The 121,896-nt window shown below is 42.1% G+C and overlaps 3 protein-coding genes and 1 long non-coding RNA gene across 6 annotated transcripts; 1 reads left to right on the plus strand and 3 right to left on the minus strand.

The window, feature by feature from the left end:
- Window positions 1-32,018: 32,018 nt before the first annotated feature.
- Window positions 32,019-54,989, minus strand: wu:fa11c10 (protein FAM110A). Of its 2 annotated transcripts, XM_034591309.1 has the most exons (4): window positions 54,674-54,989; window positions 53,965-54,090; window positions 35,304-35,738; window positions 32,019-34,964 (listed from the first exon to the last, which is right to left on the minus strand). In XM_034591309.1, the coding sequence occupies exon 4, from the start codon at window positions 34,952-34,954 to the stop codon at window positions 33,551-33,553; it is 1,404 nt and encodes a 467-aa protein (XP_034447200.1). In that variant the 5' UTR covers window positions 34,955-34,964; window positions 35,304-35,738; window positions 53,965-54,090; window positions 54,674-54,989; the 3' UTR covers window positions 32,019-33,550. The 2 variants fall into 2 exon arrangements, with proteins under 2 accessions (XP_034447200.1, XP_034447201.1); XM_034591310.1 differs by lacking the exons at window positions 53,965-54,090; window positions 54,674-54,989 and adding an exon at window positions 45,731-45,878.
- A 9,953-nt stretch (window positions 54,990-64,942) lies between these two features.
- LOC117765082 lies at window positions 64,943-84,424 on the minus strand. Its single transcript, XR_004614499.1, has 3 exons — window positions 83,840-84,424; window positions 71,923-71,932; window positions 64,943-64,954 (listed from the first exon to the last, which is right to left on the minus strand). It is a non-coding gene; the product is annotated as an uncharacterized LOC117765082 (long non-coding RNA).
- On the plus strand, window positions 78,424-84,845 carry LOC117765071. Of its 2 annotated transcripts, none has more exons than XM_034591324.1 (5): window positions 78,424-78,584; window positions 80,744-80,843; window positions 82,343-82,507; window positions 83,633-83,764; window positions 84,423-84,845. In XM_034591324.1, the coding sequence occupies exons 2-5, from the start codon at window positions 80,744-80,746 to the stop codon at window positions 84,554-84,556; spliced, it is 531 nt and encodes a 176-aa protein (XP_034447215.1). In that variant the 5' UTR covers window positions 78,424-78,584; the 3' UTR covers window positions 84,557-84,845. The 2 variants fall into 2 exon arrangements, with proteins under 2 accessions (XP_034447215.1, XP_034447216.1); XM_034591325.1 differs by having other exon boundaries at window positions 80,744-80,837; window positions 84,423-84,838.
- A 7,102-nt stretch (window positions 84,846-91,947) lies between these two features.
- Window positions 91,948-120,643, minus strand: bcl2l1 (BCL2 like 1). The gene is given in 4 exon segments (XM_034591327.1): window positions 91,948-92,902; window positions 92,905-93,007; window positions 114,971-115,734; window positions 120,164-120,643. Coding segments are annotated over 3 exon segments (696 nt in total). The 5' UTR covers window positions 115,526-115,734; window positions 120,164-120,643; the 3' UTR covers window positions 91,948-92,864.
- Window positions 120,644-121,896: the final 1,253 nt, after the last annotated feature.

Here is a 121,896-nt window from a genome sequence, read left to right on the forward strand (position 1 = left end):
TGCAGTAAATCATTCAAACTTATGTTTTAAAAAAGTGATAGAGCAAATTCAGTGTCATCTTATGGAGAACATTGACTATAAAATCTTCACTGCAGATAAACTAGGAAGGATGAAGTTTTCTAACTTCACTCTGCACCATAGACTGTTTATAAAAAGCTCTGCACACAACGACCGGCACACAAACAATAAAAAGTGACAGTATATTGTAGAACTGTTTGAGGAGGACTCCCTAATGACAAGGAATAATTCTGAAGTAGCTCCAGAAGTTTAACTCAGGACAAGAGAATAGAACAGAACATACAATTCATTACTACACTACTGCACATAAAACAGTTCAATTTCACTTCAAATGTCAACTTTGACAGGCAGTGTCAGAGCACAATTCAGGGAGCAGAGAGCCAGACTGACCAACACACTGCAGCTTATTAGAGATGTGAAGTGGGATCTCCTGCTTCCAGAAGTAAAAATCTATAATTTTCCCCGTAGATGATGTTACACCCATCACAGCTGGAGCACCTCTACAGCTTGGATGGGCCTGGAAGTCTCCTGGTGGAATCATCAGTGCAGCCCTCATTTGTAGAATTTGTTTTTGAAAAAAAGCCAAAGGTACAAGCCTGTGGACATATTAAACTTCAAGGGACTTTGTGCAGACCATTATGATGGTGAGGAAGCAAATTGTAATGAGAAACTGGAGGAACCCAGGGGAGCTGTCTTTCCAAGAATGGTTCACAGAGTTGGCAAAAGTGGCATCATATGAACTAATCTCTTTCAGCTTGGAGGACTGCACTGGGAAATATGTGGCAAAGGGCGGATCTGTTGATGTGGACAGATCTTAAAGTAATGGACACACCATGGACAGAAATGGTCATTCACATTCTTCCTGTGACTGAGAAGTCATTAAATGCTATTTATTCCTGGGTATTTTAGTATTTAGAGCTTTACCGCCAAACTGAGGGACGATATGTGACTTCTCCAAAATAAGCAAAAATAAGTTGGTGGTCATAATATAAACCTTTCATTTTCCAGGAGTGCTTCATTTTTCTATGTTGAGTAACATTAAGAATATTGTTGAAAGAAAAAAATCACTTTTCATAGTAGATGTTTTAAGACAGTTATTGAACAGATGTCAGAGAATATTTTAAGAATTAAGAATATTTCTCAAATAAAAATATAAACTGTGCGCCATTTTCTCCCATGACTACTCTGGGTGAAGAGATGATGTCCTGGACAGATGCCGTATATAAATCACCAATAGGAAAGAAATTGTTTGGTCAAATTTGTTCTATTGACCTTGATGTTTTAAGACTTTCTTTTTTTTATTCACATCAACTCAACCACTATTCTTTTTTTAGTATATTGTTTGTCATTTTATCGTTTATCTGTGAAGAAGCAGACTAACAGACAGAAAACAAAGGGAGAAAGAAGCAGCAAAGCTCCTCACTGCAGTTATATAACATTTGCTGTCATCATTTAAATGGTCTGTATTCATATAGAGCTTTTCTAGTATTGATGACCACTAAAAGTGCTTTACAGTTCAGTTTATTGCCATTCACCCATTCACACACACATGAATACAGGGCATCTATGGGCAGCTTACTGCCACATCAATAGAGCTCAACATTATGGTTCTGGTAGTAAAAAAATCCCATTTGTTCTCTGAACAGAGCTTTAGATTATCAGCCATAATGTTGTAACCATCCAATGTAGACTTACCAGAAGCTACAAGATTGTGAAACAATATTATATGCTCCTGTAAAAACCACATGACCATATGATATTAACCGCATTTTAAGAAAATCGTGTTTTATTTGCTATTTCAAGGGGAAGTACTACACTACCCATTTTCCTCTGGGGTAAGAGTGACGTCTCTGACTGGTGCATCTCACTGTTACCATGGAAATGTTTACGAAAATTATGTTGGCTATGATCACATCATTCAGTGTTTCATAACATTTTCCACAAAGCGACCATGATTTCTCTTTCTGACATGCCAAGGTTTTTTTAAAGTTGAGGAAAAGAGTCACTACAGCAAGAAGTCAACTTGAAGAAGCTGTGGACGTTCTTGGAAAGGGATCATTCACAATGGTTTATGAGATGCGTATTTCTTTCACTTTCATAATTACTAAGTCTTGTACCTTAACCTTTTTTCCATTATACAATATATTTTTTTGTTCCGGATCAAATGGTTTATGGTCACAATTCTTCTCCTGGCTCATCGGCCTGCTTCCGAGATTTTCTCAAAACATCAATGGAGAAAATCATTGGGAAACTTACTTCCAGGACCAGAGCCATTCAGAGTGGGCGGGTACTGTAATACAAGACCTACTACATCCATGGTACCCTGTAATATTACTAAGCTGAATGCCTGCTGCAAAATATTCTCAACATGATGAAACAATTTAAATAGTCAGTCTAACATTTGATCATGTGACCGTAGTTGATGAATGAATGTAAACTTGCCACTGCTGGAACTGGGTTATGTAACATTTGCCACAAACAAGCATGCATGCGTCATAGATAAACCCAGTACTAACAAACAGTACCACATCTCCAATGACCACCCCTGTTAAACGGAATCTCAGCTGAGTTTTACATTTCCACCAGTCTCTCATTAGAAGGGAAGTACTGCAGTTGAGGTGATTTTACTGATGTTAATGTCCATGTTATTTGATTCACAGCTGTGAGCCTTATGGTGAAATAACAGTCATTTTGAGGGAGTATCTCAGGAGCATAACGACGCTGTAAAAGAATACACAGCGTTCATTAGTCTATAACATGACGTTCAAGCCATGGGACCTCAACAGATGTGTATTATCTCACAGACGTCACTGGTTCAGGCAGAGGATGGATTTCAGGCACCCGATGGATCATGGATTCAGGTGTGAGGGTCAGATCTTTATGATTGTAGACACAGACTCTCACGTACCAAGTCATCAGGATATTACCATGTTAAATTCACTTTTAGGTTAGACGTTTCCTTTTAATTAAATAGAAAATCTGACCTGATATAGTTACAGCCGGATGTGTCCATGTTCTTTGTCCCTGTTCCCCTCCTGTCTCTCCTGACTCAACTCATTTGATCAACTTCATGTAGTCTTCAAACAGTTCTTTACAAATCTGTGCAGCCCGGCTAACTGTAGCCAGCTAACGTTGGCATACATCTGCAAAGGACAAACTTTGTTTCAACTCGTATTTAATCCATTCCACCATCTGAGAAATTATAGAAAGGGACACAGCTGCGGCATCTTGAAAATACCAGAGTCTGGACCCAGACACATGTCACGACTTAAAAACCTCATAGTAACTTCAAAATAGCAGCTTACCGTACTTATATCTTTGCTCATAGTTATTTGGCAGATTTTCAGCTGTGACATCATTGTTTCCCAAATGCTCTGTTTTATATCTTTACAAAGATACACAGAAACCAGAGTTTGTGAAATCAAAATATATTTAGCAAAATATCTGCATTAGCGTGCACAGGGCATAAAGCTCCTGTGTCAGGTTCAGAGGGAGAGGCTTCCAGCGAGGGGAAAGAGTGCACATTTTTTTTACAATGTCTTGTGTTGATTTTGTGTCTTGTTGTGTTAATGAATCCCATGATTGTGGTTGTTTTAAAGGTTTTCTGTAGTTAAATCTCTAATCACCTACAAACTTCTTCTCCTCACTCACAGATCGCTCCATGGCCTTGCTCTGCAGTACCTATCTGACCCACTGCAAACTTCCACCCTGTCCAGGAATCTGCGATCCTTCGACTGCAGTCTGCTCATCATCCCCAAAACCAGATTGCTGACTTTTGGGGACAGAGTTTTCAGTGTGGTGGCCCCCACCCGCTGGAATGCTCTGCCAACAGAGATTTGCAATGCCACATCCATCAAAAACATTCAAAAAATTATTAAAAACTCATCTGAAAACTACATATAAACTGACATAATGCAATCTGTCCAAAATCACTCCCACCACTGTCCCCCTTGTCTTCATGTTTGTCCCCTTAAATATGTATTTGCCCCTTAAACATGTAAAGCGTCCATGGATCCATTGAAAGCTGCTTTAAAAATGTCAGTTATTATTATAATAATTATTATTAATTTCAGTTAGTGGTAGTCAGTTACTTTTTAGTGTTGTACCCCTCCCCCCTATGATGGGATGCAACATACTTTACCTGATTCGTGAAATTTCTAACAACAGTGAAAACCCATTCTTAATAAGAGGTATAAAATATAATCTGGAGCCCGGTAAAGCCCAAAACATCTCTTTTTTGAGATTAGTTTTGGAATGCAAAGCGGGCTGAGGGAAGCAGTCCAAAGTTGTGTTGCAGACACTTGGTGTGGGTTTCGGAGTCAGCCGGGGCAGAGCGAGCGATACCCGGCCTGTGCACGGAGATAACGAGGAGACGGAGTTGAAGACACATGAAAGGGATTTTTGGAGGCTGAGTCGAGGCTCTTTCTCCCTGGAGTCCCTCCACCCTCCGTCTCTCACACACACACACAGATACACACAAATATACACACCAGCATCGCACACCTCATCCCTGTCTTTCACACACACACATGCAGCTCCTGGCTCCCTCCTCCTCTTCTCTCTGATTCTCACAAAGACAAAACAAGTCCTTGAATCTTGTGACAGTCGTTGCCGTGCTATCTTTATATGTTTTTCTTGCTGCCTCGGTCTTTGTAGCTCTGCTTTCTCAAACTGTCGATCATCCCTCGCCCTGTCTCTCCTGTTATCCTCTCTCATACATTCGTACATAAACTCTCTCCCAGCCTCTTATCTGCTTTGATTTGATTAGACAGGTGCGTGGCAGCTCCCATTTTGTCTCTGCCTCATCCAGAATAACTCAACAATGGTGGTAAATATATTATTTTCTGAATGCATCCGTATAACAGCGTCTGCTCCAATTTTCTTAAAAAACATCCTTTTTTGTTTATTTCATCAGCAGTGAAAGTGACGCCCCACCTTCCCCTTTCCTCATCCCTGTTTCTACTGGTGCGGTTTCCTCCCGTCTCCCACAAGTCTGTGTTATCAGACAGGAAATACAGGAAATAGTGGAGAGTGGCTTCCTGTCCCATAAACCCGGGGCAGCATAATGGTGCCCATGTAAAAATGAAACTCAGACTATTTATCAAATATTCATCGGATACATCCAAGAGCTCACCAGAGCATTACATACATTTTTAATTGAGGCCCCCAAGAGGCATCCTTTGCTGTTTTTCTTGTATCTTATTTGTGTGTGTGTGTGTGTGTGTGTGTGTGTGTGTGTGTGTGTGTGTGTGTGTGTGTGTGTGAGTGGGTGCGTGCGTGTGTGTGTGTGTGTGTGTGTGTGTGTGTGTGTGTGTGTGTACAAGATTAAATATTTCTGCCATAATACATTTATCTGCATATCAGCTAGAAGAAGCATGGTAATGATGATGAGGAATAGTACAGGATTGCAGTTGTATGATGATGGAGTTCTATTCCTTCCATTTAGATGCTTCCCACTCATGAACTCGTGACGTTTCTCTATATTTAACAAAATCAGACCTACTTTTACAAAGGATTAACAATTACATGTAAATAGGGTGAGTTTCCTTGTAATTTCTTCAGCAGCTCAGACCTTTCCCCAAGTTTCCCTTGACTTGAAAATGTATTGTATTTAGCTCATTCTCTTGAGTGTTTGAGCTTTACTGTGCAGAGTGACGTGTGTGCAAAGTTTGTTTTCACAATTAACTGCTGAAGGCGAAAAGTTAATCTTGACTAAATCCTTGGTTGGGTACCGAAATCCAATCGGGCACAGGTTCCTAGACGGCCTGTGCCTATCGGACCAAATCATAATGCAGATATCTGTGCCTCATCTCAGTGCCTGAGGTCTGTACTGAAATAGTTGCCCTGCTTACAGGCAGCATAAAACATCACTGCACTTGTCTAGTTACCATTACACTTAACTCTGGTGGCAACACACACTTCAGTTAGTGAGTTTAACAACAAAATGTCTAAATGGTTAAAGTTCAGGCATTTTGGAATGCATGGCGTTAACGTGCATAACGTGCATGTCTGAGCCAAAGCAGAGAGCGGGAAACCAAGAGTCGGGACCTGGCAGCTTGTTGAGTTGGTAGCAGTATGGCACCGGTTGTTTGTGATGTGCCAGTAAACCACGAGAAGAAGATGTAAGGGAGTAAAGGGACGAAGTTAATGAAAGACGGATGCATCTTGTTTGACTGCTTGTGTGACGCCAAGTTTGGAGCTGGACTATTTTACTGCATAAACAACTTAAACTGCAATTTAGAGTTAAATCACTGTAGTGGTTTTAGAGCTTATTTATTATGTGATTTTGTTTTCGTAATTTTTTTGTTAACTTATTTACATCTGTATATTTAAGTTAAGTAAATGTTTAACTGTTACCAATTTGCCTTTACAATTTAAAAAGTATCAGCTCTGGCACCGTTTAGGCATCGGAACAGTTTCAAAAGTAATGATTCAGCACCAGTATCAGAAAAAGCCAAAACAACACCCAACCCTACTGAACTCTGTTTAACATGTCGATGTACCAGCAGCATTTTGTGACACCCCTTCAAGTCGTGCTCCCGAGACTTCCAACCTGTGAAGAACAATTTCATCACTCATCCAGCAGGTCATAATGTGGCCCCTGAGGTGACCTCTAGTGGCCACAGCAATTCTGACAGGACCAAAGGAAGAAATCAGGTGAATTTGATCAGACACAATTTTTTTATTTTCGACAGATCTTGTGTCTTTACATTTAAAATTTCAACCCGATTTAGGAAATCACCAGCTTGAAAGTGGCCCATTGGGATTAAGTGGGACCCAACACACAAACCTGATGACACACTGGATCAGTCAACAAGACAGTTACAACTTATTCATTAGGTTCACATCTAGCACTCAGCTCAAGTAACATCATATTTAGATCTGCTCCGTCCTCCCGTACCCCTGAAGACTCATCTGTCAGTTCGCAGCTATGTCAGCTATGCAGTCCACTGACTACGCCACAAAACCTAACAAGCCCATTAAGTGAACATATAGAGGAAGACAGAGCAACCATTAGCCAGTATGACGTCTGTGGAGGCTGGTCAGACTGAGTGACTTTTGAAAACAAGAAGTAAAAGAGCAGAAAGAACAGGGAAGAACCCCTCCAATGTTGATGGAAAAATAGGAAGTCCATTCCATTTTGAGAAGTTGTGCAAGTGTTGGATCGGTTGTGTGTTTTCTGTCTGGGTGTACAGATGCTGAATGATTTAGGGCTGATCGGGGGGGGTGCTGGTGCATGTGAGAGTGTGTAAGTTGAGCTCTATAGTGTGGGTACAAGAGTGTGTTTGTTTTATTTGTGTGTGTGCAGTTCACTCAACTCTCCTCAGCTTACGGCCACCGGTGATTGAGTCTCTTAGTCCAGTGTGGGAGTGTGTGAGTGTTTGTGTGTGTGTATGCGTGTGTGTTGGAGCGTGATGTGTTTGATTTTCATAGAACCTTTTAGAGGGAGAGAGCTGGAAGTGGGAAGGATTTAAAGTAGTTGACAGCCCAGTTAAGATGAAAAGATGAGAAGTGAAAGATGGGAGAAACACCCACTGCAAAAATATCCCCCTCAAGAACCCATTTAGCCTTTAGCCTTTTATTTTTTTGTGCCACTTGACTCTTTTTTAATAAGTCACAGAAATCAAGCTCTTAACTTAACGCTGCTTTCAGACTTGCACAGAACTCCAGAATCTTCTTCAAACATGTGACAGCACCTTGACAAGAGACAAAACATAAATTATCTCACTGAGGTCATGAAAACGATTCAAGGATATTCTGAGTATAAGCAGACCAACATTTTGAAATTGTCTCATCCCTTTGGCTTATTTCCCAGAATCAACAACGGGTAAACTGAGAAAATAAGATAATTCATTTGCATTGACAGAACATGTCTGAAAACACAATGGACTGGAGGACAGACAGAAGGACTGATAGAAGCTCAGGGTCAGACAGATCAGGTTTTGACTCTGTCTGTTAGCAAACATCCATCCTGCTGATAAGTCACTGAGCAAGTCTCTCCTGCAGGTCCTGCCGCTCTGAAGCTCATCCTGACCTCTGTCTCAGCTGCAAAGATAGCGTCCAATCATTTTGGAGACATATTTCAATTTGTTTCTACTCTGGAAAGCATGACGTGTGCATGTGTGTGTGGTAACGTTCAGCTCTGACACAGCTACTGGATCGGATCTCTCACCTGGCTTTAGTGACGTGGGAACACGAGAGGGGGAGCGGAGAGGACAGGGCCCTGCAGTGTGGAGCCGATGACAACATGGCAGACTATAATAACATGTATTAAGCTCTGAGTGGAAAGAGAAACCAACACACTGTGATATTAGCTCTCCCTTGCCAGGAGGGGACCGTAACAGAGCAACCACGTTTCCAGTAGAGACACACATGCCCAACAACACAACACACATACACTGTCTAGCAATCACTTCCACACACACACACACACACCTGCAGACACACACTCTCTCCAGTGAAATTCCACACCCTCCCTCTGTCCTGCCTCAGGTTACACTGTGCTCCATGAATAGCAGCTATTCCACTGACAGAACCTGACTAAGAAAAACAATAGAATGATGAAAACAATTCTCCTTTTTTAATGAGGAGGCTTTTTAAAAGCAGAGATGAGGGAACTGTTTTCATAGAATGCATTTAAATGCAATAATGAAATTCACACTTCCAAGCACATTTAGCTTAAAACTTCATTTACACTTCAAAACTTTGCACACTCGTTCACTCCAAGTTGTTGAGCTGACAACTCCACCTCATTCTAAATGCTGCACACACTGGATGTGTCCACCGACACTTCAACTGCTTTCATGTTAACTAAAGCTTTACCTGCTCTCGTTTCAAAACACAACCACCATGTTCATCTCTGACTTCTTAACCTGACAATTCAGCTTTTATTTCTTACTCCTCAGATGACAGTGCCACTGCTTTTACTTCTTATTCTTTGAGTTCTTCTACTTTCAGTGATGACGCCTCAATTGGCACATCAAACCCTGTCAAGTCCTCAGTCTTCACTTTTGAGGGAAAATGATTTACTCCGAGGGCTTTCAGCGCTTTACTCCATCACAGCTGCAGGTGGAATGGTCAGAACACTTCTAGTTTCCTGCAGCTGTACTGAGGGGAGAAAGCACCAATTCTCTCTCTACCTCTTTACAATTTACTATTGAGTGTTTACAATAATCCAATCAAATTGATAGGGTTTCCTGTTCTATGCAGCAACACTGCCTTTCAACCTCGATGACATCAGGAGGGGTCGAAGCGCCAGTTAGACTTTCATTTACATAGCTTTCTTCTCTTATTGTGAACAGCAATAAATTGAGTTTATTCCTCAATTGAAGTCTTGCCTGATTGAACTGTATATGACACTTTTCAAATAAACGACCAAGAACAACACTATGAATGACTGTATAATTGCAGACAGACACGTGCTTACAACAGTGTAGGCTCTGTGTTGATCCTACACAAGTAGAAACCTTAGCTTTAACCTAACTAACTATTCCAGCTCAGTTTATCCCTCAAATTTTTTCACTCATTTAAGTACTTTCACTTTTACTGACGTGTAAACTTTAACACAAACTCTTGTTTTCATTTAAGTTTTATCTTTGCAAATAAATCTGCTTCATACATAGAATCCCGGCTGTTTTTGCCAACACACACTGATGTGAGCCAAAGCTGTTATCTGCTAAATCTGTTAAGACCCTTCATTTGAATTTGGCCAGACGAAGAAATTTGATATGAGTACAAACTCTTCCTGGAAGCACTGACGTGAGAACGTTTGGACAGAATTGTTTTGTGCACTCACACCTTCTTATTGATCTTTCCTGTTCTTTCTGTCACCTTGGATATGTGAATCTGAACAGTACCCAACACTGAGAAAAATGTGGGGGAATTTTCCACTGATGATTCACAGAGTAGCAGAATTCCTCTGTGTGGAAATGCAGAATGAGTCAAAGGAGCGTGTTGCGGTGTTACATAAAGCCGGGAGGTGAAGCCACAGTGCAGCGAAGGAGTTAACGGGTGAATAACAGACATGTGATGAATGTTGTGTGCCCAGCCTCAGGTCTTCCATGAGGCAACACTGACGTTAGCAAAACCTACTCCTTAACTGAGGGAATTTCACAGTTATAATCAAAGTCGGATTTCTCTCAGTATTTCAATTTCACACACAAAATAATCAGGTAGTGAGGATCATGGGACCATGTGAAAAGGGAAAGGGCTTTTTTGGTCCACAGATAAGTTTGGTCTCAGAGCTCACAGGGGTGCCCTTTTGAATCAGGCAGAGGATTTCCCACAAAAATACATACTCAGTATATCTGCAGCCAAACAGAAGACTCAGACACAGTTGCTCTTTCACACATGCAGCACACAACAGAAGACTGTCTGTGTGTGATGTGTTCACATGTACTGGTAATATTCTGTTTGGTTTAGGAGAGATGTATAGCCTGTGTAGGGTGTGGAATTAAAATGATAGAGATGTGATTAACACATCCGCTCACTCACTGTTAATTTCTCAAGACATTGACCTGCTCTGTTCCCCAGTGAGCTAAAGCTGAATATTGTACCAGGGACAGAGTGAAGTCCTGTTAATGTCCGTTTCAGCTGATTTGAACATTTGCGTACACACACACGTCCCCCGGGTACCGTCAAGAGAGGTTCAGGGTGGCAGTGCATGTGTGAAAGCAGGATTAGTCACTGGCTGGTGAACATTGTAGAGCTGCTAAAGAACCATTTTTTCCACTGTAAGTTTAGTGGAGACCAATAACTGTGCTAAAAGAGGAAAACTTGACTCAAAGTAAGTCTGTGGACTGAGTTGAACATGTCTTCGTCTACGTCCTTGGATAAACTACAGCAGCGCTCAGTAACTGGGTCAAACCGCAGGTCTAAATTCCCCCCAGATAATTGTGTTCATTTTATTATTATTATTTCACCATGTCAGAGTGACAGACATTCGTGGGAGTCGCTGGTGCTGAACTCCGTTCTTGCAAAAATATTCAAAGAATCACTTCAGTAATTTGTCTTGAAAGTAAAAGCACAACGTTTGTTTTGTTGCTGTAGTGCTCTATAATTAGTGGAGCTAGAGAGATTTCATTTTGAAAAGTTGTGAACTTGATAATATTAACTATCACATCTTTATTGCAGATAAACCAGGTAGGATGAACAAAAAGTGTTCTAACTTCACTCTGCACCATAGACTGATAAAAAGCTCTGCACAAAAAACAATAAAAAGTGACAGTATATATCGTAGAACTGTTTGAGGAAGACTCACTAATGATGAGGAATAATTCTGAAGTAGCTCCAGAGCTTTAACACAGGACAAGAGACCAGAACATTACATACAGACAGGTTTGTTTGACATTTCAACTTTATATGTAAGTGTTGTGTTTGAGGCTTTGATACATGAAGATAAATGCAGCTTCAGCCAACTCACTTCTGTGTAACTAACTTCTTCAGTCTACTGTTTGTCTACACACCAAATAGGATGACATTTTGGGCAATATTCTTGTTCGCTGTCTGAGAATGTCGATACAACTCATACCACAGTGGATCTGCCCAAATCCCTGACTAAACTCCCTATTCAACACATCACTTGTTTAATGCTCAAACAGAAGCGTAAAGCTGATGTGTTGTGGTTTTATGGGGTGATTGTAATTATTTAGGGGCAGACATTTTTATTCCCCCCCTATATTCCACTTTTTATGCAGCTAAACTAATGAAGTACAGGCTCTAACTTCATACGTAAAGACGTCCCCCAATGAAGTTATTTACCGTGTTATGTCCATTTGGTGTTTTCTGCACATTGGTGCAGTGGTTAGCACTGTCGCCTCACGGCAAGAAGGTTCCTGGCTCAGATTCTCCCACACTCCAAAGACAGGTTATGTATAGGTTATGTTAATTAGAGATCCTAAATGGACCATAGGTGTGAAAGTGAGAGTGAGTATTTGTTTATCTCTGCCAGACCTGTGATACACTGGTGACCTGTCCAGGCTTTACCCTGCCCAGCATGTGGGCCGGGACCGACTCCAGTGAACTAATGACAATAAGGATTCAGACAGCTAGGGTTTAATACATATTATTAGCTGTGGATAACGTGGAGTCACCATTCTGATAATTCGACTTAAGCAATCCTGTGCAATTTACTCTTCATCTTCAGAGTCAGTTTCTGGTTTGAACATGTCTGCCTGAATTACTCCTATTTCACCATTGTTGAGCATACAGCAGCAAAACAGACATCAAGCAAAAGATTGTGTGTTTAAAGAGCAGAGTCTGAGCTGCAGGCGAGAGGCTGAGGGGGACGGTGGAGGTAGAAGTGCACCAAAAGTGCTAAAAAGTAAAATGGCATCTAATAGGCATCAGTGCGTTCTACAGAAAATGGTTCCAATAAAATTGTTTTCCAGTCAATGTCTGCTGCAGGTTAAGACTCTGCGGTGACTGTGGAGCTGACTGGGAATCAGAGGCCAAGGATTAGGTGGCTGCAGGTCGGGGTACATGTAAGAGGATTGGTCCTGTGTCCAATAGTCTGTGGGGAAAACAGACAGATGAACAATCAACCAGCTGTAAGCCTGGAGTCAACAACAGTTTATCATAATCTGCCACCATCAACCAGGAGTTTCTCAATTTTTTTGTCTTTCTTTTCACCCTCTCTTCTCATCCTCTCTTCATCCCCTCCACCCCCCCTTCTCTCACGCACCAATCACACAATACGAAAGAGGTTTAGTATAATCATTACTCCAGTCACCCTTTACCCTCTGAGTACCCCCATTCCTCTTCTGTTAATGAGGAAAATTGTAGGTCATGAGGCAGAAGCCTGTGTGAGCTGAAACAGGCGTTCACATCCCCCATGTCCAAAACAGAGAGCAGCTCTGCTGATGTTTTGCACTGGATAAATGACACCTTCTGCCATTGTTTACGAGTAACAATGATGATATATTGATTGAGTTATTTGTCTTATTAGCCCAGTTCTGAAAGCAATTTAAGAAGGAAATAAAGTAACAAGAGAAATGTATTTTTGGACAGTATCTTAACACATGATAATGATCAGAATGTCTATCTAGAGGTTGGGTTGCAGTGACATGCAGATGATGTCAGAGGGGCAGGGGCTCAGATTTATAGAAAGGCCACCCAGAGAATGTCCGGATCACCCGAGTTCAGTGCATGTCTGAGAGCAGCTTTTCAGACAGTAGAGTGTATTGATCATCTGACTCTTGGTAACAAATCAGAGAAGCATATTTCCCTGTTGATCTGTTCATTTAACATGAAATTCTTGTGGTAGCAAACTTTTTCGTTCCAGATCAATCATTCCAAATCATGGTTTTATAATTTGCATGCAAGTATTTGAAGCAGCCGTAGATGAAACTGGGTTTCATCTCTCCCGCGAGGCAAAACAGAGAGAAATGTTCCCAGTTCAAAGCAGAGCTGAAGATGGCAGTGTTTCAGATACAGGCCCACCACCCTCTCGTCACACTGAAGCTGTATGTTCACATTAAAATCTGTTTGAATCGGCTCTTCACTGCATCTGGACTCACACTTTCAGCTCCATGTTTACCTGGCCTCTTTCTTTCACTGCACACATGTGCCACACACACACTCACACACACATATACAGTACGCCACACCTTCCTCCTTCCTAACATGTTATGCACGAACAGACAGATTCCTTGCACGAGTTTTCTCACATTGCCAAACCTTTTCTTTTCATTTTATGGAAAAGTGTTCAAACGGCCACTTCACAATCCAAAGCCTCAGCTTTCCATTTTCATATATAACAAAGACAATGGAATACTCATAAAATCTTTCCCACATGGGACCCCCGCTCTTTTCTTTCTTTTTTTCCTCTAATCCTCTTTTGTTTGACCCCCTTTGGCCGCCCCCCTCCACTCCTTTCCCATGTTAACGTCTTCCCTTTCACCCGCAGTTTTCTCTCCACCTCCATGTTCTCACTCCTCAGGCTGATATACAGTACATCAGTGTTTTGTCTCCTGTCAGCACCATTGCTGTAGTGATATCATTCAAGATTCCCATGCTTGTGACCTGCTTTGATTGGCAGTGCTACAAAACCATCGTTTCCCCAGTTTCTCCTTCATCGACTTCATCCTTTGTTTATTTCCAGCCAGACATTTCAGTTTTTTTCTCCTGTCTCAATTTTCTTAATTATAATTGCTTAAAATAAGCCAGTTAGCGCAATTAAACTTTTAGCGTGGCTATAGGCTTTTTCTCTTGTCAAATTATAGACTGTAAATAAAGATCGACAACATGTCGCCACTCCCTCCTAATGTATGAAAAGGAAGCCAAAATATCTTGGATGCGGGTGCTGCCATTTTGTACTTCTGATTCATTTTGAGCAAGAGTCTGTGCAGCAGTTGTCGCGGAGTGAAGCTGGAATATCAAAGTCCTGCTGCACTTGACCGATTGCAAGTCAGTGTCACCTGTCAACCATAATGTTTTACCCCATTTTTATATAGCATCAAATAAATGATAAAAAACAAACTTACTGGAAAGTACAATTTTTAGCATACAGTCTGATGAATACAACTGACAGAATCCATTTTCGAGAACATTTTATTAGACGTGTACTTTGACTTTTTAATTTGGTCCATGTCCCATCTGCTAACATGGAGGGGATGGGGTTTAGGACCTAGGCCGCAGCCAGCCACCAGGACGTAATCCAGATGATTTGGCTTTACTTTTAGGAGCTAGGAGCTTGTCACGTCCATCTTTATATCCAGTCAAATTGGTAATCCAGCAATTATAATTTAAAGCAATTTACTTTAAAGTCTCAGAAATTAATACAACAACCTCATGTACAAAGCACAGGAATAAAACAGGCTATGAAACTATGTCACTGACCTGGACTAGCTCATTCTCATCTTTCCAGTGAAGCTCTTTCTCACACAGCCTCCTCCTACAAGCAGTGCCTTCATTTTCCACCATTTTCATGCATCAGCCAAAGAGCTGAAATACGAGCTCTAATGTCTACTTACTTCCAGGCAATTTTATTAACCAGTGCTATTTGAGGCGTCTTCTTCTCACATGAGACTTTTTGCATGAACAACCACCAGAATTCACCATTCTCTGCTCCTTTTGATCCCACAGCCACAGCGCGGGCTATGTGGGGAAACCACGTTAATGGGCTACATACTTGTCCCTTCACCAGTAAACTCTGCAGTAAAACCTGCACATGGAAAATGAGCCAAATCTGATGTTTCTGTTTGTTTTCTTTAGAGATACGTCTCGACTTCTTCAAATTGAGAGTTTCTGGGCTACACTGCTAAACTTAACGTAAAAGCTAACACATTGGCAGATTCCGACTGTGTACTAATACATTGGGCTGCATCTTCACTCTGGTCAATGAATATAACATTGCATTCACAGTCGACTTGAACCATAATCATCAGCAGCTGCTGCTCTTCTCTGTTGGCCTAAGCTCATAAAAACCAGTGCCTCTCTATAATTCATCTACACCATTTCTACACATGCATCCATGCACGTACCCACCCATGCATGCTTGCAGGCACACATTCACAACTGTCAACACACACACACACACAGGGCCGGGCTTACAACAAAACCACTTACACATTCTCTGTTTACATATTTCATGAGTTAGACATCCAGGTCTGAGTCTTAATGGAGAAATGCAGCTGAATTATGGGCCCCCAGGTGCCACCTGATCACGTGCATTCACATATTTAAGAGGCGAAATGTTGTGAAACACTTCTGCACGCACACACACACAAACTCACACACTAATATATGGTACTTTTTCTCTCGCTTCCTCCTTTCACTAGTTTATGTCTTTCTACTGCGACTCAATGCACAGGCAGGGATGGACAAACACACACACACACACACACACACACACACACACACACACACACACACACACACACACACACACACACACACACACACACACACACATAGTGCTGCAGTTTGTGTTCTCTGATTGACAGAACGATGTTTAAAAGGCTCATGGGATTTCACCTCATCTAATGTAAGAGCTGGCACCCAACTAGGTTATTATCATCACACACAACAAGTATTATGGCTCTTGTTCATTTCTGAGAGGTATTCAAAAGAATGGCTCATCATTTTCTTCTTAGCTGGAGACTGTCACAGACAGACTGACTGGCAGAGTTACCTCATTGCAGTGAAGATTGTTTTTTGAATCTGCTTTAAATTATATATTCGATTTTAAAATATTGCACCCTGTTTTATTGTCGCTTAAAGTGTATTTAAATGCTGCTGTGTCTAAATGTTTTCTTGTGATTGGCTGTTATCACTGTTCATGTTAAGGGGAGTGGATTTAGTGGGGGGGTCTGGGCACAAACATATGGTAAATGGTCTGTACTTATATAGGGCTTTTCTAGACTTGATGAACACTCATTTGCCATTCATCCGTTCACACACACTTTCATACAGTGCATCTTTGTGCAGCATTTTCTCTATCACTCATCACTCACACACTGCAGAGACAATTTGGGGCTGAGCATCTTGACCAAGGACACTTTGGCATACTTTTGAACAGCTGACCCGCTCTTATCTCCTGAGCCACAGCCGCACCAAGAAAGAAAATACAGCTCTCAAGTATGACTCCATTTTATTTATTTGTAGAAGAGCCGCCATCAAAAACTTTTATTGTTCACAAATGTAGAACGTCACAACACACACACACACTACAGCCAGAGGAGACCATTTTATGGTGTGACACCTTTTATGGACAAGACCATGTCCATCAGGCAGAAAAGGGTGGTTGGTGATAACGATGAATGCCATCATCATAATTTTAATTTTCCTCACACACAGGAGGCAGTGGTGCATCAGGAGGCTCATGCACGAGGAGGTTAAACTTGCCCTCGTCTGACTGCCTGTCCTGATAGGAATTGTGTGAATTTGTTGGTGTTGCTCGCAGAGGAACATCCTGTCCTCTTTTCACACTGCACGCCTCGTGATTTCCCCCTCATCTTACCTTCAACTCTGCCTCACTTTTACGTAACACTCAACAAATGGTAGAAACATGCCCCTTGAATAAACAAATGCATTTATGGCCCATTTAAAAATGTCTCCCCGGACCCAAATAAATCTAACCAGAAGGCCTGAGCCATTACACCTTAATAATGCACTATTCTAGCCTGCGCACACTCATATGCAAACTTTCTTTCCTGTCTTGCAAAATTCCTTGGCTCATTCTGGCGACCTAGTTTACAACTCTTGCCTCTGAGCCACGGAGAGTTGGTTGCTTTTGAAGATGCATTGAGCAGCACAGCATGACAAGCCCATTATAGAGCTGGAGGAGGAGAAATCGCTCAATTACCAACTGGCAAGACTTGGGGAAAAAGCACTGTTCACTATTCACTTAACCATATCAGTTTTTATGACCCCATAATAAATATTCTCCCGTGGTGAGAGCTAATAATCAATTCTCTCTGCAGCCTGACAGAATAAATAGTAAAAGCTATATTTATGTATTTTGCTTAAACAAGTCAGCTATCCAGTTTTGTTGACCTGAATGAAGATATGACAGACCTCTACTTAATCATATTTGGCTGTGTTCATAAACATACCTACACACCTCTCACATTTCTTTCTGGCCTGTGGTTCGTTGCACAAGTTGGAAAATTTGTGTAAATAAATATATATAAGATAGTGAATTAATGAGACAAATTAAAGAGACAAACATGTCACAACTGATGATACTGATATATTATAGTATCTGTGAAGATTCTCAGTCATCCAGGTCATTGTATCTTCAGAAGTTGTACAAGTGTATGTAGGCAACTGGACTTGCTTGTGTTTTGTGTTGTGTTTCACTTGTCATCCAAGAGCGATAGGGTTGGACTACGACTTACAGGTATGAACAGCCATTCACATGTTTGTAGAAAAATGTAAGCTTAAATAATACTGAAATCTATCATCAATAAAATATAAAGAGATAAAAGGTCATTAGCTGTGATGACCAAAACACAGAATCTGATTCAGTAACAAGGATCACACACAACAGTTAAAGGAAAGTATAGTAAGAAAATAAACAAAAACCAACTCATGCATGAGGCAATTCAAAGTCCAAAAACCGGGCAGAAGTGATAAGGAAATACTTAGAAAATACAAAAATGGCTGATAGCTATATGGCAAACATGAAGTGCAACACAGGTGGTATAAATATGCGGTTGTCTAATAGGATGATTGAAAACAGGTGAACAGAAAAACTGTCAGGAAAACTGAACAATAACAGGAAGTCGACTTTAACAAAACAAAACAGGAAAAGAAGTCCTGTCACAAAGTACAATACACAAAAGTAATTAAAAGACAAATTTGCTCCATCAATATCTGCTCATGTGTGGAGCAGTTTATACACAGGCAGCAAAGGTAAACATCACACTGTCATGAAGCCAAATCAAAGAAGATACCGTCCTGCTCCTCAAACGTGAAGCCAAAGCATCCTGATCGCCCCTGGTGGCTGGCTGCAGTATAGGTCAAAACTCCTGCCGCCTCCATATTAGTGGATGGGATGTGGACCAAACTAAAAGGTCAAAGAAGAAGTCAAATAGATATTTCCTTAAGATGGGTTCTGCCATTTAAGATCTGAGTCTTCTCTTCCTATAAGCTAACCAAGTGGCTGCTAAGGGCCCCACGGCCACCAGGGGACCCTCAAAGTCACACATCATTTAGTGAATTAGAGTTGCTAATGTTGTACTTGTAGACTTGGATATTTTCTCTTCATTTCTGGATAGTTGGAGGAACAAGTCCATCTCTATATACAGTCTATGATTAACACAGTGTAATGGCGTATGACGGATTCACCAAAATTGAACTCAACATCAAACATTTGTGGAAAGGTAAGTTACCCCTACAAATGAATTTACTGATTGCAGAAAAATGATTTCTTTCTTATTTTGCCACAGGATTGGGCTGTTATAAAAGGTCCTTATGTCTGCCCACCTGGATTTGAAAAGTGTGTCCTGTTCTTTCTGGCAGCTCCTCTCACGCCCAGTCAGCCTGGATGAGAACAGATGTTCTCTGGGGTTCTGCCTGGGCCATTCAAGGACGATCAGATACTTATCCTGAAGTCACTCAAGTGCTGTTTTAGCTAGATGCTTCAGGTTGTGTTAAAAGATGAATCCTTCCTGCTGTCTGAGGTTGTGTGAGCTCTTAGGGAGGTTTGCTTCAAGCCAGGGAACAGTTATGATCTCAGGTTCCTTTAAGTGTCTTTTGACCACCTCCAGGTGTTACTCTGGGGTAAAACACATATGGCAGTGTAACATGGAGGTTTTACTGAAATATGTGTCCTTCAAGCACTTAGCGAAGCAGCTTGGGAAAAAGTATGCAGTATGCTAAATGTGGATAAATTCAGCCATAATATGACGCAAAAAGAATCGTATTTTTCTCAGAATTCGAAGAGATAAAGAAACCTTTTTGTAGACACAACCAACCGGCTCCATCCAAGAGAGTTTAGCATCAATCACAACACCCAAAAACATGCGGATGTATTATATTCCGAGAACAGTAAGCTTTAAAAATGTAATTTCCCTCAACACAATTTGATCACACATATCCTCAGAGACTTCTTTGGAGCTTGGAGTTTTTTTTTGTTGTAGAATCACTATAACTATAGGAATTTACATGTGGCCTAGAGCCTTTACATGTGTGTCTTTCTGAATCATGTTAACTGAACTTTCCTTAGGAGATATCGCAGGAATAATCAAAGCAAACAGGAAGCACCTGAGCTCAGCTTGATTTTAAACACTTTAGATTTAAGTTTCAGATTTAGTATTTCTTACAATAAATTACAAGAACGTAAATATGAGTACATAGAATCACACAGAATCAGATCACAACAAAAAGAAAGAGAGCAAAAAGAAGCCACTGTATAATATACGATTTGTTAAAGGTCAGTATGGATCAGTATTTGTCTGCTGGGCTTGTGCAGCATCATGACCGAACAGTGACCTTTGACCTGATGAACTGATAATGGCCCAGTTAAATAACAGTGTACATGCAAACACACTTGAGGACACATCCACACACCCAGAGAAGTGCATGAAGACATTTATAGAAGCAAATCAGGCAGGACATGCAGCACAGTAGATGCAGCATGCTACTCTGATGAATCTGCAAACGCACTTGCACTGACACAGTTAAAGCCTCTGCACGTCTACACACACGCACAAACACACACACACACACACACACACACACACACACACACACACACACACACACACACACACACACACACACACACACACACACACACACACAAATCCCTTGTACAACAATAGTGAAATATTAATCCAGGCTCAAAGGCGGACTCTTCCTCATATGAGTGGTGAAGAGGGAGCTGATGAGAGAAGAACCAACACCGTAACGTACATGTCAGGAGGTTTCCCACTGGATCACCAGGTTATTTCACATTTAAATCACTCCATTTCTTTTGACTATCTTCCATTGCTCTCATCATAATTTAGTAACAGCCCCCTAGCAGTGTGGTGCTCTGTGGCCTGGTTTGGAAGATGAAAAGACAACATGCCAGGACAGCCCTCGAAATCAGTTTAGCACCCATCAAAGCAGGTTCCTGATGAAAGCTGGATATAGGCACACGCACAGATTCAATGTGACACAACATTTACACACTCTGGGCTTGACAGGATGCTGCTGGTTAAACAGTGTTTGAGTCACTACAGCAGCTTCCATTCTCTGTGTATGAGATATCAGTGTCACTTACAAAACCTTTACATTCGAGATGACACATGACATTAGCATGCAAGAGAAAAGGGCCAATTTGTTCGTGTGTTTGTTTGGTGTGTGAGACGTACTGCGCGCCTTACTGAAAGAAGAGTGACGGAGGAGCCGGATTGTGAAGCCGAGTATAAGATTTGAAGCCTTACGGAGGCATTTTCACGGACATTAGCTGGAGCCTAAAGTGGGCTACATCGTGCATTTGTAATTAGAGCGCGTTTTTTACTCCCTGTAAATCTCCTCGGCTCGGTGACGAGGGGGAAAGACAGAGGAGGATGAAAGCCAACCTGAAAGAGAGAAATTAAGGGCTGTCATTGTTTGTGAGAATGTTGCAGTTGTGTGCATTATTTACATGTTGAGTGTGTGTGTGTGTGTGTGTGTGTGTGTGTGTGTGTGTGTGTGTGTGTGTGTGTGTGTGTGTGCGTGTGTGTGTGTGCGTGTGTGTGTGTGTGTGCGTGTGTCTGTGTGTGTGTTTGGGATGCTCCGGGCTCTTCCTGTCTCTTTTTGTTCTAGGCTGTTTTCAGACAGAAGAAGAGATTTGGGCTCATTTCTTTGGAAATTCTGGTCAATTTGTGAAACCGTGCTTCTCTTCCCAGGAGCTTTTCAGTCACTTTAGCGTCTCAGCAGGGAACCACAGCCTGAATCAAATTGAATCCTTTTTGAATTGTAGGCACCAGACATATTGTTTTCCCCTGGGAAATGATCTGCCGGAAAAGTCTAGCTTAAAGTTTAATGTACTAATGAAGCCATCATGCAACTGTTTTTTTACACGCTCACATCAGTGCTGGTCTGTATGCAAGACAAGTTGAATTGATCCACATGATATACATGTTGAAACACATTTTATATATAACTGGCATAAACACCCTCCACTGGTTGTCGTCTGTATTAGATATTTTCCCACTGTCCAAACGACAGCTGCTCGCGACAGCTTTACTGTATCGCTGAGTACCAGCTGCGGTCCAACGTTTCACTGTGAAAGACAACTGGCGCACACATACAAACACACACTCACACACACACACACACACACATGCATTCGTTATGCACATGAGGCCCCCATGACCAATCGTCATAATGACTCTTTTGGCACAGGAGGAAGCCTGAGAGGCACATGTGGGGAGGGTCTCCATACACATTTCTCAATAACAACTCTGCTACAGATTCAGAGTCAGAGCAGGTCAACAGTGTCTGACCTGCCCTGACATTTTAAAAGGTTGTTTCAGTTTCTGGTGATTATCTCAACGAGCGTGGCTTTAACTAGATGGGAGTTGCAAATCATCTCCTCACCCTTGGAAGATGGAGGACGTTTTTTTCTGATGTAGAGCTATTTACATTTTTAGAATATGAGGATCATACAGAATTATCTATATCATCATGATGATGATGATGATGTTGATGGTATTTTATTTTGTTATTTTAGTCCGTCTTGAATCAGTACATGACCATGAATAAGAAAATCCTCGAGAATGTAAATACAGAATATAGAGCTGGAGCAGAGGGAGGTTGTTGTATCAACCTCTGCACTCTTCATCATTTTGCAGGTCACTAAATTCATATTTATATATATATACAGGTTGTCAGGCAGATCAGCTGGTTCCACATTAAATAAAGGATGCAAATACATTCATTTCCTATTGTTTGATTTTCTTGACCTGAATCCACTGGTGCAAACAGACCAGCAGGTTATAGCAGGCGTTTGCTCCTGCAACTTCACACAAATCCTCACCTTTGCTGGTAACAAGCTGGTAACAAATGGAGCAGTGATCCTGAGCTCAGGAAAAGGTTCTTTGAGACAAACTGACACAAATTATGAGCTCGCTCACCACAAAACCTCCCTGCGTAATGACTCCACTAAAGAGCGTTAGCTTTATCCAAGTTCTTACAACTCTTACAGGTCAGCAGCGTGTCTCCTGCTGTAATGAAGTCATCTGTCTTGTCCTCTGTGCCCCGACCCTCCATCCAAACAAGCCGCTCCTGGGTCCCCTTCATCCAACAGTGCCCATCACCCGCTCCCAGAATACACCTGTCTTTCTGGGTATACAAACATAACCAGCAGTATCCTGCCAATACACCGACCCAGTTTTCCTACCCCTTGCTTGGCTTCTCATCCAGTCCTCCCCATGTCTGTCGCATTAAAAGGTGGAAATTACCCTTTGTTTTTCCTGTAACAACCACACTAGAAGCTGCAACAACGGCAGTGGTTGTGAAGACCATTCCCATGATCCCACGCTGTTGCACATGACCAATCTCTGAGACGCCCCAAGTGGACGGAAATTACATATTGTGCCTTTACAAGACAAGGGAAGCAAGAAAGCTAAGTTTTGCTGCTCAAACACTGAAGCCAATCATGCATCATTAGTGACAGATGTCTGTTTACAACATTCACTGTTTTGGGGGACTGAACATTTTGAAATAAAATTGAAAATATCAACCATTATCCACCTTTTTTACGCTTTGAACTTCCCCTGCTCTCAGAAATAAGTCACTGAGCAGAGAGACAGGTGTATTTCAGTGCTGCAAATATTAAACCAAGGGCAAAAACTTCTGTTATCTTATCAAACACACACACTTAATCTGTAGAGAAAAATACTAATACTTGCCTAGTGGGTGCAGGAAAAAGCAGGTTAGAGGTGATCAGACACACAGGAAGGAAAATATGACACATGCTGCAAATACAGGACACGGAATGAGAAGAGGATTATGAATGAAATGTTATGACAGGAGAGGACAGCTACAGAGAGGAACACATGGGTTAATCGTCTGACTCAACAATACACTCTATTTGTGTGCTTTGATTGGGCCTGTGTGTGTGTGTGTGTGTGTGTGTGTGTGTGTGTGTGCGTGTGTGTGTGTGTGTGTGTGTGTGGGTGAACATCGTGACTAAGTGTTTCTGACAGAAACAGTCGTACAAAACGAAGAGGGATCGTCATTTCATGGTATTTTAGCTCTGATTGAGCCTCGTCCAAAAACAAAAGGCCGCCTGTAAAAACAAACGGAGCCAAATGAACAGAGGAGAGAACGGATCTGTTCAGTCAGTGCTGAGCCAGTGCTGTGGTCCCTTAACGAAGCCTAGGTAGAGTTAGAGAGCTGGTTATTAGGTCATAAGTTTAAAGGGCATGTGTTCAGCTGCAGAGACCCCACACCACTATCAGACCCATCTACTGTGTGGTTGTGTTGGCTCTGCCCTCCAGCCCTCTCCTCATTAGAGCTCACTCTGCTATTACATTGGGTTTTTTGCCATTTTACTCCACACACCATCTATAGGTTTTCATATCAGTCTTGAGATTTGAGTTTGGTGGTCAATTTACAACAAAGCCACAGGTATGACAAATAGTAAATGCTGATTTGAAGTTCACTGTGATGAGGTCAAAGTATAGGAAGTTTCATGAGTTAATGATCCAAAGGAAAAAAACTAAATACCTAAAACTATACTGCAGGGAGTTAAAAAAAAAAAAAAAAAAAATATAGAAATATATAGTCTAGCAGTTAGGGTTAGGGTTACTGACGAAGTGTTATTGACAAAACCCTAAAATAATTACATTAAAGACCAAACAGAATCTTAATTTAAACTTCCCATAGCTCTGATTTTAGCCTGTCAGAGATGGGATCATTTTTTCATTGAGTCAGTGGTTAGTTGAACATGAAACCTCTCTCTCCCTCTCTCTCTCTCTCTCTCTCTCTCTCTCTCTCTCTCTCTCTCTCTCTCTCTCTCTCTCTCTTCCACTTCTTCCCTAACTCTTACTTAAGTTTCTCCTTTGTTTTTTCACACATTGGTTACTGATTGAAAGTGAATTTACATGAGAGCCGAGGTTTGTGGAGGATCTTTGTCTGCTTGGTGTGTGCACTTGTGACTGTTATCATGTCAAAGTCCAGCTGATCTTTAACTCACACAGTCCGTCCATCTCTGCTCAGAAAGTCTGCGCAAAATGAGTGAGTCATAAAAACAAAGATTGCCATAACACAGAAAGAAAAAATAATAATACTTCATAAAAGCTTTACTGTTTTCTATTGTGTTCTTTGCTGAGCTGAAACCAAATGCAGGCTAACGGCCAGTGCTGGCAAATTATTCAATAAGAAATTAAGGTTGGACCTCATGATTGTGAGATTTATTTAAACTGGTAATGATATACAGAGATGTGGATTCTGACTTTAGATGGGAACTTTATTTCACAATAGCATAGGGCCATAAAAACACATAGCAAACCATAAAAACACTTAAAAACACAAACAGGCCTAAGAAAGAAAGAAAAAAATTGTTAATGCCAACCTATCAGGACACAAAAGTAAAACTCAGTTATGTGGAAATTTACTTTAGGGTCAAGCCTGACAAATAGGGGGGTTCATCGCTACCAGGCCACATGGGCACCACCACACACACACACACACCCTGTCACACAAATGCACAAACACCACGCACTAGTGACGGTTAAAAGTGCACCAACTAATCACACAACATGCAGTGCAAGGCAGAGGGGCACCCATGCAACACCACAGTATATGTCTGGCTGGGGAACTAGTAAAAAAAGGGAAAAGATAAGTGGCTGAGGTCAAATCGGACAAATATAAAAATGGAAAGAGGTACTAGCGAACCCAAAGAGATGGCAGAATAAACCTGATCCATTCGCACATTAATGGAATAAAATGTGAGTTCATATAAAATCCCAGTGCAAAGGCAAAAGAGGCAACAGGCAAAACAGCAGTGGCTAGGACAACCCCAGGACAGAGCAATATCTGGCTCCACAGTCAATGTTACTCCCAGCACTTCCAGATATTCAGAGCTAAATTGGCTTGGTGGGGTATCAAACCCCTCAGTCTTCCCCTTGATGAGCTTGAAGTGCCTTGCAGGAGACTCAAGCAATTATTTAGGCAATCTGCCACACTTATGCAACTAACAACCAAATGCTTCCTGTTCACACCGGTACACTAATGCCCATTGTACGTGATTGGTCATGTGATAAACGTTTTCAGGTGTGTTAGTATGGACGGGGATTTAAACTGATATGCAGTCAAAACGTTTGTAGACAAAGATCATTGTAGTTTGCAACTGCGATTTCAGACAAAAACGTAGTAGCATGGATGCAGCCTAAGTGTAATGGGTAATGTCAGATGATGATTGAGTTTACACTTTAGAATCTTTGTCCCCAACATTTGCCGACATGAGTCTTTTACTGGACTCAGCACTTCCTCCATCTCTACCACAGAGGTTGTGAGTGCACGGTTAGCATGAGGCTAAAGATTACCGCTAATTTCCCTTTAATACTACTTTTGTTACTGAAAGTATGTGTAACTTCCCTAGAAGAGCATGTGAGTCCACAAACCTTACTTAAAATCACACTCAGTGTCTCTCAGGCCTCCACACACCACTTTATAAGCAAGATCAATTATTGACTGTTTCTCTTTGCACTTATCCTCCATAAAGAGTCTTAATGTGGTTCTTGTGTGTGTGTGTGTGTGTGTGTGTGTGTGTGTGTGTGTGTGTGTGTGTGTGTGTGTGTGTGTGTGTGTGTACGTGTGAGTGTGAGTGTGAGTGTGAGTGTGTGTGTGTGTGTGTGTTTACATGCAGCTCTGCACATCAGTGACTCTGTGCTGTCCTATGTTAGTTTTATGTGTGTGTACAGAAGCTCTCTGCTGTGGTTTGTGAGTGTGGGTGTGCATCACACACCCAGTTTGCCTCCATCGAAACTCAACAGACTACACACACTCATTTTAACGTAACACTCTTAATCACAACTGCCCCTCACGCTTCCCTGCTCGTTGCTCCACACCTTCCAGTCTTGTGGGGAAACAGGACTCATCATGTGTCTGCAGGTCGACAGTCAATGCACCAAACATTAAGGAATGAAGTGAACTAGTTAACTTAGGTTTGGTAACTTGGTTTTGGTAAGTGCCACGTGTCAACCATACCTCTGATAACCTGGCAAGCTGACGTATACCCAGTCAACCCATCAGGCTGTTTGTCTTAGAATCCCCCCCCCTTTCACTTCCCTGGCGAAAGAGAAAGAACAGAGAAAGAAGGGAGAAGAAAAAAAAGAGTCAAAGCCCTACTCACATCCAACATATTAATTTCTAGCCCCCCTGATAAAATGTCCAAAATGTAAAATATCCGATTGATTTGTATGAGAATATGGAAAGAAAAGTTTGTGAGTCAGTGGGCGGGTTTATTACGTTTCTAACCAGTGACAGATGGGAAATTTGAAAAATAACAAATGTCAGGATGAAAAAGAGGCCAATCAGGATTTGAGAGCATTTTCTCTCCCATTTCAAAGCCATAAATGTGTCCCTTCATCCCAGAGAAACCAAGCATTCAAAGGTGGGATCTTTACCGGCCCAACCTATCCCAGGATTCATTGCGCTTCAGAGACGGACTGGCTGCAGCAAGCGACCCTCACTGACAGCTACAGACCCTCACTGACTGCTACAGACCCTCACTGACAGCTACAGACCCTCACTGACAGCTACAGACCCTCACTGACTGCTACAGACCCTCACTGACAGCTACAGACCCTCACTGACTGCTACAGACCCTCACTGACTGCTACAGACCCTCACTGACAGCTACAGACCCTCACTGACTGCTACAGAGCAATGGTCACCTATTTATTAAATACTTATTAACACTATTAACACAATCTACAATAGACATGCCAATTGTGAAGTTTAATAGATAAAGGGTACGAAAGATATGCATTCCACAATCAGACAGACAGGCAGACAGACAGACAGACAGACAGACAGACAGACAGACAGACAGACAGGCAGGCAGGCAGACAGACAGACAGACAGACAGACAGACAGACAGACAGGCAGACAGAGAGGTCTGACTTCTTAACAAAAAAAAACATGTTTGATCTGAATTAATTTGGATTTGAACACTGGTTCCACTGTTTTTCCACTAGTTTTCGACAGGACTTTTTCCAACATATTGTCTCTTCTCTGTGCTGGATGGTCTGAACCGCAGCGGAAAACTCAAGAGTCAGCATGAGCTCGGTTTAGGAGGGATGAAAAAACATAATTTGAGCATCATTCCTTTACTCAAGTCGACAGAGATGCAATGGTTTACCTTGAAAAAAACGACAAAATACTATCTAATTGCAGGCTGTGCAGTGAGAGCCTGAAAGAGTGAATATTCTTCAGTTCACTCAGTCTCTGGATCAACACGTCACCACTTCAGCTCAGAGGAAATCCAACCTGTCATTATGTTTGTTTTAACTGCTTCAGATGAGTTTTGACATTTCACGATAAAGTTTTCACCTCGATCCTTCTCATGTTTTTTTACACACGTGATGATGTAACTGCATATGTTCACCAGCTAAATTTAAACTCCGGGATTGAGGGTATTTGCTGTTTGATCCTGTCTGAAGCCGTTGAAAGATTAAGGCTGCACCAGGCCCCGAACGTATAGAGGAGCGTAAACAAAACAGAGTTTTCCGTGTGTGTGTTTAGGCAGCAGGCCAGAGTCCAAAGATGATGTGATTTAGATGAACAGATAGACACAAAGACAGAGAGAGAGAGAGAGAGAGAGAGAGAGAGAGAGAGAGAGAGAAAGATGGTCCTGGAGAGATAAGGCGAGCGACGCATTGCTCTGCAACAACACGTTAAGCTAACACAGACAGCCCAGTTTTGTTTTCCCACAGGATATACAGTAGGTCCCAGTGAAAGACGTGCACACACACACACACACACACACAAATATAGTCAAAAACACAGAGATCCCATCTGCCCCGGCGCCTTAATCAGCTTATCACTCCCTGCACTGAGGCCGTGCAGAATGACTGTATCAAGCGTTGACATACATTAGTGGCACTACTGGGATCAAACAATATACAGCCTCTAACATAGCACCCCCGTCACACACACACACTTACACTACTGACATGCTAGAAATAATAACGCATTCCAAACATGCAAACTTGCACAAATTCTCTGCACACAAAGAAGACACACACTCACAAACACACACACAGACACTAGTTTTCATCCCTAAAAAAGATTTAAAACACATTCAGCATGTAAGCGCTGTCAAAATCATTAAACATGCACACACACACACACACACACACACACACACACAGAGCAGAGGAATTTTCTGCTTAGACAAACAACAACAACAAGACATGCAACAGAGCATGCACAGGCAAACACTGTGTGTGTGTATTCTGACTGAACGCCAAAGCCCAGCTGATCTCTCAGTAAATATGGACATATGGTCAGGGAGCGACAGAGAGAGAGAGAGAGAGAGAGAGAGAGAGAGAGAGAGAGAGAGAGTGCATGAGGATGAAACAGAGACGGTTCTTGGCGTGATTTCCTCATCTGTCCACAGGGAGATCCGCAGCAGGCAGAGACATCTTATCCTCCCGGGACACGTGTTCCTTCTCCAAAGCTGAAGCGTTTAGCCTTTTTGACTCTTCACGTCACCCCGGGGAGCAAGTCAGGAGGTGTCCATTCTGTTATGTAACGATGAGACTATCAGGGGATGAAAAACAAAGGAATTGTTGTGCCAGGCCGACTAGTTAGTTATGTAAGTTTCAAAGAACTCGTACAGGAACTGATTTAAAATGATATAAAAAGACAGTGACAGCTTGGAATAAAATTTGAGATCTCTGTATTTTACACAGTATCTGTCAGAATCCACAGTTTTTGCCCTACTCTCATTTGTAGGAAAGAAAAAGATTTACTGAAGTTTACTTTTTAATATGTCAGCACTATAAAGACTCCAGTCTGCTTGAATGTTATCATTTTCCTGTGGCGTCCCACAGCCGGGTGGTTAAGACACGTATTATCTCACATAGCCAGAGTAAGCGCAGTGAAGAGAGGTCCGTCATCATTCTGCTGTAGGGGAACAAAACTCTCTGGCTTGCTTGTATTTCTGTAAACCAATCACAATCATCACCGTTAGACCAAGGATGCAGAGATGTTGCCCCTGCAAAATAGTGTCAGGGGGAACAAGTCGTGGTGAAACATTTGCACCTCATCAAAACTGGTCATTTTCAGCTCAAAGTTCATTGTCGTTATTTCCTATGTGGAAATTTAAAATGGTAACAGCCTTCCCTTCTGGAAGAGGGTCATGTGATAGGAGCCTGACGAATCAGCAAAGCTATACGTAGTGACCGAAAAGACGCAATCAGCAAGTGGTGGTCAGGGTCTATGTCATGTTTCCAAACAACTCTGTTTCTGTCCGTCCAGACTAAAACACCTGCTGCACCTGGCTGCTCCACCTCTCGCCTGTGGATGATTTGTTGCCTTTGTGAACGCGTGCAGAAAACCTCGTGCTGCGTTGTGCATGTGTGTAAGGAAAACTCAGGGTAAACTCCAGACCCAATTCTCCGGACTTCACACGCAGGTCGGGTCTGAAATGGCCTTATGCCTTATGTCTGTGACAGCACCGTCAACTTTTCAATGAAAAATAATAAATTACAAGTTTCTCCTATCTCTGTTTGGATTTTGTTTAAATGCATTTTGCTTAAAATATTAGCTCCTCATTAATGCAGTGCTAATTACATCATTTAAAACATTTAAAACAAATCTTTTGTAGTTTTATATTAAACATAAATTAGCGTGTGACAATACAGTATCACGTATTTTATTTGGACAAAGGACATTTGTATTGAAGTTATTTGCTCCAATCTGAGACACTACCCATCACATTAGAGTTGAGTTACATTACCATGTCTCATTTCCACTCGCTCTCTCTTCTTTCCATTTCCACCTCCCTCACTGGCTTCCTGTCTCGTCCTCTCCCGGTCCTTTAAACGACTGTTTTGTGGAGCTCTCCTCGTCTCCATCTCCCTTCTGTGTTGCTGGCTGTTAATCAGAGGAGGTCATGACAGGCGGCTGCTGTCATGATGCCCAGCCCCAGGCTGCAGGCAGCAATATTTATCACTTTCAACGGCACGCTCTCCACCACTCCACCACACATCTCCAATCCTCCAGCCACCCACATGCTCAAAACCATTCGATTGTGAGAGCGGTAAATCACGGCTCCATCCTGGAGGAGATGGCGTTTGCAGTGGTGTTGTGACGTGAAGGGACTGGGACGCCTGACGAGCGAGTGGTCGCAGGCCCTGAAGCAGCCACAGACACTATGGGCTGTTTGATGCTGGGAGTGTGGTTTAGTTCTGGAGTGCTCATATGAGACACATCAAACAAGTTGTATCATGGGAAATGTAGGATGCAGGGTTTCCTGCGTCTGCTGCTTTGATTTAGTCCGGAGGTTTTCAAAGTACAGTAGAATGCAGGCCTCCGCAGGGGGACTGGTTGTGAATTATTACATACAAAAAAAAAAAAATTTGTTATGGCATTATTCTATTAAAGGGAGATCACACAGAAACACCTAAATGTAAGTGATCTGGTCAAAAAGATGCTTCAGAAGTAGTTTTTTTGGTTTTTCCCACACACCTAACAAATGCATTAGGACAGATTTGTATGTATCTGGTGCCGTCTGAAATAACGTCAAACACTCATATTAGGGTCTGTGTTCATCATCATGATCCCATGGGCATCCAGACATTGACTTGGTAAGGTCGTGTGAGGGGGCAGATTTCTCCCCAAGCTTTGTCTGAGGAGAGGCCCACAGTCTCAGACTTTGAAAACTCTTGATCTAGATTCTTCTCTTTCTTTATTTTAACAATAGCTGGCGTATCATTTTATCACCATCAACTTCAACACCTGTATCTGTTGATCTGTGTAAGCTGTAGACCAAAAGGAAGTAAACTCATTGTGGACTATATTTTGATACTGCGTTTAGTGGAGTATTCATCTAGAGCCCCTTCATATTTTCATGATTGTGCGCACACATTGTGCTGTGAATGGATACATTTATAGTGCAGATCCCTTCACACGCACTCATTTTACACTGTGTCCCTCCTACAGAGCATTTTATCATCACAACAGCCCACCAGACTGCAGTCTGAGCACACAGTAACACAACACTTTCTTGGGAAAGACTTAATGAAAGAGTGCGAGTGCAAGGCTAGAGCGAGAGATTGTGTGCGTGTCCACATTCTTCTGTCTAAGATGATGTAGAACACAGTCAAAGTAAACAATGACCACGCAGGCGAGCAAGGAGAAAAGTGCTCTGTGTCAATTATTGATGGTGAAATGAGATTCGATGGGCCGAACACCTGCCAGCGCAGAACTGGACCTGCACCAGATTGCAGATTATCAACCGAGGTCTTGGCAGCAGCGCTTCACATGATCCCAAAACACTGAGGAAACCAGAGGAGCAGCATGTCATCATATTTACAGTCATCGTCAAAGAAGAAAAACAGTGATCATACTTGAACAATTTTTATTAACTGTTTAGAATACAACCACGGTAAAGCATTTTCTTCACTTGTAGACTCTTTGGGCATCCAGTGCCAGATTCAACAGCACACTTCATCGCTGCTGTCGCTGTTCTCCACCGCTCTGATCCGGCTGCCGCTGTACGCTGCAGGTACGGAGAAGGAAAAGCTAAAAGCAGCTGGAGGCAGAGGGTGGAGAGCTCGCACAGGGGGGACAGACCTCTTCTCTTGCTCCCACCACGACAAACAGGAAGTCAAATAAGCACACTACAGTCTCACTTTCTGTAGTGCTCCACACGGAGCAGCAGGGAACTTGTTACACGTAGCATTCCCCCGTTTACAACATTCACACTTGTGACTGGTGCCTGTATTAGCTTGTGTTTCAATGTGATCCTAAATAAACTGCACTGTAGATTTCATCGGATTGCACTTAAGAGCACAAAAAGACTGTACCCAGTCGTCCAATATTAAAAAATACGTTTAAATTACATTTTTCAAATAAATATTGGTCCATTTTCATTAGTATGCCAAGTACATCTTCCTGAGACACTTTCAGAACAACAGACGTGTTTATACACCATAGGTATCTTCTTCTTTTAATCCACGAGTATACTCTTCAGTCTTCCTTTTAGCCATCCTTTGATTATTTCTCCGGAGGCAAAATAACTTTTCATGCTACACTTACTTCAACCATCCACTTATGAGATCATCCCTCATCATATGACTTGCTCTCTCATCCGTGCTAAGACATACAGTACGCAGTAAACAGATTTCTCTCGCTGCACCAGCACAGCTTCATCCGAAACACAAAACTATTTTTCTGATTTTTCTAGAGAAATGTTATGGTCAAATATACAGATTCCACAAACTGCAGCTGCTCACGTTTACTGTAAATGACCTGAATGTCCATCTGTGCCGTGAGGTGACCACCGGTGTGAGAGCAATACATGTGCTTTCGTTGAGATGACGGACCCTAAAGTATATTGTGTACAAATGTTTCACTCACATGCGGACAAATTTTTTTATAATAATAACAGTCTAACAGCCAAAATGGTTTTTAAAAAATACAAATGTGTTTATGGAAGCTTTTCTTGTGACGTTTCACAGTATCAATGTGGTTCTCTTCCTGGCTCGCTGGACAATCACCACACTGTGTGTGTGTGGCTAATTTCCAGTTTATCTTTGTGCTGCCAAGCTGTCTGCTACACACACACGCACGCATACACACATACACATACACACACACACACAGACACACATTAAGTACCTTTACATGAGGAACAATTGCAGACATCACCTGGCTTCATCCTCACCATCATCATTTATACCAGTCTATTATTGCTTTCGTATACCAGTATTGCTATACAAGATCAAGTGAAGGAAAAAGGAAATGTACGGTCCATCGAGTCTTGCAGGGAGGCAGTCCTGACTTGCAGCCCAGATAAAAAGACGTGTGTATACATATAAAAAGTTCTGCTTCCCTGTTTGTTTATTTCAAGTTCCTTCAAGTCCTCGTTAGTCTATACGTTAGAGACAGCGTTGTTAGTATCTCGGGCCTGACGTATGCCATATAGCCACTTGATGACTCGCGCGTTCCTCTCAATGACGGAGATGCCGTAGGGGACCCGTTCATTGGCTCTGGCGGGCCCGTCCTCATCGCCCTCGTCCTCCCTCGCCCGTTCAGCCTCATCTCCGCACTCCGAGCTGGGCGTGCTGACGCTGCGGAGCTTGGAGATGGAAACAATGTCCGAGTTGGCTCTTGTGAAGCGCTCCACTCCGCCCATCACCTCCACCTCTTCCGGGTCCAGCCCGCAGTAGTTGAAGAATCGCTCTAGGTCGGCTGTTGCACGGGAATACCGGTCGCTCAGGTCCGATTTGGAGCGGTGCAAGGATGGGTGCTTACGGGCTGACCCCTTGGAGCTGGCGTTTGATATACGGGTGAAAGCGGGGGAGGCTGGCGGGATCATGCCCGCTCTAACCAGCATGGGACTGGGTGGCAGATAGGCAGGAGGGGAGGGCAGAGTTTGTGAGGGGGTGCTCTGCTGAGTGTGAGGTTGGGGCTGGTTGTGAGTAGGTGGAGGTGGGGGTGGAACTTGGGGGTGCGCAACTTGACCTTGTGGAGTCTGTCTGGGCCTGATCTGCAGCTGGGCCCTCAGGGGCTTCCTTATCTCTGCCTGAGGCCGGACATCCACCCTGCGTACTGTCACTGAGTTTGGGGAGCAATAGGGCACAGGAAGCCCAATGCGTGGCACTCGTGCTGGAATCGGGGGTGGACGTCGGCTGAGTTCTGCTGGAGGGGCACGGAGGTTGTTACTGAGTGGTGAGGAAGTGCAGGAGGAGTTGGATGAAGAGTTGGTGTTGCCGTGGTTCACAGGTTTAAGGTTGTTGAGGAGCCTGCTGCTCCTCTCCTGTTCTGCTGACAGGCTGCTGCCGATACTCTTAGCTCCTGATGAAGGAGATGATGAGGAGGGGGAGGTAGAGGAAGAAGACTGGGAACTGGGCAATGGTCCATCACATACATCATTGATTAGATTATTCAGAATATCCAAGTTAAGAGCAGGTCCTCTTCTCCCTCCTGGTCCCTCTCTTCCTCCTCTGTTTTCCACATCCACTGGGCAGCGGGGAAATTTGCGGGCTGGAGGAGTGCTGATCTGGCACTGGAACATCATCCCCGGAGGGACGAGTGGCTTGCGGATGATTGGTGGTTTTATAGGAGCCTGACGGGTGAGGGCCACCTGCTGGCTCTTAACGTACTTTGCCTTGTCGGCCTCCAGGCGCTCCACCGCACTCAGTTTACGGGCCCCGGGCTCAGCCTGGCGACGGAAGTAATCCGGGCCCTTGTTAAGTATCCTGAAGGGCATGGCAGAGGTGAAGGGAACTCCGGCTAAACGGCCGTCTGAAGGCCGCAGCGTTTCAACCGGCATGCTGGAGGATCTGACGGAGAGAAAGGAAAGATTTTCAGTCAAAATGTCTTTACAATGAATCACAAGGAAGAGAAAAGCTGAGATTATGAGCTGTGGGAAGGAATAAGAGAATGATTATTGTGTTAAATGTAAACTGAAGTGTTTTCTAGCTTAAATGTGACAACCAGAATGTAGTAAACATGAGGTGTGTGATGATTTTATGGTCCACGAACATCCTTTTAGAGCTCCCACATGTCCTTTCTAAGCTTAAGAAAAGAGCTCTTTTGTACTCTCCCTTTTCTTCCCACTCTCCTCCCCCTCCTCCGAGCCTTGCACCCTCACTCCCAGAGACCCCCTTTAACTTCCTTACCCGGTCACTGTGCTGCTGCTGCTGCTGCTGCTGCTGCTCTCACTTCTCTCTCTTTCTTCCTCCTTTCTTCTCCGTCACCCCTCTCTTTTATTCTTCCTTTTTCCAAGTCCGGGCTCAGTGAAAGGCTACTTGTGGGACAGGGTCAGTCGGGGTGAAATTCCACATCAGGTCCGGCCAGACCACCTCTGTTAGCTCAGCGGTGACCCAGAAGGGGGTTAGGCTGTGGATCGGGGTCACCGGTCAGCCCCAGTACAGCTGATCTGATGGGAGCTCTTTATCTCAAATACAGGTCTGGTAGATCAGCCAGCAACGATCCCGGCAACACGACAGCCTTTATGATCCCAGTCACAATGTCTGTTCAGCCTCCGTCTGTCTGTCCAGCTGTGGTCACGCACAAAAAGCCAGCCAGTAACTCAGCAGCAGAGCCTCACAGTCCTGTAGAGAGTTCAAAACAGATGGAAGTCCAAGTAAGATATCGGTAGAACTCTCCTGTCGTCCACCTCTCAAGAACAAAAACATCCACTCACACTGAAACACACACACACTCCCTCTCTCACACACACTCTCACACACACACTATCCTGTGGCTGACAGACGGACTCTCTTCAACACTGAAGTGGAGCAGACGGGACAGGCTTTAATATCCCGTCTGGCTCCTCCCAGCCGGCCAATCGCACGTCAGGCCAGGAGCCTCAGTGGGGCACGGGGGGCGGGGTGGTAGGCGGGAGGTGTGCAGGCATTGGTCCGCCTCGAAAGGGATTCTGACCAATCGGACCCCTCCCCCCTCTGAGCGGAACAAAACACTGAGGCAGGGTTTTCATTCAAATGAAAAATTCTTTGAAAGGGAGAAAGGGGGTAGAGAAAGGGAGGGGAGGGCAACGGGCAAAACAGCTGCAATATTTTACACTGACTTGCATCAAGCGCAGCAGGGTGATGTGAAAACATAGTGAAAAACACTGAAAGCCTGCACAACTGGTCACCCTGTGTAGCTCTGTGTCTCATCACAGTGGAGACAAAGTGTGAACAACCAGATTATTTTATTTACAGTCCTACTCAGCTTTAATTTGGAAATTCAGCTTTCAGTTGGTGCTTGACATGCAATGTTTACAGTAACTAAAAACTGTCCGAATACATTTAACTCTACTTCATAGACTAAGAAACTTAAACAAAGAAGAAGAAAGTGAGTTTTTTTCCTCCCCTGTTTCTACATCTTCATGCCACTATGTTTTCAAACTAAAACGATCTCTGTCCAGATTGCTCGAATAACAGCTTGTCTCCTACACACTTAAACAGTTGCATCACTGTAAAATTCAGAATTTCACTGCACAACAAATGTAAGCAAAGACAACAGAATCAGCCACGCTTGTATTTGATTATCCATGTTGTGTTCTACACTGGTAGCTGAGGGTAATGCCAGTTGCTTTCTTTTTGAAAGGGTAATGTGATAGGAGCGTGACGAAATAGCGAAGGCTACGTTGCGACCGAAAAAGACGCAATCAGCAAGCGGTAGCAAGCGTGTATGTCATTGTTTCCAAACATCTCCGTTTCTGTCTGCTCAGACTAAAATGCAGCCCCAGAGTTTTAAAACTAAAAAGGGGCCAGCCGTGTTTCCAAACTTCTCAGTTTTAACAGCTCTAAAACTCAGATGAAAATGTAAGTGTGGATGTAGCCTTAGCACCAAATGAGTCAGTTTTAGGAGTTCAAAGCGCTGCCGACGCACACAACGTGCGTCTATAGTCAAGCTCTGATCTCCCAGAAAAACAATTCTCTCCATCCGCTCCCAACACCCCTCCCCTCCTTTATCGTTTACAACATTACACTCCAGGGTTACATCACACAGTCATTGCACCCCGTTTCTCTCCCTCCTCATCACCTCCACCTCTAACGTATCTATCCACACATTTTTAATTAGTCTTTTTATAGCAGTCTTCCTTCCCTGCCTCCCTCAGCATGTGATCCTGTTTTCACGACATCTCCTTTCCTCTCCCATCTCTGAACAGCAGACCAGCAGCAGATAGAGCAAAAGCAACAATGACAGCTTACGGTTGGACACACACACACACACACACACACACACACACACACACACACACACACACACACACACACACACACACACACACACACACACACACACACACACACACACACACACACACACACAGGTACTTCAAGAGCCTGGAAACAGCGCAGACATAGTCACACACTTTACTTTCATCTTAACCATGTGACAAACCAAAGGAGGGTTTAAAATAGTTCAGCTTAAATTAAAACACATTTGCATCACAGAAAATAATGATTCCCAAACCTCATGCCACCTAGAACCTTTAGGCAAAGCTCTGGGGAATACATTTAGGCAGAGGAGCAGAAAAAGGAAAAGAAAATACTATTATGGAAACATTGGTCGCAGAAGAAAGAGAATGCTCAAAGTGAGAAGAAATGTTTTCATCTTATGGGCAAATAAAGGAGCGTTTGTTTCATGAGTTTCAGTCAGAGGAAGAAAGATTCCCAGATGAGACGCACAGGAGATGGTGACAATCCATGTCTGAACTTTTGAGATAGGGCTGATGACACACACACATGCCTGCAGTTAGTTAAAAAGCGTACTCTGTGGATGATAATCAATGCACAGAACCAGGGATATATATTTAATTTTTTTCATTGATTCTTCTTGTTTGTCACAACCTGGGAAAGTTATGCTATTCTTGAAAATCACAAGGACCTTCTTGGGAATGAGGAAAAACGGCCTCACCAGGAAAAAAGGCCTTGTGCCCAGCCACTCACATCACCAGCTTCAGTGCAGTAGCTATAGGTAATTATAGAAATGGTTGTATACACTACAATGTCCATTCATAGAAAACACATCCTAGAGAAAGACTTTACCAGAAATGGTGAAGACAAACTGTCTGGTCTCAGAAACCTCAGCTACCTCAGGTTCCGTACACTTTGGCCTTGTCATTACCCGTACAAAGGCCTCTCCTGAAAAAACACATCTTTCTAGTCCAGATTTAGAGTCTCTTCATGTCCACAAACAGTCTCTAAGAGCACCCAATGGTTGGACAGAATTATCAATCTGGCTCAGTGCCTACCTCCACTGCTGGCTTAAAGACGGAATAACAATGCTCCTCCATTCTGTGTTTGTACATTTTACACTAAGTAGAAAGCTGGAATGAAGGTGCCGCACACCCACTCTGAACGGGCTGCAGCCTATTTTCGACAGGTCAAAAAAAAAAAACCCACAAACATCTGACTTTAGACTGAATCAAATGGATACAATCGGCAATCTGTCCTGGGTCAAATGACTTTGCAGTAGACACAAGTTTTTATCATCTTCGGCTCCAATCGGCAGTGATGAAAACATGACACCCGGGATGAACACGCTAACGTGGCAATGAGGAGAGAGCTCCTCAGTTGTTGGTATATTTGTGATGTCAAACATGATGCACCTGGGAAGAAAAACCTGAAGAACAAGCTCCTACACTGGCAATGGGAAAGTGGGTTTATTCACACACGCACTCAATTTTGGTGTAAAAGAGGTATGTGCGAAAGGGAATCTGGATAACATGAGAGATCTTGAACTACAAACAATATTTATTGTAGATATTGGTTTTTTTATTGTTTATCTAGAAAAAAAAGGAATTCAAAGGGTACAGTCAAAGCTGCTAAATAAACTTGGGAGAATGTCAATGAAAACCCAGTCCTCCTTCAAAGCTGGGCATTGAGAGGAGCCATCTACACACTGGTGGCCTAGATAGTCCCTGGTCCAAAAAGACAGCAGCTAGTATCGTTTATTTCCTCAGCGTACAGCTACAAGCCATGACTGCTGCGGGGCTAATGTGTGTATTACACCTCTGGCTGCCACAGAAAAACAGGCAAATTGGTCAAGCATGGGTCCATTCATGTGTATATTGGTGTTTCAATGAGTTTGCAGTAACTTCCCAGGGAAACACAAACATCCCCTAAGCCTGCCCTGTTCGTCTTGTTTTCCTAACTTTCCGTCTTTTATTTTCCATACATGTTCTGTTCTGCAGCTACACAAACAGCTGATGTCTCCAAAAGCCACGAGATTACCACAGGCACCGACCACAGTGACAGACCACGGAATGACATTTTCTATTGCATGATGGAAACTTGCTCGGTTCGATTATCATAAAACTATGCTAACCGCTGGGCTGTTATGAATCTGATGGATTTTACATTTGGCTTTCCAACCGCCATATTAGTGGGTAATGATGTCTGCAGCATGTGTGTGTGTGTGCGTGTGAATGAGAGAGATTAGGTTTTATAGTGTTCGAGAGGGTGAGTAGTATATAAGCAAGAGACAAAAAGAAAAGAGGTGAGGGTAGAAGTGTGTACGTTTTTACTCTATGTTAGAACGGATGGCAAGGGAAGCTCCAGATGTAAGGAAGAGATGACTAGCACTTAACCACAACTGAATGAGCATGGTCATCTACCAACCAGCCTGCATAACACTAATTATAGGGAGAGCCCGTGACTGGGAGCAATTTGACTCACCAATATTTTCTACCACTTAGTAACTGAGTGATGGAATAAATAGCAAACATCAGCACGTGAGGAAGTGGATTTCAGGAGGAGAGAGGAAGAAGAACCACCAGGACACGTCTGATCGTTTTTATACACTTCTTCCTAGAAAATGTCCTGAAACATGACCCAAAAACAGGAAGACACAGCACTGTGAGGGTCCAAACATTGTTCGAAGGGAACATGGTGCATTTGTATGTGTTCTGTGACGCCAGCTGGCTTGTCCTATCGCTGTGGCCTTGGTCCCAGCAGACGTTGACCCCAGACTGTATAGAAAACAAGAGAGACTCCGCCTAAAAAGATGTCAGCAGAAATCCCCTCCTGTCTAATGTGAAAAAAAACCTTAATGAGTGAAAGAAGGGAAGATAAAATGGTTTCACTGCGCCCTCTCCTCGCAAGTCTGGTTGACCTTAAAGAAAATATACTGATCTTGGGTTTTGTTTAAATAACTGCTTGCTGCATTGGGTGGAAACTACTTGAGGAAAGTTTTTGAATGTGGCAATGGAATTTCTCTGGAGAGATGCATGCTTTCCCTTTTAGTATGATAGAAGAGAATAACACCCTAGTCAGACAGTGTTGTTCAGGATACGTCCACACCAAGACATTTTCTTTTTAGAATTTCAAGCTAGAGAAACGTTTTAGCTCTGTATCAGAAATAATCTCTGCCTGTGATAACACACCTATAGACATGTCACATGACAGTGTAAACAGGGACTGGATTGTCGACTCTGCAGTTGGTTGCTCAGTTGCAGAAAACACTATGAGGAACAGTAATGGTGAAAAGAAAGAGCAGGGAGTTCTTTGCTTGGACCGACGATGAGGTTACTGACAGTCAGTGTTAGCAATGCTTATAGTTCATAATATATGTTGTATTCATCACTGATATTCGAGTCATGACGGATAAGACCCAATCAGGAAGCGAATGTAGGCGAATGCAGCCCCGGAGGGTTAAAATAAAACTAGGACAGTTGTTTTTTCAGAGCTTAAAAACTCCGGAGTCGTGTGAACACAGCAAAAGTAAGAGGTATTATGCTGGGTATTGCCTCAGGGACACACAGTTGAGTACAACTTTTAAAAGAATGGAAAACATCAATACAAAGGAAATTGAGAAAATTATTTTAATAAGCATGCAGATATATCTGGCCTTCACAGGGTGAACAACAATCTTTGTAGTGCTTGAGAGTATTCAGTATGTTGCTTTGGAGAAAAGTGAAGGTCCATGCTAAAAAAATATATTCTAATCTGTCAATGTCTGAGGAAGATCCCTGTTTCATTAACACCTGGAAGAGTCACCTTCACCCCAAGCAGAGGGACAAAGGCCACTGGGGACTTTGTGGCGAGTAAGTCAGCGTTTGGTTGTCTACTGGAGGGATGAGCAGGAAGCAGTGACGCATTGCACAACAGGAAACGTGTGAGAGCGACAGAAAAACAAACAAGCATGCTCAGCTGGAGTGTTTGCCTCTGACTGTGTGTGTCTGTGTGACTAGCAGGGTAAACCTGTCTTTATGGTGACCTTTGCTCATCTATTTCTGGGCACTTGGACTTGCCTCTTTGCCAATGATCACAAGCCGTTTTCAAACATGAACTCCACAAAATGTCCGTACAATTGGGTCCTGACGTTTTTTAAAGTTTGTCTTCCACATATGAAGAACGCAGCAGAAGATTCTCCAGTCAGATGTGTTCACAACAACAGAAAAATCTCTGGAGCCTTCAGATGAGGGGTGACACAGCATGCAGAGGCCGGACGTAACGTATCAATTCTGCTGCAGAGGCTAGGTGGCATTGGTGTCGGCCTGTATTACCAAAAGCTTTCGAATCTTGTTGTCTTTCCAAGAGAATATCTTCGTCTGCATCTTCTACTTGAATGAAACCTTTTTATCCTGACATATTTGTATTCCTCATCCTGACATATTCGTGTCTGCCGTGTGTTCAAAAAGGCCAACTCAGAAGCATCTTAACCCTGATAACTGTGACTACACAACAGGCTTTTTAGAATTATTGTAACACTAAACGCTTCATTATGTTGGGCGTTTAGCAATCATTCTTGACTTAAATAGTAGTTTGGGAGAACAAACAATGCTGGGCTCAACATCAGGATGACTGTCTATGGCTAGCATTCATTTTGTCTCAAATTTCACGCATAATAGTATTTATGAGCGGAAAGGCATACTCATGGGCAAGTTACAGAAAAATTAGGGGAAAGGGGTTGGAAGATAAAAAATAGGGTGGGGACTGGGGTGTTCCATCTCTGCCTCCATTGTCTCAAAATTCAACATAACAAGTGAGCAACTGTTGGGCAGTGTTCACACTAGTCTCAGTGCTCGTGGAACCACAGTTGTGTATGCGCAGCAGTAATGCTCGCTCACGAGTATGCCTTTGCACTCACGGATACTCTTCTGTGCACCTGCATCTGAGGGGATGATTTTTACATGTGCACATTTTAAGACTACATAAATGCCAAAACTATCAGTCAATAGCAATCAGCTCCGATTGGACCAAATAGGTGTATCAACTGGCAAACCAGCAGAAACCAGCACTGCCATTCATAGAGCCATGCTGCTACATCTTAGTTCTCATTATCACTTTAAATAGAAAGAAAACATTAAGTAAAGAAAAGATGTCAAGTGCAATCATAACAAAAGGAAGGTCCCTTTCGTAGCATTTCTTTACTCATAGTTACTGTTTGAACACTTCACGCTTGATTTGACTGAAGCATCTTCCTTGAGGCTTCTGGTTGAATAATAGTCCAACCTCATTTACTTGTATACCCAGTTTGTGTGAGTCAGATTATGTGTGTGGGACACGAGCCTCGGCCCATCACCCCACTGGAACACCCCGGCTTCAGTTTTTAAATCAATAAAATCTCAACAGAAGGGTTCAAAAGGTTATCAGCCACTCCCCCTCAGGACTGATTTAGGGAGCTCCAAAGACAGCTAATGAAGACAGAGAGACAAGGACCAGAGCACTAGACGTCACACGATTCAACCCTTAAAGGGCCCATATTTTACACCTTTCTGGGATTTAATTTGAGGTATTGGTTCCCCTAAAATGATATATATGATACAGTACGGAGTTTCACAACGGAGTTTCACAACGGAGTTTCAATACAAAGTTTCAATACGGAGTAACATAGACGTTAGCTCTGACACTGACCACAAATCTATAATTTAATAAACTATGCCACAGACCAGTCCCCACAACTGACTGTCAACACCTCTCTTTCTCCACCTGCATAAGAATCATGTCAAACAGTACAGACAGTCTATGGATCAGAGCTACAAAAGCAGAGTTGAGTGCTAAAAAAAAATAAATAAATAAACGTTGCAAGAGGGTTTTGCCGGCGTACAACATATGGTAAAGAGTTACAGATTAATCTGGAAGGAGGTAGGAGCTGCTGTAACAACTTAACATCTGGATATGAAATGACCTATATATGGATATGAGATTTTGGTCGTATTGCAGAGACCCACACAAAGTGCTGTGCACTTGTCAGTTCTGGTCACGCTGCTCATTTCGTACAGAAAACAGCTCTTGGCCGGTGGAGAACTCGACTGACATGCATGACTGAAGTGTCTGGACTAGAGGGGTTATGCAACCGTTATATGCACTAGGGTCTAGTCGACTGCAAAAACAACCATTGAACCATAAGCAGACAGTTATTATAGCATCTAGCTCCATCTTTGTGTGCCATCCCCCACCCTCCATCTTTTGCTGCACTCTTCAACCCCCTCCTCCAACTCGCTGCCCATCACTGTCTGTGTCTGTGGCCTCAGGAAACACACACATCCATGCACAATTACACCCAAGGGTGGGATGGGGAGGGGACAAATGAAATCCTGTCTCATGTGCATGTGTATCTGTGCATCCATGAATGTCAGCATCCTCTTTTTCTCTGTGTGTGAGGCATGAACAGAGTTTTGACTGAGGAGGTAATCAGTGGAGAGCAGGTGGCTGAGTCGTCCCTCAGGAAAACTGAGCCCAGCGGTTAAGGAAACACATATTATAACATCTGCCATGTGCCCATGTCAGCCAAATAGAAAAAAATGACAAAATCCATTTGCAACATTGACAAGATTGTAAAAGTAGCACATTACCATCAGTGGATAATTTATTGATAGACAAGCAGAGAACTTCCTACTCTCTCCAGTGATGTGTAGATCCTTGAGCGTATTCATTTTGAAAGACCCTGTACAAAAGATTTCAAGTGTATTGAAGATTTCTTTTTCAAATTAAAGGATTATTCTTTTACAAAATGATAACATAAAGTTTAACTTTTTTAATGGTACATATTGATTAACAGAGGTTTTAGTTGAGGAAATCGGATTGTTTCGGTTTTATTTCACATATAACAAGTAAAGGATGTTGGCTGGCTATTTTTCTGCCTGTACCGGATAACTAGCATGACGCCTTACAAGCTCCAAGATTTACAGTGCCCGTAGAGGTTCTGACATTGCCGAGCCTCTGGAGGGAGAAACAACTCTGACCCAGCAAAGAATTTCTGCTGATTATGTGTAGCTATGTGATGATACTCTCCAAAGTGATCTGCAGGTGTGAAAATCCAGATCTGCAGATCAATGTGTGTTTAAATATGTTTGGATCAGTAGTTGGTGCGCACACACACGCACGCACACACTTCATACAAAAAGATCCACTACTGCATGACGCACACATCTCCACAGTCATACAAAAAGATCCACTACTGCATGACGCACACATCTCCACAGTCATACAAAAAGATCCACTACTGCATGACGCACACATCTCCACAGTCATATGAACTCGTAAGCTGCTCTATGCTTCAACACTGAAGCCTGAAGGCAAACATTCATGTACGGAGATAAAGCCCCCCCACCCCTTCAACGTGGTGATGAATACATTCCAGAGACCTGCAGGCGTGGGCGCAATCACATACTCCTGCCCTCTACCATGGCTGCTGTCCCCTGCCCCCCCACCCCACACACAAACATGCACACACGCACACACTTGTGGAAGGGAGAGTGGTCACTGTGGAGTCGCCTCAGTGGCTAGGCCGCACTGTTGGCTTGGATACAGGGAGTGTTTTACTTAGTTACTTACTTACTTACACACGGACGCGCACACACACAGACAGACAGACAGACAGACACACACACACACACACAGTTGGTTGCACTCACAAGTACAAACACAGTAACACATAGGACTCATTCTTCCACTATTAACCCTTTATAAACCCTGAGGAGCTGCACACTGACAGAGAGGTGCTGCTGATAGTCTAAAAAGGTGAGTTTCTGTTTGTTTTAGCCAAAAGCCTGAGGTGATATGAACTTAGACATACAAGCTTAAAAACACAAGTGAGATGTCACGTGTCATCAGACTTTGTTAAATCTTTGACCCCATTAACACATGTCTGTCTGATAGTGTGAAATACACGATAACGCTCCGAAAACACTTTTTGTGCTGGAAATAAAACGTCAATCCTAAACTTATTAGAGAAACAATACATGCACTCTGACAGGCTGCCGCACAGCCTCTTACCCCGTTTCAGCTGATGGATTGAAAATAGTCCAGGAGCAGTGGTGGCAAATGTTAAAATCATGACCAGTATTTGGCATACCATGTCAAGGACAAGGAAGCACGGGCAGAGACACAGAAATGGACAATAGCTGTTGTGTTGCCTTTAACTGGTGTAAAAAGGCAACACAAGAAAACAAAAGAGTAAACCCCTGGAGAAATACTGACAAAGATAATAAAGTCAAAACAGCACTCTCAAGTGTAAAGTCTGATGTTGCTGTCAGAGCAAGGAGCCCTCCTACCTTTTTAAGAACACAGACACAACCTGACGTCTACACGGTGTTCAGACACGGTGATCTGGTTAAACAGGAGTGAAGGTAACATTTACTTACGTGATGTGTGCAGGCTGTAAGATCCCTAAAATGAGTCTCTGGAGCACAGGACTGAAAGAAGAGGGCAGGAGTCTGTGGTACAAGCCCCTGTATGTGTGGTGAGCTCTTGTGTTTGAGCGAGCTAAACAAACACTAACCTGAGCGTCTCCCAGCTCCTTAGTCTAATATGCTCCCCTCCCTCTCCTCCCACTGCTGAGGAGGACTCCACCCCCATCTGCAGGAAGAGAATTGGGAGAACAGGAAGCAGTAGTCTTTTCTAGATAATCACATGACCTTCTCAACTCTTTCATTACGCCTTCTTTCTTATGAAGTTCCATTGCCAGAAAGTAATTCAGGAAATGCACCAAGATTTTTTTAAAGCCACCTGATGTACTTGTATGTGAAAAGACATGAAAGTATAGTAAAGTGATGATCATGATTAAAACGCTCAATGTAGACACATGTTAGAGATTATCAATCAAGGGTAGGGTAGGTAAGTTGGTTCTGAAACACTAAAATCTTTTTCACTTCCTTAAAGCCATCAATAAATAAAGTAGTCTAAAAAAGAAAAAGAAAAAAATGGTGCTGTCTGTGGCCCTCACAGGACTGTAATAAACATCATCATTTAATTTGGCTGGCGTGCCTTTATGACACTAACCGACTTGCCTGCCTGTGTTCTCAATGCACATGATCCGAAAGACATACACCACTGAGGCAGAGACAATAGACAGAAGTTAGAGTCATGGAAAAGTCGGCTTCTGTCAGTTGTCAGTCAGTGCACATTAATGTGTTTTGGGGGTAAAGCTTTGTTGAGAGGGCAGAGAGGGTGGGATGTATCAGTTGCATTTCTTCAAAGTGGGTCCTGCCCTTGCTAACTTATCAAGGATTACCAACCCTAGCTTTAAACAGTGTTTTGGGTATTGTTAAGATTTTTTCAGTGATTAAGTTCTATCAGCGTCTGTACTGCACACTGTGACTTTCCTCCCAAGGCTGAGTTTGCAAAACAAATATTATGTCTTAATCCAAAAACACTGCTGCTACAAATACTGAAAACATAAAATGAATCCTTCTTCTTCCCATGTGGCCTTTTACTGACAAAGAACCATTTTCAAAAATCCTGTTCTCATGTTTGACACTACTTCCTATGAATACAGCATGACTAGACATAAAGAGCAGCAATGATTGGAAGATTATGTTGATTGAACTAAAATACAAAACTAACAATTTCTCAAGCTTCTAAAATGCAGCTTGCAGCAATTTGTACCATTGAATTGTTTTCCTTGATAGTAAATGTTATAATGTTTAAGTTTTAGACTGTTGATACTGAAAATGATTGTTACTCACAGGAAAACATATTGCCTTATGAGATATTACAGCTGTGATTGAGTATATGCATGATATAAGAAAGAAGAAAAACATAGTTTGACTATTTAGGTGGGTTTACACACTGTAACATTAAACCTCCACCTCATTATCATTCATTGGAATGGGTGCTCTGCATTTTTCATAATAGGAGTGCCAATGCCAATAAAACAACACAAAATCGCCTGGAATTAGTTTTTTAACTGAACTTAACTTTTGCCATAGCACAGTACAACATCATGCAGCAGCAGGAGAAAGTAGATAAATGCTGATAACTGTTCAGGTGGGTTCACCTTCTCCTATTAGACTATATCAGTAAATGCACTTGTCTCCATTCCTATCAGTGCTTTACCTCACGTCCTGCACACAGAGGCTCAGCTACCCTTCCTCCTTGCAGTCCAACGACACACAGCCGTGCTTATTTAAAGCAGTCTGCAAGGGCGGAGTGCACCAAACCAACTTGTGGCGTGCACACACACAACGCACACGTGTAGACAAATCGGCCATAGAAATCAGGCACCACAGCCACATTCTAAAGACTAACACACACACATGCAGTGGTCAGTCATTATCCGGAGGCGGCAGCAGGGAGCGGACTTCCACTTAAGCCCCTCACTGTGGAGGAAAAGCAAGTGGCTGCTCTCAACTCCAAAACACACAGCAGGAGCCAATAGGATAAGACAATAAATAATTCAGCTGGGTCAACAAACTCCAACACCTTCTCTACCTCCTCTTCTTTCCTTCCTTCCCTCCTTAACTTCCTTCCTTCGAAAGACTAGGCCTGGCTGACAATCAGCTTTTTGTTCCTCCCCTCATATCTCTTTTTCCCCCCACCTTTTGTGTCATTCCTCTCTTCAGCTTCCTCCCGTCTGCTCAATCTTATGAAAGCTACACCATCTCTGTGCCAGGGGGAAATACTTTCAACATAATACCCTGTGTGCATCCCAGCCGCTCCTCTGGCAGAGGTAACGCACCCCCATGAGAACACACACCTTCTCTCAGAGACACAGAGGAGACAGGTGGATTAAGAGTATTAGTGAGTGTGGTGCTTTTTCATTTTGCCAAATACTCTATGATCCATGATGCACACTCACATGTTTATTCACCCACACAATGATGAGTCTATGCAGACAACCCACTGGATGTTTACTAAACACACACACACATACACACACATCATTAGGTCTCTTCAGATTTCTCATTTTTAATTCATCAGCTGGTAATGTCTTTTTATAGTGGCCTCTAAAAGTAGATGAGAGGTGTCAAGTTACTGCAGCTCCAGCTCCTTTCTCTCACACCAAAAATCACAAGCGCCGTCACTTGTTGCAGCCCCACACACACACACACACAAGCGCACGCACACATTCCACAAATGCAGGGACTTATATCTCACATTACTGCTCAGATTCCACCCTGGCACTCCCAGGCACGCCATGTCTCCGTCACCATGCGACCCGGTTTGGTGCAGATACTCAACGGCACCGCACTGGAATCAGTCTCCTGAGAAAGTCAGGCTGAGCAGAGCAAGAACGATCTGGAGCAACGAGTATAAAATCAACAAAACTTCTCAAACAGTAATGACACAGGTGATAAGCACAAGCTGTTGAGCTGTGGTCTTAACACTTGTTTGCTCAAATTAGCAATTGGTGTCTTGGGAGTATCTCCCCAGTGATAACAGGTGGCCGTTAAAATTCAAATTTCTAGAGGGAGTTGTTATCAGGCCTGGTTGCACTGACTCAGTGTATGTTGACATTTAAATACTCAATCATGCTGCAAACAGACCGAGCAAATATTTTGGGCTTGTTTGAACTTTACTGGTTCTTTAGGGCAGCACGTGATAAGTTTCAAAGCTGCTGAACCAATAAAAAAAAAAAAATACAACATAAAAAAAAAACCCACAGTGGAGAAAACTCTGGAATCAGAGCAAATAAGTGTTAATATTTTTAAGAGAGTGGTTATATTCCTTTCCCCGATGGTCCTCTGAGTAAACTGGATACTGCCAGTAAAGTGACATTATTTTTTCCCACACATGTTGTATTTGTCTTGATATCCTCTTTTTCTATTCAAAGTCTTTCTGCACAACAGGGACACAAAAACAGGGATTAAAACCTGTTTGTATGAGCTCTCTGGTTAAAAGGTCAGTGGGTCAGGTGTAGGGGAGCAGGGTAAATAATGGTTAACCAGAAGCCTGTTGCTAAATAGCGACCTCTAAATAGCCAGAGGGGCTTGACAACAGCCAAAGGGTATAGTCTCGGTCACGTGTACCGAGGAGGCATGGGCATATGCGCAGAAAAAAAAACAAGGAAGGAAAGATGAAAAGAAGGTCGTCATCCAAACTGCTGTCGTTTGTCTTAGAGGGATGGAGCAGATGGTTGACAGGGAGATCCTCCAAAAATACACGAGCAAACACACCCATGCTCTTCCCGCACACACACCGAGTGGGTGTGTACGGATTCATGAAAACTGATGAACACACATTGTGACGTATCAAACACACACTTACAAACTCATCAAACCGCATACTGTATTTGTGTCAGCGTTGACTCAGTGTCTGGTTCCCAGCCTCTGTCCCAATTATGATTACTGACTCAATCTGCAGCACACAGGTACTACTTCACCAGGCAGACACACAAAAATCACATGATGCCTTTACAAAAGTGATTACTTCATGTGGAGGCCAGATCAGCTGTGAGCTGCAGTAAAAACAGAAAGATGAAGTGCATCATGCCAGGTCCTCCTCTCTACATTACCTTTGGCCGAGCACATCACTGTCAGTTTGTCTCTGGCTCAGAACTTCAACCAGTAACACAAGACGAGTTACTCGCATGTGAGGAATCTGCATGCGCGTCCTCAGCTGCTGACCTCCAGTGGAGTTCAGTAGAAACAGAACTTGACGGGACAAGGAGTCACACTGACCTCAGGGGAAGACACGTGACTGCTACTGTCTAGGATATTTGGGTCAAAGAGGGTTTAAGCATTGTTATACTGTCTGCAGCCGCACATATGAAAGGGTCCACGAGAGCACTCCTGATGAAATGCTGTACTCATACGAAAATGGAATGAATTTGACGAGGGACTGTATGAGGAGGTTTGCTGGTACCCTCGCCTCTACTATTCATCTTTAAAAGAATACAAACACAACACCATACAGAGCAGCTATAGAACATGTCTGTGGTGTCTGCACCTTACCATACACATGTCCACAATGGAGTATAACTGAGGCCTTAACCCGACTGAAACTAGAAACGCTAAGGCCACTCTTTAAAAGTGAGGAATCACACTATGGGTTTATAATAAGAGGATGAAACCCTGAAGAATGTAATGCGTCTGTTCTGCATGTGGGTCAAACCTCATCTGCACAATTACTCTATCAGGCTACAGTGTTACAGTTATTTACAGCTGAAGACTCATATTAGCCTCAGATATATATTACCACATATATTTTTGCACAAAACAAGGCCTGTGAATTTTCATCACTTACCCTGTGCATAAGGAAGGCTGTTAGACCCCACGATTGAACGGCCCAATGGGCATACATCATGTAAGATCACAGTGACCACCATTGGCACGAATCAGAAAGCCTTTTAAAGAGCCCAAACCAAGGGTTTTTTTATATACATCAAATGAGACAATACACAATGTTAAAATCCCAGGCTGAGGACCAGCAAAACCAGCAGTCTCTAAACTGGAGGCCTCTCTTCTGATCCTGACACACAAGGAACCTCAATTCACTGGCCACGTGCACCTCATTGATGACTGATCTTATTGGATAATGAATCAGCTTCACTTGGTCAGAGAATACAACACACACACACAAGCAAAATAAAGAAACACAGGTAACACCACGAAACAGACGTTGAGACAGACACACATACAAGCATTAAAGCGATGTGGTTTCTGACTCCGTCCCTGCAACACAGGGAAAAACACTTGGTGTATTTCTGCAACAAGGGCCGCGTGGTTATTTTTCTGTGGCAACGCTTCAGCCAAACTCTTGAATCTGGGATAGTTCAACTGAGACAGCACTCATTGTCTTCTCTTCAGAAAAACATGTATTTAGATTTGTAAAACTCTGAGCGTGGCCTGTCTGCACTGCTGCACAGAAAAACATTCTTCTGCAACAATGATGTTGGCTGTAATTTTACAGGCCACAGCTAGTGGAGCACAATCTGGCCCAGGCCACACTGTTATTTGCTGGCGTTCATCACGATTGATGGTATGTAGGTTTGGTAGGAAAAAATTATTTTGCAGCTAATCACAGGCTTGCTACTTTCATGAGCCGAGAGAAAACAGAACATTGGCTGCAGTGGTTAGTTTGACTATTACTGCAGGATGATGTAACAGACTAGATTAAATGTTCCTGTGTGTTTGTCTGTGTGGCAGCTATGTCGAGCACAAACTGTAATATTACCACCGCTGACATCTACCATACGCCTTCATTTGAAAGGATTCCCTCAATTTTTCCCAAGACGGCTCAACTCACAAGGCATCACCACCACCAAGATCAAAATACTGATGATCCAACAGCATGGACAGTCAGAGAGAGACACTGTGAGAGCAGACCTCATGAACCAAACTTCAAACATGGTGACTGACTAACGAATAGCTTCAGAGTTACTGTACAATTCTCTGCATACATATCAGTACAAGCATACATCTTATTATGCTATTACGCTAATGCATTTGTGTTCGCCACAAAAACAAAACATTGTTGGAATTGTAATGAAGAAGTGAAAGATAACATTTATTTCACAAGTTAAAGTCAACAACAACTGCAACAAACATCAACTCTGCGTTTTCTTATTAATTAATTAGTACATCTCATCTATTACATGCCATGAAATAGTGAAAAATATACACCAACGTTTTTGAGAGCCCATGGAGATCTCCTAAAGGCCCTAAATATAAATACTATATTTTTTATTTGTTAAAATCCTCTCCATGTACCGATAGCCATCAATTAATAAAGGCCCTCGCAGGACTGTAATAAACAAAACTGATCATTTCATGCGGTCCGTCACTAACCGACCTGCCTGCTCGCACCCTGCCTTGCTCGCCTTTCTGGGATTACCAACCTGTTTTGTCAACAGGAAACAGGACAAGTGCTGTTTCTGAAAGAGCATCCTTTCTGGCATACAAGGTTCAGGGGTCATGGGTAATTTACTCTCATTCCCATCCATATATGAACACATACACAATGGAACAAAATTACGTTTGTCGGGACAAAATTTATGCAAAATGTGCAAATAAATATAATATTATCCTTAAAGACACAACACAAACACTTCAAAAAGACAATAAAGAGTCACGGTACGAGACCAGTGCTATGATAAAAAGTGCAATAAAATAACCGTTTTTAATTATATTAAATTATACAAAAAGGAGTGATACATGTGCAAAAATGATTAAATAAAAACAGCAAGAGCTCAGAGGACAAAGTGTAATGGCCCGTGGGAGGAAGCTGTTTCACAACCAGGTAATTTGATGTTACGGAGCGTTATCTCTTGCCAGATGGTTGATTAAACACAACTCTTTGCACTTTCTCCATTAAGTGCCAATCATTTGTTAGTTTTAATAATTAAAAGAAGAGATTACATTTTATCTACATCACTTTTCTAAAAGATTTTGTTTCACTTTTTGTTTAATTTTTCATCTAAAGTATTTAATAAATGACTTTCATATTACTTTGCCCGCCAGCTCTGCAAAGATGCTGATTGAGCCAATTTGAGCTCCTGAAAAGACTAAAGGCTCCGTTACTAGTGGAATAGAATCCACCAACATCTTCCAAGTACATTACATAAGCTGGAGCCATTCTCGTGCTTTGATACCACTGATGTAAAAGTACACGTCCACTGGACAGGACACTGGTGGGCTGCGGTGAGCCCCTGTCTTGTGGTGGGTATGAACTTAAAACCCCCGTAAGCTGCTTTCCAGACACCACCAACCTATACACTTCCTCCCATTTTATGTCCCCCCCCCCCCCCTTGTCTTAATGAAGGAAATAAAGTCTGTGCAGATTCTACAAAAGACAAATGTGAAGAACAGTAGGCGCTTCTGCGCCACTGCTAAAAACTCCCTGTCATCATGAGCTGTTATTTACGTTTGTGAAGTCATATGGTTTTTCCATTGAAATATAAGAAAGAGATTCAGAGTTACAGCCAGTGTCAGCCGACTGTTTTTCTTGTTTTCCAGAGAGGAATACTTACTCATAGAGGGGCCCATACAAAAAGACCCCTGCTGTGTACACTGACTTTCCTGGGCTGCAGGATGCACATTCCTGGACTGAGAATGATTAAGAAAGAAAATTACAGGCTGGTGTGTTTGTTGCTGTTGCCTAAGGTGAACAGTTGTTGCAAGTTGGTTACAGTCCTTGGGGAGTATGAGCCAATTATTAAACCAACATACTTTGGCTAGTCTCATTTTCCCACGTTGTTGTTTATATCCAGGTATCAAGAAGGGCCAGTGGTTTAGCAGAATGTATTTCATGCACGGTCAATCAAAAGAAATGGTGCAATAAACTCAAATTATCAGGGTAGGTTTAGGTCGAAGAAGCTCACCTTTGACCTCCAGATAACATAGAAGGGAACAAACAAGTTTCCTGCAGGATTCAGTCATTTTATCACCCACAGGACTGAACAGGGTCAAAGATCCTATTTTCAATGTGACTCCAGACTCAACTTGCTAATTCAAAGAAAAGGAAAACCCGGAAAAGACGGGATTCAACATCACGGCCCTAGCTTCCTGCTCTGACAGAGAAAGAGGAACTGGGTGTAAATACAAACACAGCCAAGCAGTGTGAAACCTAGTGTGGCCTTTAGACCAGACTACACTCATATCCTGTTAGACTCAAGTGGACTTCCTCTTTTTATGCAACAAGTGTGATGTTATGTTACCTCTCAGTTCTTCTGGGAATCAGAGACTCCAGCTAAGACCATCCTGGTTTCCCAACATCTCCTCCACAGCAGGGTCTTCTCTGCAGATCTCAGGGGAACTGACGTGGTTTCAGGGGAAATTCAGACCTTCAGCAGAAAGAAGCCACGTGCAAGATAAGAGATGAAAAAAGATAAAACTTTATTGAACCCACAGTGTGGATATTCACTTGTTACAGCAGCAGACAGTCTGAATGAGGCTGACAAGAGAATAAGAAGTATATAGGCAAGTATGGTATACAAAATGAATAAGAGTATAAGATGCTGTTAAACAAACACACACACACACACACACACACACACACACACACACACACACACACACACAGAGCTATATGATGTTTATATAAAACAATATATATATTATATGGGTATAAATTCACAATAGTATACAATATGATATGAATATTAAATGGCATGCAAGTACAAATAAAACACGTGAACTTCTGAACGGGTCATACATGTGGAATAATATAGTTGTTAGATGTTGGTATAAGATAATCTGCAAGAGGACATTTTCATAAAAAGGGACAGTTAAGTGAATCCGCTGCTTTCATAGTTTATATCTCTGTCTCATTCAGTTGACCCAGTGAGCATTATGCTGATGTTACAACAATGTCCTCCACCTTTATATTTCCACACGAGCACCTTGATTCAAACCGGAGCTACTCACCAGTGTCCACAGACCTGATCCACTCCAGCACAGACGTGTTTATTTCTCTCATCAGACGTGTGGCGCAGGTACCTGATGTTAGCAGCTAACGTTAGCAACCAACAGACACAAGGGTCCACTTTCACACAACTTTCAACGCTGCCGCGGGTCATACCATTCACCAGCTCCCACTAGCACAGTGCAACAGGTGTGGCGTTGTCGTGTCCACCTCTGAAAAACACAGTACAGCCTTTAAACACGACATTAAATACGATTCGTTAACCGCCAGTTCAATGGATAAATAAATTAATTTGAAACATTGGATTGTTTTCAGAGACAGTCGGCGCACCCCTCAAACGTCCCCCCCTTTGGTACGGTCAGGTTTGACCTCATTGGTCGGCCTGGACCACTTAACAGATTTGGAAGATGCCGCGTGCTCGGTACCTAGGCAACCGCGCGAGAATAAGACGACGGAAATAGAATCTGACAAAACAAAAGCATGGACGTTCAACTTTAGTTCAGTCAGACATGATCCCTCCTGCTGCTGCTGCTGCTGCTGCTGCCCTCACTACTGTAACCTATACTCATCTGATAGGGACTGAGTGTCTATAATCTATATAATATAATATAATATAATAATGACACCCAGTCACCCATATTCAAAATCCTATACTTTATTTAATGGACACAACAAGAGATCAATGTAATACAATTTTATTATTATCATAGAGTGGTTAGGAAAGAACCCATTAAATTATGGTGCTGATCCAGATCCAAGGGTTGATCCGGGATTTTTTTTTTCACTTCCTTTAATGTAGTTTTCCGGTATACAATACTGAGACTTACTTGTGTTTTTTTTAAATCATATTATAACAGTAAAGACATCTATACTGAATGGAGTGTAATTATTGAGTGTAAAGTATGTTGGTCCTTTCAATCCCTTACAATCATCTTACTACTATAATCATGCACAATTTCCACCATAATATTCTTATATTTATAGGGATAACATGCCTAAACCAAATAATAAACCAATAAGGAGTCATGCTGATTTATTACAGCATTACTACAGTTCCTCTAATGAAGGGAAACAGATATAGGGTATGTAGGAAAACAAATTTTTTCAGCCTGATAAAACAAATGAAAACAAGAAAACTAGAGTTGAATGGTGAGCAGGAGAGTTGTTCAGGTAAAAGCTACACAGCATCCGTCTCATTCATGTTCTCCTTCTCAGAAAGAGAGGCCATAGGAAGGGGTTGACAAAAACAAGCTGGGGGATGATCTAATGTTTTGGCAACAACCTGCTTTAATTAACTAATTCAGAATGACCTAAGCTCTAAGGAGGGCAGAGTGTTCTCCCCCCTCTTTCTCCACGTGTGTGCTGGATGGAACACTTACCACACTTAGCAGTTCCCATGAGGACAATCATTGTTTTCTGTTCCTCAGAAACCCGAGTGTTATTCCTACACGTTTCTTTCAGAGTTAAAGAGGAGAGGCTGAATGTCTGGGAAGGTGAGTTGATGAGTACACTTGCCACACATCAAAGTGCTGCTAAAAGCGTCCTGTGAGGTGATCATAGCACAATTAGATTATAACTATGGGTGTTTGGTGGTGGATGCTTAGTCTCCGAGGGTATTCAGCGTGAAAATGAAACCAATTGAAATGAAAACTGGAAGTTGCAACTTGTAACAGTGTCTACATCATACCATTCATGTTCAGAAAACAAGAGCTTATAGAGCTGCAAAGTCTATGGCTGTGTCCTGAATCACTCAATATTAACTAGTCAATGAATTCGACATTTTGTAGTCAATTTTCATATACGCTATATAATGGACTCATTGTATCTCACAGTGAAAAGTAGTGGACAACCAGTGGTAACTAACATTACATACCATCATGCATTGCGCTCACGGCGTTGACAGAAAGAAGAAATGGCAGAGGGACAAGAGGAGAGAGGGCACCACGTCTCAGCCTTCTTTCATGGTGATTCTAGTCCTTCTTATTCTTATCAAAAAGATTTAATCCAGAACACAAAAGGTGGTCATGATAAACACCTTGTAAATGATCCTTCCCTGGGCCTCTTGTTATTAATACAGTCAAACTGCAGGTTTCAGAGTTGGTTTACATTGCTTGCTGCAGCATGGGAGAGAGTATGATGCTGTAGGTAAAATAGGCATGATTTTTTAATCCGTAGCATGTGTTCTCCCACCATCTTCACTCCGCTAAATGCTCAAACACTGCGCCCCTTTTCTCAAACTGGTAGTTCCCCTCCGGCCCTTCAGTGTCAGGCCGTTTTCAGACGGACAACAGGGATGTGTAGAAAACTCTCTGCCCCCAGTTTGCTCTCAAGAGGCCGCTGCACTGGCACAGTGGGGGTTCCAGTGCAGCAGGCTGTAATGTGGTCTGCCAAACAAACACAGCTTAAACCTGGCTCAATGTAATTCAGCACAGACCCTGACACATGCTGGTTGCTGAGGTTGTGACACACAGAAATTATTTATTACTCAGTTTATAAGTATGGACAATGTAAAAACAATACTGCTTTGCTTTTATGCATTAAGCTGTCAAAAGGACCTCTCAACACCTAAGTCTGGTGTTATTATCAGATATTTGGAAACACAAAAGCTGTATTTAATCAAAGTAACATCTACAAATTCAGTGAAATCAAACAAAGTTGGTGAAGGAGACTTTGGTGTTTTACAAACTTAGGTTTCTGAAATGAAAATCTTTCTGAAGCAACAACAGAGGAAGGAAAGTTGAGAGAAACCTTGAGGTAAGTCAAAACAAAAGCTGTGGTGTCTGACTGGGATTGTGCCTTTATTTAGTTTAGCTGTTTTCAGACATGAAGTCCATAGAATTGGGTCCGGACTTTACCCGAAGTTAGCTTTTTACACATGCACAATGCAGCCGGAGGTTTTCTGCACAGATGCGCTCACACCAGCAACAAATCCTCCACATTATTGGAGAGAGGTAGAGCAGCCGGGTGCAGGAAGTGAGGTATTAATTCCGCTGTGGAGATCACATGATTTCCTTTAGAACTTGTGTTAGAAGAGTCATCACCACCCCCACTTGCTTGTGATGTATCCAGCAGGGGCATCCCCAGCTGGGTTCTCACATTGGATTTTCCCGAAATTCTTCTGACTTTATACCAGGAGGCCAGGCGGAGAAAGTCTGCAGATAATCCAGAGGCTTTCACTCTGACATTTGCATTCACACATGCAACTCCATCAGAGAAAGTGTGGATAATGTCAGGAGTTCACTACATGCCTGAAAGCAGCTTAAGTCTGTGCACTTCCTTCTAACTTGGGCAATGTGTACCGTTTTGGCGGGTCCTCATTTTTCTTGTTTACATAACACTCTTATCTCTTTATCTGCAAGCTACCTGGCATCAATCACACTCAAAACCTCTCACACCTAAAACACACAAACTCTCAAAGTTTCTGTAATATGAACCAGCCTCAAGCACTTTGCTTATCAGTTCATGCTCGGGAAGTCTGTACTTTCATAAACATGGTGGTTTCCTCTCATATGTAACCACAACAACCCAAAACCAAGAAACATATTTTCCACAGCTTCACATGCAGTAAATGAAGCCCGACTCAGAGCTGTGCCAACTGATTGTCCTCTCACTGACTTCCAGTTAACGAAGAGGAAACTTGTAAGTCCTCAGACTCTGACCCTTGTTTGAACCGCTGGACTTAAAAAAGGAGGAAATCATTCAGCGGCGCCTGGGAGACACAACGTCACAACTCATAAAACATGTGGTGCATATGGGAAGGTGTAGCTAATGATTGCCTATTCACATATTCAACAGATATAGAGCAACATGAGCCTTCATTTTTGACCAAGTGTTGAATCTATGGTCTATGTTAACAATCCATCCACCTACTCCCGAGAAACAAATTTGATTATTTAGTTGCGATGCTTCACCAGCTCTTCCAGCTAGATCCATACATTCTCGTTTCAAAATGCATCAACTCTGCTACAGATACATCTGGCGTCCACACTACTCCGGAGTTTTACAAAACTGAGAACATTGAAATCTCTGCTGGCCCTGCTTTAGTTTGAAAACTCTGGCGCTACATATCATATTCCTCTTGCCTTCACCCTATTGTGTAAATGTTAATTGGTTTGTGTTGTTTTTAGCATCTCTCTCCATGAGGCATAAGACTAAAGAGCTATTTATACCACTGGTTTCCCGCTATTCAGTGGCTTGTGTTGTAGAAAGGTCTGGCCTGGATACAGGTAGTCTATCACAGCTGACAGCTCCACTCTCTCAAGTCTCCCGCTGCATCCATCCCACCAGCCCTCATCAACATTTCACAGTTTCCCTTCACAAAGCTTTTAATGGAACTTAGGAAGCAGGAGTTTCAATAATAAAACTGCATTGTGTGTATTGACTTCTTATAGGAATTCATGTAATCATTCTTTCTACTTCAGTGTGAGGGATTTTTCCTGGATGCTGTTCTGTTGTTGTTCCCCCTGACACATCATAAATAACAAATGAGAGTGCTTTTCAAGATTTATTTCTACTGTTGCAAGAATGCTGCTTAACTTCGATCTAAATATAAACCTACTAATTCCACAAACATCTGTCTGTCTGTATGTGTAATGCATACAACTCGAACCGTTCATCTTTTGAATATCACACTTGGCATGTGTATTATCAGTGGTTATGGTAAATGCAGTCCCAAGTTTGACTTGCAATATGTTTATTATTAATAAGATTTAAATAAACAGACGACCAGTGATGTAGCAGTCAGTGGGGTGGGGCAGTGTGTCTTCAGTCTGTGGACCAAGTTAAACATTTCTTCTTCTTGGATAAACTATTTGCAGTTCAAAATCACCACCAGGTTGTTTTCATTTACATTTTACTACTTCACCATAGCAGACGGGTGCTGCCCTCCATCATGGCAACAACATTCATAGAATCACCTCCTTTTTAGCAATTGTCTTCAAAGTAAAATCACATTTTTAAGCTGCAATTCTTTATATCGAGCTGAATAACAGAATTTTATTTGGAAAAGTTGTGAACTTGGGCCTGAAGATTGTGTTAATTGCTTAATAGACCTGAAATAGCTGATATGTAAGAAAAAATAAGTAAATCATTCAACCTTATATATAAACCACACATGTGAACAGTAATACAGCAAATTCAGTTTAATTTTATGAAAAACATTGACTTTAAAATCTTCATTGCAGATAAACCAGGTAGGATGAACACAAAGTTTTCTAACTTCACTCTGAACCATAGACAGTTTATAAAAGGCTCTGCACACAAACAATAAAAAGTGACACCATATTTTAGAACTGTTTGAGGAGAACTCACTAATGACAAGTAATAATTCTGAAGTAGCTCCGGAGCTTTAACACAGGACAAGAGAACAGAACATTACAAACAGGTTTAGAACAGGCACTGCACTAGTTTATATAAAGCTTGATGTGATAATGATAATACGAACTAAATATTTACACTAATAGGTGAGCGGTGAAGCAGCACTAAATAGAAAATGCAAACACAGTAAAACCACACCAAACCAGTAAACCCAGCCACTGGAGAAAATGATGAAACCATGTTGAACAACTGACAGCACAAGGAACAAACAGTGAGGGAAACAGGATCGGATGAAGTCTCAGGCAGCTCGTCTGGTTTGCCTTGGCGCTCTGGTTAAAACGTGAGTTGCGGACAGAGCAATAGCCCGGGCAGCAGTCGAGACTTCCAGTGGAAGCGACCACAGCGTTCTTTTGGGTTTTATAATGGTAGTGTTCAGCTGTGTTACCTCCACTCACTGGAATGTGAGAAACACGGAAAAACTGACACAAGCATATAAAAAGGCAGTTGCTATATAACTGCATCCAGCTCCTCCATGAGCTCATAATGCACGCAACACATTTCTACTCACAATGGCAAGAACCACTAACACTTGGACGTGCTCATGTTGTTCTTGTTATTTACTGGAGATGAAATGTTGGCGCAAAAAAAATAACAACTCAATATACTGTTTACTTGAGAAAAATGCGCACACATTTCTATTTGTTTTGACCTCATGCAACCTTATTTAACCCCAGAGAAAAGTCAACTCACCCAAATCAAAAGATTCTCCATACCCCTTGTGCTATGTATCTACGCAGCTAGTGTCAGATAGGTTGAAAGTGGAAAGTGTCATTTCCACAGGGGTGGCTGAACAATAAAATCTCTCTTAAAAGTCTGACTGACTTTTAAGATGAGATGAGATTAATGAGATGAGATGAGATTTAAAAAGTTGACACAATCATCCAAGCTGCCTTCTTTCAGCAATGTGCATTCTCAACAATAATCTTAAGGAGCAGTTTTTTAGATTTTCCGTCCCCTGAATTTAGCCTCTCAGGCAACTTGATCTGCCTTATCTTCTCAGCAGAGAAGTCTGGACCATCAGCAACTTGACAGGAAAACTAAACATGATTATATGATTATGGTGTATTAATGATACACCGATTTCCATAGCATTTCTCAGTCTTTTCTCAAACCATTATTCCAGGTTATGGTTATTTTAGAGTTTTATCTGCTACATTGTTATAAATGAAGAAAAATTACGACTTAATAAAATATTATAATATACTAATATATAGTAATATATAAATTACTTTTTTTAACGTTTGTGCATCTGCACCAACAGCACAGTGCTGGATATTTCGAAACATCTGTATTTTTACAAAATTGGAAGGTTGCACGGTAACAGGCGAGCGAGCGAGCATGTGTGGGGGTGGAGGGTTAAAGGTCAAGGTTGATGATTTCAGGTCAGGTGATCACAGAGTTGAGACAGATGGCGACTTACCAGCGTCAGGCAGCAGGTGCCATGACATAGCAGACACCCAGGGGTACCTATTCAAAGTCAATAGACATAAGGATGAGAGGGAAAAGAGAGAACAATTGTGATGATGATGAAGAGATAGGTGCAAAAAAACAGATTTGAAAGTAATATTCGGGGAGCAATCTTAACCATTGGCTGTTTGTAATAACCATGTACATCAGCTGTAGCAATAGCCTTTTATTGTGTCACGTTCAGGAGAGTGTTTAAAAGTAGTTTCACATAAGATTGTTCACTTTCTCACTTTCTTGAGTTGATCAAAATATCGGTACCACTTTCATACCATTAAGAGACAGCAAGGAGAAATAGAGACGTTTGGAAACAATGACTCAGTCACCTGAATTCAACAGTTTCATCTCGTCGTTGGTCCAAGATTTTTCACCATTGCTGTTCCTCATTCTTAGTATTCTCTGTAACTAAGTATTCAACTGCAAGTAGACATTCTGTATCCTGTTTAACCTGGCATGTGCATGCCCAGCATACGTGAATGGTCATGGCATAATGTTTTCCGGTGTGTTTGCATGGATGGAGATCATTTCCAATATGGAGCTAAAATGTGATCGTTTTAGGTTTAAAACAAAACATGTACGTTTGAATGTAGCCTAAGCTTTCTGGTGTTTGGGACCAGGCATAAACTATTTCCCCTTAACGCACAGGTCACACTGGCTGCGGTTGAAGCGTGGAACAGTTCCCTGTTGTTTAAACAGCATGTCTGCTATGTTTTTTTCAATGGGTTTGCCTTGAAAATGGACATAAATATGTATTTCCTTGTATAACAGTACTCAAATAAATACCAGTACTATACAGTATGAAGCCGTGCATCTACTGCTCCTGCAAATATATCACAATAAACCTTTTTAAAACAAATGAATGCTTAAAATCAACAAACGCTTTGTTTGTGACATATTCGACATTGAAACTGTTGAAAGATCTTTTTCACTCTCTATTCTGCTGTGAACTGTGCACAAGACCTTGAGAAGAGCAGTGCGGCTTCCGCTTCTGAGCTGCAGCTGAACCGCAGTAAGTGTGGTTGCTCCAGTCTGTTAACATGGGCCCTGAAATGAAAAGCAAGCCGTTCCGTGGCGCAACTGCCGCAGCAGGTGTTATGGTGGAGCAGTTGGACTGGTAAACACAGCAAGTACTAGAACACAGTCTTACTTTCTGTGAGTTAAGTAATAGTTTGGCATACATCCTCCCTTTAAACCAGAGATTGGTGTTTTCTACCTCAGCCAAGGAGGTAATGTTTTCATTGCTGTCTGTCTGTCAGCCAGATTATGCAAAAACTACTAAACCCATTTTCTTGAAACTCGGTGGAAGGGTGTGGTATGAGCCAGGGAAGAAAACAATAACTTTCAAGCGGATTCGATTAGGGGGGTGGATCCAAGAATGTATTTTCATGTTCTTTACAGGTGCTGCTATAAATCCTTTTGTTCTATTGTTTCCAGTCTTGCACTAAGCTTCATCACTGTCTGTTTCCATTTAACAGACAGATGTCAAAGTGGTATCCATTATCTCATCAAACTCTCAGCAAGAAAGAGGAAAAACGAATATCTCAGACTGTGAAACTAAGATAAAATAAAAAATATATTTCATTTTTATGTATTGTGCGATTTTCACTCTGAAATCAAATCAAACACTAGCACTTCAAGTGGGCATGTTAACAAATCTAATTTGCCAAATCGACTGCTGAAGTCAAGAACATCTGACAATAATGCAAATCTGTGTCAAAGGTGGAAGAAAAATTAAACAAGATCAATTTTCCCATTTTCTATGCTTCCCTCCCTCTTCTACTTGTCCACCCCACTAACTCCTCCACTTCCCCTCTATACAGACAACCAGCTGCTGCTACACAAACTCCATCTGAGCGAGGGATGATCCCCAGAGAGGAAAAGAGGGGATAGACGAGAGGAGGAGGAAGAGGGGCTGGCAGGACGGAGGGAGGGAGTGGATGGGTGCGACTAGACGCTCAGGGTCGCAGGTCAGGGCCGCATGTGCCAGGATCTTTTGTGTTGAATCCCCCTCCGTCACCACTTCCACTGTTGTTATAACACACGCTCATCGCTTGGTGTGAACTCTTGGGTCCCACACACACCTCTAACTGCCTGTGGGGGTCCCAGTCCGATAGACCCCCCAACCACACACTCATTATGGGGTTTAACCACAGACCTGTGATATAGGGATTGGGTTTAACGGCCGAGTCAGGGTCAGAGCCCAGGGGAGAGAACCTACCTCCTCCCTCAAAACACACACACACACACACACACGTGCACACGCGCACGCGCGCACACACGCACGCGCGCACACATACGCCCATGAGAAGATATAAGTCATAATCACTCTTTTCTGGCATCCTTTCTCCTTCTAATTGCCCTCCACCTGAAATATTCCTCCATCTCTCCCCTCTCTTTTATCCTGCTGCCTTTTTTGCCAACAATAATAGCTGTGTCTCATCTCGGGGGCCTCATCCTTGGGAGCTTTTGAAGAACGATTGTGTCACAGCGGTGCGACTAGACTGTCCCAATTCGAAGGCCGGGACAAATGCGGCCAACAAATGCACCCTTCCGGCCCTGAGCAACGAAGGCTTCATCAGGTGGATTCTTCCCAGCCACACATATCCCATGATTCATTGCACTTCAGTGACAAACTGTTTTTCAAAGAGGAAACGCCAAGCGAGGCGAAAAGGTAAGAATATATTTTTAAATGTAAGTACTAAACCAGACAAATGTTTTTTTTTCGTCTTTTCAAAGTTTTTAATCAAGCAAAGACGTTTTTTGTCCATAGCTCTGTTACTAGGCAAAGGCTGTAAGGGCAGGTCGAGCTGGTGATGCAATAAGAGACCGTTTCATTTCGGTTCACGCGGCTGATGAAGGATTCAGCAACCAGTTAGCTAACCTTAAGCATATAAGCAGTGGACACAGCGAGCCTGGCTCTCTCCAAAAGTAACAACATCTGACTACCAGCACCTCTAAAGCTCACAAATGAACATTTTACATCTTGTTTGTTTAATCCGAACAAAATCTGAAGTAAAAAAAACAACAAATATTGATATTTATATGATTGCACTGTCGCCTCACATCAAGAAAGAAAGAAGGTTCCCACTTTGAATTCAATTGGCCGGGGCCTTTCTGTGTGGAGTTTGCCTGATCTCTGTGTGTCTGCATTGGTTTGTCACTACGTACCCCAGCTTCCTCCCACAGTCCACACACATGCAGGTTGGGGTTAAGTTAATTGGACACAACAGAGTTTTTCCGTAGGTGTAACTGTAAGTGTGAATGGTGGTTTGTCTCTGTATATTGGCTCTGTGATATGCCTCTCTCACCGAATGTCAGCTGGGATTGGCTCCAGATCCCCTGTGACCCTCAAAGCATAAGCAGTATAGATAATGGATGGATGGGTGGATTTGATTTATTCAAATCTCATAACCTCCTGTAGTCTTCAAAATGAGCAGCTGTGACTTGTAATTCCAAGTTGGAAATTCAGGAATTTCTGACAGCTGACATCTGCCACTTGGCAAAAACAACTACACACACACACACACACACACACACACACACACACACACACACACACACACACACACACACACACACACACACACACACACACACACACACACACGGGTGGAAACATGAATGCAAAGCCTCAATCACTGGCAACTACATTTCAATAAAAATACAATATTACAACAAATGGACACTTATCGTTTCAGCTCATGTCAAAGGAGCTGCAGACATATTAATATATATTTTGTTTCATGTGATAACAAACAACTACAAATATGTAAAACATCAGAAGAAGCAAATTTAGGACATGTTTCTGGTGTGACTACATCCTCGAAGGACGGAATCACAGAATGAAACTGTCAAGACTGTTTCTCCTTCATCTGCAGTTGAAGTTTCACTGTGTAGTTTTTCTGAAGATGGACACGTCGTGTGGAGACTGACCACAGAAGCATGTCAGACTCTGAATGACTGCCATGACAGCTGAGACACGGAAGAGGAAGTGAATATTTGACTTGAGGTTTGGAGTGTGTCAGTCAGCGATTACGCTCGCCGTGCTTTGTGATGGGGACCCTTCAAGAAAGAGAAATAGACTCCGGGGCTTTGGGATCGGTTTTACCCAACATGACGTTCAGGTTTCCATCCTCATTTTAAGGTGATATGTGAACAAGACGGTACAAAAGCAGGTTTTTCTTTTTATTTCTACATATTTGCATAAAAATGGGACAATTTGTTGGCCTGCCACAGTTTTTTAAAGATTAAATAAACCAAGTACATGTGTTAATTAATGAGCTGTATTTGTGTTTTTGCAGCCTTTGGATCAAGCTTTATGCTAAACTAAAGTCTCCTCTTACTGAGCTCCTCTCTCATAAAGACGTGATGAAAGCAATTCTCCCGAAATGTTTCATTATTCCTTTAATTATTTTTTCCATATTTTCCAGGATATCCTGTCTCTTTATGAATCACAGCTGACCCTCTCCCACCACTAAGTCAGCACGCTCATCACTCACTGCACACTCCCCAACCCCAACATTTTCCTGTTTCCTCCATGTCGCCTCCCACCACCACCACCACCACCACCCCCAGCTCCTCATCCTTGATAATCTGGGACACATGATGCAGTGTGTGTGGCACCAGCCAGACTGCAGCAGCATCGAACCCCCCTGCTGACTCTCAGCTGTACGCATACAGAGGCACTTCACCAAAACATGAATTATGAATGCTATGAAAATGAATAATGAAAAGGTGATAATATACAATGACTGATGCTGGGAGCTGTGCAAGATGAGATGAGTTGAATCATCCTAAAACTGGATGTTATATTTGATGTAAACGTCTTTGTCAAAAAAAGCACTTAAACTGAAATTATATTTATTTGAATCTGTGTTGCATGTTCATCTTTATTATGTTATAGAATCTGTCTACTGAATCAGAGACTGGTCACGAATCACATGCTGTTTTGGTGATTGTACTATCATTCTCAATTCAAAATGATCTCTTTAATCCTCACTATCAATTTAATAAGTCACGCAAGCTGGTGCTTTGCACAGAGCCAAAACTGAAAGTGTTGCTTTGGTGGAGGGAGATTAGAACATGAGTATGAATACAGTGTAAACAGAGGAAACTAATCCACCATTAGAAACACTACAGTGAACAAAAGTGAACAAAATACTTCTCATTTGAATTTTCATGATTTCATTTTTCATAATAATAGTTGTCATTCATTTTTGTGACATTATGACAATTTATACTTGTCTGTTTTTATACTATAATGCATTCATTTCACTAAAATGGGATTCCCACCTGTGAAAGACCATACTCTACAGCACTATTAGTGACACACACACACACACACACACACACACACACACACACACACACACACACACACACACACACACACACACACACACACACACACACACACACACACACACACACACGGCCAGTTGGCTCCTGAAACAACAATTTCAGCGTATTATGAAATCAACAACCAACTAGAGGCGATTACTTATGTTACATTGAACAATATAAATAGGGCTCCATTCACTGAACAGAAAAGTAAAATAATCTGCACTTTTTAAATGTCCAATTCAATCATGTCACTGTATTTGGTTTAAATTAATCTTTTGTTTGCTGAAGAGGTTGAAAAATGATAATCAATCAATTGAACAGTAATGCACAATAGAACAAAAGGATGTGTAGGTATGACGGAGACTAACGGCTTCATGAATAATTCTGAGAATAATGTCACATTTTTGTTTTGACATCCACTTCTTCTGGATCCTAAATCTTGAACTTTTTCTCGAGAAACTACGAAATCCCTTTGAATAGCACACCCATTGCAGTCGACAATTTCCTCCTCCACAAAAGAGATAACTTCCTCCAAGTCTGTGTGGTTCTTTCTCATGAACAGACTCTGTTTCTTGCAAAACCTTTTCTAAGTTCCATACACATAATTATAACTTAACAAGAGGCTTCACATAGTAAACTAAATCTAACTAAATCACATTGTGTCCTTACGTCTTGCAACTTGTGAAATACACAAAAGAGTTGAAGTTGGTGAGAGTTGAAGTTGGTGCCTCTCTGTCTGGCTCATCTGAGTTAGATATGAAAGTCCCTCAGCGTAGACACTACATGTACTGTTGGTTGGTCCTTTATCTATAACCTGACCCTGGGTACTGCTTGGAGAGAGAAGGGAGTATCTGTGGAACTAGACAGCCACTATTCTCCTGTACAGATATGTGTAATATACAATATACATTAATATATAATGGCATATACAGTAATGTCAAAAGTTCCTCAACAGTAATATTACGACTTTATTCCCGTTATATTATGACTCTCTATAAATCTCAGAAACTCTGTAGTAATGTGGTAGCTGCACCCCATAATGTATCTAGATTACATGCGTCAGTGAAGGCATCCAGGCTCAGATCTTTTCAAGTGTTTCATCATGGAGGGTTTGATATGAAGCAAGAAGACTGCAACATGTTGGAGATGGTGAGCTGCAGGAGGTGAACTCCAGCTGCTCTCACAGGGCTCAAACAACCTCAGGCAGCTCCACCATGCTTCACTCTTGGCTCCACACAGGTCATTTGTTTGGAAACCAGGATATGAAGGCATTCCTCTGGAGAATTTCTGGATCTTTTCCCAGGGCGGGTTTAGAGAGTCTCTATATTTTTCTGTGTGTGTGTTGGGTACCAAGACGCGTCTGGCCATGTTGACAAAGTTGGATTAGGAGTTTTATTTAACTCAGTGTCGCTGCGATCTTGCGTGATCCGATTCTGCTGCGTAAACATGTAAATCATTTTTGCATGTAGGTTTGTGTTTTTGAGCTATTTGACTCAGAATGCTCACATCTATCGAATATTTCAAACTATGTCAACATAAACCCAGTTGAGTGGGATTTCATTCAAGAACACACACTTTCTTGCCCTGGGGTCGTGCCCCCATATATATATATACACACACACTGTACATTGCATGTCCGCTATTTCAGTGATTTGTGAAGCAATCAGCACAATATTCAGACCCAAGCTCACACTTTGTGCTGGTCATGACAGATATCAGCTCCTGCAACAGCAGTGAATGTCTCTCCCAGTCAGATATGTTGAAATTCTTTGGGGAAATAATTCAAAAGATCTGGTGGTGATTTTGACCCAGTTACCAACCACTGCTGAAGTTTATCTGAGGACATAGAAGAAGTTCAACATGGTCTACAGACTGACAGTTAAGGGTCGCCTGGTTATTAAACTATTATTGATATTGATGAATAAAAATTGCGTGTTGCAATCCAAATCACACAACTCTGCACTGCACTTTCTCAGGCAATTACCAATAGACAGACAGACGGACGTTTGTGGGATTAGTAGGTAGATTCAAAACACTAACAAAGAGAAGTATTAAGATGTGTTCAACACCACTGACAGAAAAAGGTAAAACCTCAAAGGGTATTGTTAATCCACCTGTAGAGACGGTGGAGTTGTGTCACTGGTGAAAATGCAACTTGACATGTAAAGGACAGGGGCCTGCATCACGAAAAACAAAGTCAACTTAGTCTGGCTCTCCTTGGATTACAAGTCTTTATTAAGACAAAGATCAGTGGTCCAGGATAAACTGTATAAAAAGGTATTCATCAACCTACTCAGTTCAGTGGGCCATCTGTGTGGTCAATTTTGTCCATTTATAAAATGCAATGAACTGTGAGGTCTCAAAACAGTTCAAAAAAAGAATGTGAGTTACAATGGGACTGTATTGCCATTTTTGGGGTTTTTGTTTGAATGTCACAGCAATTTGAAATGTTCTTGGGCCAGATACTGAACTCTAAATAGCCCCTGACGGCTGTGTACAGCATGTGTACAGAAGCACAATATGAACGTGGATCAGAAACCTGACTTGTTCTGTGAAGTGCTTTGAGATGAAAAGTATTATATAAATACAGTTCATTTGTCAACTCACTATGTACATCTTGGAAAAAAGAACATGTATTTTTTAAGTACAGTATCATTAATACCAAAATATTATTTGAGAATGACTCAAATTTTTACTGTTTATAGTATTTTGTTCCAGCTCATATATAATGTTTATAAATCCAGTATTTGGCTGATTGCATTGTGTTGCCGTGACACACCTCCTCTACCTCCTCAACTCTGGATGTTTCAGAGAAACATCCGTAGCTCGGGTCCTCGGGTCATGAGCTGCTCAAGAACAGCTAATGACAAACTAACATTCCTCCGTTTGTTGGCCATAGAAGAAAAGCCATTAGCACCAATTACATAGACTAGGAGCTGATTCATGCCTGTCACGTTTGTCCGAGGCCCTGGGCGATTCAGGCCCCCTCACAAAAGAGACCAAGGTGGCAGAGCAGAGCAGTCTTGTAGATTAATTGGTATTAAGTTAATTGGGGCAGAGCTGGGAACCCCATTGGGTCGGGACCCTGGTATTGTGTCCATAGGTGATCCATCATGAGAACTGAACCCTTGCTGACACACAGAGGAAGGCTCACAGCTTTAAGGGCATTGACACAACCGACCCTGTGCTGCCACGGAAACCCACCAACACAACAGAGCTAAAAAAAACACAAAAAACACAAGAGTACTGACAGAGCAAAAAGAGATTCTGATGAAACAATCTGAATTCAGTGTCCTGGAGATTTCATCCAGGTGCATTTAAATGGTAGGCTAGATCCAGACCTTGGATTCACCACACACAGCTTTTTTGTTCAACAATTGTAAAGCACATCTGATGTTGTGTTGATTGACGTGAACGGTGACGAAACAGTGCACCAGCCAGAGATGATCAAGATTCCTGACGTCGTCTTTCTGTTTAGCTAACTGGATACCTAGCTATATCTGTGAAAATAGCAAGAGAAGACAACCCAGATGCAGACGCAGGATCAGGCTTGTTGGTCTTTGATATAAAAAGTTCAAAAATACAAAAGGTCAGACCTAGAGATTCTAAAGAATAATCAGAAAAAGGCAAACATCACTAAGAGGATCAGAGGTCATACAAATAGGAATATATTACAAATATAATAATAGCTGGAACGCTGAACACAAAGGTAACAAGAAAAACTAAAAATGTCTAAGAGGAAACACAAGCTGTGTGTCAGGGGCTGCATCCTTCTGAGGACACACTCTACAGAGCCCATAAAGAATCCTTTGTGGGCCAGGTGGGCTGAACATTAATGAGACGGTGTAGTCTACTGAGGATTTCCATGATTCCAGCGTTACCAGCTCGTCTTGTTGCCTGACGTTGGACACGACAAAAAAGTTTTAGATGCCTCGTTTTTTTAAACATTTGTACCGTTAGTTGTTTGGTTGAGCTAAAGCGTGATACTCGCGCAATTAAAGTCTTGCTGGCGCAATTACCTCTCTGAAAAACAGTTTGTCACTGAAGCGCAATAAATCCTGGGATAGGTTGGGCCCGAGATGGAAAGATGCGTTTTTCGGCTGCATTTGAAGTAGCCCTCGAAATGTGACAACCTAGTCGCACCACTGTGCACAATCCGTCTCCAGATGCAGCCTCTGAAGGATGTATTGTGACAGAGACTAAATACCAAAGGGACGGGAGACAATGAGACACAGGTGTGACACATAAGGCAGCAAGTGCAGGTGATCAAGGACGCAAGAAACAACAGGAAGTGAAGTAAACTGAAATAAAAAAGAATCATCAAACATAAGGAATGACAAAAAGGTAAATTAACTGAATCAGAGGAATACAAGGGAGGTAACACAACTTAACTCAAGGAGCAAACAACCAAAACACACATTTGAAAAAAACAAGGAAAATACATTTTCCATTAAGTGTGCATGAAGTCCTAGTGCAGAATCGTGACACAAACATGGATGGAATTCAGGGAATTGTTATGAGTAAAAATAAAAGTTCTTAAGCTCTAAAACTTCTCTGATGAAAAACATAAAGTTACAGAAACTAATGAACACGAGAGCAGCTTCTGTGTCGACTAAACTTGATGTTGGGGCAAAGGACTCTTCACACACTACTGACTGGTTGAGGGCAGAATAAAACATATTTAAGATACATTTAACAGTGAGGAGACCTCTGTTTTCTCACACTCTTCTTATCACCCTCAGTTTAAAACATAGCTCACTAGTGCACCAATAATACTGGTGAAGGAATATAGCAGATAGTAGAATCTAATTCCAACATTTTAACACATTTTACAGTAACCTGGTTGTTCAGTGTATGTCTGGGCAGTCACAAGTTTCCTACCTTAACCTGATTCCTCAATAATCTGTATTTGTTTGTTGCAATAAACACAGTCAACAAAGATCAGTGCTGTTTTTCCAGCTTTGCGGATTGAGAAGAAAACCTAAAACCTGCCATCTGAGGGTCAGACATCTTGCCCAGTGGAAACATGATGGTGCCACGCCAACAAAAACAGACAATGCTATCACACATCACCAGACCTCTACTTTAAAAACTCACTATCAGAAGAGGAACTGAGAGATAGAAGAGGAGGAGGGAGAGAAAGAGAAAGTATGGAGGACAGCAGGAGCCTCAGTGCTGATTAGGCTCTTTTCCAGGTCTGCATCAGCAGAAACAAACAGTGGAAGCCTTTCATCGGGTGAGTGGACATATGGAAGATGATGTGTGCCACAGTCAATAAGCAAGCTACTGATAAACTTGATTTCTAATCTGGAATTCCAGTCTGGAAAAGCACAGTATGCCAAAGTAAAAAAAAAATACAAAAAACTAAAATCAAGATGCTTTTCAATCCAAAACCTCAAATGTCTGTTGGACAAAATGACAACACCAGAACAATACATGTTGTGCTGCATCAGTTTCCCCTGAAGAAGCTTCTGCCAGTGTTGGGAAGGACAAACTTCAGGTTCAGGAGCAATGTGGATTCTGTCCTGGTCATGGAACATGTGTTTTATTGAGCTGGACAAGGATTGTGGGTCCTGTGGGGTATTTTGTAAAAGATACTGCCATATTGACAGGCTCTGTAAGGGGTGAACCTGATCCTGATCTCCCAGGAGAGATGAGGTGTGGAGAGGATCTGCTCTGGTGGTCTCAGGAAAGGTCTCATCAAACATAACCTCCAGCGAGCTTTACAGCTGACCACCAGGTCTGAGGCTGGTACACTGCTGGAAAACAGCCCGGGAACAAATCTCAGTCCCGAGTGAAGCGAGCGAATGAGGGTGAAATGGGGAATAGAAGATGGGACAAAAATGTTTGACACACTAATCATTGTTCTAATCTTCATCTATGCACAAGAGTTCTGGGTAATGACCGAAAGAGTGAATCACATGCGAGCAGCAGAATTAAGCCTAATGTGTTCATACTGAATATTTACACCTGATGGTGAAACATAAATTTGTCCAGAGTGGCACACGTTTGACGAAGATAGAAAGAGTAGGGGAACATAACAAAACCCCTAGAGTTCTGCATGGATTCCCACAGAAAAAGCCAAGCGTGTCCATCTGTAACTTAACGTTAACGTCCACAGGTCAAATTTACATGTATGACACTAAGGATTTTGTTTCTGTCTGAACACATGGATACATAGAGATAGAGATGTCCCAAGGCGCCTCGGAGAAGAACTGCTGCTCCCTTGTGCAGAAGGGGGTCACTTAGGGTGATTTGGACATGTCGTCTGGATCCCTCCTGGATGTCTTCCTGCGGAGGTATTTTGGGTAAATCCATGCTAGATGGATTACATATCTGGCCTGGAAATGTGGCTAGGGAGAAGAACACATGGGCTACTTAACTTAGCTTATTACCACTGCAACCCCACCACAATTATACATGAAAGGATGGTTGATATGTAGAATTAAGCATGCTGGCTGGATGAATATTCTACATGCACTGCAGTGTATGATCAAATAATGTAATGTGGGCTGTATGTTTGGCTGCTGTCGTGGATTATGCATGCAGAGCGAGCACTCGATCACGGGCCACTTCCCAGTCCCTTTCATCCTTAGTCATGCATCGGTGTTCTCTTTGAGGGGATGCCAATAAGGGGGTGAGGGCAGAGTGCCCACCAACACAACAAAGGGCAGCAGAGTGGAATATGGCAGAGGCGATTGGGAAAAGGAATAATGAGGAAGACAGGAGAAGAGGAGGAGGAGCAACACCATTAGCATGGGAGTGGTGGCGGTATGACCCAGTTAGGCACAATGCCTCAAGGGTGGAAGTGGAGGGGACAGACAAATGTTGCAAACTCACATGCCGACACACACACACACACACACACGGTCAGATTCTGCCAATGTCCAGACAAGTTCTACAGGAAGGACAATGCCAAGTACAGCAAGCCTGGAGACGCTGGGGCAGATAGAGCCAGGCACGTCTGAGGCTTTCACACAGAAAGAGCATGAGGCCGAGCAGCGACAGAGAGATGCGTGGCCACACACCATCACGCTGGCTTTTTGCTGTGACCTACATTCACCGTGTTAAAAGGAATTAAGAGATTCTTCTTGCAGACGCATTCTCGTGACTGACAAGCAGACAGTCAGTCCACGCTCCTGCCGTCTCTCTGCCCCGCAGCTGAGTGAGCCGCTGTTATACACGCTGTATATGAGGAGATGAAAGAGGAACCAGAGAGGAAAAAGTGGAATCTCAAGAAGCAGATCAGCCACAGAATCACTTTCCTGCAGGGTAAACAGAACTAAATTCATTAAAACGATGTGACAAAGTGTACATCTTTACAAATGGAGGTGCCGGAGCTTCCTCAGTGACACCTCAGCTGACAACAATACAAAGAAGCATCACTGTCACTGTGAGCGAGCGGGGGGGGGGGGCTGAGTCCGTCTTTTGTCAGGATGTCAGCCAGGAAACACGTTTGAGAAGAATACTGAGAGATCTGCTGTTAGGACCATTTTAAGGGGGCGTATCATTGTGTGTGTGTGTGTCGTTCAGTTAACTCCAAACTGACACTGTGTGCTGATACCCCCCCTTCAGTCCTCATTTCTGCAGCTTTATTGTTATGAAAACAGACGATGGGCGAGTTGCTAAACAAAGGGAAGGGGACAGATGACCAACGACAAACGTGTCCCCGTGAGAGATGGTGAAACATCTCCAATTCTAATGGGACAGGAGAGGGTGGCTGCGGGTCAGAATGGGGTGTAACCCCGCTGGGGATAAAGGACAAAGTGATTGTGGGGGAGAAGGGGGTTGATCTGGGGTTATTTGCACCGTCACGGTCCTAACCTCATTTCCATAAATGAATCAAGGACGCGTGCCATACTGTGTTTGTATTGTACTGGCAGCTGCTGCTGCTTTTGACAGACGGCATCGCTAAATGTCAGCGAGTGAGTAGCTTCATCACAAATAATTTCTTGCTGGAGAAATACATGCACTTCATGAAGCTTGACTTTTCAATAACTTAATCATCTATGAGGTTGCTTTGGATGCATGTCTGGAAAATCTGCTGCACAACCACCGTGTTTGTGTTTCTCTGCTTCACATGCTTTCCCAGAACTGAAAAGGGAAACCTGGCTGCTCGGCGGCATGTGGCTAAGCTGATGATATTGACAGACAATGGCTCTCACAAGAAGTGGGAGCGAACCACTGACGCATCTGAGTTAACCATTAGTTCCATTTTGAAGAACAGGAGAGGCAGTGTGCTCTCGGGAACTATTTGACAGTATTTGAGTGTCGGTTCCATTCAGTCTCATCTATCCAATAAAAGGTGATTTACTTTAATGACTGCTGAAGCAGCTTTGCTCTTGATCATTGTGCAAGCGGTTACTCTTCTGCAGGACCACCAGACCACTACAATTATTCTTTAAAATGAGGTCACCGTCCTGTTTCTAATAAACTACAGGAGTGTAGTTTACACAAACAACCTACATGCTAGTGATTACTCTGCAGGTTTGGGGCAATGTTTAAGAGTCTGAAAGAGGGTGCAGATGTTCCTCCCCAGTGAAATACAACCTGGACCAGTTCAGCAAGATAAACATCTGGATTTCATCAGTTTTAACTGACAAACTGTCTTGTTTTTTGAATGAGTTCATTATCATATGTGTAACGTCCATGGTGATTCTCAGGCTGCTGCTGCCTCAAAAGGTTGTGAAGTGCTGCCATCTTGTGGACTTTTGTGGTATTTCCAGTTACAGCAACTTACTCATCTTAAAAGGGTCAGTCCACCTCTAGTTTCTCATTTGCCCCCTTATTCAGGCTTTGAGGTGTGACGTCTTACAGTAAATGCCTTCCTCCAACCCAATAGCATAGAAGAGTATAACATTTTAAGATATTTCCTGATAATTTACAGAATAAACATCTTAAAAGTAGCAACAACCCTGTAAAAATAGTCAATAACAAGAAAGGTTCTGCTCTTTCAGTTTTTCTTAGCACGCCTCAAATTCATATTTTTATTTTACCAATGCATCAAATGACTGGTTTTCAGTAGAGTAACATGAAAAGAGAATTATCACCAGATTCTGCAGTTCCCCTCAGCTTGACGTGATGTTTGAGCATCCTTCAGCTCATTGCTTTGTTGTTTATTTACTGTTTTGTTTTTTTCTTACAGCCCTCTTCAGTATCGCTTCTAGACAGGTAAACGGTATGGTGAAGAAGGGTCTGAAAATGATCATAGTAATAATAATAACACTTCAACACCACACAACAGAGACTAAATTGTTAAAATAATAAAAGATATTAAAGATCAGAGATACAGCCTGGGGCCTGGCCATGAAGAGTCATAAAAGTAATCAATAAAATCTTAAAATCAATCCTAAAACAAAGTGGGAGCCAAAGTAAAAATGAAAAAGCAGGCATGATGTGATCATATGTCTTAGTTCTAAAAGCCTAGCTGCTAATTTTTTGTACAGATGGATAATCAAGGCGTGAGGTGATAAGAGCATGTAGGATCTGCTGTGGCCCAATTACAAGGATTTCTCTTTTATTTGAGTTGAGCTGATGAACCTGCCCAGCATCAGTCAGACAGTTGGCAACTAGCTGATGAAAACTGCAAATGAACGATATTATTTGTTCATATTTTCTGGATGTGTAGGCAGCTGTTAGTCAATGTAATCACAGTATCAACTAATAAAGTGATAAAATCTATTTCTGCAAAACGAGTTAATTGTCAGAAGTAAAGGTATTCATCATGGAGTCAGAATGGTCGCTTTCATTTTGATATTACAACATGTGTTAATACTGGCTGCTAGGTGGATATATTTACCTCCACTAAGGAGATTATGTTTTCATCTGTTTGTTAGTTAGCAGCATTACAAAAAAACTACAGGAAGGATTACCATGAAACTTGGTGGAACCCATTCAATTTTGCTACAGGATCACTGATTTCCCAGGGAATAGCTCATGGATCTTGATGAAAATAAGCAGGAATAGTCAGGGAACTGATTTCTATGAGTGTGTGAAATTTGATTATTTTAAGGGACGGTTGGGCCTTGGTGAAGTTATGCGCTCTACTGAGTGACATTCTTGTTATAACAGATTTATAAACAGTCAGGTCAATGGGTTCATTTCTAAGATGGACATAGAGTCAGATTATTAGGTTCAATTAACCATATAATAAAGGAATACAGATTTGCTGATGTGCTGTTGTATTGGATTTCCACAGTTTTATCTTTGATTTCAGATTTGGAATGTGCAGAGCATTTAATAAATAACTTATGTAGTGGGGTAGAAGTAGAAAAATAATGGGTTGTGGTGGAGTTGTTAAAATTAGCATTAAATGGGAATTCGAAGCTCTTCAACACTGTATTAAATGGAAAAGTGGTTGAGTAAATGCACTTGGTTCATTTCAACCACTTGAGTTAAAAAACACTGCAGCACAATTGTGACACAAGCACCGTTTGCTGAGATAAAATAAAAGGGATTATAAAACAGGATAATACACTTGTAATGTCCCTTCCAGCCAAGTAAGTGACACTGGCTTTCTCCATGTACTTTGGCCTGTGTTTGTGGAGGGAGGTGAATACAGACTGTGAACCTGTGAACCCAGGTAGCGTTCACGAGCCACAGCATGTATTCTCATAAAACACAGTATTAATGAACAGTAATATAAAGGGCAGCAAAGCATAACATAAGCTAAATACTGGAGAGAAACAAAAACAGTGACCACTTGTGAACTGTTCATCGTGTTGTGTAGCGATCTGTAGCAGTCAGTGGGGGCGTGGCAGTGTGACCCAATTGTGATATACTGTATATATTTTTCAGAAAGATTGAAAGAAAATTAGGTTAAGGTTTGTTTGAAAATGAGTCATGCTACAAAGTAAGAGAGTTGAGCCAAAATAAGTACAATGAACAGTTTGTTTCTCTCTATGAAACTGATCGAACAGGATCGACTGCACATTTTCGTTCCACCCCAGCCTGTATTATAAGTCAGTGCTTCAGGAGACGCACACAGCTGAGCAGCGTGGGGTTACTATGAACAAGTCTGTCCTTATCTGACCTCTGGGACTCTCCTCCCCTTCTCCCTCCGTCTCTGCTGCCTTTACACCACACCCCCCCCCCCCCCCCGCAGTCCGCCAGCCGCTGGGCTCCTTGCCAACAGCTAAAGGTGCCGGGTGCCAACCCTAACTTGTGGAGGAGTTTGGGTAAAATGTGGTAACTTCTCCCTTGTTCTGTCCGTTTATATCTACTCTTTTAAATCCACATGACACTTTCACTGTCTCGTGCACATGTGCAGACTGTGCGGTTTCCTGCCTACTGTAAATATAGAGCCCCGTCTGTCCCAATGTAACCTCACCTAAATCGACCCTGTCGTCCTGTCTGAATGGGAGCAGCGAGGAGACCTAGAGCAGAGTGAGGAGCGTTTGAATATGGAAATAAGAGAAAGTATCTCTGTGTTGCTCAATGATCTGTGAGCCAAACTCAACCCTCTCTCTCCGTCTGCCTCTGCCTGTCCTATCACATGCTTTGTTAGATTGTTTACTTGCACTGGTTTGGTCTCTCTCCTTTCTGAGCTCCCTCCCTCTCCCTCGTTATTCCTCCCATCCCGCCCACCAGTTGGTTCCTGCTCGGTGTTATGTGGCGATAAAACCGAGACGAAAACAGGAAAGAAGGCCTGTGCAGCCCTTTTCTCTCAAGATTGTGCTTCTTGTGCTGTTTGCATCTTCTGATCCTGCCGTTTCCCCTCTAACAACCACCGTGAGTACCTCTCTTTGCTGAATCAAATAAACAGGTTATACTGTAAAGAGTGTTTGGCAAGGAGCAGTTGAGGGGACGACAGAGAGACACCCCCTTTTTCCCTTGCCTCACTTAACCCCACACACAGAGTGGCGGACATGCAGAAAAGATAATAAAGCACGACACAGATCGAGGTTCACAAATGTGCAGCAGTGTTGACTGTTTGTGAAGCTGAAGATATGCTGCACAGAGTTTGTCAAACGCAATGTCTATCTGTGCATGAATAAAAAACTTTACTGTAAACATGAATCATATTTGATTTTGGTCATACAATGTGCTCCCTCCAGTACATTTCTTTATTTAATTAGACACTTGTTTCATTCAATAGTAAACAGTTCAAGTCTTTCTCCTTTGTCCCTCTCAGAAGGTCAGCGTGCACTCTCAACTTGAATATCTGCCAATATCCGCCATTTTCACTCTACATGCTTAAGCGTGTGTGTGTGTGTGATAAGCCACAGAAGAACAAGTGAAAGGACAACAGCAATGTGAGAGAAACTGAATCTTTAAACATAATTTTAAACATGATTCCTTAATACTTAGTAACTGAACGTAAACAACCCTCATATTTCAGAGTATAGTCAGTGTGCTGTTTGTACACTTTGATATGATCTGTTGCTTGTCTGGCAGTGAATGTTAATGTGTGAAGTGTCATCAGACTTGTCTGAATCTCTGAGCTGCATCAGTACAAGAACTTGTTCATTCTTCGTTACATTATCACATCATGTATTTAACTGTAAAACATGATGATGCTGCCAGACTGGCACAGAATGGATCTGAAACTTACGAAGGCCACATTTATTAAGTACAAACATAAGAGTTGGGGTTAGAGTTTGCCTTTAACGCATGAACAATGCAGCAGGAGATTCTCCGCTCAGATGCGTTGACAGGAACACAGAAATCTCCCGAGCGTTCAGGTGAGGGGTGGCCAGAAGGTAGAGGCTGGACGCAACTTATACATTCCGCTGTGGAGATCACTCGTTTTCGTCTCCAGCAAATTTAAACCGGCGTCAGCCTTTATCACCAAAACACTCATTGCGTGTATGGCACCACATTCTTTTGTCCTTTTTTTTGTTTTTTAGAGGGCTGGCCGTAGAAAACTCCAGAAAAAGTCCAGAGGATCACACTCTGACATTTGTGTTCTCACAGTCAACCCCTGTGTAGATTTAAGAGATTCTCTGTAGTGCAGTGCATGTCTGAAAGCAGCTTTAAAGAGGTGTTGTATTTGCAAATGGGCATATATACAACTTGTCGTGCGTTCAGGTGCTTTTGTTCTGCTTAACAACACAGTTTACTGTTTAACAGAAATTATATAACATGTGGACTTGTGTAAAACTTCTATATGAAAAAAAAAAACTATGTCACAGAGACAATAAAAAAATATAGTAAGTAAAGAACAATCCAGCACTGTTGTGACAATTGGCTTTAAAACAGGACCCAAACATTTTACATATTAATGTAGTGGCAAAACATCCAAAGAATGGGTTTGACCTGTAACCCGCTTTTTGCCCAATGTGCTATATTACACCACATGCTGCAGAGTCCAGAAACATCCAGAAAACAAATCCAAAGGTAATCAGGGTCGCTGTTTGTACTTTATGGCTAAATAAACATAAGAAAACGAAATGCAGAAATCAAGTCGTCTTCTATTGAGATTGAGGCCAATGACAGTGTCTGCTGTCACAGCCTTCCCTTCACACGTCATGATCACCCGGACCTATAGATTAGGAGGGAGTAGGGCGAATTCTTTCAAATATACTTTCTAAAATGACTTGCAGCTTTATCTAAGGGCAGCAGTAGTGTCACGGATACATTTGATAACTTTAAAAAAATATATGTAGGTTTATTTGTCTGAAGATGTTTTCTTCATTCAAATTAAAAAGTTAAAAATCATTCAATCATTGACATTTCAAAGTAGATACTCCCTTTTAATCACTCTTAAATGGCTCCTTTAAGAATTTCTGCAGCTGAGTTATTGTCACTCAGATAATTGATTGATTTATTAAACTAAGATGATAACTGCTAATCCGCTGATTCAACACTTTGAACGGTTAGTCAGCAGCATGTCTGTGCTGATGAAGTCTGGAATAAACGAGTCGGTGTCCCTGTTCACCTGTTTTCAGATGCTCCACCTGACGGCAGGGCGCGTGGGAAGCCTCCTGGCCAGGCGTGCCACTGCAGCCTTCAGCACCAGCAGCGTGAGGATGGCGAGCCACGGCCACGGTACCACTACATCTGTGGTTTTCCACATCGAGTTGACTGTAGGCTCGCTTCAGGTGTTTAGATTCTGTAGGGAAGGGACCACACCATGAGGAGGTTATTAGACCAATATTTTATATAATAATATATACATTATTATATTATTATCTAGTTGTCATTACATTACATTATTGACAAGGGCTGCGGCTGGTGTGATGCCCTCTCAAGATGGTCTGTAGTTTTAGTCTGTAGTAGGTGCCGGTGATTTTGATGAAGAGGAACTGTCGGCCTCATCCCCCAGTTAGTGTCTAGTATCATGTTCTGTCCAGTGTGAACAGCAGAGGAAGTACTCCTACCTCAAGCAACACCACTGTGTACAATTAAAAGGTATTGGTCTGGATACGGTCTATGATCTGGACAGGTCACCAGTCTATCACCGGTGACACAAATACAGACAAACATCCATTCACTCTCACATTCACACCCATGGGAACACATTGTTAGTTACAGCAACTAAAACTGGTGACTCTAGTTTTAGATATAAAAATAGATATAGACTAGAGACCATCATGTGAGGGGATCACGCTGCTTTTTGTGTGATTTTTTTAAAGTGAATGTAGATTTTCAAATTAACCTGCATTTCTCTACACAGAAAGACCTGGTCAGCCAGAGTGGATCATTTAAAAAACAATTACATTATTGGATAACCGTCTTTATTGCAATAATAAACGGATACATTCTGCTGTATTACTGTGGCCTGATAATCAATCAAGTCTTAATTTATTTAAACTAATAATCGACATAATGTATTTGAGCAGTAATCATCTAAATCTGAAACAAAACTAGTGACTGAATCTGGGACACAATGCAATGGAGTAAAATGTACATCTCCATGTGAAGTCAAAGTATAAAGTAGCAGAATATGGATATGGTCGTCTAAAGTACCACAAAAGTGTATTGAAGAAAGCGTGTTGACATTCTATGACTGAACATGGAAGGTTCCCACAGGTTTGGTTACATTTAAATCACAACTGTTATAGTTTATGACCCCACCTCAAGTCTAATGAAGTACCATTACTGCTAACAGCTGCTGTGTGTACATGTGAAGTGAGTATACCAACATTGTAAGTAGGTCACAGAATCTGAGGGCTCAAAGATTTTGGTGTAAGACCTGCACAAAGATGTTACCTCGAGATTATCAGTGTTTGCTGAATTTGTTCAAATTAATTAATTTAGATCCTCAACAAAACAAAAATGACAGTATCCTAAATTTAGTAATTTGTTTTATGTATGAAGACTGATAACGTGCCAGAACCATATACAGACTGTATATAAAGACACTGTATAAAGACGAGAACAGGAGGTCTCTGTCTAGCAAACCAGCAGATGGCGCTGCAGTACCATCGTGGCCTCACAGTCTTTGAGGCTCTTATCGTGTGAAAAACTGACCACAGATTTCTCTCAACTGTTGCAGCATTTGATTACAAAGAGTGAGTGCTCTGTCTGTGCCTCTGTCCCTGCAGACGTGGCAGAGACCACGGACATGTCTCTGCCCTTGTACTGGGACCGTGTGGACATTCCTCTGCCTGACAGACCCTACAAGGACACACTGACGACTGGTGACCAGAGCCTGAAGCAGAAGGAGCAAGGACCCTGGAGCCAACTGTCCAAAGAGGAGAAGGTCGCCTGTAGGTCCTTAACTCACAGAGGCTGAGGCAGCACTCAGTACAGAACACACACAACAGGTTTAAATACACCCCTGACATCACCACTGTCAATATACAAGATCAACAGTCATTTAAAAGCACAGGGAAATTAGCAGTACAAATAAACGTCTGTACTCAAGTACAATTCAGTGGTACTTGTACTGTACTGCTATGTGCTTGTATATTAATTTTATACAACTTCACCTGTACATTTCAGAGTATTTAATAGTACTGTACTCTTTACTCCACTACAGAAATTCACCCATTGGTATATGATCTAGTTAGAATACTATAAGTTACATGTTAATGCCTCAGTAACAATAATCAATTATATACAATAATACAACTCTCATCAAGTAAAATGTTTCTTTATAGTGGGTAATCTTTACTTATGATACTCAAAGTACTTATTGCTCATTAATTTTTTTCAGATGCTATATTTATTCAAGTTAAGGATTATTCTGCGTAAACACTTAAATTGAAGCTTATAACTGATCAATCGTGTTGGAACGTAACCAAGTACAATTCCTCGAGTACTGTACTGAATGTAAGTACAATTCTGAGGTACTTGTACTGTACTTCCAGTATTTCCAGGAAATACTGTTACTTTTTACTCTCCACTACATTTATCTGACAGCTGTAGTTTTCAGCATAAAGTTTGATGCACAAAGACATGATACATTTTTAAAATAGTTTAAAAAATTAAACCAATAGTTTTAATTATCGCCCCTATGACTGATCTGATTTAATATTTACATAATTTAATTTCTATTGATGCATCAGTGCAAACATATCAGTAATACAGTCACAAGATGAATTCAGGGTCATTAGAAGATAAATGTGGACTGGAATAAAGAGTTGAGTTACACAAATTTATATTTATACTCTTGTTTTTAATCTTTGCTTCATATATTATTTATAATTTATTATCACTTATTTACTTAAAACATTTGAAAACTTTCTTTTGACATAAATGTGACAACTGGCTGCAAATGGGCAATTTTTGGATCATGACCAGGAACAAATTATTCACCTTCATCACAACCTGTCGTGTTGGATTTATGACTCTGTACACCTGCCTGTCGTCTCCTCTCTGACCTCCTGCAGTGTACCGGCTGATGTTCTCCCAGACCTTCCCCGAGATGAAGCAGCCGTCAGCAGAGTGGAAGTCCGTCGTGGGGGGGATCTTCATCCTAATGGGCTTAACCGGCCTGATAGTCTGGTGGCAGAAAGTCTATGGTAAAAAACAAATCTGCCTTTATAACTCTGACAGGACAAACCAATCTCTTAAATCTGCAGTGACATGACACACACTCAGATATTTCTCTCAGCAGATATTTGGAATTTGTAGGAAAAGTATAACTGTAGGTGACGACATCAGTGACGGTTCTGTACTTGTGAGCATCCAGCACACATATTTTACAGGGGGTAACCTCATCTCAAAAGATCAGTGGCAGATCTAGGACTTTTCTAAATCAGGGGCCATAAAGGGGCCACAATTTACACAGAGGGACCAATTATATGTCCAACATCCATGCAAAATTCCTGATTCAGTAAGGTAAACATTTAAGTCATTCGTTGTTTACTGTTATCTCTAAAGCTTTGAGCAAAGCCACACATCAATGTATTTTGAAAAGTGTTCCTTGTTCAAGCACATTGTGTTCTTCAAAAAAGCTTAGAAATTAAAATTCAAATCATTAATTGTTAGTGTTGTTGATATTTTGACTACGGACAGGAGAGTGGGCACTTTAGGGGCCAATCAGATTTCAGCTGGAGCCAGTGCCCCCCACCCTAGGATACGCCCCCTGGACTGCAGGCTTTATGACTGATAGCAGAGTAGCATCTCTTAAAGGAGCATCACTGCACTCGTCTGTTATGTTTCTCTCTATCCCTCCAGTCTACCCTCCTGCCCCCAGGACCTTTGATGCCGACTGGCAGGCCAAACAGTACAAGAGGATGTTGGACATGAGGGTCAACCCGATCGAGGGCTTCGCCGCCAAGTGGGACTATAAGAAGGGCCAGTGGAAGTAGAGAGAGAGAGACGGTGGGACTATGGCTGAGGTGGTGCAGCGTTTGGACCCGTCACTCCAGAACATGGCTTAGTTCCACTCTGAAGTAAAACTCTGAATGTTGCATTGCAGATGTTAAAACCACTAGTAAGACAGCGCATGTCCTCCTCCAGCATGTCTGGGTGATTTTACTCCATGCCACCTCTGGCTGTCAGTCGGCTGCCTCCTCTCCGTCCCCCGCAGCTTTCTGTCATGGTGACAACTGTGTCCGTCCAGGTGCAGCCATACAATAATAAAGTTTTCTTAAAGCATCTCTGTCCCAGTCTTTTATTAAATGGTATACGCTCAGCTGGAGGGTCCTGACAAATACTGCATTTCACCAAAGGTGAAAAGTAACTAAATACATTTACTCAAGTACTTTACAGGAGTAGAATTATGATTGACTTGTACGAGTGTAACTAGGGCAGGAACATAAAGCAGACAGTATAGTTATATAGAGTTGAGTTACATTATATAAAACAAAAGGGATGAGGTGACGCAGACCAGAGTAAAAAAAAACTAAACAAGGACAACAAACAAGTTCAGTAAGTGTTGGCAAAATCCCAAAAACAACAGGAAATCCTGGAATTAAAATAAAACAGAAGGAACCAGAAGACAAAACACACGTTTGTACTTGTACGAATAGTTCATCTTGCTTAGGAACCTTCCTACCGGAGTGAAATGACCCGATAGTATTTCAGTGGCTACTATAATAAGAGATGCTTGAATTCTCTAAATGAAAGGTGCTTCAATGCTTCCAATCTTATCTCCTTTAGCATAGGAAACATCAGACCATCCTTTATGAAAGGAAAGGAGAAAACGCCGCCCCACAATTCATTGCAGCAGCAACATTTAAATTGACACAACCTCGTAGTTGCACCTGGACACACCCACATAAATATAATAAACTGAAAGTGGTTTTCGATTCAGAACTGATGTGAATCATCACATGATCGTCTGAGCTCCTGATTTCTTCTCTGTCCAGCAGGGACTCACAATAAACAACAGACAGTTCACATCATCAGAACTTAACACAAATATAGAAGTACACTTGAGCCAACATAAATTCACAGGACTCAACTTAAAGGGATAGGTTACCGAGAGATGAAATTTCCTCATTATCTACTCACTCCTATGCCGATGGGGGGGTGGGTGAAGTGTTAGAGTCCACAAAACACTTTTGGAGTCTCAGGGGTAAACAGTGTAGCAGATTAGTGACCTATCTTCAGACGTAATAAAACAGAAAAAACATCACATGTCTCCATACTGCGTGTGTGCTGTCATCCAAGTGTCCGCAAGCCCTGACATTCATATTCGTTACGAAACAAGATAATTTACACCGCGTTTTAGGCTTAAAAGTCAACAGAAGTGGCTAAGCTGTGGACGTTAGCATCTCCGACGGTCCCTGAATGCACTTCGTCCGAAGATATCATGCGAACATTTAGGCTTAAAACCTTGATGTAAATGACCTTGTTTCAAGTTGAATATGAATGTTGGGGCTTCCGGACACTTTGATGACACCATCAGGAGCAGTATGGAGGCATGGTATTGTTTCTTCTGTTGTTTTATTACATCTGAAGAAGGACTCACCATTGACTTCAATTGTATCGGATTCTCTAACAAAGTTGACCCCTGAGACTCCAGAAGTGTTTTGTTTGTGGACTCAAACACCATCAAGGTGTTTGACTGCATAGGCCTTTAACATCTTCTGCCTTAACAGCAGGCCATCCAATGATATTGTCCACATAGGCAGCTGTGACCTTTAATTCATTTCCCAAAAATGTCCAAGAAGGTCTTTGGCCACAGCAATAACCACTATCTGGAGCCATGTTGCTGGCAGCTGGCCACCAGATCTCTAGGCTGCCCCCTAGTGAATTTGCCTCCAGATAATACAAACAATCTCCTCTGTTTAGCTTCCACACAAAAACGGAATTTCTCCTGCGTGGTAGAAACTGAGAGTTCTGTGTCCGTACAAGGAGTGCTGTTTACTTCATTTTGTCTTTGTAACAGACTGTAGAGATCTCCATGTACTTGAGGACTGCTTTGGGAATGTGTTGCTTGCTGACCACCAGAATTTAAATCTGATTGATGTGATTTTATTCGACCACATTTTGGCCACTTGAAGCTTGTCTGCATAGCCGCATTGTTATTTTCATTTTTGTCCGCTTCTGATGTTTTCTCCACTGTTGACTGAGTTTGCAGACAATGACTATTTCTGCTGAGATGATTCTTTTGCTGTGGGCTTGTATTGTTCAGCATGAGGATTGAGTGCTGCTCCTCTTTCAAATAGGATTCATTTCATCCAAATGCACATCTGAAACACTGCCATGATATCAGGCATTTAACACTGTAGTGCTAACTTTGCTGTAGATGCTGCTATTACATGTTTTTCCTGAAGCAATGCAGCACGTATTTTTTATTTTTTTATTTTTTAGACATTACTTTTTGGACCTGAGCCTTTGTTGGAAGTATTAGACTCAACATTTGAAATGCTGTCCTGAGGCTCCATATTAACCCCATCATTATGAATATTGACACTTTCAGCATGAAGGCAACTTTCATTGCAAGTCAACAATTTGTTTACATCAGCAATAAAGTCATTGACACTGAGCATTTTTACCGATACAACATTTCATGCTTTCCCACCTCAACTTTAGGTAACAACCCCATCAAATGATTTTCTTTTGCTTCACCACAGAGAACAATAAATTTAACAAATGTACCTTTCACATAGCTTTTATCACCCATCAAATCAACAACTCTCTCTTCTCTTTGAAACTTCATCTTCTTCTTTTCTGCAGATTGATAATTTTTCCCATAAGTGCTTTTTCTGTCAATTTAACACACTGCTTTTTTTTTTTACAGAGTAGTCCATATCACCTGAATCTACCCGAGGCTCTGTCCCAGTTAAGAGTTCAGAATCAGGAATGTGTTTCTTCATCCATAGTCAATTACGCTAATTCAGCTTTGTGAATAGGCGCTCAGTTCGTTGTGTTCGCGTTGTGTTCACGTTATGTGTGCACACATCTACAACACTGGCCATTCTTTTGTTGGTTGTAGCGCTCCACATACCTTGGTGTTGGCTGACTATACAGGTGTTCTGAAAATTCATTTCACAGTCATTACCGCACGGTCAAAAACTTCTTTCAAACTTCTTAGCAGCGACACCTGTGTGAAGTAACCACCTGAATATATCAACCTCTTGCCTCATTGACAGCTGCACTACTCCCCCAAGTGGTGGGAGGTTTAACAAAACAAAACAATAACAAAAGGACTTTTACACCTAACCTTAATCTAACCATAACATAGCTTTAACTGAGCCTTAACCTAACCTTAACCGAACCTTAATGTCTTCACCCTAAATTGTAATGCTTTATGATGACTGACTTTTTGAAGTCCCCATAATGTGACAGTAAACAGATGTAGGTCCCTATAGAACATCAGGAACTTGCATGAAAGATACACAGACTCACTTATAAAAATACATGAAGTGAAAAAAACGTTCCTGCCTTAGTGGTGTTTGGACCCAGACACAGGGAGCTGACCCTCACATGTGGACCTGACCCGGATCAGTAAATGTGAGTGAATCAGCTGATTCCTGATTGAACATAATAAATAAAACACTAAAATAATGTATTCTGTCTAATAAATCATTTTATTTTTCTGATATTTCCTTTATGAATATTTAGCTGATGATGCTCTACAATCGTGAATTCAAGACTGTTTTGTTAGTCACTACTTTCATTTCAGTAAAGATATCACAGTAACCAGGAGAACAAACAGGGACACACACAAACAAAACAACACAATCATGACATTTACTCATAGTTATATACATATATGTTAGTTCACCTTGGATACCATTACTACCATTATTAAATGTCTGTACCTGGTTTGAAAGGAAAATAAAGGGGTCAAATATATATAACATTAATCCAATCAGAATCAATGTTTCATCTGTTTCTGTAACTGAGTGATGAACGGATCAGTGTCCGGACAAATACATCTGTGTGTGTGTGTGTGTGTGTGTGTGTGTGTGTGTGTGTGTGTGTGTGGCTCTAGTTACTCGCAACATTAGAATATTATTGACTTAAGAAAAATAATTAACTATCATTAATCATTACATATCCATGGATATTTGTAGAAGAAGTTCTTGAAATCTAATCAGCACTAATATTGAATATTTATAAATTCATATTGGAGCCTGGCACAGCCCTGGCCCAGATTAAGGAAACCAGATCCACCCCTGTATTGGCCCTTTGTTCCAAAGGACACCAGCCCATGTCCGTTTTGCGTATCTGGCCCAGAACTTATGAAGGCTCGGAACCAGATCTGGGCCAAATATGTTTTTACTATATGGGTGATTCATATAAACAGGATCTTTACAATAAGCTTGTGAAAAATTTACCAGTCAAACTGTTCACTTGAAACTTAGTTCATATCACCATGATGGGTACAGAAATAATATATATGGTTAACCTATAAACCTTTAAAGGCAAAATGTTGGATTTAGTAATATTACGATGCATAACATCAGCATAATACAAAATGTGTTCTTCCTGACACTGACATGAATGCTAATGAGTTGTTTGTCTTTTTTAATTATGCTTATCAGTCCACCACTTCTGACTGAACTGTCTCAACAACCATTTGATGGGTTGCCATTAAATGTGTGGGCGCGTGATGGTCAGAATCCTAATGACTCCACCATGAGGTTTATGTTTGTGTGTTTGAGTTCAATATCTCAGTGACTGTCGTCATTAAAACTGGTGGGTGAATGAATTTCTCCTCTGGATGAACTGTAACAACCTAGATGACTCCAATATCCAAGACTGTGGAAAGGACGAGACAGGCATATCTTTCAACATGGGCTTTATTGAGTTCAATGCAGTTTACAATTTTTACAGTGCCATTCTAATACATACAGACACACCACTGGACATTGCAATCTCTGATTCTGTACTCTTGTGACCCACAAAGATGCACCAGAGACCGGACTTTTTGAAAATATCCTCTTGCTTTGTCTGCGTTTTTCTGTCTAGTAGCAGTCCAATAATCCTAAAGAACAAAAACACAATGAAGGACGATGCACATCAACGCAAAGATGGAGTTTAAGGCCATTTCAAGAGGCGTAACTATGTTTTTTACACCAAATATAAATAATATTTAAAAGCTATCGGTTCAGTTTTTCTTAAATATGTCGCTAAGCTAATGAACTATTCTAATCAGTTTAAATAGCTAGCATAATAATATATGTATATATATATACATACATATATATGTATAGGGTTGTGCCAATGCTGTCACACTACCTTCATTTGTGCCTCCTTCAGGTACATTTTGCTAGACAGAAAGTTGTACACACGCATACACACACACACACACACACACACATTATGGTTAGGAAGGGAACTGGTTTAAGAGCCTGTTCAGCAGAGAAAAGCCTACGAGCAGCTTCTTGGCGGGGCACACATTAGAAAAATATAGAATATTCATGTATATATGCTGGACTGGAATGTATGAGAGCAGACGTTGGCTCACAAGATGCTCAGGACACAAGCATTTACAAAGGGAGAATCATCAACAGTCGATGCAGGGTCATATTTGTGTCTTTTACTCTATTATAGTGAAACGTGTTCATAATAGTTACATGGTACTGTGAAGATGGAGACAGCAGAAGTCCACACTGATGGAAAGAGATGATGGAGGCACGGCTGAACTGACAGTGAGGTGATGAGTGTTCCACCTGTAAATCCTGATTTCTTCTTTTATATTCTTTCTGAGTTCGGATGAAAAACCTGTATTGTGTTTCATTACACCAGGACATAGTGTTCTTAGTTGTTAGCTGGAGGCAGTGTTCGGAATAGGATCTCACACACACGCACCCTTTTCCCTCCCTTCCCATTAAATTAGCCGAGCTGACAGTTGTCAGTGTGTGAAACGCCAGACGACACCCACTCCTCCAGCTTCAAATTAGAGATGAAAGGATGTTTAGAAACAAAGACGAGGTCTTCTTCCCCCATCTCTCCTGGACTACATGTGACTGGCAGGTGTGTATGTTACACGCGTGTGTGTGTATGTGTGTGAAGCAGCAGGTGGGCCAGCTGTGACTGACACACGTGACTAGGTGCAGTGACAGCTGGGGGACCACAGAGGAAGAGGTGGGGCTGCATGGAGTGGGAAAAGAGGAGGAGAGACGGACGGAGATTAGACAGATTTGCGGCGTCTGGGGAGGAGAAGGTAGAGACGTGGAGGGGTTGGACTGAGTGAGCGTGTGAGATGAGATATGAAAGTTTGGGTGTGTAGCATCACGCTCCTACAGCCCCTGACAGTTGCTGATTTGCTTAAAATGTGGAACAGACACATTATGACACATTTCTTGTCACATTTAACTCAAATCAATTCACATGCAGAACTGCATTGTCTCCTGGAAGCAGCTGCTCCAGCCGTTTGCTTAATAAATCTTTACTCTGGTGCTGAGATGATGAGACGGATGAAGAATAAGGAATGATTAGTGGATTAGCAGAAAAAACAGCCGAAAGGTTTTCTGTTTTAACATTGCAGCATATGAGTATTGCCAAACGATCAATGAAAATGATTTTAAACCCCTCCTCCCCGTGGAACAGTGTATAGAAACAACTGTGACTGCAACTAATGGTCATGTTCTCACTTACTAATTACTGGTTTGGTCTGCAACATGTCAACAGTGATAAATGCCTGTCACAGTCTCTAAACTAAATCGAATTCAGTTTATTGTTATATAGAGAGAAAAGAGAGACGTCATGTGAAAAGCTATAATAATCTGTATGAGCAGATAATGAATGTCTGGCAATATAATGCACAATGCAACGATTGATATTATATCTGCTTACTGCAGATGCCTCATTAAGATGTTAATCTTAAATGAAATGTTCAAATAACCCAATAGGTAACAAGAAAAGGCAGAGATTGTTGACAAAAACATCACAATTTTTAATTGTTCTTATATCTGCTTGCAATTACATTACAGCATGTTGTAAACCTTTAATGAATAGTTTTGTATTGTCTATCAAAGCTTAATGGAGGGGGGGGTATTAAAGTAATTTATAACTAAAATGAAAGTGCATCCAAATATCAAACCCTCATGACTGATGCTGTTAAAAGACCACCGCCGTTCTGTCTCTCGTGTGTGTTGCTACAGTACTTGCTGCATTCTTTAGCTACTGCGTAGTAAACATGGAGGGTCCGAGCCGTGGTGCTCTGCTTGGATAAACGCTGATTTTCTCTCTCACTCACACACACACACACACACACACACACACACACACACACCCCACACACACACACACACACACACACACACACACACACACACACACACACACACACACACACACACACACACACACACACACAGTGCTCTGGCAGGATCGAATGGAGGCCAAGTATGACCATAAAGCACGGATCAGCAGGTTTTAATGGTTCAGAAATCCAAAAAGCAAACGCACAAACAAGCAGAGGATTTAGTTTCCCGTTGAGCTTTTAAGTGTAAGACTCCCATGTTCTGTTAACTAAAATCTGTTGGACTCATTTAGATCATTATTACAAAAAGCATGAAAGTGTGTGGAGTCATGGGTTATTGATATTGCGCTGAGAGTGTGTGTGATCTGAATGGCAGGGTGGCAGGAAATGGGAACTACAGAAGCTTGTTCAGGGGCAGGTGCTACATCCTCCCCCTGCGCTCACTCTCCATATGGCACATACAAAGCTAATGTAGAGCTGCAAGTTTTCAAGACGACACGCGTGGAGCGGCCGAGACCACACAACACGCCGACTCTGTATCAGACAGGTGAACTGTGAATTCTGAGATCAGGCTTTACCTTTTTTAAGGATGAAGATGGGAAAAAAATTTATTAAAACTAATACATACATACATAAAAAATAAAAAATGATACAAGTGGAGAAAAGGAACAGTGGGAACAATTGGTTGAGTGAATGAAAGAATAATAGGGCTGTCTCTGTATATCCACTCATGTTTCATCAGGGTGGAATAAGATGAAAACAGGAATACTCGATCTCCTCCCCCCTCCGGTCTTTTTTTCAAAAAGTCCAACAACATGTGAGGATTCTCAGTCCACTGTGGGATGTGTGAGGAGGGGGGGATAAAACAAAGGTAAACATCTTCAGCAGTTCTGACGAGACAAACAGGACCTTCATTTGAACTTGCGTGGCGTACGATCAGGGCAGTGAAGGTAGCAGGTGGGGAGGATCATGGGAGAAGAGTGTTAAAAGAGGTTGTTGTCCATCTTCTCTCACAGGCGTTTTTGGGCTATGAGGGAACCAACCACCACCCGGTCACCAGGGTCATTCCTGCGAGCAGCCACTTCTTGAAACTCTCCTGGGACCTCCTGCTCTCCGCCGCAGAGTCGTTCCCGAAGATTTCAGCAAAGTGCTCCTGGAAGACAAAAACAAAGAGAGAATAAGAAGGAGTTAAACATCAGGATATCTGCAAATTGCCAAACAGGAAGTGATCCTATGAATATTGCTGCCATGACGGAGTTTAGCACCCAAGCTGTGTATCTGTGTCGAAAAACAAATAATCAGCAATTTTTCCACAGCACTGCAATAGTTTATCAATGGACATAGAAAAAGACATGTCCAAAGACTGACTGTTAGCACAGTGCTCCACCCCCAGAGAGCTGGTCACCTGTCTTAATACTGAATGTATCACATGTCCAAATCACATTAAATTCTGTACTGTATTTTCTTGTACAAATTACAATAGACATGACAAGTGTGAAGCCGATTTGATGAACGGTTCATGAGAAATGCTTTCCACATACAGAAAGTCAAACGTCTGTGGAATTGGTAGGTGGATGATTTCAAATAAAGAAAAATACCCACATGCATGTAGCACTTCCCAAAAGTCCCCATTCAAGAGTGAAAAAACAAGCCACAGGCAGGTTTAGAGAGTCAGGTACATTCCCTTCTGTAAAGGTCTCCAGGCCTCAAACAAGAAGCTAGGTATCAGTATGACCGTCACAGCCCACACGTTATGTGTGGAAATTTCCATCCACCACACAAATCAGGTAAGGCTGCCGTCCCCACCGGCAAAACCCCCCAGAAGCCACCTACATTGATGATTGATTCACACTAACAACAAGATGACCCTCCCCCTCCCTTCCCAGGCATCCCATCAGTCGTGCGTCAGATCGCAGAAGCGTTGCTGTGTGCCGACATTCTTTCCTGCTGCTGTCTGGCACTGCCAAGCCAGCATAACCGCCCACTGAAATCATTTCCTGGAAATGAGCTGCAGAGCATGCAGCTTTCATCTCTGGCCACAGGGCGGTGCCAGTCAGGCTAACAAAAATCTCCTCTACAAACACAACAGCAGATCAGCTGAGATGGACTTGGCCTCCTGAGTCACCTCTGATGATGTTGTAAGTACTTTGAAAGTGTCTGTGTGTGAGGACAATGCTGCTTCTTCAGAGCAGGACAGAAGGTGTTTATGGGACAGCAGCAGGCGGCTGTTACTGGAAACTGCTGAGAGAGAGAGAGAGAGAGAGAGAGAGAGAGAGAGAGAGAGAGAGAGAGAGAGAGAGAGAGAGAGAGAGAGACCATGTGCGTGAAAAGCGCATTTATCAGTTGAGCTTATCAGTAACACTAATCACCATGACATCGGGCTAATAATGCAGAACACCCCTTTTCAAGTTCGAAATATTAATGCGTGTGTGTGTTAGGGGATTCACGACTACAGCATTTTAGTAGTTGTAAACTATTCCCAAAAAGTAGTCGACTAACCTTGGAAGGCATATTTTTCACGACCCTTGTCAATATGTGTGAGACAGGAGGACATTTATGTTTTTATATTGTCCTTTGCAGGTTTGTTTTCCTACTCCATGCACTTTCATTATTCTGACCAGTAGGTGTCACTGTTCATCCTTTTGTTCATGTTTTTCATGGTTTTTGGAAACATCTCATCTTATAAGTAGAAAATGTTTCCTGGTCAATTTTAATTGCTTTTGGCTACGGTTAGCAATGTACTATGAGCTAAGTATAGACTGTAATGTCTGATCAAAGTGTTGTAATACACACAATGCGATCCACATTGCTGAGGGAGCAAATAAATGCTGGGAAACATTTGTGAGTCGTTGTGTTCCATGCCCTTATCCACACCCCCGTTACACTAGCATTAGCCATGACGTGAGTCTTTAGATGGTTGTGCATAGCTCTGGTATTGTTGATGTAGTTTAGGGCAGCCTTACATGTATTGCATTTACATCTGACGGTTTTATCTGCTCTGGTCAAGTACTTCCACACTGTTGATTTTAGTCAAGCATCAGACCGCAGCACTTAAGTCATATATGACCATTATGACTTGTCAAATGCTTGTCAATAAGAACAGCGCCCCCTGCTGCATAGCTGCTGTAGATGCCACTGCTTCATCACTGCACCTTGCTAAACGCACACATGTAGGACTAGTCTACAACGAGGCACAGTATCGACGAATAGTTTTGATAGTCGATGATATCTGTGAAATTGCTAGTGTGTATGCCTGATATGTTTAACAGAAGTACCCAGCAGCAGCCAAAACAGCTTTATTTTCTGAGAAAAAACATTTATTGTTCAAATATGATGCCCAGCTTGTAACAATAAGCAATGTAATCTATGTAAATCTATTTCAATCATGTACACAGCTTCTCCAAAGTAAACATGTTTTGTAAGTTTGTCATTTCTGATAAAAACTGAATATATTTAGAATTCAGACAAAACAAGGAATTTGGATGTCACCTTGGGCTCTGGGAAATTGTGATAGGTATTCCACTGATAATAACAACATCTCAAAATGATTAACTGATTAATTGAGAAAACAACTTGAAATAGTAATTGATATCCAGTACATCGATTTATCTGTTTTTACCAGCATGATATTAGCTTAGTGTAGATGTGGCAGCCCATGAATTTCAAATGATTTCTTGCAGTTTTATCTTCTGCACCACATGCTGGCCGAGTACTAATGTTCCATCAGTGAAACCAATCACACCATCAGCATATGACATCATTTCTCATTGATCGGTGTGGCTTAATTTACGGAGCTTAACACTGAATAAGTTCTTGTACGAAAGTAATGTGAAATAAATGTTTCAGTGCAGTAGAATTGTTCTAACCTCAGCCTAGAGCCGAGTTACAGTATTTTCCTTTACTTTTAAGTGTATAGTTTTGGCCTTTATTTAGATTGAAAAAGAGAGAGAGTAGAAACAGGAAACTTAGAGGAGAGAGAAGTCAGAATAACATGCAGAAAACAGTCTGTGAGTTCGGCCAGGAGTCAAACCAGAGACCCGCTGATCAGGGCATGAAGAAGGCCCATGTGATAAGCCCCCCCACCCACCATTCAGCTATCAGGACAACCCAGAGTCACAGTGTTTAATGTGAGATGAGACATCACTGTTCTAATTAATGTAAATTCATGAGCTTCGATAACGATGTATCGCCAAGGAAATGAAGCGCTGATTTCGATAGCTCCTTGAGGCACCAATACAGGGCTGTGGGGGAGGGGACAGCTGTCCTTCAACAAACCCTGATTTTCTGTTAGTCAACAGACTCAGGGTTTAGGCCCACATTGACATAATGACGAGGTTCAGGAGGAGTGACAATCACAAGTCAGACGTGATTAACAGAGAGAGAGGGTTTCAGGGAGGCGGAGGAGTGAGAAGGCGCTGGGATTTCATTCCAGGAGTTTTAAGTCATTATGATTTAGTTTGATGATTACACAAGTGTGGGGTCTAGTTCCTTTCACGCCCCGCGGTCTCTTGCTGCCTGATGCATGACATCATCATCATCGTCGTCACCATCACCTTTATCGTTACAAGTAGACCACTTCAAATACAGATTCAGACCTAAACAATGATCCCATCTGCTCTCTGGGTGCTCAGGTGACACTACTCATACCATAATACATGTATGAGAGGGGGTGACGTGTGTGTGTGTGTGTGTGTGTGTAGAAATATGATGCTGAGCAGAGGTTCTGAGGAAGCTAATCTTTAGCTCTGTGGTTTATGTTTCGAAGAACATGCAGGGTGTGAATGTGTTGGGTAAGATAAGAGGGAAGATGGTGAGGAGATGACCTGCTCCTGACCTCACACAAACGGACTCACAGCTCACTATAGCTGTTTTCAGACATGACCTGCGGTTAAAATCCGGTGAATTGGCTACGGAGTTTACCCGCAGTCTACCCGCAGTCTGCCTTTCACACATGCACAACGCAGCAGGAGGTTCTCTGCCCAATTTCGTTCACAACAACAACTGAACTACGCATTATTCAGGCGAGAAGTGACTCTGCTGCGGCGATCGTGTGATTTTCTTTACAACACAGACACTGTCGTCAGTTCTTATCACCACAAACTCTCTAGACATCTTCCTTGGTGTCTTATACATGTTTGACACAGCATTTTCACTGGGAGATATATTCTGTTGTTTTCTTTTCATTTTCATTTTTTTTTTAAAGTATTGTTTTAAAAAAATGGTTCTGTATTTCAAATCAATCTGTATTTGTAGTACTGCCCCTGCTCCACATCTTCTGTCCTGGCATTGGTACTTGTTGGTCACTTTAAACTACACATTAATGTAACTGCTTTGGGGTAAATTATAAATATTATTAATTTTAATAATCCAGCAGATTAAACGGTTCCTTGTACAATTTATGGCCTTAGTTTTCTGAGAATCTCTTCCAATCCAAACTAAATTATAATAGCAATAGTAATTTAAGTCAATTGCAATAATAACCAAAGGTCAACTGTATAATAAACCATTATACACGAGAATAGTACTCAGCCGACCACATACCTCTGCCAAGGCCGGACAAGCCTACACACAAATTTTAATCACTTTCTTTAACATTGTGAGATAGGGTGTTTTTAAACATTTTTGTTGATTTATCAGAGAATAATCCATTGATCTGTATAAAAAAAAAAATATTTAGGAGACTTTGGTGCAGATCTAAATAAAAATCTGGATTTAGTGAATCTGAAAGTGGTTTCATAAGTGTTGTGCCCTGGCAGAGGGTCTGCGTTCTTCATTCTAGTGTCATTCTATTTGCAATACGATTTTTTTGCTTATCATTCAGCCCTCATTGGGATGTAACGGAAATATCTCCAAACGAGTTGATCATAAATCAAACTACATAGGGAAATTTGTGAATTTCTTCTTTTTAATTTACTCTTTCTCATTTGTTTCTCCTGACTGAACTATCTGTATATTGTCATGGTTTGTTACAAAATTCAAAATGACGATAACTAGGTTTCCAATTTGACAGGAACTATAAATTACAGCCACAAAACTGAAAGTGGTCTCTAACACAGAGGCAAACTTGTCACAGTAGCTCCTTATATTCATGGATTCACTCTAAATAAACACATGCGCACACGTCCGCTGTAAACTAAGCACCTGACAAATTCAAGGAGCAAACATCCCTGAGAAGCTTCTACACGCGTCTGTTGACTCAGTGTTTCCAGTGAAAGAGCAGCATCTGAAGAATTTGTAAATATATGACTTGGTGCAACACAGGAGCTGGTTTGAAGCTTTGCCAGATGCCTATCTGCCTCTCAGACGTGACTCTGCCAAGGTAAGGATTGCTGCTAGAGCAGTTTGGCCTCACATAGCGACCCTCTCTACCAAGGCCTTGTTAATGATAGGGAGGAATCAGACTCTCTCTACTGTCTGTACGAGAGGAAGCTGCAGAAGAAGATTCAATATTTGTCTTCAGCTTCACTTTCGAATCCCAACTGGCCTTGATGCATTATGTGCCCAGTTTGAAAAAAGACTATTGATGTAACTTGTGACACTGGTGACGTGACAACATGGACAAATAAACATGAGTCGAGGAGACACAGAGTGTGTGTAACATGAGGCTGAAAAGTGCACTGGAGGAAAGTTGATGTTAAGCATCATGAACACTGTGCAATAAAGTAAAGCAGGTGGAATCACACACAAGGGATTGACAAATGGCTCTGAAGTAAATAATGACGTTGTGTGATTACACTAAATGAAGTGATATGAGTCAGTGTTTTACTGCGGCCTGTTAAGTGTTTCTTCTACCTATCCCTGGATGAGAAATCTTAGAACAATGTGAGGAATGTGTGTGCAGAGAACAGAGCTACAGCTCCTTGTGATGATGACTGGCACCTAATAAACAGACATGTCAAGACATGTTACTATGGAGTGGGTATCATGAGCCAGTGTGTATTGATAATGTGGTCAAGGGATGTAAAGGCCCCCCCACTTCACATGCTGCCAAAAGTAGGTTTTAGGTTTCACAGTAGATCTGACTGTGAGTAGACTCATCCTCAAGTGTCCAGTGCTTTTATTTTGACTAAAAACCTGTCTAACGAGCCCGTTGGTTCCTTCTCTTTAAAAACTGATCAAAAATGATATGCATTCATAATTATGAACGGTTAAAAAGAAGCTGGACATCAAAAGATGGTCGAAAGCTGAGGCGGATCTAGGATTATTCAAAATCAGGGGCAATAAAGGGTCCAAACTTTACATAGAAAGGCCAATTATATGTTCAACATCCATGCACAATTCCTGATTCCTGAAGGTGCACATTTAAGTCATTCTAAATGGTATAGGAGTGTCCTGTGTCTGCCTTGTTATTCATACAGGTGACATGTTTCAGCCTTGGAAACATTTACAGTCAAGTGGTGATCTCTATCTTTCCTCTGTGTTTCCAGAGCCAGGTCTTTACGGATTCTTCAAAGTGTTGGTGACAGCAGGATTTGTCGTTGTTAGATTGGACTATCCTGGTCTATCCACTGCAGTCAGTGACTTAGGATCTGATATAACCAAGCTGAAAAGTTTATCGTTCATTTGAGAAATTTGAATCACCAAATCATGAAACTTGGTGAGCTCACCTTTCCTTTGGCGATACTGCAGTGATCAGTGGTCCCAGAATACTGTGGTTAAATTTCATTCCATTATTTAAATTTAAACATAAAAAATCTGTCACTTTAGTGACTTTGACTGCAGTTATGTTAGACACTGTCTTTTCTCATGAATGTTGTAAGTATTGATATTTTGTCCTGGGAGAGGGATCCCTCACCCTCTGAGGTTTTTACTTTTTCCTCACTCTAGTCGAGGGTTAAGGGGAGAGGAGGCGACACCTTGTTAAGCCCTATAGAGCAAATAGTGATTTGTGAAAATGGGCTATGCAAAATTGATTTGAGTTGTATGCTGCTGTTCCTGCTGTACCCATTTGAATACATACCTCAAAGTATGATTTTTAAAAACAAATGGTTGTTACCTATCTGCCTTTAAACTCTATTTCTTAACCGATTGGGAATCAGACGATATAAAAGACCTTCATTTTACTTTATATGCTTCTAACAGAAAGAGTGAAGGGCCCTGCTTTATTACCAGTCAGCTCAGTTGGCACATGTCAAGGCAGCACTGTTGGTTTGATATGCTCTGTCTCCCCTTGTCCCACCTGGCAGGTAAACCCCTTCTTTATCTGCTCTCTTCCTTTCTCTTTCACACGGTCACGCCTTTATTTCTTTATCTCTGCTAAGTTCCCAGAGGAAATCAGGTGCTAGGCAGCGGCCTACCGAGTGCTTTCAGGCTATGTTTCTCCCCTTCGCCTTCTACGTCTTTAACTTTCTCTTTCCTTGTTAGCCAGGGGGGGGGGAAAGGATGAAAGAGGGATAAGCTCATGAAAGCGAGAGGTTTGGTATGAGAGAGACAGAGGCAGTGAAAAACGTGAAGGGGCAAAGGGAAGGAGATTGCGCAGTTGGTTTCCAGGGCTACCAGAAAGCAGCTGATTAGCGTGTGTGATGTGAGTTTGGGCCTGTAGGTCCGTCTCTGTGGCTGACAAATGGCCCAGTACTACATGTGGAGAAAGGAGCATTTTAACGATCATTAGCAGTAGCTTCCCATTCATCAGCTCTGACTTGTCGGTTGCTCCAGTGTTGCACCATAACAAGCTGCAACACTCAAATCCCCTGATGTTGAAACCCTGAACACGACACACACACACACACACACACACACACACACACACACACACACACACACACACACACACACACACACACACACACACACACACACACACACACACACACACACACCGATTAACAACTCACATCCTTTTCCTTTTAGGCAAAATGGAGCTGAAGACAGATTGAAATTCAATACCTTGGGGACACATTGAAAACATATATAGTGTTAATATTAGCAATCATATGTGCAATCATTATGTCAAGCCAGAGATGTTATTAGGCAGGAGACAACCCAATTAAATGTCAAACATGACGCATATCTCGGACCTCCCTTAAAACAGCCAATCATCTGTTGAACTGCAAAACATAGCAAGTGATTGGTTGGGGCTAACCAACTTTTTAAGCAGTGGAGACTTGACTGTTGATCCTATTCATGTAATTTTTATGTGCGAGTGACCATTGAAAGTGTAGTTGAGACCCCCGTTCATTTGGATTGGGCCAGGCTGAGAGCTCGTGAGCGGGCCATGCAAGCGGTCTGTTTATCTCCCTCTCAAATAAACAATATTATTGACTGATAGTATAAATGCTCAGACTACAGGAGTTTAAAAATTTGAAACAATTTTGAAATCAGGTTGCACCACTCACATAATGGGAAACTTCTGTCTTATCTCAAACACACGCATACTCGGAGTTCCTGTTGTTTCTATGTGATGTACATTAGTCATGAATTTCCTGTGTATGAAAGGCTGTATTTTCTAAGATCTTAACTGTGTAAAAGATTATCAAACCTTACACAACTTATTTTTTTCTAATAGCTCAAGCTTGATGGGATTAATTTAGTTTTACCTGTGTTAAGCACTGTTATTTTGCAATTTAAATATTATATAAACAAAAATCATGGGACTTCACAAACGATATCTCTGTGAAATGAATTATATGAGAATTATTGATTTGTTCATTTATGTGAAGACGTTTGTAGTGCATGTTGATGTAAGAGTCCCCCTGTGGCTGTGTGAAACATCTGATTGAGACAACCCTAACCCTTTCAACTGATAAAGAAGGCTTTTTAGCAACCTGCAGAGCATGTGACGTTCAGCCACACCGGCCACAAGCAACTGCTCGAAACTGGTTGAAAGACGCAGACTTGATGGCTGTGATGAAACAGAACTGACACCGGGGAGGACACTATAGTTACCAAGCAGAAGAGAATCCAGAGAATTCAGTCGAAGTAAACAGAAAGTTCTATGTTCTGACAAAAAAGCTGACAAAGGAGGACTGGACACACGGACACACGGACACGCACACACGCACACACACACACACACACAAAAGGCCTTTATGCGTTAAATATGTGTGTGAGTGCGTTTGCATGCAACACTCCCTCTGTGTAGCAATGACTTGACAAAAACAATCTAGATCAACCAGCTTTGAACCAGTTTCTTACAGAGAAAGGAGACAAATGAGCTCACAAGGTAAAACGGAAAGTACCGGGACTATAGGAGGTAATGCTCTGTGAGGAACCCGGCATTGTGGCAATAAATGATTCAAAAATAGGTTGGGTTTTTTCGAATATTTTAGTTTTGTTTTTGACTCTGGCCCCTAAGACTCATAATCATACAGAGTCAAAAATCTTTTCAAATGGGTTAGAATTCAGAAACTGTTGTTGATACCAAACTTAACCATGTGACACTGTTTCTATGGTTTGAAGTACAAACAACACTTCATGAGCATGTTTTGAATTCCCTATACATGTGTTATGAAGGTTGTAACTGTGTATCTATGTGATAAAGGCCTCGCCTACAATGAACAGACAAGAGAGAACATAAGTAGAGGGAGGATTTATTGTTTGTTTAATTTCTCCAAAAGACTAAACCCTAAGGCAGTCATTCCCACTAGCAGCAGCTTGGGGACACATTTCCTTAGACAACACATCAACTCTATTCCAGCCTTCTTGAGAGGGCTGTCTTTAAGAGGAGTGGTTTAAAAGATTTCCTTTTCAACCCCCTGTAACGGATGTCTTGATTTGACCGATTCACAACATTTGAATATGGGGAAAACCAAAAAGGAAACGGGTGAGGAAGCCAAAAGTGAAAAACGAAACAATCTGAACACTTGGTAGGAAATGGGAAAGCAAGTAGTAGCCAGTGACCCAAAGCCTGCTGGTCCCTGAGAGTCACAAGGAGAAAGAGCTGCGTCATTCAAAAATGTCATCAGTCCTGGCTATAGCTCAGCAACACTTCCTGAAAGTTGCAACACTTAGGATGTGCACACACAGAATGCAGTGTCCCTGAGCCCAGAGCATAGTGTGGAACACAAGACATGATGTCTTTTTGTGAATTGAGTAATTTCACTGTTGAATGTGTTTACAGAGCAACACACAGAGGTGACATGATGTCCTGGCGGGTGAAACAACACGATATCATACAATGCTGTGTGCTATGACCTCTACCTTACATTGTCATGTGCAGATCATAAGACCATAGTCAGTGACTCTGCAAGATCAGAAACAAAATATTAACTGTGAAAATATCACACAGAATGAAGCTCAATTATTCTCTAATTTGAGATGATAAATCCAATCAAACACGAACAATCGCATTATATATTACAATTTTTATCTTATTTACATTTACAAACAGCATTTATTTAGGCTCCTTGTGCTGATTTCAACCTGAGAGAAGTTGCATCCTGTTTACTTTGATTATTCCTGAGATATTTTTGGTACCTGATGGGAGACCATCTGTGGCAACAGCCAGCAGACTGGACATGATTCAGAAAAACACACACCTGTGTATACAAGTTTCCACAATTCACAGCGCTTATCAAAATAAAAGCCTCCGCAAAAATTGTGTCTAGTCAAGTTATCTGGCCAAGGGTGGAAAAAATTCCCAACAGCTTTTAAAGTTTGACAGAGCAGAGATAGGAGAGCCTGCAGGAAACAAACACTTCAAGGTAGAGTGGCTATGGAGGCCACTTATGAGCAAAAGACGTGATTGTGCACTTGGAGAGTGAGACCAATGAGAAAACTGCTGATCCTCATTATTGAAGAAAACTTAAATGCTTCGGAGTGAACACAACCTCATGTTGCCTTCAGATGGGGTTGTGTTTATTGTGTTCTTGAGGAGAGGCAATGTTTCCCTACGTTGGACCTCTGAATTCTCTTGAAGCGCCAGGTTGCCATCACCTGGCAGCAATGTTCCCACAACTTCACCACCTGAACACCAAGCACAGCCTTTAGGGGATTTCCACATCATAACCATGATCTCCACGAGTTCTATTTGGAAGCAGCATGATGATCTTTAATGAACAAAAGCAGGCAGTCAAGACAACGCTGGAGTGACCAGCGTTGTCTCTGAATGTCCTAACATCATCTCTGAATGTCCTAACATCATCTCTGAAGAAATGTGAAGCTCGCACAGGAAAACTGTCTGAGCTTTAGAGGATCTACCAGGAAAGTTGAAATGCTAGTTACTATATTCATTATAACCACTTGCAGATGTATTATTCTAGCGGTTTCGATTTTGATCAGTTTTGATGCTTATATCAACAAATCTGTGTGTAGTCAGAAAAACAAACAACAATGTGAGTGTCTGTTCCTCCTTACTTGTCAATGTCCCCATTATCTCCACAAGTACCATCTCTGCCTGCTCCTCCTCAAGGCCTTCAGCTTCCTTTTAATGCTTTTCACAATTCACAAGGCATTTTCAGGAGCAAGGACATCAGTCCGACTAACAAAGATCCAGTGTGAACAAGACGGGAAGGAATTACTGTAGAGCTGAGCTCTGAGCTGAGAGGCTGGCAGAACAGTCAGATCTTACAACTCAGGCGTTTACCTCATGCCCTTTGAGTAGCAAGAAGGAAAAACTCACAGTTTGCAAGGGACAAGAGCAGGTGGTGGATAATAATAACAAGGGCAAAGTCCAGGCAGAATACAAGTAAAATGGGGAATGCTCAATCCAAAAAGACAGACTGCCAAGCACAGTCACACAGAAGAAACACACACTGTTAGAGGAAAATATGAAAAACACACACAATGTACTTGCTCATCCCTGGTGAAGAGAGCATCCACTTGAATCGCCATGCTTAAAATGTGCATGTTTCATATAAAAGGAACAATTCTCCCACTGCGCAATGTAGTTGTTAAAACTTTAAGTCAGTGCAGTTCCTCTCTACTTATTTTTCTGATGCACTGCTTGGAAAACTTGGCATATTAAGTGACAAGCTGACAGGCAGCTCTGCACACAAGCACCAAACTGTCACAGCTTTAAAACAAGCTTACGGTCAAGTAGGAAAGCTTGACAGAAAGTGTTGTGATAATAACGTGTTAAGTTTTCTTCTGCGTGACCCTCATGGAAACCTGGAGTTCAGCCAGAAAGTGGGACTTTAAAAAACTGCTCTAAGTAGTCCAGGTTTTTCCACTGTACGCTACACGGTAGGTTGTAGCTCATCAGTCATATCACTGGCTCGATCACCGCCCCACAAATCCTGAGATTCATGTTGGCAATGAAGGAGTGCTGCAGTGGGATGACAGGCCTGGTTTGAGGTGTGATGGATCATTTCCAAGCAGGAAGCTAAAACATGAGGAAATTAAATCATTAAATCTGACACTTGACAGTGTTTGTGCCAGAATCAGTGTGTTCTTCTTTTTTTGGACCTCAGAGCTCTTTGAAAGTGTGTATCCATCTATGTGTGTGTACAGTATGTGTGTGTGTGCGTCTGTGTGCCGGCGGTGAGGCCATGAATTAAAGAGGAGATTAATGAGTCAGGACATGGAGGCTCAGACTCCAATCTGTTCCCTGCCCCACTCTGGGGGCGGTTTCTCTCCACAAAACCCAATTCTGTCAGCAAACACACATACACACGTGCAGATACTTATGTATACAACACTGAGACACAGCAGGAAGGCCAAGGACTCAGAACTGTGTGTGTGTGTGTGCGCGCGCACACAGACGCACGCACGTCTGACAGAGGGAGTACATGTTCAGGAAAGTGGATACAGTGGAGACAGTGAAAGAAAGAGGAACCGGGTTTCTCTCTGACTAGATGTCTTCAGCAGTATAACGCTCCACCCTGTCGGCCATCACCCCACCCAGACACCTCACCATGACCCTAAGACCTGCCATCTGTCTAGAGGAGAGAGCAACAGACAGACAGGGACAGAATGAAAGACACAAAGACGGGCCGGGAGTAGGACAGAATAAAAAAGATAAATGAGAGGAAACCAGAACAAAAGAACAAAGGGCGTAACAGGCTGCAGACTTTAAAAAAAAAAAAAAGCTGATGAAAATGAGTAGAAACTGGAAAGAGGGAAACCGATGAGGAGTAAAGTATATGGAAAGAGGAGCAAGTGGCAGCACAGAGGCTCATAGACAGACTGAAACTTGAAACTAGACTTCCTGTTGCTTACTGTACATTTTCACAAAGTCTGAAGACATGAAAGAAACTCACTTCAGCAGCAGATACATATCTATGGGCCGTGCACCAGTCCGTTTCTGTTGTATCTTTCTATTATCCCCTCTCTCTTATTGCAGACGCTGAAGATATCCTTTGTCTTTATTACTTTACCCCCATGGCCATTCAAACAAGCACATATGAATTTAACGATGATGGCCTTGATGCTCTTTATCATCATTTAGCCCTTGTGCTATATGAGATTGGGTGCCGCATTACCATGAAATACTCATCAAGCCTCTCTATCCATCCCTCAGCTCTCCCACTTTAATACATGCCATGAGACTCACTAATCCCATGATATGCCTCATAATCTGATCACAGATATGAGCATAGAGAGAGAAACAGAAAGGAGAGAGCAAGGAAGCGTTACAGAGGGAAGCATGAAGAGGAATGAAACGCAATCAGTGAGGAGAAGGATGCACTCGGCTGCGTGAAGACAGAAGGTTGAAAAAATAAAAAATAAAGAATCTCACACAGGAGGAAGCACAGGGATGTGCGCTGGAGCAGTGGGGTAAAAAATGAGGGGGCAAGTAGACAGAGGAAGACGGGAGAATGAAGAGGAAGATGGAAGGAGGGGGGGGGGGGGGGGGGGGGACTCGCTTGTGACCTGATTTCAACAGTAAGCCTAAGAGAAGTGGAGCAGCATGCAGGCAACCAAACACACTGTCTACACTCTGCTCTACAAACCTGCAGCTGTTGTGCTCATGCAACATGGAAGCTGCACATATAGAAAGATGCACCACACTGTACATGCAGTGTAACCCCCTGACCCGCATACTGCATCTTCAACTAGCTGAGTCACCGGCCTTGTCTTCCTCTCTGTCTGCCTTCATGCCATCTGCCCCTCTCAGCCTCGTCTTCTCCATCCTCTGCTGCCATGCACTTCCAGGGAGGCATGGTGAGGCAAAGCCGCTCTAATAGCTCCACACTCTGTAGTGGGCCGGCAGTATAGACTCACAAACACACACACGCACACACATCTATTACACAGCTGGATATCTGTGCTGTATACATAAACAGCGCCTGGATATGGAACATACAGACGTCTCGCTGCATCACCAGCATTTGTCTCCTAATGAGAGCACGAAGACACAGATGCATTGTAAATGCTACAGATGTAGTCATTAGTGTGTGTCTGTATTGATGTCACCTGCTGTCTGTGTGTGTGTGTTGTGTTGTGTGGTGTGTGTGTGTGTGTGTGTGTGTGTGTGTGTGTGTGTGTGTGTGTGTGTGTGTGTGTGTGTGTGTGTGTGTGTGTGTGTGTGTGTGTGTGTGTGTGTCGTTGTTCACACCCACACACGAACACACACATCCACAGAGAGGCCTGCTCCTCCAGATATTGCATACAGAAACTGATCAGGTGAGTAGTTATCAACTTACAGAGAGGAAGACTGGTCTCAGAAGCTTCTCTCTCCAACATTACATGATAGGGTGTTAGATAATGCCGTGACTAGATTAATCATTACCTAAATGCAGCAACAGGTATACACACACACACAATCTTTTGGGAAAACTATGGCTGTCTAACACAATTCTTCTCTCACACACAGAGAGAATATACAGGACTCTAAACAAGAAATTCATCACAACAAACATAGTTCAATAAAACATCTGTGACAGTTTCTGTGTTTAGATGGAAGCACACACAGTTTGCCTGACGTCCACCTCTCTGTGTGAGTCCTTACTTCCTCCAACACATGTCACATCACATATGTAACGACAGTGGAGCGGTCAGCTGTGATTAGCCTCTGCTTTCGATTGCTCTTTTTTTCTTACAAATTCACTACAACCCTCTAGTCATGTAGTCGCACAATTCACAAGACTCTCTCTACATCTGCTGTTTGATTCTCTGCACAAGTAGGACACCTGCACTCATGCAAACAAAACCAGTCACCCAACATGGATGATGTTCTTGTCGTCGAGCTGGAGGCAACTGAATCATACAATCTGTTGCTGCCATTTTCAAGCGTGGCTCTGACACAACACACACACACACACACACACACACACACACACACACACACACACACACACACACACACACACACACACACACACCACACAACACACACACACACACACACACACACACACAGATCTTGAAAAAAAGTAATGCGTGAGCCTAAACACATGCATACAAACACAATAGACACATCCATGGTTGAGCAGCTACATTCATTAGAGAACACTCAGAGATCAATCTGCATAGAGCCGACCACCACACAGAGGCGTTTATTGACAGCCCCGAACAAAAGTGCCCGCCATTGATCCAATGCAAAAAGGCTATGCGGGAGCATTGTCTGTGTTGTGTGTGGATTTGATGGTGTTGCAAGTTAAAGAATGAGACAATGACAAAGTCACGTCCTTTCCAGAGATGACTTTGCCTGTAAAGCGACGGCACACCTGTGGGTACAACTAAAAAGCCAGTAAAGCAAAATTTGTGTTCGTGGTGTGTGTGGCCGCAAATCCTTTGTTTGAGGTAGTCACATGACCAGTCCGACTTGCTGTTGTCCCCTCCCCTCTGCAGCAAGCCACTATACAATAAAACGCACTAGACAACACCACCCGTGCCATATGTGTGACGACGAATAAACATACAATCAGCTCATCAAAGTTTGCTTGATGAAATTAGCAACACCACTGTCCTGAAAACGGAGCCAGAGAGCTACCATGAAAAAAAAAACATCCCTCCTAAATAGTCACACGTGAGCCATTAGTGATAAAGGGTAGAGGAGGATGGGATGGTGAGAGATGAGAGGGGAGTAAAAGAGGGATGAAGGCAAAGATGTAGGGATGGTGACAGTAGTTTGGGTAAGGGGATCAAGTATGAGGGAATCAATACGGCTGACGACCGTGTTCTGGGCGATGTGTGCGCGATTTTTGATAAACAACCTGACAAACATGGGAAGAAGAACTAGAACACTGGGACACAGGGTTAACGGTGAGATTGAGGAGGAATGTGGCTTGTTTGACCTGTAAAATATTTTATAAATCTGGGTAGTAGTGTAGACTGGAGATGGATGGATGTCGGGATGGATTTAGGTAAGGGATGAAAAAGGAGGAAGGGCAGGCAAGGTGGGAAAATAAAAGAGCTCCAAAATGATAAATAGAGCGGGGGGGGGAGGAGGGAGGCAGATAGAAAAATAAGGGACAAAAATCGACTAGTGGCAGGGGGGGAGGCATGCACGTCGAGGAGAGGAGGGAGAGAAGTATGGAAGATAAAGTGGGGGTTGTGACGAGAGAGAGAGAGGGGTGGGAGTGGGGGGTGGAGGCGGACTGGATAGGTCCCAAGGGTGAGATTTCCTGCTTTTCTTCGATAGGGCAGTCTGACAGACGACTCTGTGGATCTAACTGCCTATCCTATGTGCATGTTAATTACAGAGAGAGAGAGAGAGAGAGAGAGAGAGAGAGAGAGAGAGAGAGAGAGAGAGAGTAAATAAGTCTGCTGAGGAAAATGGCACAAAGGAAGCTCAGGTGTTTCCCTCAAAACAAGTCAATGGACGTACTCTCCATAGGCCTTTAATTGCAGCCTTTGCGTTTAACCCACTTTACACTACAGTCAGTCTGCATGTATTTATAACCACACATACATGCATGTTAGAACATTTTTAAATACTCGCATTGAAAAAGCCAAAACACACAATATGTGATACCATCTTTCAATATATTCTGACTTTACAACACTGTGGCTCAGAGGCTGCACCACACACTGTAGTTTGTATCTTCGTGTTTAAGAAGGAACACGTCAGCAGTGCATCAGTGACGCTCACCAATGTGTATTCAATCATTTTGGGGAAACAATGGAGCTCTCTGGCACAGACGAATATCCGACTTTCGCTCACGTAGTAAGATCACTTATCAATATTGCTGGGTTTTTTTCATTCTTGACAATGAGAGAAATATATGGTATCACAAGACTCATCATTCAAAGCGCTAGTGCTGAACGAGGCATAACAATGTACCGTGCACAGCCACAAGCAGCGGTGGTGACGGGGGAAAAAAAGGAAAAGAAGCCAAGGAAACCAGGCAGACTTTCACTGCTCAAAGACATTTTTCATGTAGTTAACTTTACTTTGACCTTACAGAGACCATCGACACCACAAAGCAAAACAACTGGGCTAATGGTCTCTTCTTTTCCCCTGCGTAGGTACCCCCCCCCCCCCCCCATCCCCCACACACACACCAACACATCCAGCTGCAGCCAAGCTTCCTCCGGCCGTGGCAGCGTGGTTCTTTTAAACGAGTTAAACCTTTATTAGTCTGTCAGAGGGGAAAAAACATTGTTTTCCTCAGTAGCAGGTCGAGATATTATTCATCTATAATTGGTAATAACCCTGCACCCCCACCCGGAGGCGGCTCAATCTCCACTGAGTAATCACTACCATCGCCTGCTCTGCTGGAAACAGCATTATTAGGTCGATGGCACTGTCTCTACCTCTGCCAAGGAGGTTTATTATCTGACAATATATGGCTTTGCTCGGGCTCATCTTCTAAAACCATGGGCTGCGAAGGGGAGAATCTGTCTGAGCATATTTATCTCGCCTCACGAGCTACTATCAAATACTACATCTCAGCATCCCGGACAGTGGGGGCTCTAAAATAACCTCCAGCAGGATCGTTTAGGCCGAGGCTTTATCAGTTTTTATGGCAGCAAGATTTGTTCTGCTGTGCAAAAAAACCCTTTCACTTCTCGATACTCAACTGTCACCTCAATGTCACCTGCTCAGACTATTTCCACTGTGTTTGTGTGTTTACGTGGACATAGAGTTCTCTGTTACTAGTGAAAGACAACAGCTTCTCAGTAGCATGACCTCCACTTGATACCTATTTATTTAATGCTCATGTTTTTGATTTTCTCAGATAAGGTTGAGATCCAGCTATAGGGGCACAAGATTAAAAAACTGACTTGTTTTATCAGAAAATTTTGACACATGAGATTGAATTGGCTGTGTTAGGGTGTGTGGTTTAAGTTTATATCTTTCCTTTTCTATTCTTCTTGATTATGTGTCGGAAACCAACGTGAAAAAGGAGTTGGAATAATGAGGCTTACAAGAATCAATTCCGAGTATTAGGGCCACTAAAAGGGAATTTTTGTTTGTCATTTCGAGAATGAAGTCATATTATTACATTATCATGACAATCAGTTCAGTACTTTGAAAAGATTGTGTTAGAAACTGTCTATTCCAAAGAAAGAAGACTTTGAGGAAGTGGAGACAGAAATGTTTGGTAGTGGTTGACTGTTAGGCTATTTGTTACATGTGTTACACTGTGTTTCTCAAGGAACAATGAGATTGGTTTAAAATGTTTGATTCGGAAGGAGTGAAATTCCGTATTTACTATCATAGACTTGTTACTTTATTTTTTTTAATTAGGCTATGATTTTTTTTGTTCATGATATTACAACCATATTATCGTAATATTACAACTTTACTCTCATAATATTGCGACTTTATTATCGTAATATTAGAACTTTATTCTCATAACCTTAAGAATTTATTCATGAAATCTTTTTCCCGTTTTTCCCCCTTTGGAGTGACCCTAATACTTTGTCGTAAATTTTAGTTACGATGACTCAAGAAGATACATCTTTATATATGTTTCATATGAGACACTTTCAACCAACAGCCCAAGTCATATATGATAAATAAACTAGTCAATATTTTGTCAAGCTACAATCAATTGGTCAAATAATTTCTGGAGCTCTATATTCAATGATGTGTTTAATAATATTGGAAAAATGACTGCTTCTCTGCTAACATGTCAACTTGTGAATGCAGTGCTTTGATGTTAGAGTCTCTTCTTAAGTGCCATATTATGGAGCTTAAACAATACTGCAAATTCCCAACTTTGGGTAAACAGCCCTGAGCGCAACTTATTATGCAAACACTGACCTTTTTTACTTTAAGATGAGTTCGAAAATATTGGTTTACATCATTCATTTACATCATATTTGATCAGATATTGAATCACCTTCAAACAAACTGTCCTCTCTGTCACAACCCTTCCAGAGAGTAAATATTTAAGAGTGTGTGAAGAAACTATAAGTAGGGAGTGATCTCTGGGAGAAAGAGGGAGAAAGTGACCTTGCTGCTGCTAAAGCAGACTAGTATTTCATCAGCTAACACTAAGGGCACACCTGCCTCACAGCTACACTCAGGCTCCAACATCTGCCAACGGCTCTGTGCTTCATCCCTGTGAGCAGGCATCAGGGGAGGGAAGGAAGCAAGAAAGAAAGAGAGAAAGAAAAGACAGAAAGAAAGAAAAAAAAAATAAAGTCTCTTGTGTGTTTACTGAGAGACTCTGGTGCGTTTCAGGGAAAGTGTAGGCTGACTTTGAAAAGTCGAACCACAAAAAAAGAGAACGTGAAGACATTGTGTCTTCACTGTGGCTCCAACAGTAAAACCACCTTCATATCTGTGTATTCTGTGGTGTACACTCTCTAGTGCAGCTCACTGGGACTACTCCTGTGGCGACTTATGAACAACTGACACGGGACACATGCTCTCTCTCCCCAGCACCAGGTGACTGAATCATTAAGGGAATAAAAGTGAATTACACGAAGATTAGTGGGGAAGGAAGTGGAATCATGTGCTCAAGAAAAAGTTATTTCCAGGAGGGAGAAGTGAAACCATACAACAGGATACTGGTACATGCTGATCCATTCAACAATTCCTGATCAAGTCATTCACTTCTCCAAGTCTGGGTTACACTGACATGCGAGCCGCTAACCGCAAACAACTACACCATGTTAACTGTTGCTAGCCCAACAACTGTATTGTAGCAGTATTTAAATGTTTTTGTGCGAGAGATCGGCCGCACATGACAAATATTTTTGTTTGCAACAGTTAAAATAGTTATTAGTGATAAAGATGAGACATGAGGTCTAACTTTTAGATGAACCTCTCTATCTTTAGCCATCGAGAAGAATTTAGGCATGTCAGCTCATTAAACTTGGCCCCTATACAGTGTTTTGGAAAACAATTTTTTTTCTCTTCGTTTGGACCTCTCGTTCACCAGTGTTTTAAGTCACTATATCCATGTATACATGTAAAATGGAGCATTCTGGAAACAATGACATCACAGCCACACAACCCACTGGTTGCTTTATGAGCATGCGCCACAAACAACAACAAACAAATAGCTATATACAGGTTTCTAGCAGTGCTAACCATAGGTAGCACTGCTAGGTCTAAAAACAAATTAGCAGCTAAACGTAGCATCACTGCACCGCATTACTGGGATTCACAGCTAGCTGCCTTGCACAATACTACTTGGACCGCAGCGTCCTTCTCTGGTATTTGAAGAATTGTCGATGTTGACTTTATCACCATCTACTGGCCAGGCATGCTTGTTTGAGCGTGTGTAGTCGTTTTTGTGTTCTCTTCTGGACGGAGATATTTGTAAAACAAAAGTTTATTTATTTATTTATTTTTTAAAGAGTGGAAAATATCTGTTAAAAGTTCACTGTCAGATCGACAATGCTTCAATGATAAGAGTCAAGCTAATAACATGTTTAGCAGATACAATGTTCACCAACTTTATTTAACGTGTGAGCATGCATGCTAGCATTGATTAGTAAACAAACGTCATGGCACTTCGCCATTACATCAGCACCGAAGTGTATTTATGAGAGCAGTTCAACCAGAGCTGTTCGGGAAGATGCTACAACAAAGGAACATCCACCATTAGTATGTTATCCTGTCACCTGTTTCCATATCGTCATTCTGCCTACACCCCCTCCTCTGTATTATCTCTGGCTTTCAGTCCTAAAATAAAAATAATTGAGGTTGGCAGTACAAACAACAGCAAAGCCATGATCTGCCCAATTGGATTTTTTCTAGGTTTGCTGTTCAGCCAATGGTATGTCAGTTTCCATAGGATCAACCTTCGACCTGGCATTATACAGCACTGGGGAGACTATAAACAGCCCCTCCCCTCGCTCCTGCTCTCCCCGTGCCATCAAATGGTCAGCACAAAGGAACAGAGCTGACCTTAACTGTCCTGGAAGAGTTCACTAGCACACACACACACACAAACACAGGATTGTCAGGTACCAGGACAGCCCACTTTCAAGCTGACCCCAGAAAAAGAACAGAGCTTTCATACATACAGCTGGGATCGGACAAAAGGAGAAAAATAGACAGATAGCTGAAGAAAAAAAGAAAGCAAAGCATAGAGCCAATCAACAGAGTGGAGTAAAACAAAGGGCTATCTGTAAAAGCCCGGGACTTCATCCCACCCTGTGATGAGGGAACTTCGATCCCCAGGCAGACCGCAGACAGCTACAAAAGCCCTGATGTAGCCTGTTAAGCTCCCCAACTTCGATTCAGCTCATTGAGCTCCATGCTGCTGATCAATTAGAGAACAGCTGAAAGCAGCTGCTGAGCACACAAACAAACATTATGTTTTTACTCTTTTTAATCACAGATGCTTTTTGATACCATGTGCTCAGACTTTTTACTGCTGTGTAACATCTAATCTTGCTGGTCTTAAAGTCAACCCCATCGCTGTACCATGTTACAATCTCTCTGAGGCTGATACAGTTTTAATGTGGGTATACTGGCTGTCTGGGCCCATCTGCACGAGCCAAGTCACTGCATGTATGATGAAAGAAAAGCTACATTCTGGATTTTGTTTATCAGCCAAAGATACAGTGTCATTGGAGGTCAGTCCATGCAAACTCACTGTTGAGACAGAAACACAGCTGACCAACAGGCACATGATGCATACAGGACATCAACAAACAGTGAGAGAGAACAGTATCTGGTCATGGTGCATACAACCAAACATGCAATCTTATCAACAAAAGCCATTTGAATCCATACAAAGAATAATGATTATTCCTTATTTTCCACATGACCACTGTTTCCATACAGGTGACCTCAGCTTACACCAATATAACTGAACCACGTAATGGAGGGTGCTGATTTGAAAGGGGCGACACATTATGTTTTTCTGTGTGTGAGACTCACCCATCCTCCTTGAGTCTGGATCCAGGGCTGGATGTTGTTGTCTAGGTAGACTGTCATCCACTCTGTGATCCTGCCCACCAGCGGACTCATCTCCTTCTCCACACACTCTACACTTAGCGCCCCGCCGAATGCAAAAAGCCCAATGATGCGGCCCCAGTTGACGCCGTCCCGGAACACCTCGTCCATCACGTTCTCAAAGCTCTGGTAAGCTGTGGCCGGCGTGATGTGCAGCTGGTTGTGCAGATCGCTGAAGGCGCGGGCATATCGCAGCTCAAACTCTTTGGTCGAGTCTCGGAGGGCCTCTTTCACCGCATCCAGACCCGTCGTTGATGGCAACCTTTCCTGCCGCAGCGGGGAATCTGGAGGGGTCCCGGGATTCATGCCATTTAAAGTTCCGTTGGCGTGCGTCGCTGTCTGCTGTTCCTCACTCGAGCCTGTCTCCCCTCTGTCAGTCCTGTTTGTAGGCTCATTGAGTCCCATGTGGTTGAGAGGATAGTTCCTCTGGGAGAGTTTATACTGTATGTAGTAAACCACCAGTTCTCTGTTTTGAGACATTTTGTGTTCAAACTAGCTTTTTCTCTTCACTTGTTGGTTGATCTCCGCTCCTCTCTTGGTGGAGCCTTGCTGTGTTGTACTGAACGCACACTGTGCCACGCTTTCTTACTGTGTTATCCTCTGTTCAGACAACCATGGACAGCTGATATCCAAAGGACACTTGAGGGGTGAAACCAACTCAACGCAAGGCTGACAAATCAGCTCAGGTCCTGTGGAGAGAAAACAATAAAAGGTCAAAGTCTGGACAGCCTATAAGCATGCAGTGATTTTACGTGCATATGTGTGAGGAAGGGGAAGTGTGCAGGGAAGGTTGGAGACTTTCAAATTAAATTTGGACAGGTAGGGTCAAAGTTCTTCTCTATAATTGGGCTGTTACATATGGAGCAGATGGCAATGATATTAATGAGAGAATAGTAGAGAGAATATATAAGAGAGAGAGAGAGAGAGAGAGAGAGAGAGAGAGAGAGAGAGAGAGAGCGAGAGAGAGAGAGAGTGTGTGTGTTAGAGAGAGAGGATGGGAGACAAAGGTAGGGATGGTGTGAGGGAGGTGAGGCTTAGGTGATGAGAGATCAGAGGGACAGTCTGGCTTGAGGGTCCATGCAGACCACCACCATCGCCTAATCAGTGACCTCTGACTTCCAATCGCAGCTTTTAGGCTTCCTGTTTATCTCACTCACTCACACACACTGATCTGCATGTCACAGTTATGCATGTCTTCAGCCTCCATATAAAAACAGACCTTTCTCGGACACATCCAGCACCCAAAAACGTTTTTTTCATGAACCCCCTTTAAACACAGATAATGCTAAATTTGCTTTAATAGCATTAAGAAGACTTCTGATTGTGCTGCTTGTTTACAGTGAAACAAACAAAGTGGCATATTGCAGCCCCGGTGAGTGGTTTTAGATAACACGCTGTCATTCCGGAATCTGAGGCGTGATCAGCGCCACCATCCTGTGCTGCCATGCGAGCCTTCTCTTTAAAAGAGATGTAAATCTAGCTCTGTGACTACATCCCATCTCTTCTTAAAGATGGAAGAATGAAGGTGCAACATTCCCGCCCTGAACAAGCTGTGGGAAAGGGACAATTATTTGTGCTGGATGCATTGATACACATTTTCCTTCTGGCTTCACATCATTGCTTCCAATGTGGGTTTAATTATGGTCTGACACTACACTGCTTTATATTAACATTTGAACACAGCATAAACTTCAATAAATCATCCTCATTATAGGATTACTCTAACCTGAATAGATATTGGCTGCCACAGTGTCTTCATTTACCTGAGTGCAGAATGACTTGATTTGATGACAGGATAAATAAATCAAATGAAGATAAGCTACTGTACATAAGGCACAAACTCTATTAGCAAGTGTATCTTACAATACGTTGAATAATTCTGTGGTTCAGTTCTTGTGTTAGGAGTAACACTCAGGGGTTAACCCTTAATAACGCTCTGATATGAAAGGGTCAAAAAGTTGATTATAGTATTAATTAAGGATGTATAAAGACTGTAAAATTTATTTTGTGTGTTTCCATTCAGATAAACAACTAATGGTTTATATAATTCTTTAACAAAAATCCCAAACATTATCTAATTCCCAATACTCTGAGCATTTGCTGCCCATCTCTGTGGTGTGATGAGTTTGAACTCGGTCGGGCACAAAGGAAATATGATGACATCAATTAAGGAGATTGTTTTGGGCATTTTTCAAAATTTTTTAGAATGTTTACAGAAGTGATGAATCAGTTACACAGATAATATTCCCAAGATTTTGTGATTGTGATAAAATAATCATAAGTAGTCGCTTGAGAAAATAACCATTTTTCCCTGCAAAAACCGACTTTCCAAACTTTGACACCAGCCTGACACGATAACTAAAACATATGGTACATTTTACTTCAACACATGTTCATATCCTGCAGCCAGTAAATTTGAGTTCAAGTGCGTCCCTGAAACAAAAGAGAAGAGGAGAGAGCAGCAGTGTGACAAAGACCTTGCCTCATGCCCTGTCCCTAACCGAGCTGAGGTGTACAGTCAGTCACACACAAAGATGTGAGAGGAACATGACCTGCCGATGATCCCCGAACTGCCTGTTGGTTATCACGTGGGAACCTGACCTTTCCTGTACTAACACTGACATTTAAACTGATAAGTGGTGGTTAGTTAGTGTACGAGGCAGATTGAAAGGGAGCTCCATGCAAATAGTGCTGCTGTTATTATATAGTATGTCACCAGTCTTCATAAACACGCACAAAGAAAGCCTGATTGGGTCTCTAGTGATCTCCTGTAATACAATCCAGCTCCTAAAACTTCACCCTCTAACAATATATACCCTCAGCGGGCGATCCGGTTTCAAAATGTTACGAGGAAGTAACATGAACGGGCTCCTACGGCAGATAAAGACTCACAAGGCCACAAGGATGCAGTGTTTACAACGACCACATGGTCCCAGGCTCCCAACACGTGGCTCTGCTTTTTATTAGCCCAGCACTGATGTAAACACCACGCAGCTCCCGACAGGAATAGCAGCGAGTCGCGACCACACGCAGCACCTGAACGCAACATTTGTAACCACTGAAGTATTACACCGAAAATAAAAGCGTAGCGTGGCTGAGCTCGGGTTTGAATCTGGACTGGCACTGAAAACGATGCGACACTGATCTGCGTGTGTGTTTGCGCTAGTTGCGTTAGTTGTGTCGCAGCCCCGTGTGTCGACGTAGATCCCCGCACCACACATCAGCTCACAATACCCACAGAGGACTGAATCAGCTACGATCACCACACAACACGAGTCTTACCAGCTGTACTGAGGCAAGTCTCCTCGATCGAAGTCCTCCTCTGTCAAAACGTCCCAAATATGTCTGTCTCTCTGTCTGTCTCTCTGTCTGTCTCTCTGTCTGTAAGAAAGCTGTCAAGCACCAGGAATGTGAGACAGCCACTTTGTGTGAGAGAGTGTGTGAGAGTGTGTGTGTGTTTGCACGTCTCCCTCCCACGCCCCCCGCCTCCGAACACGCAGCATTGCCCAGCCCTCCTCTGTTACGTAACAGGACGCCTTCAGGGATTTCTGAATATCCAGTTAACCACCGTGTCCACAGTACTCGTTTGCTCGGGCTTTACTACACACACGAGAAAACCCCACCTGCTTATAGAACCTGATTAAGTATATTATATCCTCCACTACAACGCTAAACGATTTAACTCTTCTAACTTTGTATATATTACACTGTATATATTATTTCTATCCCATTGATATTTTGTATATTTCCATATTATTGCTTTACTGAGGATCATCTTATCTTATCTTGTTTCATTATCATTTACTCTGTAATCATTTACAAAGTATGAGTGCATTGTTCTCTGAACTCATAAATCATTAACGCATCAAACATTTAGTCAATCGCTTGTGAAGCACTTTGAACTGCAATTGATTTGTTTGAGAGGAGCTACATAAAATAAAGAAGTTAGATTGATTCTCTTATTTTAAACTTAATTTCAGACTTGTAGGTCCATGTCAGTATAACGATGAAATAAATTACAATATTCAACACAAAATACAATCACCACAATGTATAAATCCACTGGGATTAAAACACATACGGACTTTTGTTCCAGTGTTTCCAAATACAAAACGAGTACTTTGTGTCACCTGAGTTTCGTCTCTGTAAAGGCCCTCATGAGTCAGCTAATCTAATCTTAACATGAATGCACTAAATTCATCAGCAGAGCATGAAAGGTACAGGGTTATTGCTAAGGCCACAAACCGTGTGGCTTGCACTTGCTTGGAAGCAAACCTCTGAATGAATCATTATTAAATGCTACCTGAAGCTTTTTTTCAGTTTTGCATGACTATAATTATGAATAATTGTGTTGAGATCTGTACATGCTGCATGTCCCTGTACACTGTCACAGAGCTCATTTTGTTTGTTGTACTCACTGCCGCACGTCTCCTATCCAGCATGTGTCACCTCTGTCCAACTGTGAGCTATTATTGTGTTATTGCTTTGCTGGTCAAAACACTTAGTATTGCTATTTCCAATAAAAAGCACATTCACTCAAGCTGAATGTTCTCACGAATGAACGGGCTTCAGTGGGAGTCCTGAAGGCAGCACAAGCCCTCCCATCCTCCTGTCATAAACACTGGACTGAGACCTTTAAACGGATCGCATCAAATGAATAAACACGTTGCGGACACCAGCCTCTCCTCGAGCTGGGTAGGGACTGTGGCACAGCACGAATCAGAGGCACACCACGGATTTTACAGCACAGCTTCACCCACACCGATCCCTCTGCTAACGTTACTGGAGCTGGCTGCTGAAGATGGCTGTCACTGTCATTTAACCCAACGCAGAGTCGCGGTGCGGTCGTTCATTCGCAGGCTGTACACACAGAAAAGGTGTGTTTACTGCAGCCGAACCATTTGCTGCCATTAACAAATGCACTTAACATCGTAAAAACTATCAACCGTAGGAGGCTAGCCGGAAGCTAAATTGTGGTTACTCATTCTTCCTAATCTGACGACCTCCTTCCTCTCGCTGAATCCCCCCCCCCCCCTCTCTGGCGGTGCTACTCACACTATTTCGCCAATGATCATAGACACCGTGAAATACATTCGTAGACCGACCAGAAGCTCTTACTTGTAGGGTGCTCTCCATGAAATCATGTCCGGCGGATGAGAATCCAGACACCGGCAGGAATAATCCCATCCGTCATTGCTAGCCTGTCCCGACTGGCTAGCTGCTACTGGCTAGCGCAGATCCGCCCACAGCTACGTAACTACACCGTGTCAGTGCGACTCGCTCGGTTCAGGTTCAGCCTCTGAGAGACATGACTCTGCCAAAAACACATTCACGGAGAACACAAACCTCGCAGAAAAGTGGTGTTTACACGTCAACCGCAGACTGGACCTGAGATCTAGCCGGCTAGTGGAGTTAGCGTCGGCGCTAACTAGCTAAAAGTCAGCTAGTTTGCGCTGTCGGAGCCTCTCGCTTCACTCTTACATTAAATATTAAAGAGTTGAGTGCCACACTTTCCTCGATGTTTTTCTATCTACTCACTTTTGTATGGAATAATAACATGACAGTTTGTGTCCTGCAGCTGTCAGCCATCATGCCACTTCAGCTCCCCAAACAAAGGATGTGAGAGGTCTCCATGGTAACCTTTGTTACCCCAAAATCCTGCGCGCTATACGGCTGTGAGCATAGCGCCCCCCTCTGGGCACCTTCTTTATTCTTCTTCTTGTTCTACTTCTTTTTATTCTAACTTCTCACGTTAAACCGTTTGAAAAAACACGTCCAACTCTCAAAACTAAATAAGATACACGACCTCAACACAAACACATTAGTCTGAAGCCTGGCGTCAAGGCTATTCTATTTATAAAGTACCTTTATACACAGAGGTAGATTCAAGGCGCTCCACAGGGACATAAAACATAAAAATGATTCATTTGTATCAAAATTATGAGAAAATTAATACAAAACTAGGGCTGCGAAGCAGAACTGTGCGGGCCCTCCCGAGCACCGCGGAGGAGGGCGAACAGGGACCGGGTGAAACGGCTCCATGTTGCGTGCGTTTTGTGCATCGCGGGAAGGATAAACAGTAAACACGTCACTTCCTGCGTCCTGTCACGTGGTGCTGGATCACCCCACTAATCATGCATTATGGTCCACGCCATCAAGTGTAGACTACAACGGTGACAATTTAATGTAAATCGAATTAAAGTTTGTAAAACGAGGCTTACTTTCTATTGGCAGTAGGTGGTGCTATCACTATCACTTCAGACAGACTAATAGATCTGTTCAGGTCAAAAACACTTGTTTCTCTTCAGATAGGTAAATCTTTCACCTTTGCAACAGTCAATCAAAGACATCAGAGGAATCTATGACCACCTGACATTAAAGCAAACTGACAAGGAATTCTTTGCTTAATGAATACTTTGAAGTGTTCTTTTATATAAAGCCTGGGCGGAGTTAAATAGTAAGTCTTAAACAAGTGTTATTCTTTCAGCTTAACCCTTTGATACACAACATGGGTCAAAAGGACCCGGCTCAGTTTTTATTTTTCAATATCTTTGCAGTGAATGAATTTCATCAATCAATATTCCAGGTATTCCCCAATTAACTTGTTTTTGATCACCGCAAATCCTTATTTCCTTTTTTCCTTTGTTCCTTTTATATAAACATTGTTTTTGAATCACTACCCTTCTAATGCACAACATGGGTAAAAAATTACTCGTATTCATTTCCTGTGTTATTTCATGCACGAGTGTTACTTTGCTATGTGTTTGAAATAAATGTATTTTACCATTTGATATTACGGGTATTCATTAAATGACTTGTTTTTAATTACCACAAATCATTATTTTCCTTTT

The sequence above is a fragment of the Hippoglossus hippoglossus genome, chromosome 7 (genome assembly GCF_009819705.1).
Source record: "Hippoglossus hippoglossus isolate fHipHip1 chromosome 7, fHipHip1.pri, whole genome shotgun sequence".
In the NCBI taxonomy this organism is placed as follows: domain Eukaryota; kingdom Metazoa; phylum Chordata; class Actinopteri; order Pleuronectiformes; family Pleuronectidae; genus Hippoglossus; species Hippoglossus hippoglossus.

Bases quoted from the DNA above. Each gene is read 5' to 3' on its own strand.
- LOC117765071 (XM_034591324.1), top strand. From the start codon at position 80,744: ATGCTCCACCTGACGGCAGGGCGCGTGGGAAGCCTCCTGGCCAGGCGT. The intron at 82,508-83,632 runs GTAGGTCCTTAA...GACCTCCTGCAG, and splicing joins CAAAGAGGAGAAGGTCGCCT to TGTACCGGCTGATGTTCTCC. The intron at 83,765-84,422 runs GTAAAAAACAAA...CTATCCCTCCAG, and splicing joins CTGGTGGCAGAAAGTCTATG to TCTACCCTCCTGCCCCCAGG.
- wu:fa11c10 (XM_034591309.1), bottom strand. From the start codon at position 34,954: ATGCCGGTTGAAACGCTGCGGCCTTCAGACGGCCGTTTAGCCGGAGTT.